The sequence below is a fragment of the Macaca fascicularis genome, chromosome 17 (genome assembly GCF_037993035.2).
Source record: "Macaca fascicularis isolate 582-1 chromosome 17, T2T-MFA8v1.1".
Taxonomy (NCBI): Eukaryota; Metazoa; Chordata; class Mammalia; order Primates; family Cercopithecidae; genus Macaca; species Macaca fascicularis.
The window spans coordinates 18,017,936-18,162,114 of NC_088391.1; the positions used below are offsets into that span (position 1 = coordinate 18,017,936).

Sequence of the window (144,179 nt, forward strand, 5' to 3'; positions counted from 1 at the left end):
ATCTTGCAGAGCACACAGACCAAAACTAAGAAATTACCCATTCAACCAACATTTTTTGAGCACCCACTATCTGTAAGATACGCTAATCCTGTGTGTACAGAATTGACAAAGACATAGGTCTGTCCTAGCACTCTAAAAAATTGTTAGCGCAGAAATATTTATTTCTGATCCTAATGAGCAAAATATGGATACAGCTCAATTTTTAGATGTTCAATGCCATAATTCTTGGTATTGTGAGGAATTTAAAATTTTGTTCTCAGAAATAAGACAGAGAAGGTGCCAATTTAAGACCATGGACTCTGGGGCACTTGTACCCACATCTGCTCGTGATTTTCTTTGGTATTTTAAGTAAAATGTCTCTAGACTCATTTACTTATCAGCAAATTATAAGTGTCACTTAGGATGATAATAAACCTGACTTTTTTTAGTGCTTATGATGTGCTAAGCTTTTTTCTAAGGGCTTAGAATGTGTTTTCTCATTTCATCCTCACAGCAAATCCTATCAAATATTACTATTTTTTCCCATTTTGCTGATGAAAAGACTGAGGCATGAAGAACTTAAACAAATATCTGAAGATCACACGGCTTTTTAAAATAAATGACAGTTTGGGTTCAAACCCAGGGTGTGTGATAGGAGGACTCTTTCTCTTAGGGTACATCACAGGATATTTCTGTGATCAATTTATGTCATTCAAATGTGGGAAGGATAATGAATGCTGCATAGAAGCTCTCAGGCTTTTAGAATATTAGGGATCTACACAGAAAAGGGGACATCTGATTGTCTGTGGCTGATGACTCATTAGAATAACCCAAACTAAGTGGTTTGTAACTTGTAGCCATTTGAAGCTTATAATATGTCAGATCAAGATTGCTGGGACTACAATGGATATGTTGCAGCCAATGATAATCATGTTTCCGCCCTCAGTCATCACCATGTGTACCATATTTTATACATATTTTCTTACTCCCGGCATAGACATCATTAAAATAAATAAAATAGTCGATATCCTCATTTTTAATAAAAAAGAGAAAGGATATTTTTGTAACTACCATAATAAGTCGAACGAACTCTCAGCATCAGTATAGAATGAAGTGCTGTAATTCATCTGCATTCTTATTAATAAATTCTGTATGATTCACATGCCCATTAATTTAGGTCTTATATTCATCTAATTTGCTTACTTGTCCTGCCTATGATTGCAAAAATGTTGACGGTTTGGATTTTATTTTATGAGTCAGTTACTTACATAACAGTACCAAATGTTAAATGTGGAAATTAAATGCCCCATAGTCAAAATAATGATAATTATTAACAATACAAAATAAACTGCCAAAGAGATGCTTACTCTAATGACAAATATGCTAGCTGTAATAGAAACAAGTTGTTTCCTAAGCAGCTGTCACTCCTAATTCATTGAAACTGAAATGATTATGACCTGACACAGATTAGAAATTCATATGCACACACTTACAATATTGTAAACATAAGGTATCTCAGCAATGATTCAACTTATAAAACCTGTGTTCCACTCTTAATTAGGCAATTAAGAAAGATACAAATGAGTGCAAAAATTAGAAAAAAATTATGGCAGAACATGTATGTCTTTATCTTGGAAGACTGTAACTAAATAGCAATAATTTCTGTTTTGAAGTGTCTTTTGGGTGAAATCATTAATAAATATGTTAAACCACTAGTTCCATAAGATAGGGAAAGTAATATTTCTGGATTAAAATATAAACATGATTATCATTATTCAACCTTGCCTTCAATTCTGACAAAGGAAAAAAAATGATATATGAGCTATGGTGAAACGTCTTTAGAGCACACTCTCACGTTTTACAGCAAATCTATAGGCTCAATCTAAATGGGTCAAATCAGAATCCCTTATAATTCAGAGTGCAGGTGAGGAGTTGTTTACACTAATCAATAACTATTATTTGAAGAATGTTGCAACTGGGATCTTAAGGAATCTTAAGACTCATTCATTCTTGGGAAAACGTTTGGTGGGTCTGCAGTGCCCAAACATTCTGTGGGAATAGCAAACTTGAATTAGTCAATGTTGTATTTTTTCTCTTTCAACATTAAAATTAAAGCACTGATATGATTCAATTTATGTCATGCTAAAAACAACGAATTCTAAGCAAATTTTTCGGATGTTACTTGCAGATAAAAACACATTGCAGCATATGTGACTGATGAACAAAAAGCTGGGGAAGCAGTTGCATTTGGGATATAGACCAAGGAGAGGGATGTGTTAGTGAGGAGTACATAGAGGCTCTAAATATACTGAAAGTGGGTGCTCTATACTTGTTAATTTTAGCAGTGGTCATAGAGGTGCTCATTTCATCCTAATTTTAAAAAATTGTACAAGTGCAATTATGTGTATTATATTCTATGTATAGCATAGTACAATTTTAAAAAATTAAAGACTAAAATGATTTTTGAAACTGCTGGATGAGTTCATTTTGTCATCCTACATATCCTTTTGTTAGCTTATCTATTTATGTCCGATAATTACGGTGTTAAATTATTTCGTAAGTTTTTTGATGCAATGAAATACTTTAGGTTTACTAAATTTTAGTTCTTAATTTGTTCTAGTTAGAATAAAATACTGCTTCAAGTAAAAGAAGAAAAAAATAGTTGATGAAAAATATGAAGGTTTATTTATCTCACATTTAAAAATGTCTTGTAGGTAGGCAATCCAGGAGTGACATGATAGCATTGCTCAAAAAATTCCTTGGGGACACAGGCTTTTTCCAGCTTTCTATACCAGTAACTCTAGTGGACTATGGCCTTTCCCCTCATAATATGATATGGAGTTTCAGCAGCTGATCCAAGTTCCAAGAAACTAGAAAAAATGAATAGACAAAGAAGGAAAGGGGAGGTGCAATATATTTCTATTCACATTCCATAGGCCAGATCTCAGTCACATGGCCATATCTTCCTGCAAGGCAGGCCAAGAATGAAGTCTTCATTTTGAGTGGCCACGTGCCCAGCCAAACATCTTGTTACTGTGGAGGAAAAGCAACCATATTGAAAAGTACTGGGCAGGCTGAGAAATGAGGCAATATTAATCAGAAGAAATAGCGTCTTTCTAATGATTCTGTTTACATTTAAAAAAAAAAACTCTTTTAACTTCAAGTTTATCAAATTAGAAACTTCTTCTAATGACCTTTGTCTTTTATCTCTTTAGATATGCAAATTCACAGACAGAATATGTTTGTAATGACCATTCAGTAAACCCTGTTGTTTCCAAAAATACTAAATTATATTTTAACGTAATACATTAAAAGAAAAATATAAATTAAATCAATGTGTTGTCAACTTTTGTTAAATTATAATTTCTGTAAGTTAAAGACTACTACTTGGATGAATAAAATTGCCAGTTTCCTATCACTGATTTGTTAACCATATTGAATATTTTATTGTAGTTCATATTGGTCATCTGAAGGTAAATTTTAGTATAAAAATACTAAATGTAAGTTAGGAGTGAAATTTTATTTTCTACTATTATCATCATTTGACTTTAATAACACATTAAAATACACTTTTCAAATTTTATATTTATTTTAGTAATTCATCTGAAACAGCATATCAGAATGTTAATTTTAGAACATTTCAAAGTAAAAATGCTTTTCCTCAACCATTTACATATCTGAGCCAAAATTCCAAAATTTTTTTTTTTTTTTTTTTTTTTGAGACTGAGTCTGGCTCTGTCGCCCGGGCTAGAGTGCAGTGGCCGGATCTCAGCTCACTGCAAGCTCCGCCCCCCGGGTTTACGCCATTCTCCTGCCTCAGCCTCCCGAGTAGCTAGGACTACAGGCGCCCGCTGCCTCGCCCGGCTAGTTTTTTGTATTTTTTAGTAGAGACGGGGTTTCACCATATTCGCCAGGATGGTCTCGATCTCCTGACCTAGTGATCCGCCCGTCTCGGCCTCCCAAAGTGCTGGGATTACAGGCTTGAGCCACCGCGCGCGGCCTCAAAATATTTTTAAAATGCCCATTTAATAGTGTATGCTTCTTTCTGAGTTTACTTATAACCATTGCATGCATTATCTTAAAAAATAAACAACCAAAGAAAAATGCTGACTCATCTCTTTCTGAACTTCAAATTCTAGTGATAAATCAAATCCCCTATTTTATAAGCAATGTTTTAACTTTTCTCACCCACATCAACAAATTAAAGTACTGTATATAGTGAATAATATTTGATAGTCAAATCAGAAAAAAATGAGCAAAAAGGAACTATAAGAAACAAAAATATAATAGAAATACATTTGCTTTTAGAAATGGCTGTATCTGGCTATTCCATAAATGGACACCTCTTGATTAGCAAAGGGAAAAATATCATAGGTGTAAATAATGACATAGAGATGTGATATAGAAATATTCTCAAACATGAAGTGATCCCATACAAGTTGAATCAGCAAACATTTTATTGACAAACCCTCAGTGAAAACCTGCTCAGAGAGTCCTGAGGCTGAATTCTGCAGCACCCCTAGCTAGCACCTGACTTGGAGATTCCTTATCTGGTGTCAAAGTCTCCCATTCTGAGAGAGGGATTTTTTAATGTGTACTCAGCTTTCTATCAGATTCAGCACAAAGAAATGGTTGGGAGTTGCTTATCCAAATGGAAGAGTACATAGAGCTAAAAGCAACTTCTTTTGTGTGTGTGTCTTTACTTTTTGTCCCTCTCCCTTTGTGTTATTTCAGATGACCTCCCTAGGCTTGAATACCCCACAGGTGGTTACAACTTGGAACGTCTGTCCACGGCCTGGAGTGGTGACAACACCTGCTCTGCACTTGGCAGGGTGGCTGTATGTAATAGTGGTTTACCACTTCGGCTATTCAGTCAGGGTGGTTGGATTCATATCCTAGCTCAGGTTAATTAACCTCTCAGGGCTCCATTAATCATCATTGGTATGATTATAGAGGGGATGTATGGAAACAGGTAATATTTGTAAAGTATCCTGTATCAAGGGCTCAAAAACATGTATCATCATCATATATTTTACATTTTATAGATGTATTATAAATAGATGCATAAAGATGACATTTTAAGAAGGGAATTGGGTAAGGGCATTGGAAATTAAAATTGCTCAATGCCAAAATACTAAGAAGAAGGAAAAGAGTCATTTAAATGTCTATCAATCTCTTGAAAAATGTTATGATACTATGGTGCCATTTACTCTTTGTTCACCCTTGATGATTCTGATCACCTGCCAGGTCTGAGTTGTAATCCTAGGTCTATATATAATTTTTAGTTTTCCAAGCAATAATATATAGCCAAATTGGAGAATGCCTTGATCAGAATATCCTCATCAGTTATCAGTATTTCTGATTCTACCCCACCCTGCTTGCTTGCTTCCTTCCTTCCTTCCTTCCTTCCTTCATCTCTCCCTCCCTCCCTCCCTCCCTCCCTCCCTCCCTCCCTTCCTTCCTTCCTTCCTTCCTTCCTTCCTTCCTTCCTTCCTTCCTTCCTTCCCTCCCTCCCTCCTTCCTTCCTTCCTTCCTTCCATCCCTCCCTCCTTCCTTCTTTTTTTTGACAGGGTCTCATTCTGTTTCTTAGGCTGAGTATTAGTGATGCAATAATAGCTCACTGTAATCTTGAACTCCTGGATTCAAGCACCCTCCTGCCTCGGCCTTTCGAGTAGCTAGGACTACAGGCGTGTGCCGCCGTGCCTGGATAATTATTTTTTATTATTTTTTCTAGAGACAGGGTCTCACTATGTTGCCCAGGTTGGTCTCAAACTCCTGGGTTCAAGTGATTCTTGAGCTTCACCCTCCCAAAATGCTGGGATTATAGGCTTGAGCCATTGTGCCCAGTCTCAACCCACCTCTTCAACCTTTTCTTTCACTACTACCCTGTCTTCTCATCCTACTGCTGTTGTTCCCTAAACTTACACCATGCTTTGTTTCTTTTATATATGTGAGTTTTCATGAGCTGCTACTGCTACTTAAATAGGCTTACCCAGAGTGCCTCTTCCACTGGCAAAGTCTTGCTCCTGTTTTAATACCCAGATCAACCATTCTGTCCTTCCCGTGCTGAGCAAGATCAGTGGATCTCCTCTATGAATTCCCCGAGACTGCTGCAGCCCCAATCCCACCTCATGTGAAGGTCTTAGGTCCCCAGAAGGTCACTAGACCGTGAGTTCCTTAATGGCAGAAGTTTACACATTTTGTTTTCTCCAGTGGCTTTAGCACACTGCATAATACAGAGGAGATACCTAAAGAATGATGGCAATGACTGAGAAAACTCAAGTTGCGTACAGAAGGCCGAGACATATGCAAGTATCTTTGTTCAAGGGCTTGACTCTGAGAATAAGATGCTGTTAATGTAAAATATTACAGAAACTCAGAAGAAAGAGCAATGAATGTTGCTCTATTAGCACACAAGGACATACCAAGATATTTCTTGTGTAGAAACACTGTTATATTTTGCAAAGGAACCAGAAAAACTTGAAATCTGATTTTTGCTTCATTAAATTTGCAATCAAAGTGGGGCAACAAGACAAGTACTGTGCAATTAAGAGATGAAATTCAGAGGTTTATGGAAGTCTAGTGATGGGGAAATCATATAAAGCTACATGAACATAAGCAAAGATAACTTTCTTGAGAAGGTGAGACTAGCTCTTGATATCAAAAAAGACAGTGTTTGTACAGAGTAGGGGAAAAACAGATGGTTTTTTAGAAGTGTGAAGTAACGGGAGGAATAGGGAGGCTGGTGTGTTAGTTAGGAAACTGTTGAAACAGAGCCCAGATTGCATGTTAGGAAGTAGTGGGAAATAATGGGAGATCAGTAGGTTGGGCCAGATTATAATGAAGCTTTTAAAGTATAACTAGGAACGAAAAGTTTGAGATTTTTCTGCTAACTGAAGCAAATGATTGATTGATGAAAGGAAAAAAACACTGTGTTGATTAAATGTTGACCATTATAATTTTCAGTGCAACAGCTGCTACTGAAATTGCAGTAATTCAAAATGAAAAATAGACACTGTTGTTCTAAAATAGCTTGGACTATTTGGAACCCTGTAGCATGAGTTTATGCTATGTAGTTTTGCTAAGAACATGATGGGGTGCAGGGTTTTCTTTTTTCATTTTATCATAATTACTTGTTCTAAGGATGGAGAATTCAAACTGAGCAAAAATTTCACAGCCAGAGTTGGAGTGTGGGTTGTATAAAGTTGTCGAAGCACTTTCCAAAGGTATAAAAACTCCTCTCAACTACCTAATTACAATTTCTAACTGAAATGGTATTTAAAACATGTAACTTGCTTAAATTATTTATCTATTAAAAATGCATGTATGATAAACTCATTAGTTACATTGTATTATTTGCTCAGTTTTTCTCCTGGAAACGAAGTCCTTAAGTTTGTTGTGTGTACTTCCCCTCAAGATAAATATTTTAAAAACTAACCATACTACACAAAGTACTGAGGTAGGAATAATCCATGAATATAATTTACAGTTCAACACTCATAGTTACTTATTTTTTATTGCCCAAGATAAACAATTTATTTCAAGACCATCATTTTATCTTCTTTTGGATTAGTAATATCTATAATGTCAAATAAATCAAGTTGCAGTTCAACATTACTATTCTAGGCATCCTTGTTTATTACTAATACATCACCTCTCTGTACTTCTAATTTATTTTAGGTTACTTTGTCATATCAAGACATTTGGACATCATCCCATAGTAGGTATTTGAAAACAGGGAGATGCTGAAAAACCCCAAGCTCTATTTTGGAAAGATAATGCTGGTAGAAGTAGGAGGATAAATTAGAGGGCAAGGGAAGAGATTTGAAGAAAAAGGGAGCAGTTACAGGATAAATGGGAGGAGCTGGCTATGTGAGGAATAGAATAAACAGATTCAGGAAGCATTTTAGAGGTTGAATGGAACTTGCTACTCTACAAGAATTAACAGGTACATAATAAAATGACCTATCAGTGTTACAGTCACAGACACGCTTAGTTAGGTTGAAAATGGAGCTCTAGGTACTCTAAGGAGGCAATGGCAGAAGCTTTGCAGAAACAGGTTGCTATAGCAACAGTAGCCTGTCAAGTACACATAGAGCCCATTCTCCCTGCCAGTGACCAATAGCAATTTTCAGAAGGCCAAGATGTCATTAGCACGCTAGACTAACAACTGGAACTTTGATATGGAAAAGTGACCATCCAGTGGATACCGTAAACATGGCTATGACTTTCACCAAAGCAGGACCCTACATTTTGAAATGTTTAGTACTGAAACCAGACAATATTTATGTAAATGTAGACTCCTTATCCCTTCTACTCTAGGTAAGGATAGCTCCTTAACATCTTTGTGGTTCATATTCCTCATCTATAAGACAGAATAATAACTATGACTATAAATTTGTATTGTATGATACTTAGAAGGTGCATGGCACACATGCAAAGAGTAGCTATTCTGATGCTTCCATAATAGCTACTCTTTTTTAGTAGCTTTTAAAATCTAAACTTGCTTTTACACTTTTCCATGGCTTTCAAATTTAAAGAAAGCAAAAAGTGGCCAGGCGTGGTGGCTCACACCTGTAATCCCAGCACTTTGGGAGGCCGAGGAGGACAGATTACGAGATCAGGAGTTCAAACCCAGCCTGGCCAACGTGGTGAAACTCCATCTCTACTAAAAATACAAAAGTTAGCCAGGCATGGTGGCATGTGCCTGTAATCCCAGCTACTCAGGAGGCTGAGGCAGGAGAATTGCTTGAACCTGAGAGGCAGTGGTTGCAGTGAGCCAACATCCCACCAGTGCACTCCAGCCTGGGCGACAGAGCAAGACTCTGTCTCAAATTTAAAAAAAAAAAGAAAACAAAAAAGCAAAAAGTAAAGTGAAAAATACTGAACTAAAATTTATTGCATCTCTACTTCATTGCAGGCCTTCTCGGAGGCATTATATTATCTCATTTAATCCTCACAAAACCCACATGAGCTACAGATGAGAAAAAAGACTAAGAAAATGGAAATAAGCCAAACTCCCACAGGTGGTAAGTGTTAAAGCTAGAATTTAATCCATATATTATTAATTCTAGCGTTAATATTCTTTAAATTATTATTATTATTATTTTGAGACAAAGTTTCGCTCTGTTGCCCAGGTTCGAGTACAGTTGTGCAATCTCAGCTCATTGCAACTTCCGCCTCCTGGGTTCAAGTGATTCTCCTGCCTCAGCCTCCCAAGTACCTGGGATTACAGGCACCCACCACTATGACCAGCTAGTTTTTTGTATTTTTAGTAGAAACAGGGTTTCGCCACGTTGGCCAGGCTGATGTCAAACTCCTGACCTCGTGATCTCTCTGCCTTGGCCTCCCAAAGTGCTGAGATTATAGGCGTGAGCCACCGTGCCCGGCCAATATTCTTTAAATTATTATTGCACAGTATTTCTTACGTAAGTTTAAAGTAAATAATAGTTATTCCAAATAATTATTGATTATGATAATGTGACAAATTTTATTATTTTATTTTTATGAAACCTTATGTATTTAACAGTTAATGTTTTTCTACACATAGTAATATATATTAAATTATCAACCTGCTACATACATAAGTTAGATATAGCATTCTGCTTAAAAGACAAACTAATGGTTAATTTATGGTTGATTGACTCATTAATGATGGGTTCAATGGAGAATATATTCTATCCCATGAATTTAAGAGCCCACCAAAATATTTAAATATAGGTAATTTTTATTAAGACAATATTATTTCATTTTTCAGACTACAGTACACTTATCTTTATCTTTTAAAAATCATTTCTAATATTTTAGATGTATTGTGTTTTGAGATTATGGTAAGATTCCTTTATAACCTTCAGCGAAATGCCTATTAGAGATGTTTTTAAAAAACTGTTGTCTACCCCAAACTTATGAATTTATCATCTATGAAGCAAAAACGTAGACTCCACCATGAACTTAAGATGAGTTAGGCCGAGGGGGGTGGATCACAAGGTCAGGAGTTCAATACCAGCCTGGCCAAAATAGTGAAACCACCATCTCTACTAAAAATACAAAAATCAGCCGGGCGTGGTGATGGGCACCTGTAATCTCAGCTGCTCGGGAGGCTGAGGCAGAGAACTCCTTGAACCCAGGAGACAGAGGTTGCAGTGAGCCGAGATCGCATCACTGCACTCCTGCTTGGGTGACAGAGCGAGACTCCATCTCAAAGAAAAAAAAAAAAGAAATACACAAAATCCATCATTTCAGTTTTCATTCTTACCTAATTTACATTTAATGCAAATGACTTCATGTGTTATTTTCTAGTTAATTTTCAGTTCAGCATTTTGTTAAATTATATTTATTGCTAGCACATCCACAAGTGCACAGAAGCAGTGATTTCCGCATCAGAGTGTAAAGGAAAACAAAAACACATTCTCAGATAGGAAAAAATGAAAACAATTACTGCTGCTAGTCACTCCTCAAGGACCAAGGAGAAAATGGCAATGAATTTAGGTGTGTATGAAAAGGGGAAATGAGCTTCTTTTTTGTCACTGCTGTGTATTAGTTACAAAGCAGTCTAAAAGATTTAAATGGATTCAGACAGAATAGACGGAAATAAATCTAATACATCGTACTGGGATTTATTGAGTGGAATGCCATAGTGTGTTTTCTCTTTACATGTTCAAGTAATTCATCACGTCCATTTCCTCGTTTTAGAGCACCTATCTAAGATGTTTTCACCTACAAATTCATTAGTGGGTAGCTAATTTTTTCTGTTCATACCATCTGCATATACCCTTAAAATTAATGTATTCACAAAATTGTTTTCAACAAGTGAAAACAACAGCAAATCCTCAAAGGCAATTAACCTTTTAAACTCATCTAAACAAATGCATGATTTAATATACACATGTTTATAAGTCAACTATCATTCTCTCTCTTTTTTTTTTTTTTTTTGAGATGGAGTCTTGTTGTGTCTCCCAGGCTGGAGTGCAGTGGCGTGATCTCAGCTCACTGCAAGCTCCACCTCCTGGGTTCACACCATTATACGGTCTCAGCCTCCCGAGTAGCTGGGACTACAGGCGCCAGCCACCACACCTAGCTAATTTTTTTTTTTTTTTTTTTTTTTTTTTTTTTTTTTGTATTTTTAGTAGAGACAGGGTTTCACTGTGTTAGCCAGGACGGTCTCGATCAACTGACCTCGTGATCCACCCGCCTCAGCTTCCCAAAGTGCTGGGAAGACAGGCGTGAGCCACCGCACCTGGCCTAAGTCAACTATCATTCTGCAAAACCAGAGCATCTCTCAGTCCCCACAAAAATAACCCACACCCCAGTTTAATATATGTGTAAGCTAGTGAATGCAATCTTTTGAAAAAATAACAGAAAAAATGAATCCCTAGGAAATTCATAGGTATATTTTATGCTATGAAATGTCATCAAGTGTGTGATAGTGACAACTTTTCTTAAAACTGCCTGCTTCAAGAAATTGCTTTAGAAAACTTGGAGCAAGTCCAGCATTACCTATGCCTCATGTAGGAAAACAATAAATGCAGCTGAAATATTCAGCATGAAGAATGGAAGTTATGTGTCTTCAGTCGTGACTGAGTATATTTTTCTTGAAGGGGAGTATGCCTCAGGGACGATTTAAATTTGTTGTAAGATAAAACATTTTTGGCGAAATGAATGTTGAGCGTGCAAGAGATTTTCTATTTTCCCTCCATATTCACACTCTATTTTTCTCCAACTTGCTCTGCGACCTGGGAAGGAAAACTTGAACTGCACAGGCTCCCTCTGACCTCCATTGGATTTGGCCTATGGAAAGGCATAGCAGCAGATCTACATGTGGAAGGAGAATGTGATCAGAGTATTTATTCCCTGGCTAACCCTTGCCAGGCTACAGGTTGGCAACGGTGTGTCATTCTATCAAACGTTGAATCACCGTTTTGGCATCCTCCTGCTATGACCACCGCTACTTCTAAAGCAATGGCAGCATTTCTTTCCGGGTTCTAATATCCATTCCTCTTCAGATCTAAGATGGAAAGAGCTTCCTGCTATTGCTAGTCCTGTGGTGTGCCATCCTTTGCTGGTTTCCTTAGCCAAGCTCACGCCTTTGGAAATGGTTTCTTTATTAACTATCCTTAATTATCCCCCTTTAAGTGTGCTATCTTCTTTGCTGACACATACCTTGAGCAAATCAATTAATTCCAAGTATTACCTTCTAAGTCTCTTCCTCGAGCTACTAGAGAAATTAAAATGTCTTTAAAGCAATGTAAATGTTTTTGCAGCACATAGATAATAGACTACTTCATTGGGTTAGGTATGGCTGGTAAATCGATGATAATTTAGCATTTAATTTAAAGTTTAAGGTTGACTTTTTCTCTAATGGGAGTAGAAATGTCTTTCCACAACTTCATAACTATTTCAAGAGACACAAACTTAGGCGATTTTATGGAACATCAATCAGGAAATTATGAGGTTTTCTTGTGATGTGTTTTTTGATCAAGTATTGTTCCACACTTTTAAATAGTTCAAATAATCTGCCCTGACATTTTTTCTCAATTTGAAACAGGTTATTTACATACCACATCATCATTTAGACAAATGTAATATTTTATGCTATTACTATTGTATTTGGGTCTTTCATCAGCCTTTTGATATTCATATAGGTATTAAAGAATGTTTTGGTTTTAAGACTCACGACAGAAAAGCCTCAGACATAATCAATATAGGCTAGCACTAGGGAAGACAGAAATTTTCATACTCAGTTCATTGTTAAATTAGTTATTTCACATCTATCCCAGCTGCCCAATATCCTTTTTACCACATCAAAGCATAATTGCTGAGTCAATCAAGTTCAAAACAGACGAACTGAGAGCGCTGGCTGGTGGTTGTGAATTCCTCAGTTCTCTCACTGTAGTTTAGTTACATCATGAAAGTGTTGATTTTTAAAAAATCGACATGCATGACTCAGAGTCTGAAACTTTAAGAGCAAGAGAGGCTTAAAGAATGAGAACAGAAGGCTGCAATACATATTGTTCAACGTCTCCTTTCACAACTCTTCTTATCAAATATGTACACCTGCATAAACACACTTTACTTGCTGAATTCTACCAAGATATGTTTATTATTTGCCCAAAAGACAAATATAACAAAGACAACCTTTTCATATTAAATTCTCTATTAAATTTAATATGAAAATGAAAAAGCTAACTCCTCAAGCCTAATCCCCCCTTGATCACTCAGTATGTTTCTAAAATGTTTGAATAGTTCATGTTTGAAAAGATTTTACGCTGTAAACATATATAATTCACAAGACAATACAAATATACAAATTTTAAAGATGATGAAATAGAAACTCAGAAAATATGATTTTCTTAAGGTTATAAATTACCAGTAAGCTATAGAATATGACCTTGAATAGGCCTTCCAACTCTGGTTAAATGCTTTATCCACTATACCTTGAGAACCTCTTTGGATGAGATATAATAGAAAGTCATTAAAACACTAGATGTCCAAGTTAGGATACAGAGAGAGAAAGGACCTACTGAGATCACTGAGAGGATTTTTCCTAGGACCAACTTTATCTGAGTCTAGAAAGGCCTGAGAGAGGTGCACTCAATGAAGTGTCCTGGTCACTTCTATTTACCTCAAAGGTGGGGTCCCAGAAGACATGCAAAAAACGACGGAATGCAAAAATGTATTTTCTTGACATTCTCTTCTAGTATCTCCACGTTACTCTCCTCGAGGTGGAGAATTAAGAAATGAGTCAGAGAGAGGAATGCATTTTGGACAGTGTTGTCACATAGGACCTTTGGACAGTGTGCAGGCTCCAGGGACCCAGTATTGAAGCAGAGGTTCTTCATGTTCACAGTGTACTCCTATTCTATTACTGCAAATAGGGCATGAGAAAGTTACTTACCAAATTCTCCATAAAGACTTCTGTCCCTGGATAAATTAACATAAAGCATCACATAGTTTGACATTAAATAACGGTGGGTGCTGATTCCTGCTTATTTTGTTAGTGTAGCATTCACTTTTTTTGTGTGTACCTGGCCACCTCAAAAGCTAATGGGTGTCTTAAAATGTGACTTGCATATTTGTTTTAATTTTTGATTCTCAGAAGAAATTACCTCCTAGAAAAAAAAATACTAAAAATAATGATTCTCTTCCTAAATCAACCTGCATAATTTTACTGAGCTCCATAATTTAGCAAGGAAGAAAGAATATTTTCATAATACTAAGAGTTCAACCAAGTAGAATATTAACTAGACTGAATTACCTTGAATGTGATGTTTGAACTTATGTGGGTTCTATTGATTCATTCAGCTGACATTTGTTGAGCGCCTCTCCTGTGACAAGCACATAGCAGGGATTTCCGAGACAAAAGCCAAACTTTGCAGGTATCAATTGCTGTTGAGCTAATAAACCAGTGGGAAAGACTGAGGTACAAGTGTCACCACCCTTTCAGTTTGAACATCCTTTGATTAAATTCCAGTCACATTTCCATAAATACTACAAAGCCTGGTACTCTGAGTTCCGCCGCATGATAGCAGGACCTGGTATTTTCTCTCAGGGAGTTCTTGATTGATAATATCTCTTGTCCATCTACCCCATTGCTCATGCCACAGGGTTCTACTTCCCTTTGTTTCCACTCACTCCTTCTTAAAAGTCCCCATGGACCACACTACCACCACCATTCTCTCTCGAGGGGCCTGGGCAAAGAAGAGTCCCCTTAACACAGTCACTGTATAATAAGTACAGGGCTAACTTCATGGACGTGTCCGGTACGATTGCACAAGACCCCACTTTAGAAGGCCTTACACTTGAACAGTGGGAGTTGAATACTCTCTGGTCGCTGTCTTGAAATGTTTAATAGTGTTATCTTTGAGTTTATGTTTTGTAAGTGAAGTCCAACGGCTCAGTGGAGCATGTGCCAGGGACTAGGGACCTCGGCCCACACATGCTGCTGCCTCCAGCCACCTCCATGACTCCATGGGAGGAGCTCTGGGCAGCCCAACCCCCATCCTCTGTGGCCTTGGGACATGCCCTGACTCCCTTTCTTGATCCCACTCTTTGACCCCTGACCCCTATACCTAGGGCAGTAACCAGGTCACATCTGTTGAAAACGGCCTACATCCTCTTGACCTCCACCTCGCTGGAGGCCAAGACAGGGGTCTTGGGGAAAGTCAAGGTCTCTGTGTGTTCCCTGCAGAATCTAGAGAAGGAGCATGGTGCTCATCATCCCGTGCGTGGGTTGACAGTGCCACAGCATGTTTCCTGGGGGCAAACGTATCTTTCACAACTGATCCAGGTACTAAGTGGATGCCAGTGCAGAGGTTTGCCATTTCTTGCAGGGTCACCCTGTCAGCTGTGGGTTGGGATGACAGCTGATAGGAAGGAGAGATTGACTTCCCTGTCCCTGCTGAGGTCCTGCATTTCCATTATGAACTGGGCCTGGCAAAATTAGACAGCTGACCCTGCATAGGTAACGTACATTATACCCCTGGATATTATTCTGAACAAAAGAATAAACTATTTTACTGTTCCCTTTAATATGACAGTGTATACTAGGAAAGAGGGACTTTAATCATGTTAGAATAACCTATAACCAGAGGAACTGAAGCTTGGGTTGAGGGGGAGGAGAAGACCCATGTGGTTAAATGGTTATATGAAAGATATAAAAATTAAGTGAATATATTGATAATTACAGGATCTTGAATTCTTACTACTTGGGGAACTATAAATATAGAAAGGAGGAAGGTGAAAATAAATCCTGAAGTATTGAGTTGGAAACTGTAAACTCTTGGTTTTTAAACATGTATAGATGAATGGGTACAGAGATGCAGATTATATGGGCCTACACATTCACACACGCGTGTGTGTGTGTGTGTGTGTGTGTTCCTAGTTCTTCCTGCTGAGAAGGTCTGGAAGCCTAGGAGCAAGAAACATGCTTGGCACCCAGATCTTGGATTCTAAATACTGTTCTCCACTAAATAAAACCAAGACTCCATGGGAAAATGGGTGATTCCAGAGCAGGGAATGTGTAAGATGGGACTGGAACATTTTGCAGTATCACAATGAGAAGAAGGAATCAAAGAATATATGGATATGTCAAAAGAGCAGAGGAGTCATCCTGAAGGGGCTCTTACTGTCCAAACTTGGGACAATTAGAGCAGCAAATAAATAATGATAAGAATAAAATATAACCCATGGAGTAAAATAAGAATCCATCAGTCAATGCTGATATAAATACAGAAATGAATGAATGAATGAGAAATAAATTGGAGAGAAGGGACTGCTCTACATTATAATAAAACATAAGCAATAAATGTAGAAAGAATTATGAGTTTAGAATATCACCATTTGGCAACCGCTGCAGTAAAAAGTGATTTGGGATATGATTATCAATAGATGTTTTTAAAAATAAGTGAAATTCTGATAAGAAACAATATTTACCTAAACAATACTTACATATTTTCAAAGTAGCTCCCCACTTACTAAAAATACTTTATTGATTTAAAGATTAAAATAAGTGCATTATATACTTACATAAATAACAATTTTAATTAAAATATTCTTTCAAAAATTAGCGAGAAGATTAACATTGCTTCATTTTTTGGAAATCTTATTAACATGAGGATTAAATGTACCACGTTTTCTTTATCCATTCATCTCTTGATGAACACTTAGATTGATTCCAAATCTTAGGTATTATAAACAGTGCTGCCACAAACATTAGAAGTGCAGACATCTCTTCAACATACTGATGTCCTTTCTTTTGGGTATATACCCAGCAGTGGGATTGCTGGATCATATGGTAGCTCAATTCTTAGTTTTTCAAGAAACCTCCAAATTGTTCTCCATAATGGTCGTACCAATTCACATTCCCACCAACAGTGTACAGGTGTAAACAGTGCTGCCACAAACATTAGAAGTGCAGACATCGCTTCAATATACTGATGTCCTTTCTTTTCATATGCCTGTTTGCCATTTGTATGTCTTTTGTTGAGAAATATGTATTCAGATATTTGATCAGATTATTAGACTATTTTTTTTTTTTTGCATCAATACTCATCAGAGATATTGGCCTGCAGTGTTTTGGGGGGGGTGGGTTTTTTTTGTTTTGTTTTGTTTTGTTTTGTTTTTGATGTGTCTTTGTCTGATTTAGGTTTCAGGGTAATACTGGCCTCATAGAATGAGTTTGGAAGTATTCCCCTCCCCTCTATTTGTTGGAATAATTTGAATAGGATTGGTATTAGTTCTTCTTTAAACGTTTGGTAGAATTCAACAGTGAAGCCATCAGGTCCTGGGCTTTTCTTTACTGGGAGACTTTTTATTACAGCTTTGATCTTATTACTTATTAGTCTGTTCAGATTTTTTATTTCTTCCTGGTTCAATGTTGGTAGGTTGTATATGTCTAGGAATTTGTCCATTTCTTCTAGATATTCCAATCTATTATCATATAGTTATTCATAGCAGCCACTAATGACCCTTTGAATTTCTGCAGTATCAGTTGTAATGTCTCCTTTTTAACTTCTGATTTTATTTATTTGGATTTATTATCTTAGTCTGGCTAAAGGTTTGCTAATTTTGTTTAACTTAAAAAACTTTTTTGTTTCATTGATCTTTTGTATTGTTTTTATTTCAATTTTTAAAATTTCTTCTCTGATCTTTATGATTTCTTTTCTTCTACTAATTTTGGGTTTGGTTTGCTCATGCTTTTCCAGTTCTTCAAGATGAATTGTTAGATTATTTATTTGAAGTTTTTCCCCTTTTTTGACCTAGGTGCTTATAGCCATACAATTCCCTCTTAGTACTGGGCCAGGTGCAGTGGCTCACACCTATAATCCTAGCGCTTTGGGAGGCTGAGTTGGGCAGATCACCTGAGGTCAGGAGAATCACTTGAACCCAGGAGGTGGAGGTTGCATTGAGCCGAGATCACACCACTGCACTCAGGCCTGGGTGACAGGTGACAGGCAACAGAGCAGGACCCAGTCTCAAAAGAAAAAAAAGAAAAGAAAGGAAAGACAGAAAAAGGAAGAAAAACACCTCTTAGTACTGATTTTGCTGTATCCCATAGGTTTTGGTATATTGTATTTCTGTTGTCATTTGTTTCAAGACATTTTTCAGTTTCTTTCTGAATTTCTTCATTAACCCACTGTTCATTCAGGAGCATATTGTTTAATTTTCATGTATTTGTATAGCTTCCAAAATTCCTTTTGTTATTGATTTCTAGTTTTATTCCATTGCTCTCAGAGAAGATGCTTGATACTATTTCAATTTTTTTGAATGAATTTTTTTTTTTTTTTTTTTTTTTTTTGAGGTGAGTATTGCTCCGTCACCCAGACTAGAGTACAGTGTCATGATCTCGGCTCACTGCAACCTCCGCCTCCCAGCAAGCAATTCTTCTGCCTCGGCCTCCCAAGTAGCTGGAATTACAGGAGTGAATGTTTTAAGACTTCTTTTGTGACCTAAGATATGGTCTATCCTTCAGAAAGATCCATGTGCTGAGGAAAAGAATGTGAAATCTGCAGCTCTTGGATGAAGTGCTCTGTAGATAACTATTACATCCATTTGGTCTATAGTGCAGATGAAGTTCAATGTCTCTTTGCTGACTTTCTGTCTGAAAGATCTGTCCATCGCTGAAAGGGTAGTGTTAAAGTCTTCAGCTATCATTGTATTGGGACCCATCTCTCTTTTTAACTCTAATTAATGTTTTCTATATGTATGTATGTATATCTGAGTGGTTGGAGTGCACATATAAAATTGTTTTATCATCTTGCTGAATTGACCCATTTATCATTATATAGTGACCTTCTTTGTCTCTTCTTACATGTTTGTCATGAAATCTATTTTGTCTGATGTAAGTTTAGCAACTCCTGCTATTTTTTGGTTTTCATTGGCCTGAAATATATTTTTCCATCCCTTTATTTTCAGTCTATGTGTTTTTATAGGTGAAGTGTGTTTCTTGTAGGCAACAGATCAGTTGGTCGTGGTTTTTTTCATCCATTCAGCCACTTTTTGTCTTTTGATTGGACAGTTTAGTCCATTTATATTCAATGTTATTATTGATAAGTAGGTACTTACTCCTGTTATTTTGTTATTTGTGTTCTAGTTGTGTTGTGGTCTGCTCTTCCTTCTTTCTTTCCTTCCTGTCTTCCTCTAGTGAAGGTGACTTTCTCTGGTGATATGATTTAGTTTCTTGCTTTTCATTTTCTGTGACTATTGTTATGTTTTTTAATTTGAGGTCATTATGAGGCTTGCAAATAAAATCTTATAACCCATTATTTTTACCTGATAACACCATAATCCTATTTGCAGAAATAAGTGAAGAAACAAGCAAAATGCAACCTAATTAAAACTCTACACCTTAACTTCTTTCCCCTTCTTAACAATTTGTTGTTTCTATTTATATTTTATTGTACTGACTATGCCTTGAAAATTCGTAGTTCTTATTTTTGGTTGTCTCATCATTTAGTCTTTCTACTTAGGATAAGAGTAGTTTACACACCACAGTTACAGTGTTATAATATTCTGTGTTTTTCTATGTGCTTACTATTACCAGTGAGTTTTACACCTTCAGGTGATTATTGCTCATTAATGTCCTCTCCTTTATGATTGAAGTACTACCTTTAGAATTTCTTGTAGGACAGGTCTGGTATTGAAATTGCTCAGTTTTTGTTTGTTTGTTTGGGAAAAGTGTATATTTCTCCTTCATGTTTGAATGATTTTTCATTTTAAATATGTGATGCCACTTTCTCCTGGCCTGTAAGGTTCCCACTGAAAAGTCTGCTACAAGACATATTGGAGCTCCATTGTACGTTATTTGTTTCTTTTCTCTTGTTGCTTTCAGGATATTATCTTTATCTTTTACCTTTGGGAGTTTGGTTATTAAATGCCTTGAGGTAGCCTTCTTTGGGTTAAATCTGCTTGGTTTTCTACAACCTTCTTGTACTTGGATATTGATATATTTTTATAGTTTGGGCAAGTTCTCTGTTAACCTTTTGAATAAATTTTCTACACCTATGTCTTTCTCTACTTTCCTTTAAGGTCAATAACTCTTAGATTTGCCATTTTGAGGCGATTTCCTAGATCCTCTAGGCATGTTTCAATGTTTTTTAATCTCTTTTCTTTTGTCTCCTCCTCTTTCATATATTTTCAAATATCCTGTCTTCAAATTCACTAATTCTTTCTTCTGCTTGATTAATTCTGATTTTTAAAAACTCTAATGTCTTCTTCAATACCCCAATTGCATTTTTCAGCTCCAGAATTTCTGCTTGATTTTTATTTTTTAACCTCTTTGTTAAATTTATCTGACAGAATTCTGAATTCCTTCTCTGTGTTATATTGAATTTCTCTGAGTTTCCTCAACACAGCTATTTTAAATTCTCTGTCTGAAAGGTCACATATCTCTATCTCTCCAGGATTTGTCCCTGGTGCCTAATTTAATTAAGCAGGTAAATTCGTGGTTTACTGGATGGTGTTGATGCTAGTAGATGTTTTGGGGTGTCTGGGCATTGAAGAGCTAGATATTTAGGTATTTATTGTAGCCTTCACTATCTTGGTTTATTTGTAGCCATCCCTTTTGGAAAGGCTTTCCAGATATTTGAAAGGACTCAGGTGCTATGATCTAAGCTGTATCTGTTTCAGGGAGCACCCCAAGCCCAGTACTACTGTGGTTCTTGCAGACTCATAGAGGCACCACCCTGATGGTCTGGGGCAAGATCCAGGAGAATTATCTTGATTACTAGGCAGAGACTCTTGTTCTCTTCTCTTACTTTCTCCCAAATATAGTCTCTTTCTCTGTTCTGGGCCACTTATAGATGGGAATGGAGTAACACAAGCAACCCTATGGCCATCACCACTATGACTGCACTGGATAAGACCTGAAGTCAGCCCAGCACTGGGTCTCACCCATGGCCTGCTGTAATGACTCCCTGGCTACTACCTATGTTCTAATAGCAAAACTTAATATGTGTTTGTTTCTTAAAGGTTATGGGCAATATGAAATCAAAAATCAAAATGGTGTCAATGAAATTGTCATTGTTAAATTTCAATTGTTTATGTAGCTTTTTTAAATCAATAACTTTACTTTTAAGAATTTTAGATTTACAAAAATGTTGAGCAGATAATGCAGAGTTCTTAAATATACCCCTTCCATGCACACAGTCTCTCCTATTATTAAAATCTCGTCACAATGTGGTACATTTGTTACAATTCATATATCACCACTTATACATAATTATTAGCTAAAGTGTATAGTTTACATTAAGTTTTGCTGTTTGTATTTCTCAGTTCCATGGGTTTTGACAAATGTATGTGCTGTATATCTCATTACAGTATCATATGGAATAGTCTCACTGCCCTAGAAATCTCCTGTGTTTCATGTATTCACTCCTCCCACCACCCTCAGTACCCAGGACCCCTGACAACTATTGACCTTTTTACTGTCTTCACAGTTTTTTTTCCCTGCAGAATTTTCCAGAGGACTTAGTCTTTTCAGACTGGCTTCTTTCACTTAGCAACATGCTTGTGAGGTCCCTCCATTTCTTTTCATGGCTTTGGAAACTACTTCTTTTTGTGCTTGAATAATATTCTGTACCATGAATATTACAGAATAATATTCTGTGTTACAGATGTACCATGTATTTTTACGCATTCACCTACTGAAAGACGTTTTGGGCTGGGCTTGGTGGCTCACGCCTGTAATCCCAGCACTTTGGGAGACTAAGGCGGGCAGATCACCTGAGGTCAGGAGTTCGAGAGCAGCCTGACCAACATGGCAAAAACCCATCTCCACTAAAAATACAAAATTAGCTGGGCATGGTGGCGCATGCCTGTAATCCCAGCTAGTCGGGAGGCTGAGGCCGTAGAATTGCTTGAACCCGGGAGATGGAGGTTGCTGTGAGCCGAGATCGCACCATTTCACTCTAGCCTGGAGAACGAGAGCAAAACTCAAAAGAAAGAAAGAAAGAGAGAGAGAGACAGAGACAGAGAGAAGAGAGGGAGGGAGGGAGGGAGGGAGGGAGGGAGGGAGGGACGGAGGGGAGAAAGAAAGAGAGAGAAAGAGAGAGATAAAGAAAAGAAAGAAAGAGAAAGGAGAGAGGGAGGAAGGAAGGAAGGAAGAAAGGAAGGAAGGAAGGAAGGAAGGAAGGAAGGAAGGAAGGAAGGAAGGAAGGAAGGAAGGAAGGAAGGAGGGAGGGAGGGAGGGAGGGAGGGAGGGAGGGAGGGACGGAGGGAGGGAAGAAAAGAAAGAAAGGGAAAGAAAGAAAGAGACATTTTGGTTACTTCCAGGTTTGGTGATTAAGATTATAGCTGTAAACAGGTGCAGGTTTTTGAGTAAGCATGTTTTCAATTCAGTTGGGTAAACTGTAAGAGCAGGATCACTGGGTAATATGTAAGATCTTGTTTGCCTTCGTAAGAAACTTCCAAACTATCTCTTAAAGTACCATTTTATATTCCTACTAGCAATTAGAGTTGCTAGAGCTCCACATTCTCTATAGCATTCGATGCTATCCATTTTTTAAATTTTAATTAGCTTAAAAGGTGTGTAGCGGTACCTCACTGTTTTAATTTGTAATTCCCTAATTACATATGATTGTGAGCATTTTTAAATATGTTTACTTGCCATCTACTTTTCTTCTTAGATAAAGAGAAGACATTTTTCTCATTTTTAAATTCAGTTTTGTGTTTTCTTGCTGTTGAGCTTTAAGAACTCTTTGTACATTTTGGATAACAGTATTTTATCAAAAATATTTTTTACAAGTATTTTGTCCCAGGATCTGTTTTCTCTTTTCATTATCTTAAGAGTATCTTTTACAGAGCAGAAATCTTTACTTTTAACAAACTTCAACTTATTTTTTTCTTTCAATGATTGTCTTTTTGTTTTTGTATTTAAAAACTCATCATAAAACCAAAGTTATCTAGATTTTATCCTATATTTTATTTTACTAGTTTTATAGTTTTTCAATTTATATTTAAGTCTATGATTAATTTCAAGTTAATTTTGTGAAAAATAAAAATGTGTGTGTATGTGTGTATGGGTGTGGGTATGGGTGTGCGCATGGGTGCATGTGTTTGCATATAAATGTCCAATGTGTCTGGCATTACTGTTTGAAAAAACTACCCTTTCTCCATGGAATTGCCTTTGCCCCTCTGTCAAAGATCAGTTGAACATATTTGTGTGAGTTCACTTTTAGTATCTCTATTCCGTTACAATAGACAAGTACCGTCTACTTGTCTATTCTTTAGCTAATATCACACTTTCCTGATAACCATTGCCTTATAATAAGTCTCAAAGTCAGGAAATGTCAGTCCTTCAACTTTGGTCTTCTTTTTCAATATTGAGTTTGTTATTCTAGGTCTTTGACTCTCCATATAAACTTTAGATCTAGTTTGTTGATAGCCACAAAATAACTTGTTGGAGTTTTGATCACATTGTATCTATAGATTATGTTGGGAGAAGTTGACATCTTGATAACACTGAATGCTTCTACACCATGGATATTTCATGAACATGGAATATTTCTCCATTTAGGTAGATCTTGTTTGATTACTATCATCATGGTTTTATAGATTTTCTCCTTAGAACTTGTACATGTGTTGTTAGATTTAGAGCTAAGTATTTCACTATTTGGAGGATAATGCATAGTGTTGTTAATTTTAAATCCCACCTGTTGTTAGTGCATAGGAAAGCTGCTGAGCTTTTGCATAATAACCTTGTATCCCGCAACCTAGCTGTAATCATGTATTAGCTCTAGTTCTATTGATTATTTGGGATTTTCTGCATAGACAAGCATATCATCTGCAAACAAAGACAATGTTACTACTTATTTCTCAATATATATGTATATATCTCTTATATCCTTCTCTTTTTTATTGAACTAGCTAGGACCTTTGGAATAACATTGAATACAAGCTGCATTCCTTTCTGGTGAACTAATCTTCACTTTGATTCTCTATATTAACCTATCTTTCCAAATTTCAGGGTGGTGATTTTCCCTGTAACTTCCAATTTCTGGTGGATGTAATAACAGTTGAGTTTCAGTTTGTTCAGCATTTTCCTTGTGAGGATCAAAGCGACGTCTTCCATGTTCTTTAGATGTCAGAACTATCCCCTTACTTTTTAATAAATACAAACACTGATAAATTAGCTTATAATGAACCATCCTGTGAACACCATCACAACTAAATTATACAATCCAACATCTCCAATTATGAGATTGTTGTCATGTACCCACAAATAATACCATGCACTGAAAAAACACAGCATCCCTTGTAATATTTTGTCAAAAATGTGTAACCTGAATGTAATGACAAGGAAACAAAAGAAAAATCCAAATTGAGATTATTTTGCAACAAACTAAAACACATTCTTTAAAACTGCTGTGGTCACAGAAGAAAAGCATAACCAAGAAGATGTTTCAAATTGATGGCTAATAAAGAGACATGGCAATTAGGGGCCATTTTTGACTCTACATTGAATCGTACACCACAAATAAGCGGGTAGTACAAAAGACATTGATAGGGAAATTGGAGACAATTGCATGAGACTTATCCATTGTTTTAAAGTATTGAATCAACATTTATTTCCTTATTTTCCTGAAAATGTACAGGCTGGTATTGTTATTTTTAGGAAATATTCTCTGGTGTATATAGAGATACTATGACACTATGTCAGAAAATGACTTTCTATGAAATGTATAGTATATATAATAATAATATTTATATAGAGAGAATAAGACAAATATCATAAACTATTAACAGCTTGGAAATCTGGGTAAGGGGTATACAAGAATCCTTTATCACTTATTATGTGTGTGACCTTGTGAACATTATTTTACATCTAGGCACTTTAGTTTTCACATATGTAAAACAGTGATAATAGTGGTACTTTTAGACATAGTGTGACTATTAAGTGGAATAATGTATGTAAAACAAATGCAGATGATCTGGTGTATAATGAACACAGGCAAATCTGTTTTTTAGAATAAATGCAATAAGTATTTGTTATATCATTAAAATAATACATAATTTCAAAGCTTCTGTAAGTTCTTTATCCTACTGAAGGTATATATATGGGATAGAGAGTACTTTTATTTAACAAAAATTAAACAAACCATCCTGTGAACATACCTTAATGGGTTTTTTTTTTTTTAGCTAGTCTAGGTTCAGTGTATAACATAAAATGTCACTTCCATTATGGATGGGGAAGTATTTAGAGATTTTTTTTTTCTTCAAGTATATATTTATCTTGTATGCATTTTCTAAAATGTTTTGAAGGATCTGTGTGTATAAGTCCTGTGCACACTCGTGCATGCTTACTCAGGAGTTATCTTCAGTAGACTGGCAGGCAACAAGACGAGTGGCAAGGTATTTTGTCATTTTACCTGGTGGAAAAACCTCAAATTGGAGTGAACTTGGATAACTGTATTCCCACAGAACAATTCTTTTGGATTTGAATTGACAAACACACCATGGAATGTTTGCCAGAATTTGGAAAAGCCCACCTGGGCATTCTGTTACACTATCTCTCCAATTCAATGAGTTATTCTTGCCTAATTAACCTAAGTTTTGGCAGCTGCACTATAAAAGTGGATTATTGTAGGTTATTGGGTGTTCATCAATCATCCTGGTGGAAAGAAGTCAACCAGATTGAAAGAATAAACCATGCCCTCCTTGGTAGGAGATGGAATATTTCTAAAAGGATCAAGAATAAAAATTTGTACTGTAAAAAAGATATAGAGAGGAAAAAAGAAAAGCTGACCTTCAAGGTAAAAAGGATAAGAATGAGGAAATTCTCATTGTTTTTTTCTCTTGGGCTCTTCATATATTGTCATTTATTTTCATTATGCACAGATTTTCAGGAAAGACTGTATCAAAAAAGGAGGCTATGTTTTGGGTGTTTCCGGAAATTAAAGACATAGCTATGAAGTCAAAACTCGTTTTATAGGCTTGAATAATTATATGAATGTATTATTACTAAATTATAATTACTAATACTTACTAATTAGTGAATAAATAACAAATATGTATTCATATAATTCTTGGAAGATCTGAAGTGTTAATTGAATCAAACTCATTCACAAAAGTAGCAGTCGGATTTCTATGTGAGTGAATATATCCTATGCAAATCTTGAGGTTAACTAAGAAAGTAGAAACTGGTAATCATATCTCATCTCTTATTGCACATGAAATAATTGAAATACATCAAAAATTGGCACACGATGCTCATAAGTGGAATAAAATTTCTGCTTAAATATATGTACAGTATTGCATTAAATAATATTGTCTGTGTTGCACCATAAACAGTTGACACCCACGTTTTCAAATATTCTCTGTCTATAGCTTGATTCAGAATTTTATTGTTTCTTTATGTTACATAATCACATTTATCGTTTACTGCTTCTAGCTCCTTTCCCCATAATATAATGTTTCATAATGTTTTCTTATTGTCATGCATTCATTAGACTAATCTATTTCTTTAAGGTTTTTTTTTTTTTTTGGAAATTTTTGAGTTATTCACTCTACCCAGTTTTATTGAGTTTGGATGTTCTTACAGGCTATTCCTTCTCATCTGGAGAATATAATGTATAATATAATTGCAATATATTACATTCAATTATACGTGTCAAGCATCTGGTTGCTTTTTGCTTTGCTTCGCTTCATAGAATCTCTCAAAGAGAGCTCACACATCAAGATTGAAAACATTTTGTTCCAGACACTCATGAAGCTCTACTGAAAAGAAATAGAATCAGATAAAATACATCTTTCACCTGACATGCAAAATATTTTCTGGCTCAGATATGTTTACTTAAGGGAAATGTGTGAATTCTATTCATTTTTGGTGGGCTTTAGGGGGAAAAAAGGAGGAAGAGCAGAGTGCTATGTGGTGTTGTCAAGAGATGTCATCTCAAATTTCAATAAGGCCATATCAAATAAAAACATTTTCTAATAAGCTGTAAGAAACTCCCCTAAAAATCCATATAGAGATGACCTTCTACAACAAAAGTATAAAACAAGAATTCAAAGACTTACAAATATACTGAAAGTTATGGTATGGTTGTTTTCCAATAAAAACCAGTTGTGTTGCTATAACTTTTTATAATGTTTAACCCCCAAGTTTAATTTCTAATAGCTTGTGTCAGTATATTGGGATCAATTCAATAACATGACATTTCAAATATGTATAAAAGATTAACATCCTGAAGTGTTCACTCTTATTTGATCTTAGAAGTTAAGCAAAGTAGGTCAGGTGAGCACCCAGAAATATGGGGTACCGAGAAATTTGGGTATCTAAGAAAGAATGTGAGAGCAAGGGAAAGATTTTCCCCCTCAAAATGGAAACTACAGGAGCATGTTTCTCTATTGATGTAGCAATGGAGAGGAGGCCTGGATCTACTTGGGGTAGGGATTCCTGTGCTCTGGGTACCATGATGGCCTCAGAGTTAGGCTCCTTTAGGCAACATAGGATGAGAAACTCATTGATGTGTGTGTGTGTGTGTGTGTGTGTGTGTGTGTGTGTGTGTGTGTTTGGTTTTTTTGTTGTTGTTATTACTTAAGGAGCAGCTAAGTGTAGAGGAAAAAATATGAGATTTGGGATCCGAGTACGTTAGGTCAGGAAACACAGCCAGCCCAGAAGACACTACTTAAGAAGTAATAAGGTGAAAGGGGTCTCAACATTGTGGAAGAGCTCAGTGGCAGTGGTCTCCTCTAGGACAGGGCTGATGATCAGAGATGTTATTATAGAACTGGACTTCCCAGTAAAATTGAGGTGCTAGGAGCCCACATTGATGGAGGCCTCATGCAGTGTATCTACTCTGGCCCTTCCAGTTCTCTGAGCCTTTTGGTCCCTTCATCCATCATCTACAACGGCAGTTCTAGCATTCCTGCTTTACTTAGCATGGGCCTTCACTTTCCAAGTTTCCAAGAGACAACCTAGTATTGGATTAGTACCGTTCCTGAGGTCCTTTTTAGAGCATTTAGAGTAATTTTATTTCTATAAACTTTCCCTTACCCAACTTCATATTCTATCCCCCTTGCTTCAGCACCCTCTGGATTAAATCCACATATACTCCTCCGTTCACGTTTGAGATAGAGTTCCTTTTCCCTCTCGCCAAGCCCAGCACTTGGTTGAATGGGTTCTACTGTTACTTGGCCCTAGCCATTGGTCTGGTTGTCAAGAGGGGAGGTAGAAGTCAATCCTCTAGGGGCAGCACACCTGGTCTGGAAAGGCAGAGTATTCTGTATTATCTTCAAGCAGGGTTGGGGATGGGGAAAGTTATGCAGACCAGAAGCGGTAGAGGTTAACCTGGGTTGTAAGGTTTTCAAGTGAGTCGACTGAAATGTCACATCCCAAGTTTGAGGTTTCACTCCTCCCAATCTCAGCTCTAATCTTGACAGAATCGTCTTGTTTAGGTTGAGGATTCAAACTTCACTGCAGTTCAACTACTCTTATAATTAAGCATTGGGCCTCATGCCCAGGATTTTCTGTAGGGATGTGCCACCAAGGGGCCCTTGACTTTCACACTCTGCTTTAAATTGGTGATTAGTTACCCTCTATCTTTCACAGTAAGAACCATCTCATTCAATTGTTTTCATACTTACTAATCTCCCCTAGCCTCTCCAACACCTGAAAGACTGCATCAGCTAGTGTATTCCCTTCACCATAACTTGTTTGTGTTTTGTTTGTATCCTCAACCTTACTGCCATTTTGACAGGTTATTTTTTTTCTTGTCAGGGGCAGGGGTCCGTTCTGTTTAGCACCATCCCTGGATACGACCTGCTAGATGCCAGTAACATCATCATCCCCTCTCCCTCAACACACATACATCATCTCTATCAGAATCGTCTCAGGCTTTGACAAGTGTTCCCAGAGAGGGGAGCAGTATCACACCACTGAGAACAACACTAGCTCATCCCAGTTCAGCATTGGTGAGAATTTTATCAACTGCATTGCCACAGCACACACCAGGCCCTGTCCTCACTCCACCTATTATCAACGATCATTCTCAATAGGTCATGGGTTACTCTGTTCAAATTCCCTTTTTAGATTATTCTTTTGTGGAGTGCCCCTGGCACCAACTGCTGTGTATCAGGTCTCCAGGGGAGCAGACCTTGGGATGGATGTTTGTATACAGAAAGCTTTCTGGGGACTGCTAGGGGAAGAGCATCTGTTGGGGAGTGGGCAGAGGAAGAAGTTGAACTGTTATGCAATTGAAACAACTTTTCATCTTTCCCACAAAGAACACTGGAGCTAGGATAACCCTTCAGAGATGTCCAAAATGTATTACTAAATCAACCACCATTGGAGACAGGCTGCCTCCAGCTTCTATTGACGGAGGGTAATTCCTAGGAAGTTTTCAGCTATGAGCCCTCAGCAGTCAGAATTACTGGCTCCTGGGGAAATGAATACTTCACAAAGGCTGTGCACCAAGACATCTACTACAAAGACTGAAATAGAAAATCTTGCAAATCATTTATATTCAAATTAGTCAATAAAAGACTTAAATTTTGCTGTTAAAGAGAACTTGGTAATGCCACGGCATCTTGTGACCATGCAGTCATTAAGTTAACAAATATTTACTGAGTGCCAAGCACTATTCTGGAACTGAGCAGTGCACTTATGTACATGAAGAATGATGTTATTCTGTCATAACAAAATCAACCCTATGAGGAAGAATAAAAATGAGATGTGATACCATGAAATGTATTCTATACATTGATTGCTTATCTTAAACATATTGCTGATGAAAAGAGGCAAGTTAGTATATTCAGTGCTTCTCAGGGGTTTCAGGTGGATTTGTCATTTACAGTTCCTTTGGTGAACATAACAATATCTCCAATGTATTGGTTGATTGATTTGTTCATTTAAAAAACAAAAAACAAAAAACAGTCCCTTTGGTGAACACAACAATATCTCCAATGCATTTGATTGATTGATTTGTTCATTTTGGAAAAAGAAATCAAGCTTTAGTAATAATTCTAGAAAAGCAATGAGTCTTCTCAATAGGTCTGGATTTGTTTTTAATTATGTTGTTTATTTTTGTGGTGGTTAGTGAAGGGTGATAGAATTAAGTGTCTCCAGGGTAATAATATTGGTCGCTGTTCTTAAAATATCCCCCACTGATGAGGTTTGATGACATCTTTAAATGTCCTTCATCTCAAGGAAATCGAGTCGTGCTTTAGAAAAGGAGCTGAGAAATATTTTAGGAAATGTATGTATGGAGCAAATAATATAATGTTATATAACTATTAAAATTCTAAAATATGAAGCAGTGTTTGGAAATATTTTTATTGTACTGACTTCAGGGGTGTGTTGGGAAGGGGGACCTGCTACTGGCATCTAGTTTGTAGAAGCCAGGGATGCCTGTAAACATTCTACAAGGCACAGGAAGGTCCCCAACAACAAAGAGATCTCCTGTCCAAAATGTTAATAGTGTCAAAGTTGATAAACTTTTATATAAAAAGAAATAATATTCTCTATACTTAGCCAGTTAATTATTTTTGAATATTTTGTGAAAACTATGCAATGTTCTACACTTCAGTTTCATACAAAATAAGAGTCAGATTGGCAACTTTTAAAGAAAAATTATGGCAGAACATATATGTCATTATCTTGGAAGATTAAAACTAACCAAATGGCAATAATTTGTTTTGAAGTGTCTTTGGGGTGAAATCATTAATAAATATGTTAAACCAGTAGTTTCATAATGATAGAGAAAGTAATATTTCTGAATTTAAATATAAACATGATAATTATTCAGCCTTGCCTTCACTTCTGACAAAGAAAAAAATGATATATAAGCTATGATGAAACATCTTTAGAGCACAGTCTCATGTTTTACAGCAAATCTATAGGCTCAATCTGAATGGTTCAAATCAGAATCCCTTATAATTCAGAGTGCAGATGAGGAGTTGTTTACACTAATCAATAACTATTGTTTGAAGAATGTTGCAACTGGGATCTTAAGGAATCTTAGGACTCATTCATTCTTGGGAAAACTTTTGGTGGGTCTATTGTGCCCAAACATTCTGTGGGAATAGCAAACTTGTATTAGTCGATTTGGTATTTTTTCTCACTCAATATTAAAATTAAAGCAATGATATGATTCAATTTATGTGAAATACTTGTCAGACTCTTCACACCTGCGTCTTTTCCAGAATTGAAGTCAATCTCCCAACTATAGTCTGACTATTAACATAATGGGTCATGACAGATTAACTAGGAGATAAATACTCAGGAGATTGCTGACTTTTGGCCACTGAATTTAGACATTCTCTTCCACTTTCTATAGAAGCTCTGCCCCCTGTAGCATTTTGAGTGCTGTATTGTAATTGTTTCTTTATAGGTCTCCTTTCCCAATCAGACTGTGAGCTTCCCCAGGAGACTGATTTTTCATCTATGACCTACAGAATAGAGTATGGGACATAATGGACTTTGAAAAATATTCAGTAAATAACAAAATGCCTGACTGAAAATTCCATTACTACCCTTAGTCTTTGGCCAGTGGCTACCCTTCTAGGTCTTAGAACCTAGTGTCAACTGTGACACTAGTACATTTTCTCTGCCGCTGCCCTGTTTAGGTGCTGTACTCTGGGGCTGTGGTCTGTCTCTCCTACCTCTTTTGTGCTGATATGAGTAAGTCATATTGTCTTGAGCTTGTGTAATGCATAGATAAGTCACTACCTAGTAATTCAAACAAATTTTTTACAGGATTGCTTTAATGAACAGCTAAAGAACTAGTAATTACTTTAATCACAGGCATTTCTGTGGCTGCAGCAGTAGAGACCATTAATACCAAAAGGCCTCAGGCACCTAAACTGGTTTAGAGAGAACAGAGCTTCTCTGTAAGTAAATGACTTTTAATCAGAGGCTCCAAAGCTGTCACTGGAACTGTGGCAATTTACCCAGACACAATTAAATCTTGTACTTTAAACAAAGAAATAAGAAAAAAAGAATATTTTCCAGGAGAAAAATGAGAAATGGTTTAGCCTTTACGTAGACATGACATGCCAGTGAGTGAATACCAATGCTAGAAATAATGATTATGATGAAGACATGCAGAATTATATGCATTAAAACTATAGTCTGAACAAAAATAATCAGGAAAGAATAGGTCTATTATCCAAAAATTATATACCAAATAAATGGAAAAAGATTTGTAGCAGAGCGTTGAAATGGAATAATACTATAGGGATTTTTTAATACTATAAATGTATGTATTATAAAGATTGAAATGCTGCATAACTACTATTTTAGAAAGGATTTGATCCAGTTATTTGGACCAGCATATGAAAATAAATATATATTATTTAACATTCCTATGCCTTTGGTTTTTGTCTTTTGGCAACAGAAGCCTCCAAAACTTATGAGAATACAATTGCATCAATCGTTTTAAAAAGTTTGAGTAAAAGAGTCTGAGATTACTACATATGTTAATCAATTTTTACAATGAAAAATACAAAATAAAATTAAAGTTATTTGTTATTAGTGTTTCCAGTAAACAATATCATCATTCTGCAAGGGCCTAGAGATTTAGATATCATACATGCTACACAATTAAAGAATGGCAGCATAGATTGTTACCCAATGGAGCCGGTGTTCAAGAATATTTAGTGATGGTTTATTGTGCTTGAATGATGAACCTCAAGTTAAATGTTAATGCTAAAGAAAAAAATCTTAAATGCAGCTATAGAAAAAGGTCAGATCACATAGAAAAGGAACCCCAACAGGCTAAGAAAAACTACCCTTCAGAAACCCTACCTGCTAGAAGAGATTAGGGGTCTATTTTCAGCATCTCAAAGAAAAGAAACTCTGACTGAGAATTTCACACCCCGTCATACTAAGCTTCATACGTGAAGGAGAAATACAATCTTTTTCAGCCAAAGAATTGCTAAGGGAATTCATCACCACTAAAACAGTCTCACAAGAGATCCTTAGAAGAGTTATGAATATGGAGATGAAAAACAATACCTGTTACCACAAAACCACACCTAAGTACACAGCCCACAGACCCTTTAAAGCAACTGCACAATACAGACTGCAAAACAACCAACAAAAAACTTCATGATAGCATCAAACTTTTTGAATGTAAACAGTCTAAATGCCTTACTTAAAAGGCGTAGGATGGTAAGGTAAATTAAAAAAAAAAAAAAAAAGACCCATTCATGTCCAATTTTTAAGAGATCCATGTCACATGTAATGACAACCATAGACTCAAGGTAAAGGTTGGAGGAAGATCTGTCATACAAACAGAAAATAAAGGAGTGAGGGTAGTTATTCTCATGTCAGATAGAATTGACTTTAAACTAACAAGAGTAAAAAAAGAACAAAGAATGGCACTACATAATGATGAAGGGTTAAGTCCTACAAGATGACCTAACTATCCTAAATATAAAAACACTCAACATTGAAGCAACCAGATACACAAAACAAATACTTCTACAACTACAAAAAATTGTAGACATCCACACAATAATAGTGGGGGATTTCAATGCCCCACCGACAGTGTTAGATTACTCAGGCAGAAAACTAACAAAGGGATTCTGGACTTAAGTTGGATACTTGACCAATTGGACCTAACAGATATCTACAGAACACTCTACCCATCAACCACAGAATATATGTTCTTCTCATCGGCACACAAAACATACTCTAAGATTGACCACATGCTTGGCCATGAAGCAAGTCTCAATAAATTTAAAGAAATCAAAATCATACCAAGCATACTTTTGGACCACAGTGGAATAAAAATACAAATCAAGGTCAGGCACGGTGGCTCATGTCTGTAATCCCAACACTTTGGTAGGCCAAGGTGAGCAGATCACTTAAGGTCAGGAGTTTGAGACCAGCCTGGCCAACATAGCAAAACCCTGTCCTACCAAACACACACACACACACACACACACACACACACACACACACACACACAAAACTGCTAATCAATACCAAGAAGATCTCTGAAAAACCACACAATTACATGGCAATTAAACATTTGCTTCTGAATGACTTCGATATAAACAATAAAATTAAGACAGCAATTTTAAAAGTCTTTGAAATAAATGAAAACAGACACAACATACCAAAATCTCTGGTATACGGCTAAAGCAGTTTTAAGAAGAAAGTTTATAGTGCTAAATGCCTATGTCAAGCCATTAGAAAGATCTCAAATTAACAATCTAACATCACACCTAGAAGAACGAGAAAAACAAAAAAGTAACCCCAAAGCTAGAAGAAGGAAAGAAATAACCAAATCAGAGCATAACTGAACAAAACTATGAGCAAAAAATTCATAAAAAGAATTGGCAAAGCCAATAGCTGGTAGTTTGAAAGCATAAACAAGATTGATAGACTGCTAGCTAGATTAACAAAGAAGAAGAAAATCCAAATAAGTGCACTCAGGAATGACAAACAATATTACAGCTGACCCCACAGAAATACAAAAAACCCTAAGAGACAATTATGAAGACCCCTGTGCACACAAATTGGAAAATTTAGAGGAAATGGATAAATTTCCAGAAACACACAACCTCCCAAATCTGAGTCAGAAAGAAATCAAAGCCCTGAACACATCAATATTAAATTTCATAATTGAATCCATAATAAAAAATGTACCAATCAAAAAAAGCCCTGGATTAGATGGATTCACAGCTGAATTCTGTAAGACATACGAAGAAGAGCTGGTCACAATGCTACTAAAACAGTCCCAAAATATATAGGAGGAGAGACTCCTCCTTAACACATTCTACAAAGACGTCATCGTTGTGATACAAAAATCTGGCAAAGACACAATGAATAAAATGAAACTACAGGCCAATATCCCTAATGACCAAAGATGCAAAAATCCTCAACAAAATATTAACAAACCAAATCCAGCAGCATATCAAAAAGTTTATTCACAACAATCAAGTAGGCTTTATTCCAGGGATGATGGGCTGGTCCAACATACATAAATCAATAAATGTGATTCATGATATCAACAGAATTAAAAACAAAACCAGCTGATAATCTCAAAAGCTGCTGAAAAAGTTTTTGATAAAATCCAACATTCTTTCATAATAAAAACCCTCAACACAATAGGCAAGGAAGAAACATACCCCAAAATAATGAGTTATCTATGACCAACACCTAGCCAACATCATACTGAACAGGAAAAAGCTGGAACCATTTCTCTTAAGAACTAGAACAAGACAATGATGCCCACTCTCACCATTCCTATTTAATGTAGTACTGGAAGTCCTAGCCAAAGCAATCAGGCAAGAGAAAGAAATAAGAAATAAAAGGCACCCAAATAGGAAAAGAAGAAGTCAAATTATCACTCTTCACTGATGATATGATTCTATACCATATCTACAAAATCCTAAAGACTCCTACAAAATGTTCCTAGAATGTATACACATTTTCAGTAAAGTTTCAGGATACAAAATTGATGTACAAAAATCAGTAGTATCTTGACACGCCAATAACATTCAATCTGAGAGCCAAATCAGGAATTCAATCCCATTTAAAATAATCAGAAAAAAAAAAAAAAAAACTAGGAATACATCTAACCAAGGAGGTGAAAGATCTCTACATGGTGAACTATAAAACTGCTGAAGAAATCACAGATGATAAAAACAAATGGAAAGTAATCTTATGCTCATACATCGGAAGAATCAATATTGTTAAAATTGCCATATTGCCCAACGCAATCTACAGATTCAATGCTATTCCTATCAAACTGCCAATTACATTTTTCACATGATTTTAAAATACTATTCCAAAATGTATATGAAACCGAAAAAAGGCCTGAATATCAAAAACATGCCTATGTAAAAGAACAAAGCTAGAGGTGTCACACTACCAAACTTCAAACTACACTACAAGAATACAGTAACCAATATAGCACGGTACTGGTACAAAAACAGACAACATAGACCAATGGAACAAATTAGAGAACTGAGAAATAAAGGTGAACACCTAAAACCATCTGATCTTTGACAAAGTCAACAATAAGAAGCAATGGGGAAAGGACTCCCTATTCAATAAATTGTGTTGGAAAAACTGACTAGATCTATGCAGAAATTAAATCAAGATGGATTAAAGACTTACATGTAATACCCAAAATCATAAAAGTCATAGAAAAAAACTAGTAAATATCATTCTGGACATGAGACTTGGCAAAGAATTTATGACAAAGTCCCCAAAAGCAATTGCAACAACAAAAATTGACAACTGGGACCTAATTAAACTAAAGAGCTTCTGCACAGCAAAAAAAAAAAAAAAAAAATTATCAACAGATTAAACAGACATCCTACAGAATGGGAGAAGATATTTTCAAACTGTGCATTCAACAAAGGTCTAACATATAGAATCTAAAAGGAACTTAATTCATCAAGAATAAACAAGTAACCCCTTTAAAAAATAGGCAAAGAGCATGAACAGAAATTTCTCAAAAGGAAATATACATGTGTCCAAAAAATATATGAAAAAATGCTCAACATCACTAATCATCAGAGAAATGCAAATCAAAAGCTCAAAGAGATACCATATCGCACGAGTCAGAAAGGCTAGTATTTAAATGTCAGAAAATAACAGATGTTGGCAAGGTTGTGGAGAAAAGGGAATGCTTTGGTGGTGGAGATATAAATTACTTCTGGTAATTTATATACTGGTAATTTATAAATTACTTATATTCTGGTAATTTATAAATTACTTCTGGTAATATATATAATTTATATCTACTACTTTTGGTGGTGGAGATATAAAAAGGTGGTGCTTTGGTTGGTGGAGATATAAATTACTTCAACCACTGTGAAAAGTAGTATGGAGATTTCTCAAGAAAAATGTTGAAGCAGAGCTAACATTTGACCCAGCAATGCCAATACTGGGTATAGAGCCAAAAGGAAAATAAATTGTTCTACCAAAAAGACACATGCATGTGTACGTTCATCACAGCACTATTTACAATAGCAAACACATGGAATCAACCGAGATGCCCATCAGTGGTGGACTGGATAAAGAAAATGTGGTCATATACACCATGGAATACTATGCAGCCATAAAAGGAATGAAATCATGTTCTTTACAGTAATATGGATGCAGCTGGAGGTCATTATCCTAAGCAAATTAACACAGGAATGGAAAACCAAATATCACATATTCTGACTTATAAGTGGGAGCTAAAAATTCAGTGCACAAGGATATAAAGATGGGAACAACAAACACTAGGGACCACCGGATGGGGGAGGGTGAGGTGGTGGTAAGGGTTGAAAAGTTTCCTGTTGGGTCCCATGCTTACTACCTGTGTGACAGGATCATTTGTACACCAAATCCCACCAATATATAATTACCCATGTAACAAACCTTCACATCTACCCCCTGAAACTAAAATAAAGGGGGAAAAAAAATGATAGATATCTGAATAGGCCAGATCTTTACTTCATAAATATATTTTTTTAATTCTCAAAAAAATCCATCTAATAGAAGTTCCATGAGAATGCTAATGATCGTATTATAGAATATTTTTCTTTTAATATCAACACAAATGAAGACATGGTAGTGCAGTACAGAACAATCTCCAACATAATAAAAATTTTATCAAAACCAAGATAAAGCTTGATGGTGAAAAACTGCAACTGCTTTTAAAGTCAGAAACATTAGGAGTAGATTTCTTTTACCAGTCTTATTAAATGTGTATTATCAAGACATTATAATCCATGCAATAATAATAAATAATCCAGGCAAATAAATAGCAGAAAAAGTGGTAAAATTATCATAATTTTCACATTATGTTATTGTCTACTAAGGAAACCTAAGAAAACCAACAAAAACATGATTAAAACTCAAAAATGAACTCAGAAAAACATCCGATTTCCAAACTTCACAGTGTCCTATGTACCGATAATAACGTTTGAAAAAGAATCCAGACAAAGTAAACTACAAAAAGTTTTTTGGAGCATTAAAAAAAGACTAGCAAATGAAGACACATACTGTAACACTGGAGCAGAACTTAATGGTGTAAACATACTCGTCCTCTGTAATGAATACGGCCTAAATGTAATATAATTATAATAAAAATGGCTGGAAAATGTCTTGTGAATACAAAAACGTTATTGAAGCTTGTTTAATTGAAAAAAATAGGGCTTAAACCTTCAAAATAAATTTAAAGGAACGTACACTTCCAATTATTAAGATGCATTAACGTGCTTCAATAATTAAAGTAAGATAGTCCAAACTGATTGGAAGAAGTTCAAAGGCTGGAAATAAAAGAAAAATTCCAAAGAACAAAGGTATGAATAGATGGAGGCGGATAGTTTAGGGCTGGCAAGACAGCTTCAAGTTCATCAATAACTGAGGCTTTTCACCTGGATATTTTTGGTGCATAGTTCCATCCTAAGTGTGGTTTCTATCCTCTGGGTTATGTTTTAGTCTGATATATTTGCTGGAATCCATGTATCACTTCCACACTGCAGGGCAGAAGGAAAACGAAAGCCAAAGGAGTAAAAAAGGAATTCCTCTTCAATGAATGAGTTCCCTTTAATCAGCCTTCCCCTGTGACCCACTTGGTAATCCTGATAGCATTTCATTGGCCAGAACCTAGACATGTGACCACATCTTGCTGTAAGGAAGGCGGGGAAATCATAGTTTCATTTTACATATTTGCCTAGCTAAAAACAGTTATATTTCTAAGAAGGAAACAGGGAATCAATGCTGGACTAGATAATGCCTAGCATCTGACAAATGATAGGAAATTAGTCTGTAATAAAAGTGGCATTTTATATTAATAGAGAAATGATGGATTTTTTCAAAAATAATTCTGAGAGATTGGATAACTATCTAGAAAAATGCTGTTTACTCTTTCCCTATAGTATACAAAACTTTAAATTATGTATTATTTAAATTTATATAATTTTAACTTTTTCTGATTTAAAATAAAATATGTCATTGAATGCAATTTAGGAAACATAAAACAGTGTACCAAGCATATCTATAATGTTATTACCAGAGGTTACAATGATTAATGTTTCGAACTTTTCTTTGTATATAAACATCTGTATAGATTTATATAAATGAATGTACTGTGTATATAATACATGTGTATATTTAGTCAATGTGTATAACATACATATGTGTGTGCAAACATATGTATATGTATAAACACACACATACTCAGATCATGTTGTATGATTCAGGGTAGTATGACTGAAAACACTGGAAACCGACTCTAACACATAAAAAAGTCATGCATCACTTAATGATGAGGATACCTTCCAATAAATGTGTGGTTAGGGGATTTTGTTGTTGTGTGAACATTATAGAGTATGTTCACACAAATCTAGAAGGTATAGTCCACTACACCCTTAGGTTATATGATACAGCCGATGCTCCCTGGCTATAAACCTGTATAGCATGTTACTGTATACAGGTTACTGTATACATAAAGCATGTTACTGAACACTATAGATAATTGTAACAGCATGCTAAGCATTTGTGTATCTAAACATATCTAAAATTAAAATACTACAGTGAAAATACAGTATTATAATGGGACTACCATCACTTATCAAATATCATCATGCAGTTCATGACTGCATTAAAAAGTAGCTCAGCAAAAATTGAAAAACCTACAGAAACAAAAGGAAAACATCAAGGACATATTATAGTCAAAAGTGAGGTTACTACAAACCATCAAGTCCTACTTAGGTTTTGCAGAAGCATCAGAAATATGCCTCTATGCCTTCCAGAGATATAATCAGTGATGTAATCTACAGAATCCATACGATATAAACAAACTCTTTCCTGTAACAAGAATGGAAAGAAATCTAAACCTGAGGTCCTAATGCATAACAAGCCATGCAATATAAAGCATAGGAATTTCAACAACAAAAACAAGACTGTTTCTTATCTCTCAGTGTAAACCAATATAATCTTGGCAATGTGTAGTTCAATAAAAGCTGTTCAACAGGAAGCCAGAACAATTTTGTCCAGCTTCGTAGCAGTCTGTTGTTCTGAACAACCCAACGAGAAAATTGAGAGTCACTACAGCAATGGTTTTCAAAATGTGTTCTAGTGGAGGATCTTGGCTTCCAGGCAGAAAGCAACCAACTTTTAATCCTCAGAGGCCTGCTTGAAGTTTGCTTGAAAACAATTTTTAATTAAATACAATATTAAGTCTTTAAAATTTTATTTTAGTGTAATTGGAGGTCTGCTTTTTCTTTAGTCTCCCATAAATACTAATTCTCTTAGTTGAGCCTTTGGTATTAATTAAGGACATATTAAGCATTGATCGCTAGAAAAACTGGCCCAAATACAACTATTTAAATTGCTGGCTAAGCATATAATGCATGCTTAAAGAGCCAGAAAAGCTGCGTATAGCATTGACATTCTTTTGCAAGGGTTGAAACAGTCTAACAAAGGCACGCATCTGATTCGAAAGCCACCCATGCAAATTTTGGGATAGGAGAGCATTCAGAGGCAAAGCCAGGATTGTCCTCAAATATTGTTGGGGTCCACACTAATATTCAGACAGAAAGATTATCAGGGCTCTAAAGTGTTGAATCATAGTGTAATATTACCCCCAAAAGGCCTCATTCCAGGTAAGAAGCTTTGTACATATTTGAGTGTATTCTCAGGTGCCTACCAGATATCAAGAAACGTATCAATTGGCCTTATCATTGTAAACAATTAAATGAGGGTAGAATAAAGATGTGTTATTATGACAGTGGCAAGATCATAGGGAAGTCAAGAGTTTCAGAACCACCTAGACAACCATTCACTCAAGAACGATGCAGGTCCAGATGACAAAACAACTAAATTTTTATTATGTGCTGAACAGCAGCCCCACATACCAAGCTGAGGTTTGAAGAGCTAAGCTGCTAGGATGCACCCTGGGAAAAGCCTTGTGCAATGCAATCCTAGAAAAACTAAAACCAAAGCTGGACAAATGATCTTCTTTGTCTATTCACAGCTCAAAGTCTATAAAAGACTATACTCAAGAGCACCAGAAAAACAAGTAAGTGGATGTGTTTAATTAGCATAGATATATTAATAATTCTCCTCCTAAAATTTTATTCTTAGAAAATATATCCAATCAGCATGTTCTGACATCTAGATCTCTTCCTAGTGAAATTAGGCAGGTAGGAAGACAAAAGAGGTTGAGGTTAAGTGAGGAGAAAGGTGTATAGAGTTCCTTTCCTAGAAACCAATATTCTCTGGGATGTTGTTTGTACATGGTTAACTAGGAACACAGCTATTCCACTCAAGTTAGATCAATGGAATATAGTACTAGAGAAGTCTCACTGAAAACTTTGTCACTTTCTCTTTCTGTCTATATATCTTCTTGGGACTAGTAAGATACAGACATACAGACATCTTCACCAACTGTTATGAATGACTCTTAATTATTTCACCTGAAAGATAATCCAAAGGGTCAAGGAACAATATTCTTTTATTCCCTTTCTTTTTCTGTTGACTTCAATCTTCATAAGAACTAAGGGGCATGGAGAGGTCAAAGCTTTAGAAATAAAGTGGCATGACAGCCGTTCCTGAAGCGGGCTCACCAGAGCTGTCCAATACTAGCAGAGTTGAAACTAGACTTTGCCATGGCTATCGGGTTCTCAGACCCAATAGCACTTACAGAACTTTGGTTTTCTCCTTTGTAAAATAGGAAGGGCGTTGACTTTATGTCTATGATTTGTTACATCTCCTCAGCCAAACTGATTCAACTGAGTCACATTCTCTATCAGACCCTCTTCCCATGACCCATGTACTTATGCAGTGCTCAGAGAAAGCCTGAGTCCCACAACAAACAAAACCACACTACGTTCTTTCTTTTCCATTGCTGGTCAAGAACATTTCCAATAAAGTGGAGATGGTGCATGAATAATAGGGGGTGATGTTCTGCAGTTCTGGAGGCTGGAAGTCCTAGATCAGAGTGTCAGCACAGTCAGCTTCTGGTGAGGGTCGTCTTCTGGGTTGCAGAATTCTAACTTCTCTTTGATTCCTCATGTAACAGAGAATGCTGAGTTGTTCCTATTCTAATTGTCATGTTGTAGTACCTACGTTCTTTTATAACGTTCAGCTAAGTTCACAGAACGTAATTTTATAATGGCCATTACATCAGAGTTGAACCCACATGCTACAGTGCCAGCAACATGATACAGAGAAAAACGTTCGCCATTCTTTAATAAGTTATCAGCACAAATACTCTCCAGTTATTAAGTGTATTTCTGTCCTACAGAGAATTTAAAATCTCCCCAAAATTTTTCACCCTGAAAAATTAAAAATGTTCTTAAAAATAGATTTATTTTCTGACACTGGAACACTTGAAGCTCCTTTAGAGTATTTCAACCCCAAGTTTTTAGTGTAACTATCCCATTTTCCAAAGCTGACAAAAGTCAATTATCATTTTTATAAATTGCTGCTCCAGCAACACCAAGTTCAGTTCTAAATGGAAGAATTTTAAATTTTATTATATTATGGTAATCTTTTTCACTGCATGAATATAATGTAGTAATAAGCTGTTTTCTTACTATGTCTGTGAGACCAGGTTTGAGAATCCATCAGATTTCTATTGGTTCAAGGAAAACTAATCTCCTATCAAAGGATCAGTCAATTAAATGTCCTTGCGAGGGGGTCTTCTGACCATGCATTAGGGTTGCATTAGGCTGCACTGTATCATCGTGAGACAGTCTTCATGCCTTTTTAAATTTTTCTCCTTGAGGATTTCCACTCAACTTCTTGTGCCTAACATGTATGATTCTAAATTGAACCAAAGGTTACAAGTTGTTTATTTCAAGTAGAGTTTATAGACTTGGCAAAAACACTGAGCTTAGTAGGTTTCTAATTAATCAAAGCTAATTGCTCTTACCCCTTAACTGTTCAGGTGATTGTAAATTAATTTTCTTTTATTGTTGCTAATACACTATTTGGATAATTGTCTATACATATGTTCAATGTGTTTCCTATTTTATAGCATAGGAGCTAAATTTCCTACATTTGCACTACTACTCTTCACTTGATCTTAGCCAAACTACTCTTTACTTGATCTTAGCCAAAAGGCTGAGCGCGTTTCTCCAAAACACTCTTGTCAGAATCTGCCTGGGTGAGCCTTTTTGATATATATTTCCTCAGCTCCTTCTCTCCTCTAGACACCAACAGAGTTTATTCTTAAGACCTGGACCCAAAGGTCTCATCTGTTCTGTGTTTTGTTATTTAATATCCACAAGGCTTCATTGCTAAATCCTCTACTTGTTCCCTACCATTGTGTTGTTGTTGCTGTTGTTGTTGAAGACGGAGTCTCACTCTGTCGCCCAGGCTGGCATGCAGTGGCATGATCTCGGCTCACTGCAACCTCCGCCTCCAGGGTTCGAGCAATCCTCCCACCTCAGTCTCCTGAGTAGCTGGGATTGCAGGCATGCACCACCATAGCCGGCTAAATGTTTTGTTTGTTTGTTTGGTATTCTTACTAGAGACAGGGTTTCACCATGTTGGACACGCTGGTCTCAAACTTCTGACCTCAAATTATCTGCCCGCCTCAGCTTCCCAAAGTGCTAGGGTAACAGACAGAGGTGAGTCACACTGCACCTGGCCCCCTGCCATCTTCTTTACTTTCTTTTTACTCTCTCAATGTACAGCTTTCTCCTTTCTAATTATTCCTAATAGGAATGCTTCATAATCTACAAATAATAGTGATTCTGTTATGGTTTGGATATTTGACGTCTTCATACCTCATGTTGAAATTTGATCCCCAGGGTTGGAGGTGAGGCCTACATGGAGGTGTTTAGGTCATGGAGGTGGATCCCTCATAAACGGGAGTGGGTTCTCGATCTATCAGTTCCCTCGAGAGCTGGTAGTTAAAAAAGAGCTTGGCACCTCCCCTCTCTCTTGCTTCCTGTCATGCCATGGAAGCAGCCTGGAGCTTTCATCAAATGCCCAATCTTCTAGCCAGCAGAATCATAAGCCAAATAGACCTCTGACCTTTATAAATTACCCAGTTGCAGGTATTTAGGTTATAGCAACACTAAATGGACTAAGACAAAATGCTCAGCATTAAAAAAGTGATACGTAAGTATATCCACACATAATATAATATCATGGGTAAAGCCTTATTGTAAAATGCAATGATAATATAGAATAATCAAGGGCCAGCATGCATGGCTTACACAATAAGTGCTATCAAAGAGAACAAGCTGTGCATGGTGGCGCATGCCTGAAGTCCCAGCTACTCCAGAGGCAGAGGTGGGAGGATGACTTGAGCCCAAGAAGTTCTAGGCTTCAGGGAGTTATCACTTCAGCCTAGATGACAGAGACCCTGTCTCTCAAAAACAAACAAACATTTTTCCAAAGAAAAAGAAAGAGAAGAGATACATGTTGGGAGGTTAAATGTCATTAACATTATTTTCTGCATGGCCTTTGCAGCAACATGGATGGAACTGGAGACCATAATCCTAAGCGAACTAACACATGAAAAGAAAACAAAATACCACATGTTCTCACTTGTAAGTGGGAGATAAACATTGAGTATACATGGTGTGTCAGGGTTCTCTAGAGGGACAGAACTAATAGGAGATAGATAGATAGATAGATAGATAGATAGATAGATAGATAGATAGATAAAGGGGGTTTATTAAGTATTAACTTATACAAAAATGAGGTCCCACAATAGACTGTCTGCAAGCTGAGGAGCAAGGAGACTCAGTCCGAGTCTCAAAACCAGAGAACTTGGAGTCCTATGTTGGAGGCCAGGAAGCATCCAGCACAGGAGAAAAATGTAGGCTGGGAGGCTAGGCCAGTCTCGCCTTTCACGTTTTTCTGCTTGCTTTATATTCTCAGAGAGCTGATTAGACTGTACCCACTAGATTAGGGGTGGGTCTGCCTTCCCCAGCCCACTGACTCAAATGTTACTCTCCTTTGGTAACACCCTCACAGACACACCCAGGACCAATACTCTGTATCCTTTAATCCTATCAAGTTGACACTCAGTATTAACCATCACACATGGACACAAAGAAGGGAACAATAGACACTGGAGTCTATTTGAGGCAAAGACTGAGAGGATGGTGAGGATTGAAAATGACCTATTGGGTATTATGTCGATTTCCTGGGTGACACAATTATTTGTATACCAAATCCCTGAGACATGCAATTTACCCCTGTAACAACACTGCACAGGTACCCCTTGATCCTAAAGTAAAAGTTGGAATGAAAAAAATAATAATAATAAATGTTTTTACATGTGAAAAAAAATCCATTATTCTTTGTAAAAAAATGCCAATTTTCATTTTTTAAAACTTTATAAACTAAACTTAAAGCAGCCATACATGCACATTTACGCATTATTTCGTAACAGTATTGCTGATTTAGTTCTCTTTCTCATCTTTAAGTTAATATGTGAATTGATTTTAAATATACAAGGATGAAATATTATTAACTATCAAGAATCTGATTTGCAGAGGATTCACAACAGATTAACCTAAAACTCTTATTAATCTAAATAAAAGAGAACTATAATGTATTTTTCCCCAGGAAAGCAATCATATTTAATAGAAATATGTCCAAAGTATTTCATACATTCATGAGCCAAATATGCACGGAGGGAAGCTGATAGAGAGATATATAAGGAACCAAAGTCTTGCCTTTTAAAACACTGTAGATCTGAGAATAACAATCAGATAAAACACAACTTAAAGGTTCCAAGAAGCGCTGATTTTATACCTCAATGAGAAGATTGTAAGCCAGATATTTTTTAAACTTCTCAAAGATTTTCAAATTGCTGACTGCAGAATATGTTATTATATTAAAACCTAGTAACCATTCCAACTACTTTAAAAACATTTTTAAGTAAATAAAAGATTCAGAAACTTACCCATGTTATTTACAATTATATGTGAATAAAGGAAAATAATCATGTTGATTTCTATATACCTTCTGTATATCTGTACAAACTTGAACGGGAACAGCAAAATCCCACACCTAATGCGCCTCTCTCCTTATTTAGGAGAAATAATTAGAAATTTCTCTTCCATCAATATAGAACTTCCATGAAATGTTCTAACAGTTGGGCTGCTCCACAATGTAAGTTCCACAAATCGTTCGCATCAAATCCTACTTTAGCAGCTTCCTTAGACAAATTCAGCTGGTATATTTTATCATGTAAAATGTATAACGTGTGCATATGTGTACACCACGTCTATCCACATTTATCACCTCTATATCACTTTCATTTTGCAGTGTGAGAATGTGATAACATTTCCACGTTAATCTTCACTTAAATAGAGTTTCTTTGGGCTTTTGCTGTATAAACCAATGTTCGTACTGCTTTTGTGTTCGGCAGTTATAAATATTTCATAAGACATAATATAGCTCAGCTGCTTTTTATTTTAGAGGAGTGGCAGTTGGGACCGTTAGTTCAGCATATGTCATTAACATTTTCGTATCTTGGAACTGGAACCCATTTATTAAGTACAGAGGTCCACATTGCTTGGAGAAGAATAGAGAAAACTGAGTTCACCGTATCTGTAGCTTTAAATATTGAAGGCATAGTGCCATCTGGCGGGAGAAAGAATTAGAGGAGCGATACGAAGCACAGTGTCCCCACAGATCACAGAAGGGCGCTGGGGAGAAGACAAGCTCAGACACACAAAGCAGAGATAAGGTGTCCCTCCTTTACTATAATCTTTTTTCAGTTTTTATTTTAGAATCGGGGGTGCATGTGCAGGTTTGTTACAAAGGTATATTGCCTGTTGCTGAGGTTTGGAGTACAAATGAATGCGTCACCCAGGCAGTGAACATAGTACCCAATGTCAGTTTATCAACTCTTGCCCACCCCCCTTCCTCCTCCTTCTTATATTTCCAAGTATCTGTTGTTTCCATCTTTATGTCTATATGTACCCAATGTTTAGCCCTCAAATTTCAGTTGTGAATAAGGACACAGTGCTAAGGAGACAGTTAAGGGCTTGCTGCAGGACTGTAGCAAGCCAGGTGCTCACGAAAGTATCTCAGATAGGAGAAATGGTCGGATCCTCTCAATCTACATCTCTTGTTTCATTCATTCACTTTTCATTCATTCTTTCATCTCTCTGTTCATTTAACATCTATCTGCTGGGCACCATTCTAAGTGCTGAGGATACAGCTATGAATAAAGCAGACAACATTCTTGGCATCAGGAAGCGTACATTCTGGTGGAAGCAGATAGACTATAAACCAGCGTATCAAGTGATAGGTTAAATGCTCTGGAGAAATAATTAAGCAGAGTATGACACTTGAGGGTTGTCTCTGGCAAGGGTAGAGAAGAGGTGCTATCTCCTGTAAAGTGGCCAGGGAAGACCTCTCTAATTTTGTGACACTCAAGTAGCTAACTGGGTCAAACGTAAGAGCAAACCATGAAGATACCTGAGAGAAAAGCATCTCAAGCAGGAAGAAGAAAAAAACGCCAAGGCTCTGAGAAAGGTGCCTGGATTTTCAAGGAACAGGTGACTCTGGTAGGGCAGAGTGGGCGAGGCGAAGGCTCGTATTAGGAGAGGTTGGAGGAGGGGACAGGATAGATTATATCCAGCTGTTGGCACATTGCTTACCCATCCCAGAGACAATGCCTCCAAGAATGCATGTGTAGAACCCACAGAAGAGAGTGCTTATTACTTTCAACTGAAGGAAGGCCAGAGAAATTCACCTCATTTATACATTAAGTAAATATTCATGAGTGCCTATTATTTGCTATTCTTTGTGCAGAATGCTGAAAACATGTAGATAAATATGATGTTTTCAACTATGTCAGCTTAATGAAGGAGATAAGTAAAATAACAACTAGAATAAACTACGACAAATACCAGATAATATTATGGGCTATATATTTATGGGGCCATAATATAATAACTTTAGGTATAATTCATGACAGTCTTCTGAAAAAATATGAGATTAAGATGTATCTTAAAGACTGAGGTGTGCCGGGCACAGTGACTCATGCCCGTAATCCCAGCACTATGGGAGGCAGAGGCGGGAAGATTGCTGGAGGTCAGGAGTTTGAGACCAGCCTGGCCACAATGGTGAAACCCTGTCTCTACCAATATAAAAATTAGCAGGGCATGGTGGTGTGCACCTGTAATCCTCTCTACTCGGAAGGCTGAGGCAAAAGAGTCGCTTGAACTTGGGTGGTGGTGGTTGCAGTGAACTGAGATCGCACCACTGCACTCCAGCCTGGGTGACAGAGGAAGACTTTGTCTAAAAAAAAAAGAGAGAGAGAGAGAGACTGAAAGAGACTGAAGTGTATCTTAAAGACAGAAAGAAAAAAGGAAAATACCACTCCAACAAGAGGGAACATTATATTCAATGATGTTAACATTTCTGATACATTTGATAGTGTGCCAGGTTCTGCTCAGTGTGCTTCATAGATTAACTTATTTCATCTTCACAACAACCTTATAACCATTACTAGTTTCATTTTATATAGGAAGAAACTGAGGCTCAGACATATTAAGGAATTAACCCAAGTGTATGGAATTATTGTCATGGAACTGGGATTTGCACACTGGCAGCTTGGATTCAGAGTTTCTGTTATAACCCATATGTAATTTTACCTTAGTAACAGATTCTGAAATACAACAGATGACATGTTTCTAAGAAAGGCAAGAAGTGTACTTGAATAAAGAAAAAACATGAAATAGTAGAGGGAATGGAGATTGACACAAGCAAAGATAGACAAATGACAAACTTGTAAAACTATTTTCTACAAATATCCAGTGATCTTGGGAGTTCTTCTGTCCTGCTTTAATACGACCCTCAAATTCCCATGGTGATTTGTATGGGGCCATGCCCATACTACAATTAGAAGTTACCTAGTTGCATCCTTTCAAGAGGCCAGTAGAGAGAGGGCTGGAGGTGGTGCTCTTAGTTTGCCTGCCTATAGGACAGGGAAGAGATCCAGAGCCGCCTGCATGCTACGGCAGGAGCCATGAAAGAGATAACAGTGGCCTTCGATTGAGAGAAGGTGGATTGCAGGCAAGAAAGGTACGGAAGTCAGGACCAACATGAGGGGCTAAGAATGGGACCAGAGCTACCAGAGAGTGATGCAGTTCCCAAGGACATGTGAGTCCTAGGAGAGCGGCAGCACATGCTGTCAGAACACAGACCAACAGAAAAGCCCACGTGAGAGATACATCTCAGTAGTAAGAGAAATGATGACACAGACACTTCACAGCAGCTACCACAGTGCTTCCCAACATTTTTTCCTTCCACAGAAAGGAGAAAGGAAAGCCCTTGAGGAGAGAGTCCCGAGTTATTGACAAAGTACGTGAAAAATGGTTTTAAGTAGAAAAAGATGTATTTAAGTGACCAGATGGCCTTTTTCTGCCATCTGTGCAAATTTAACTCATGAGAATGTTAAATTTCTGAGTTAAACACTTGAGTTGCTGTGTAAATTTTACATTAACTTCTTATCTATGGTATCTTTTTATAAGAAGTAATAGAAAGAAAACTGTTCTATAATATCACCGAGAATGGGTAGTACTCAAATAAATATTTTATAATAAAATCATACATTGAGAGTAGTGTATGTGTGTGTGTGTGTGTGTGTGTTTAGTAATACTTCAGCAAGGTAATATGTTATTGTGCTTTCATATAAATTCTATTTAGAAACAAGACATTATTTAATTTGTTTTTTAGTTTGGTTTGAACAAGTTGTCAAACTTGAATCTGATTTTTTAAACCACACTGCCATTTACTGGAAAAACACAAAATGATTAAGAACCTGTAGTCTAGAGCCAAATTCTGTGTGTCCTCCATTTTGGAATCCTCCAAAAATCCTAGCACCTCCATTTTTCTATAGATGTGATTTTGGTGAAGCTAATTTCTCTTTGTTTCAGTTTCTCCATTTGTAAAACAGAAATAATAATACCTACCTCATGCAGTTCTTAAATGGATTCGATATATTATTATTAAAGGGCTTGCAGTAGTGCCTGACATATATTAAACTCTACATTAAGTTGTAGCTATTGTTAATATATCTTTACGGATGTCTCTTATTCAAAAGATCTTTTTAAAACATAAACAGACTAGGGTCTTGAATAACAAGTATAATCACCAGTGATCAGTATTACCCACTTAAATTAGCTCTATGGAACAACAGTGATATATCAATGATATTAAATTTATAAGCCTCCAAACATGATTGACTATTCTTCTTTATTTTTATCTTGCTGCTTTTCCAATGCCTGGAATAGTTGAGGTGTCATATTGCTTCCTTATTCTGATATTTACAGAAACAATCCCCATTAAAGAATGTACAAATACATTATCCAATCATTAAATATATTTTATATCTCTGATATCTACACTAACGATTTGCTTTTCAAGTTTTCATCTTACAAGCTTTCTCAATGAGAATGCAACACAAGATTAAAAGAGAAATCATTGAGAATACAATTTCTTTTTTTTTTTTAAATAAAGAAAAGAGGTTTAATTGACTCACAGTTCCACACGACTGAGAGGCCTCAGGAAACTTACAATCATGACGGAAGGCACTTCTTCACAGGGCAGCAGGAGAAAGAATGAGAGTCGAGCAAAAAGAAAAGCCCTTTATAAAACCATCAGATCTCGTAAGAACTCACTCACTATCACAAGAACAGTAGGGGGAAAAACACCCTCATGATTTAATTATCTCCACCTGGTCTGGCCCTTGACATGTGGGGATTATTACAATTGAAGGTGAGATTTGGATGGGAACACAGAGCCAAACCAAATAAAATATTTTTAATCATACAGAAGTTTTGAATGAGAATGAAAATAGCGTATTTGTGTTTCCTTGACTTTAACCAAGTGCTGATTGTACTTCAGGAAGAGTCTCTAAAATTTTAAAAAGCCAACTTCAAAAAGAAGCTCAAATGGTTTCTACTCTGCCAAAATTGCTGGGTTTTAGATTATCCAAAATAAAACTTGCATTTTTGGCCGTGGAAGATTTGACTGAGGATTCATGCCTTAATTGCCTAAGGCAACATATTTGCTCCCTTGTAGGATCAGATAGCTGCACAAGATTTTGAAAAATATATTTTACTGAGGTTTTCTAGTTTTTCCCAGTGGAAAGAAATGGTCTGTAACAAGCTAGTCTTAACACTACCAGCAATGGACATTCTATCATAGGTGTTTGTTTTTTAAACCGAAAAAAAAAAAAAAAAAAAGAAACGAAAGTAAAATGATACCAAATTGAAATCCAGTTTTGTCATCTGTTAAGTTTGAAAAATTTTGTGGATTTCATAGTAAGTCTTCCAGTTTATTTGTTTAATCAGAATAAAATTACACTATTTTACATATCATATTTTATTATGTCTTGATTATTATAACATATATTCACATTTTATACTTATTTAGTGTATTCATCTTTTTCTTTATGGTCCTTTGAAATTTCATTTTTTTTTTTTATTTTTTTGAGTTGAGGGCTTGCTATGTTGCCCAAGGCTGATTTCAAACTACTGGGGTCAAACAATCCTCTTGCCACAGCCTCTTGAGTAGCTGAGACTAGAGGAGTGCACTACCATGCCTGGCTCCATATAAATATTATAGCTGTCGATTTTTTTGAAAATATTTTTTGCAACTTTACTTGGAATCACTTGAATGTACATATTGATTAAAATACAGGTGATTTTCTGAGAATACAATTTCTAAATAGAAAATGGGGGGATTATGAATAATTTTAGTATATTATCACATTCATAAAGAGTATCACTGACTAATATAATTATCTTAGAGTTTATTTATGACTAGGTCCATCCATTGAGAGAACTCAGGATAAAAGAAACATATTTTGTATAGCTTTTGCTTGTTGAATTATGGGTTTGTTTATTCCTTGTGCTGTCCATGCATTTATATGGCACATCATGTAAAGAACGTGGCGTCTGGAGTCAGGCAGCCTGGAAGTGAGTTTCAGTTCTGACCACTGGTTATGATGTTGTAAGGGGGAAAAAAAATCACCTCTTGTGGCTATCTTTTCATCTAAAAGTTACAGTAAAATTTCACACTACATAATAGTTAAGACTATGCTTTTAGAGTTAGAAAAACTTGAGTTTTAATCCCAGCTGTGTTTCATCACAGCTGTGTGACATTGGCCATATACTCAACCTGTCAATGCTTTAATTTCTCCATTTGTAAAGTGAGAAGAATACATAATACTTATATAACAACAATTTTAAATGAGAGGATAATTGTGAGACTTGAATGCAACACTGCATATAAAATTCTTAGCATATTACTGGGCAGACTAAAATATTTTTAAAAGTTAACTCTTTTTTTGGATTAAATTGTGGCCTAAGGGATAGCACTGCATGCTATGGGACTCAAAAACAGTGCAGCCCAATGCTAATTTGGCATTGATGTGATTACAACAGCATTCCAACAATATCACATATGTACACACAACATACATTTTATATTCCCAATTGATCTCAAGATCAAGCTGTAAAGCTAAAAAGTATATTTATAAGAAATACAGTGGCTCATTAATTCTTAACCTAGGGAATGTCCTAGTTCATTACTTAAAAGCAAAAATAAAAGCACACAAGCAAGTTTACAAGGATTTTAAGTAGGGCAACCTTCACATCAATTTCTCTTAAAAAAAAGGTGGGTGGGGGCAGCCGCCTACATATCTACAGTATAGAAAGCATATGTCCTTTAACCACAGAGGCCTTCCCCTAACACTGTCTACTCAGAGAAGCCCCTCTACTGGTCGTCATAAAAGACCAGCCATTTAGAAATTAAGACCTTAAAAAATGATTTGTCAATCTTATCTTAATATTTATATAGTACTTATCTTCCATTCCTCTGTCTCAATTAACCTTCATTATTCACAGCCTTGCTTAACTACTTGATATTCTCAAGGCCACATGTTCTTTGGACTTTTCCCCCCTCTACCTAGAATATTGTCCCCTCTTCACTGCCCATATGACGCATGACCTCCTATATATGAAACCGAACTTTTCCTTTACATTTCACCTCTTCCTGCTTGCTTTCCTTGGTTCCCACAGGGGAAATTAAGAACTTAATCATCTGTCTTTAATGCTACCTATATAGCTCGGCTACGTTTCTTCTTGAATTTTGTTTTGTGTTCCTGCACGTCTTTGTTCCCTCACCAGACTATAAACTGGGAGATCGGGGCTCTTGCCTATTTATTTTTGTATTTGTTTGTTTGCTTGTCTATTTTTTCTTTGAAGTATGTGGACTACTTACTTCATCAACATTATTGAAGTTGAATTTTCTCCTGCATGCATTTTAATACACAGCCATGTGTGGCATAATGACGTTTTGGTCAAACAAGAACCACGGGCCGGGCGCGGTGGCTCACACCTGTAATCCCAGCATTTTAGGAGGCCGAGACAGGCAGATCACAAGGTCAGGAGATCGACACCATCCTGGCCAAAATGGTGAAACCTCGTCTCTACCAAAAATACAAAAATTAGCTGGGCGTGGTGGTATGCGCCTGTTGTCCCAGCTACTCAGGAGGCTGAGGCAGCAGAATCACTTGAACCCAGGAGGCAGAGGTTGCAGTGAGTCGAGATTGCACCACTGCACTCCAGTCTGGTGACAGAGTGAGACTCAGACTCAAATAATAATAATAAATAAATAATAAATAAATAAATAAATAAATAAATAAATAAAAGCTACCGCATGTATGACAGTGGCCCTACAAGACTGAAAAACTCCTATCGCTTAGTGACGTAGTAGCTGTTCTAATGTAGTGGCATAATACATTACTCATGTGTTTGTGGTGTTACTGGTGTAAACAAACCTATTGTGCTGTCAATGGTATAAAAGCATAGCTCATACAATTATGCACAATACATGATACTTGATAATGCTGATAAATGACTATGTTCATGGTTTATGTATTTCCTGTATTATGCTTTTTAGTCATTATTTTAGCATGTACTCCTTCTAATTATAAAAAAAAAGCATCAAATGGCTTCAGGCAGTTCTTTCAGGAGGTATCCAGAAGAAGGCATTGTTACCATAGGCGATGACAGCTCCATGGGTGTCACTGCCCCTGCAGAACTTCCAGTGGGACAAGGTGTAGAGGCGGAAGACAGTGAGATTGATGGCCCTGACCCTGCGTAGGCCTAGGCTTATGCGTGCATTTGTGTTTCAGTGTTTAGTAAGAAAAGTCTAAGAAGTAAACAATCATAAAGGCTTAACAATAGAAGAAAATGTATAGGACAAGAATATAAAGAAAGAATTTTTATACAACTGTATGTGTGTTTTAAGCTAAGCATTATGACAGAAAAGTTTAAACATTCTTTAAAAATTCAAAAGCTCATAAGGTTAAAACGTTATAGTAAGCTCAAGCTAATTTACTTTTGGAGAAAGAAAAATATTTTTGTGTTGAATAAATTTCAGGTAGCCTAAGTGAGCAGTGTTTATAGAGCCTACGGTAGTGTACGGTAATGGCCTAGGTCTTCACACTCATTCACTCCTTACTCACTGACTCACCCAGAGCAACCCCCACTCTCCTGGAAGCTCCATTCATGGTAAGTGCTCTACGCAGGTGTGCCATTTTTTACCTTTTATATTTTAACTGTACCTTTTCTATGTTTAGATATAAAAATTTTTACACTGCGTTACAATTGCCTACGGTGTTCAGTAAAGTAACATGCACTACAGATTTGCTGCTTAGAAGCAATAGGCTATTCCACATAGCCTAGGTGTGTAGTAGGCTATACCACCTAGGTTTGTGTAAGTACACTCCATGATGTTCTCACAAAGACCAAATCCCCTAGTGATGCATTTCTGAGAATGTAATAAACTGGAAAAATACAAATGATATCATATACCTAATTATAGTTTCTCTCTATGACACTTTAAAAATACATAATTGGATTTTTTGTTAAGTATAAAATAAGTATAGCAGAGTATAAAAGTATATGTTTCACTGACATCTTAAGAAATGGAATTTGAAGTAGGGTTTTTCTGGAACACTCTGTGCAGAGACCAGCTATCAACAACCAGCACTTATTCCCAACTTCAAAGTAAGCCCCCTTCCCCTTCGGCTGGAAGGTAGCAACATGAAGCAACCTCAGCTTTCCAGCTAGTATTCATAGTCTTCAAACATGGTCATTTTAGGCAAACTCTATATGGAGTACAAGTTCTTCAAAGGAACCAGAAGCATATCTAGGCTTAAAATATCACTCACCAAAAAGATAAAGATGCTTTGGCAAGGTTGTGTCATTTGATCGTTAGTTCTTTCATAGGTGCCATTAAGTACCTCTTTGGCCAAGCGTCAGGTTTAACAAACAATGTGTAATTCAAATCTCCAACGAGATTGGGCAGGAATGTGTGCTGACTAATCAGGGTATCAGCAAAATGCGAAAGCAAAGCACTTCGGCCTTGCACTGGGCTCCACCTGCCTATCACTAGCACAGTGATAGTGTGGGGCTGGTTCAAGCCAGGGCTGTTGTATATACAGCATTTGAAAATAAGAAGGAATGAGACTCAGTTTGCTACACCTGATGTGATCATTATGGTCTTTCTTCACAGAAAATTGACCAAATTTAACATAAATTAGAATAACAATTAAAAATGAACAGATAGCTAGATGCCAGTGAAAAACTAACAGCCTTCTGATGACCTTAAATAAAACATTCCTAGAGGGAAAGAAACCACTACTGAGCTTCTCCAATATATCAGACTCAACACTAGGCCCTTTATGTAAAGGCATCTGCTTTAATTTTCGCAATAATTCTAGTCATTTGTATTGTTATACCTACTTCACAGATTAGGAAAGTGAGGCTCAGAGAAGTTATACAATTTTTTTTCAATATCTCACGGTGAGAAAGTATCAAAGCCAACATTTGCACTCAGCAAAATCTAATTTCCATTCCATAACAACAAACATGCCTCAACTTTACTCAAGGCCTCAATATTTCTTTGTCTTATACCCGCTCCCCCCCCAACTGCTTTTTATATTTTTCTTTCTGTCTTCTGTATATACTTCTTTCTATGGCCTTTGCCCTTACACTTTCTAAAACCTTAAGAAAAATAATCATTCTTCATTACATATTTCCCAAGATTTTGTCCATAACTTTTAAAAACTTCAACCAGGTTCAGATAAATTCTAGATTCCTATTTTCTGATAAACGAACACTTTCTTATACAAGAAACTCAGTTTCCAAACTAAGCAAATCAACCATGTTTCAAATGGACGCAGAAAAAAATAAAAAGCACTGAACTTTGTGATGGCTGCTTCATTGGAAAGAGCAGTTAAAAGAAGCTCTCACAATTACCAATGGATGCAAATGTGTCTTTGTTATATTTTGCTTACATTCATGCATAAAAAGTTAAAACTCCACCTTGTACCCAGACAAAACCAGTTAGCCCTGGTTTTGTGCAGAAAGCAAATACTTCACTCAACTTTCAGAGGACGTTTTTTTCTGATTTTATTTTTCAGACAAATGAGCGATAGCAACTAGAGAACAAATTGGTGGCAAGGTTTTAAATTTCGGGAAACGTTTTCTAATTATATGTCAGTTATATGAGATCATTTATTTTCAGATATGTGCCAAGACTTGAAATTTCAGGCTTTTGGATTTTAGATTAAAGATAAGCCACAAATGTTTGTAATTGGACTAAGTATTTCTATTAGCCAATCAGTCTCACTACCACCTCCTCACACCCCTCCACACGCAGCACTTCATTCAAGACTCCTATACCTGCTGTATTGTCTTTCTACCCAACCCCTGTTATCATCTGGCCAATGACATCATCAATGGCAACCCATATGGTCCCAGAAAGCCAGTCTTTTGACCTCCAAGAGTCATCACCTCCGTCCCCCATTCCATTACAGGTATCACTGATCACAGCCCTAAGCCAGCTGACTTATCTTCCAGAATGGCTCTTCATAATTCTCAAATCCAGACTAATGACAACCTGCTACAATCATGACTATCTCGACTCAAGTATTCACACTATACCAATTCTTCCACCACTTCAATGCCTCTGATTTTTCTATCTCCAAACCTAAGAGTAGGTACCCATCTTTACTTTCTTTTATTTTTTTTAAATTTTACTTTAAGCTCTGGGATACATGTGCAGAATGTTCAGGTTTGTTACATAGGTATACATGTGCCATGATGGTTTACTGCACCTATCAACTGGTCATCGAGTTTTAAGCCCTGCATGCATTAGGTATTTGTCCTAATGCTCTCTCTCCCCTTGTCCCCCAGCCCCCAACAGGCCCTGGTGTGTGATGTTCCCCTCCCTGTGTCCATGTGTTCTCATTGTTCAACTCCCACTTATGAGTGAGAACATGCGGTGTTTGGTTTTCTGTTCCTGTGTTAATTTGCTGAGAATGATGGCTTACAGCTTCATCCAGGTCCCTGCAAAGGATATTAACTCATTCTTTTTTATGGCTGCATAGTATTCCATGGTTCCATGGTATATATGTGCCACATTTTCTTTATCCACTCTATCAGTGATGGGCATTTGGGTTGGTTCCAAGTCTTTGCTATTATAAATAGTGCTGCAATAAACATACATGTACATGTGTCTTTATAGTAGAATGATTTATAATCCTTTGGGTATATACCCAGTAATGGGATTGCCGGGTCAAATAGTATTTCTGGTTCTACATCCTTGAGGAATCACCACACTGTCTTCCACAATGGTTGAACTAATTTATCAACAGTGTAAAGTTGTTCCTATTTCTCCGCAGCCTCGCCAGCATCTGTTGTTTCCTGACTTTTTAAGAATCGCCATTCTAACTGGCATGAGATGTATCTCATTGTGGTTTTTATTTGCATTTCTCTAATGACCAGTGATGATGAGCTTTTATATCATATGTTGTTGGCCACATAAATGTCTTCTTTTGAGAAGTGTCTTTTCAGATCCTTCGCCTACTCTTTTATGGGGTTGTTTGTTTTGTTTTTTGGGTTTTTTTTTTTTCTTGTAAATTTCTTTAAGTTCCCTTTAGGATGGGAGAAAATTTTTGCAAGCTACCTCTCTGAAAAGTTCTAATATCCTATCTTTACTTTCTTCAATTCAACCTGGATTCTAGAGCAATTACTTTTTTCACTGGCTTGCCACTTTCTCCAACTCTCTTGCCCTACTCCCATTCATAGATGCTTGTGAGACCCCCACTGCCAATCTCAAGCCTCCCAGGAACAGCCTGGAAAATAATCACACAATGTCCTCTCAGGAGAGTTTTTCTCCTTATCCGTGGGGGTAGGGTACTTATCTGACCCAGGCCTTTAGTTACCATCCTTTCCTCTCCCAGGAAGTTCTTCTTTTCTCTAGAAATGTTCCCCCAATGTTGTTTAACTTTCTAGAACTTACTAGCTAACCATCTTCTCCTCTCCCACATTTTATTTATTTATTTGATAAATATTTATTGAACACCTACTATTTGCCAGATCCCAATCTAAGCACATGGCCTCAAATCCTAATCTCAAAGAAAAGGAAACCCATTACAGAGATAATTCTTTACATTTTTTGCCATGTAAGATATACAAAACTACCCATCTTTTCTTTCTTTCTTCTAGAGGAAAGGATTCGCACCCCCACCCTACTGAAGATGCTTCTATGTTTCCACTAGTGCTTGGCTTTGCAATTTCTTCCAGACTGCTCTCTCCTTTACTCTCAACCTCTTGCTTCCCACTGGTTCCATTTAACAAGCATGAAAACATTCTCAATTTCTCTCAGTACAAACAAAAAAACCTCTCTGGCTGTACTTTCCATTCCAGTGAGTATCTTTTCTTTTTAATCCACTTTCTCACCTCCCATTTACTTCTTGTGTGCTTCCCTTCCCACCACTCTATTATGTCATTATACACCAAGATTTCCAGGGCTCTCTTGTTGCTTTAGCCAATAGACTAAATAAATAAATAAATAAATAAATGCTCTTTAGTTTACTTTGCCTTTCTGAAATGTGTGACACTCTTGACCATTCTCTCTCCCTTGATGTCAGAGCCACCTGGTACTTTGGTTTTCTTTTTATCCTCTTAGATATCTTCTTGGTGGGTTCCTTATTCTTTCTTCCCTTTGTCTTCAGGTTTAAGTCCACATCCACTAACCCGCCAAACCAGCCCTTCAAGTTTTACCTTTTCCTTTTCCCAGGGGCTCCTGATCTCTTTATTATAACACATAAAGTTTCACTTTTCCTTCTTCCCAGTACCTTCCCTTTCTACTATTGTCTGGCAATGCCTATTCAGTCACAGACATTGCCTTCTCTAAGCCTCCTCCCCATCCAGTCACTAATCACACTGCACTGAAATTGCCTGTGTCCCCACTGGATGATGAACTTCTTAAAAGCAAGGGTTATGAGGCATGTACCATTTCATCTTCAACATAGGATCTGAAACAGATGTTCAACTTCTTTAAATTTATTTAATTCATGAATTCTGGACATTTGTGTCTTTTTCCTGTACCTAACTCTGACTTTCCTTGATACTCTATTCTCCCATAACATTTCTCAAAGATGTAGGTTACATATTTGGTGCTCAGACATTAAACAATTGCTCTCTCAGGTTTAGTGTTAGACGTACACATTATTAACTTCAAAATATTTCAGTTGACCATGATATTATGAATCAATAACATGAAGTCAACCTACACTAGAGTTCACTGTTGTTATAATAAATTCTAGTTGAACTAAAATATTGTCTCAGGTTTAAAGAATTAAGTCACATATAACAACATGCCACAAAGTCTACCATTAAAATAGTAAGGTACTACACATGAATAAACAGATAGACCAATGGAGAAAAACCAAAAATTCTCAAAATATACGTAGACACTGTTGGTTTCCGATTGCTGCTCTAACAAATTACCACAAACCTAGTGGCTTACACCAACACAAATGTATTATCATACAGCTCTGTAGATCAGGAAGTCCAACACACATCTCACTGGACCAAATGAAGGTCTAGCCACGGCTGCATCTCTTCCTGGAGGCTCTACGGAAGGACACATTTCCTTGTCCTTTCCAGCCTCTGGAGGCTGCTATATTCCTTGGCTCATGGACCTCTTTCTCCATCTTTAAGCCAGCAACACAGCATCTCCTTGACCCTTATTCCACCATCACATCTTTCTCTGACTATAGCCAGAAAGGGTTCTCCGCTTTTAAGAATTCCTGTGATATGATTGGGCACATCCAGATAATTTAGGATAGTCTTTTACTATATATGTAATCACAAATCACTGGGAAAAAAATGATTTATTAATAACTGATGTTGGATCAACTAAAGAGCCATTTGGAGAAAGCTAAATTATATTTCTATCTCACACTATTCACAAGAATAAACTCCTTACCTTAGAGCTGTAAGTGTAAAAAAGTGAAATCATATATATACATACCTAAAAAATGAGAAAACATAAAAAATAAACGCATTTGACTTCATGATAAAATGTGAAAATGTAATTGACAAATTAAGTCTATATTTTCAGGGTTTGTTTTTTTTTTTTTTTGCAGTTTTCATTAGGAAGAAAAAGGGGCTAATATACCTGAGATTAAATGAGAGAAATAACTGTAGTCATGTGTCCCTTAATGCTTAATGACAGGGGTATATTCTAAGAAATGCATCATAAGGTGATTTCATCATTGTGTGAACATCATAGGGTATACTTGTGCAAACCTATGGTATGGCCTACTTCACAGCTAGGCTGTATGGTATAGCCTATTGCTCCTGGGCTACAAACCTGTAGGGCATGTTATTATGCTGAATACTGTAGGCAATTGTAACAGGATGGTAAGTATTTGTGTGTCTAAACAGATCTTCACATAGAAAAGGTAATGTGTTTTATTATAACTTTACATCGCTAAGTGCTAGGAATTTTTCAGCTCCATTATAATCTTATGAAATCACTTTCATTTATATAGTCCATCACTGACCAAAACATTGCTATGTGGCACACAACTAAATAAAAAATAGAAAAGAATATTACAATTTTTAGTAAATGGGCAAAAGAAATGGACAGATGGTTCATGGAAAAATAAAAGCAAAAATCCCTGTACATATGGGGAAAAAGTACCTATCTAGTAATCAGGAAATTGCTAATACCACTATACTATGATACTCTCACCTATTAGATTACAAATATTAAGAAACTTGATAATAGACTCAGTGATGAGGTATTAGAATTACTAACACTCAAATATATGCAACGGGAGATACAAAATGATACAAACCCTACGGAGGGGATTTTTGTAATAGTTTAAGAAAATTATATATACATATACCCATTAGCCAAGTAATACCATTTTTGGGAGTCTACCTTGAACTTTACAAACCTGAAACACTTATGTATAAGTTCATTTATTAAGGATCATTATGAGAGCAGTGTGGTTTGAATAAATTATCATACATACAGGAGCAAAGTTGTATGCAGCCATATGAAAGAAAAGGGAGAGTCTCTAAGAGAGATAATGGAGCATTTTTAGGAAGACATTATTAATTATATTTAGTAGGCTTCATTTCATGTGAGACTGAAAGGGAAATAAAAATTTTATATTTATTAAATGCAAGCATATGCCTATATGTACCTATAAAGTTTGCTTCATTTTGTTAAAGGAAGCACAGGTAGCATATATAGAAATTAATGAAAATGGTTAACTATAGGATGTAGATAGGAACCTGATAGAGAAAATAAGGAATGAAATAAAATCTTTTTAAAGTATACCTTTTGATATACTTTTTAATGTAGTATAATTTGGACTTTTTAACTATTTATATGATTTATATATTAAAACATTTATATTAAATCAAAAAGAAAAACTCTAAAACAATACAAATGAAAAGAAATGAGCCTATCTGTATATAGCATTGTTAACATTAATGCAGAGAAAAGAATTATAGGAAACTTTTGAACATAGTACCCTGCAGGTCTCTAGGGGAAAATATTCTGAGCACAATAATAATTGCAAAGAAGTCCTAAACTTGACTCTGTCTATTTAGCGATAGTGGTGCTATTGGTATTGTGATTTTTTAAAAAATTATAGTTGCAGCATAGTATAGAATAAAGGAAATAAGTAAATATCTTAATATTATTAGAAATCTTGATTTCCAGTGTTAAGAGAAAGAAGATTCAAAGAAGTTTAGAAGTAAAACTGTATTGTTAAATTTTAATTGAAAATAGCAATATAAGCTCATATTTTTTGAAAAGTAGATATCTTGGCTCCATCCACAGAAAGATCCTGGAAGCAGTGACACATCAGTGGCAATGAGTATCCCTAGCACCCAGATTTTTGTTTGTAATTGTTATCTGCATTAGTTCAAGTCCACTGTGAAGCAGACACCGAAACTGGATTCCATGTGCAAGAGGTTTGTTAGGAGAAGGAGCAGAAGAAGGTAGAGAGAGTCCTCAGATGAAGGTGCAAACCTGACATCTGTGGAAGGAGGAAGGAAGAGAAGAAAAGAGGGTAGGGAGAAAGTGTGTCAGGCTGCTGAACATTTCTGAGAAAAGTTCAGCTGGGCCAACTGAGAGCCCGGATGTAGAAGTCCTGCATCTTTCCAGAATGAGCCTCTCTTTATAGCCTCGCTATGCTCAGTTATGGCTGCATGCAACCATAGGAACTGTAGGCTCTGCATGAGTTTGATGGTGGATACAGAAAAGCAGCTTCTGGTGCTGTCAGTCAATTATGCTTTCCACAGAAGAAGATCTGAATGATCCATTTCCATGGCTATTACACCACTCCTTGAAATAAACCAAGGTTCCTTGGAGAAATAACTCATTGCAGGTCTGCACAGGGAAGGTATGAAGGAAGCCTTTTACTTAACTCTGGACTTCTTTCTTTCACCATATATAAAATTAACTCAAGATGGTTTAAACACTTAGCTGTAAGATCTGAAACACTAAAACACCCTAGAAGAAAACCTAGGAAATACCATTCTGGACATCAGTCTTGGCAAATAATTTATGACTAAGTCCCCAAAAACAATTGCAACAAAACAAAAATTGTCAAGTGAGACTTAATTAAATTAAAGAGCTTTTGTACAGCAAAGAAACTATCAACAAGGTGAACAGACAACCTACAGAATGGGAGAAAATATTCACAAACTATGCATCCAATAAAGATCTAGTATCCAAAATCTAGAAGTAACTTAATTCAACAAACAAAAATCAAATAACCCCATTTAAAAATAAGGAAAGGACAGGAACAGACACTTCTCAAAAGAAGGCATACACGCACCAACAAACATATTTTAAAATGCTCATTATTACTAATCATTCAAGAAATGCAAATCAAAACCACATGAGATACCATCTCACACCAGCAAGAATGGCTATTATTAAAAGGTCAAGAAACAACAAATACTGGCGAAGTTGCAGAGAAAAGGGAACATTTATGCACTGTGGGTGGGAATGTAAATTAGCTCAGTCACTGCAGCAATCAGTGTGGAGATTTCTCAAAAAACTTAAAACAACTACCATTAGACCCAGCAATCCCATGCCTGAGTATATACCCAAAGGAAAATAAGTCATTCTACCAAAAAGGCATGCACACATATGTTCATCGCAGCACTATTCACAATAGCAAAGACATGGAATCAACCAAGATGCCCATCAATGGTGGACTGAATAAAGAAAATGTGGTCATATACACCATGGAATACTATGCACCCATAAAAAAGAATGAAATCATGTCCTTTGCAGCCACATGAATGCAGCTAGAGGCCATTATCCTAAGCTAACTAAGGTAGGAACAGAAAACCTAATACCACATGTTCTCATTCATAAGTGGGAGTTAAACATAGAAAACACATGGACACAAAGCTGGGAACAATAGCCACTGGGGACTGTTTGAGAGAGGAGGGTGGAGTGGAGGCATGGGTTGGAAGGATTCTTATGCAGTACTAGGCTCACTATGTGGGTAATGAGATCATTAATATGCATCAGCAGCATGTAATTTGCTCATGTGACAAACTTGCACATGTACCCCTCAACCTAAAAGTAGAAAGAAAAAAAATAGGTATACTTTTTTAGAAAACCAAATAAAGTATGTCAATTTATATAATATTTTCAATATTTAAATAAAAATCAGGCTGTGTGCCATGCCTCATGCCTATAATCCCAGTAATTTGGGAGACTGAGGAAGGCAGATCACCTGAGGTCGGGAGTTCGAGACTAGCCTGATCAATATAGAGAGACTCTGTCTCTACTAGAAATACAAAATTAGCCTGGTGTGGTGGCACATGCCTGTAATCCCAACTACTCGGGTGGCTGAGGCAGGAGAATCGCTTGAACACTGGAGGCAGAGGTTGCAGTGAGCCAAGATCATGCCATTGCACTCCAGCCTGGGCAACAAGAGTGAAACTCCATCTCAAAAAAAAAAAAAAATTAATTAATTAATTAAATAAAAATCTTCACTGTCTCAAATATTATGATTCTATGAGATAAATACATAATCTCCAACGAGAGAAACTTGTTGTTCTAAACCTCAGCCCCGTTGCTAAATTTCAGCTTGGGCAACTTGTCTAAACTGCTTCACCCAGACTCCTCCCACTTAAATAAGGGCAAGATGAGGGCCTGTGTGGAAGGATGATCACTAGGATCACCTTAAAACATCATTCCCTGGCATAAGTTTGCTTTTATGGTGTTGACGTAATTGATATCACAAACCTACAGACTACTGCAGCAATCTGAATCGTAGAAGTTTCTAGTTTACAAACCACTTTAAAAATGTAAATTTATACAGTGAAAAACAAGTGATTTTGAATTGACATCACCTCTTACTATGAGAATTTTAAGTTTAAATCACTAAATGAATGAGTAATTTTGTTTTTAGGATTTGAGAAGAAGTCGTTTTCAGTATGGACTTCGCGTTCATGACAAAATGTCTATTAGATTTACGAGCTAAGCTTTTTGTCATCGTATTTCTGGATGATTTCTTTGCTCAGGTCAATTTTGAGGCGTAAAGGGAGGAATGGCCTTTATCAAAGTCACCTTGTTTAACAGAATCTGGCAGTACCAGCTTCTCTGAAGGTGTCAAGATGAGGTCAGCTCCAAAGATAATAACATAACATGAAATTCAGGCAGAATTCATTTTGGTTTGTGTTTGTCTCCTTTCTGAAGTCTCCTAATTATGAGCTGAGTTTTAAACAAGAAATGTTCTTAAAAACATTTTTTTAATAACGCCCACTAATAACCTGCTCAGAGATTTTAGGAGGGCATATAGGGCATTAACTCCTATGAATTAGCAGTAATTAGCAGAGTAGTTCTTATACATATTCCTGTACAGATTAACAATAAATTGTAAGACTGCTTGCTAAATTGGTTAGTAAGGTCGGTGTGAACCACACCAAATAAATCATCAACTATTATTAAAGCACTGCTAAGTTTAAGGAACACATGGAGAAATCAAAGGTGTAAAACATCTCTCTCTAAGCTTCATACTCAATCTGTCATCTATTTTCTAGACACTTATTTATAAAACACTATACTGCATATAGCCGTAAATCAGAATAGACCCTGACCCCCAGGTATTTATAGTCTTGTCAAAGGGATAAGGCCAATTACTAGTAGCTATAAAGCTGAGATAGCTAAGGTAAATGCTTGAGAAAGATATTAAAAATATACATTATGGGAGTTTGAGGAAGTTAAGAGGAGAGAGAATTTCGCATGGATGGAAGCCCAAACTCAACATGTACCAAACTATGCTGATCTCCTTCCTCCCTCATGCATTTATTTACGGCTATCTTCAAGGAAATTATAGTACTACATATACGCCAGGCACTGGACTATGTTGATGATAGAATGATGAATAAAATACAACCCCTGCACTTCAGAAACTTTCTCTCTCATCCTCAACCCTTCTCCTCACCCCACAGGGTGTCCTATGTCAACTCATGACACTTCCATACTCCACTCCCATCAAGCAGAGAACTACCAAATCATCTTTAATTCCTTCTCTTCTGTCTTCATTTGAACCAAAAACCCAGTCAATCAGTTCTACCTGTCTTATTCTTTGTTTGTTTGTTTGTTTGTGATGGAGTCTCACTCTTGTAGCCCAGGCTGGAGTGCAGTGGCGTGATCTCGACTCACTGCAACCTCCACCACCCGAGTTCAGGCCATTCTCCTGCCCCAGCTTCCCAAGCAGCTGGGATTACAGGCATCTGTCACCACGCCCAGCTAATTCTTTGTGTTTTTAGTGGAGACAGGGTTTCACCATGTTGGTCAGGCTGGTGTTGTACTCCTGACCTTAGTGATCCACCCTCTTCAGCCTCCCAAAGTGCTGGGATTACAGGCGTGAGCCACCGCAGGGATTACGGGCGTGAGCCACCACACTGGCCCTGTCTTATTCTTTAATCCACATTGTTACACGCTACGCTTTAGCTATTTGTTACTACTTTATTAAGATTTGCCTGTCTCTCAGGACGGGCTCTCTACCCTGTCCCAGCCACCATCCACACTACCAGTAAAGCACAGACCTGATGCTGTCATGGTCTTGGCTCAGAAATAGTCCTTTGTTTGTTACAAAGTGATGTATGACTCATTAGTGTGGATATCCAGACTCTTGTAATCAGATATCAACCTCAACTCCCAGACTTATTTCTGTATCTCCTGTCTTCTACACAACAAAGACTAGTCACACCTGCCTTTTCTGGAATACACCCTCCACTTTCATTTCCTGATCCCAGAGTTCATTCTGCATGAATTATCTTATCTTCCTCCAAAATTGTATTTAATCTTCCAAGTTCAGCGTCTCTTAAGCCTTTCCAAATGTCTCCATCATAATTATTATATATGCCTTATTTTGAATATTTATGTCTTTTGATTATTACATTTCTACCAGGCATTCTATTTTGTTTATATAATGATATTATACGTTTTGCAAAGCACTTTCACCAACTCCTAATACACACACTTTTAACCAACTCCACACACAACTTTGATGTGAGTGTAGGAAGCCAGATGAGGAAACAAATGCAGACAGCTTAGGGGTCATACCCCAGTTTCACAGTCCTTTAGCTCTCCGCCAGTGCTGTGCTCATGCTCAAATATGGAACTTATATTTCAGATCAGTCTTATTGTCCTGCTTTCCTTATTTCACTCTGGGTTCCTCAATGGCAGGAGCCCAAACCTCACTTACTTCCTGGGACGCAGTACATCTCAATGCAGATTTATTGAATTAATGAAGCTCCTGCTTAAATTCCTTCTCCACATCTGCCTCTCTTTTTAGCTGAGGTCACTTCATCCCTTTGAATGAATTTAAATAAACAGAGGCACTCAGCCTTGAATCAAACCTGCCTATCTCATACATTGTGTCTCCGCTTAAGGAAGGGTGTGCTTTCAGCCTGCTTCTGACACAGAGTCTCAAAGTGATAACTCAGTTTTAACAAACAATCTTCACTTTTATTCCCTGGATCTAAAAGTCTTTAAAATCTCACAGTGCAGGACAAACACGTGATTCTACTAAGAACGTTTACCCCACAATAAAAGACCATTAACTCAAATACCATGATCTATAATAATCTATTTAACTTGGAAACTATGGTGATGAAGGATTCAAAGTGTTAACTGCTAATTCCAAATGCCAAATATGATCTCTGTTAAACTATACTTTCAATTAGAAAAAAAATTAGGATTTCAGTACTAATCACAATTTTGACACTATGAGTCCTGAATATTTACCTACAAATTATTGAAAAGTAGAAGGAAAGAGGAATGTGCAACTCAAGTTCGACATGAATTAGTAAAGATTCCATAGCCTTCAGTAATAGCTGAGGTTTTTTTTTTTTTAATCTATTTTGTCCACAGTGTCTCTGGCTCAATCGTTATCAGTGTTATTTCACTATCTTCTTATAGAGAAATGTGGTATCTCAGGATGCATGAGACAAAAGGCACTGACACTAAAATTCTCACATTATCAGAACCCGCTTCCCCACTCATTCTGCTGTGTGGTGCTACAATCCAGCTTTGGAGCACGAACTCTCACACTCCCACGTTATTCCTTCCATTGAAATTAAAGAAATGCAACTCATCAAACATTTGGCAGCTTCATATCTAACGCTCACATTTCAGTGTCTCCTTTGATGTTGTAAGAGAAGCAGATGCCTCTACATGGGAAAGCCAGATAGGGAGCCGCGCATTTTTACTTTTACTTTAACTATCTCTCAATGTGATCACCTTACCTGGATTATAGGATCTTTCTAAATGAGAAAGACTCTATTGTCACAAAGTAATGTCTGAAATGAATGATTAAAGGAAGGTACCCACATTATGTGAAGTGAATTAAATCTAAATCTTAAATATCTATGATAAAATTATTCTGTAATGAATTAGGAGTTTCAAGTAAAACATGCAAAGGAAATTTTTGTTCTATTTCAATTTATCAGGACTATTATCTTCAGTTCCAGGCATTATATTTAAGAAGAAACTGATCAAATCGAAATATAACCAGAAGCAAATCACCAGGTTGGTGAAGAAATATGAAACTATATGAAATAGAGAAGTGTTGAAGTAACTGGGGAGGTTTATGTTGGAAAAAATGAATATTCAGGAGAGAGAAGATGATTATGTTAAAGTGTCACTCAAAAAGGAAGATTATATTTGTCTAATACTTAAACTTTACCCATTGGATTTAAAATAAACTCAATGGATAAAAGTTCTAAGTAAAAGAACACTAAGTATAAAAAAAAATTATTTAAACCTGACAAATTAAATGTTGGATTTCTCTGAAAAAGGAAGTGTTGCTGTAGAAGGTAATTCCCCATTACTACAGAGGTTCAAAGAAGGTTTACAATAACCCAGTGGCCAGTTCTGTAAAATGGATTCCAACATTGGATGACTGAGAAGGCCAGATGGCTACTGGGCTTATTTGCAACTAGTGACTCTATTGTTGCCCTTGTTCTGATAATAAAGACAGAGTTATTAGAAAAGTGAGAAGCAGATTCCAAACAATGCATTTCAAGCATAGAAATAAATAAATTACTGTTGCTACAATTATAAAATGACATTCATTTTCCCATTCTCTTTAAACAGATGATTTCAACTGATTTTACTGTCATCTAAAAGGGTCAAAGGAAAATGTTAAGTAGACAAATGGTTAGGAATACAATACTACACAATTATGTTTGAATTTAATTCCAGTTTTGTCAATGCTTTATGAAACTGAACTAAAAGAGGTCCTGGAAATGAGGATGTCATCCAGTGAGTTTTTACAGAGCAAGTTGAAAAAGCACATGGGAGGACATTGAAGAGTTTTAGGTCGATATAAGAAAAGAGAAAAGAAAACAAGTCTGAATGTACACCCAACTACGAAGCAAAAAGTGGTATTGGAGAAGCAATTTTAACTTTTTTCTTATTTGTTCATAATATTTGAAATTTGTCCCAATGACTTTGCATTATTCTTTGAAGGTACATTAAAATAATTTTTAAGTAAAGCTAACAGATGACCTATACATCTTCAGTACTCAATAAATATGAATGAGGCTTATTATAAAAGTACAATATATTCAAAATATATTCATACCCTTTTGAATAGAATTATACCTTACATATGACTTAATTTTGGATTATATGTGAATAAAATGTCGATTAAGTATAAATACACACCAAAGAAATGAAAAAGGGAAAGTAATGTACTATTCCTGTCTTCATGAAGCTTACAGTGAAAAAGAACTGAAAAGAAATACATCTATGAAATAACTAAAGGGCATATTTGCCAAGCAACATAGTAACAGAGTGAGGTTCTGTAGATAATATTATAAACTATGCACATAAATGTTTTTTTAAAATCCTGAATAAAGACAGGGTTAAAATTAGGTGAGGTTACACAAAAAAAAATTTTCTAAATGAGGTAGGGATGTTATTGCAAGTTTTAAAAAAATAAACTAATAACAAAGTAAGATTAATTATAAATTGTATGACTCCTCCTCTACCATTCTCTTCATTATTAAATCATATCATTGATTTTAAAAAAAATTCATTTCCTCCATCTCCATTTCCAAGTCATTTGGTTTTGATTTGCTAATGACTGCTGTAGTTTAGCTATGAGGAGAGTTTTGTGTTATTTGGTCTTAGGCACCCAGATGATGGATTAGTGGTTCTTAGGCACACTGTTAAAACGTCTTGTCAAAAATACACTTTTCTCAAACTTGCATTTGAAACAAAGGAGGCCACAACAGGACAGCTGCCACTGCAGCTATGCAGTAGACTATTCTAATTTCTATATCTATGATGTAAAGATGTTTTTGATGACAGAATAGGCAACTGCATGCATTAATAATGACCCTTACACTTTTATTACTTTTTTTACTTTTATTGCTTTTTAATAAAAGATAATCCTTTGTCTAATTTTTTATAGCCACTCATACCTATTTCAAGGCTCAATTGCCCATTTCTGTGAAATCAAAGATCTAAGCATTCACTAAATTATAGCCACTGTAGATTTCATTTTCACTTTCACCACAGGAAGAGGGAAAAGGAAAGAGAAAGAGAAAAGAAGGGTTAAATGCATGCACGATGCTTCTTTTCACGTCTGTGGTAAAGAACGTATTGGATGGCTTAATTTTTGTGTGTTTTAAACCACATTTGCCTTTTCTCACTGTGATGTGGTTGGAGCAAACCATAGGTGTAGACCTGGATTCTAATTATGATGTGCCTATTATGCATCTAGCACAGTGCTAAACACTTTCACACACACACACACACACACACACACACACTCCACACTTAAGCCTCCAAACAATCCTATAAGGAAGACAGTTTAGCCCCATATTTGAAGTTAAAAGAGGTATGTTTAGAGAATTTAAATAATGAGCTTATTGCCAGAAATTATAGCCTCACCAACATTTTGAACACATTTCTTCTAAGTCCCACATGCATGCAACTGAGGGTCTGGCAGCCCTGCACCTTTTGTGAACACTAGGTGGGGACGTCATGCTCATGAGTGTGGAGATGGCCATTCTCCTCAGCAGTAGCTTCCCACCCCTGGGGCCTCTTCCAACACACTGGGCCTCTAATAGCCTCTGCACTTCAGAAAGCAGATGTTCAGCTGCTCTGCCCCACACACTCAGCCACATACGCACCCTTCCTCTGAATTGTGCTTCAGTGCCTTGGGGTCCCCATCCCTGTTCCAATGAATGCTATGTCATTGTCTGAAAGGCTTGCACACTTTCAGAGCAGCATTCTGGCAGGAGTGGCACAAGCTTGTGACTCTTAACCCACCCACCAGAATCTATCCCAGTGTCCCAACCCTACTTCCCGGAATTTCAAATCTGAGACAGAAGATTCAAGTCTTTGGCTCTACTGTCCCTCCCAATTCCTCCCCTAGTCTTAAGAAGGGCTCCCCTCTGCCTTTCAGAAAGCAATTGACTTAGTGACTCATCCAACTTACTCCGTGGTTCTTAGTAAAAACATCTGCCCTCTGGTGTTCTAAGCTTGGCTTTCAAGATTTTAAAGAAAATGATCATTTCCTCACTCAACAAAGTCAGAATTTTACAAATCAAAAGCGCTTGTTTTTAGACTATGATTTTCTAAAGAGCTAAAAACATTGTACTTATTTTAAAACTGAAAGGAATTTCTCTTTTTGTCTAGGGTTTTCTGAAAGAATGAATACTGCACTTTCAGTGGGGGGAGAGGCACAGGATAATCAAGGGACAAAAAGCATAGCTACAGGAAATAAGGACATTGGGTGGATATTATCAAAAATTGTATCCTGATATTCTGGAATTTCCTTGTCCATTTTTAAAAGCATAATTTAAAATGTTTAATAAAAATTCAAATTTATTAAATATAGTTTTTATTTTTTATTTGGTATGACTTAAAAATCATAAAAGTGTTCAAGAAAATGTAAAGTAATAACTCCATGACATTATCTCACAGCCCTTGAAACAGCATCTAAGGGAGCCACATAGAAATGATTGCCTTAAGGACTGTGAAGATACAATAGACCGCAAAATACCTCAAACTGGGTCATCTGAAGCTTTAGATGTTTCTTTTTTTTCATGTAATTTTCATTTCTCAGAAAATTTATGAATAAGATAAGTCACAAACTTTAGGCTTTTGGCAATTATTATACCGACACAAAGTTTATGGTAATTTTTCTATCAATATGTTCAGTAGCAGAACTATTGAAGATATGTTTTTCAGTTTTTTTAAAAAAACCTATTTAAAAACATTTATATTGTTCTAAAATTGACTGTGGTGATGTTCAAACTATCATTCTTCCCTGCATTTTCTGTTTGTGGATATGATCTGTGTAACAGGCACTATTTAATTCAACCATATTTATTGATACTTGCTTTGTGTAAAATATTTTTCCAGAAGCTGGAATTGTAGTTGTAAATGAAACAGAAAACACAATTCTTGACCACAGGTAGTGAGGGATGACAGTGAACAAATAAATAAGTAAACATGCCACATGTTAGAGGGCCATTACAGTTACTAGACCTGGCCAACTGGGTTCCTGCTCTGGACTCTCCATTTTAGAAACACCTGTTCTGTCACTGGCCGTGCACCTCCTGTCTGGGCAAGTAGTCTGCAGAATCAAAGGTACGTGCCCATGTGGAGGCCCAAAGCCTGGGCTTTCTGCAGGCATCTATCTCTGTAATACGATCCGAGGAAACTTAAGTAAGAAGCACTCGAGGCTTAGGTTTTCCTTTGTATGCTAGCCCCAAGCCCTGAAAATATCAGAATGTGAACTTCTGGGTTTTTTTAATTGAATGGACATTTTATATCTCTGTAGGGCTAGAAATTAACTTTTTTTTTTTTTTTTTTTTTTTTTTTTTTTTTTTTTTGAGACGGAGTCTCGCTCTGCCGCCCAGGCTGGAGTGCAGTGGCCGGATCTCAGCTCACTGCAAGCTCCGCCTCCCGGGTTCACGCCATTCTCCTGCCTCAGCCTCCCGAGTAGCTGGGACTACAGGCGCCGCCACCTCGCCCGGCTAGTTTTTTGTATTTTTTAAAGTAGAGACGGGGTTTCACCGTGTCAGCCAGGATGGTCTCGATCTCCTGACCTCGTGATCCGCCCGTCTCGGCCTCCCAAAGTGCTGGGATTACAGGCTTGAGCCACCGCGCCCGGCCTCTTTTTTTTTTTTTTTGAGATGAAGTTTCACTCTTATTGCCCAGGCTGAAGTGCAATGGGGTGATCTTGGCTCACTGTAATCTCTGCCTCCTGTGTTCAAGTGATTCTCCTGTCTCAGCCTCCCAAGTAGCTGGGATTATACGCATGTGTCACCACGCCCACCTAATTTTTGTAGTTTTAGTAGAGACGGGGTTTCACCATGTTGACTAGGCTGGTCTCGAACTCCTGACCTCAGGTGATCTACCTGCCTTGGCCTCCCGAAGTGCTGGGATTACAGGCGTGAGCCACCGTGCCTGGCCCCTAGAAATTAACTTATAGAAAAATCATAGTAGTGAAAATAATTAGTGTTATTTAAAGTGCAAATGAATTTTATCTGGTAGAGTTCCAATTGATTCCTCTCTTGTAGAAAAGACCACCCCAAACATTTTATTGCCCTAGAGAATATGTACTAGTTTTGCATCCATTACTTATTTCATTTTGGCCCTACTAACTGTATGTATATACGTATGTCTATACATACAAACACACATTTACACATATATTCAGATTTTTGAGATTCCCTTTTGAACTGCTCAGAACATCTTATTGATTAATAAGATCTTGTTAATTAACTAGCATACCCCATTAATTAGTGCACTTAATGAATCTTTGATACAGGTTTATTTTTATTTGCATCCAAGCCATAATGAAATTTGTTTTTGTTTTTTTTTTAATTTTTGAACTTTATAAATTAGGAAGGGTTTAAAATTTAAAATAGAATGGAAGGTGACAGTTTCACTGGTAAGGTGATATTCGGACAAAGGCTGAAGAAGATAAGAGAGGAACCTAGGATGAGACTGTTCCAAGCGGAGAGAGAAAATCAAGTCCTAAGAGAGAAGATAGGAATCATGGAGAAAAAAAACTAATTCCCTTCTACCTCTCACAACCCAAGAAAGATCTGTATACAGTTTGGGGTTTGAAAGCAGATCGGACACAGCAAATAAACATTGTATGGGTGTGGCTGTAGACATTTGGAGTGATCTAATTCAAAAGTAGAATACGTAAATGTCTGTGGAGACACTGCCAGAGAAATCACTGACCTTGGAGGAAGGGGTAAAAGGATTCCCTAATGAGATAACGATGGCCATGTGGCAAAATTTGCAAACAATGGGCAATTTAATGATGCTGCAATGTGGATATCTCCTGCCTGGTTATTTTGAATCGCAGTTAAAAAAACAATAATTTATTTTAACAATTTTGTCTAAGTCATGAAAACAAGAAAATCAAAAATTAGTAGTCTTAACAGGTCACCTATTTGAATAATCATGTCTACTAGCCAGCAGAGATGCTATAATTTTCTTTCTAGTAGAGCTTTATCTTTAATTTTACACTAAAATAATCTTGCAATGTAGTTAAAGAGAATATTCGAAATTAAGAAACATGAACCTGGTCCCTAAATCATCAAAACCAAGATAGTCAGAGTGTTAGTCCATTTTCTGTTGCTATAACATAATACCACAGACTGGCAAATAACGAAGAATTAAGGTTTATTTGGTTCATAGCTCTGAAGGCTGGGAAGTGCAAGCACGGCACCGGCATCTGACAGAAGGCAGAAGTGAGAGCACGGGACAGAGGGGAAATAGAGCCAAACTCATCCTTTTTATCAGGCACTTACTCCCTTGTTAATGGCAGTAATTCAGTTACGAAGGCAGAGGCCTCATGGCCTAACCACCTCTTATACGTCCCAACGCTGAACACTGCTGTACTGGAGACTGACACAGTTTGGAGATTTGTCCCCACCCAAATCTCATATTAACACGTTATCCCCACTTTGGGAAGTGGGGCTTGGTAGGGAGCATTTGGGTCATGAGGGAAGATCCCCATAGCTTGATGCTGTCCTCCCAGTAGTAAGAGGGCTCTCAAGAGACCCAGTTGTTTAAAGTGTATGGCACCTGCCCCCGATCCCACTCCTGCTTTATGCCATGTGATGTGCCTGCTCCCCCTTTGCCTTCCACCATAGTCAGAAGCTTCCCAAGGCCGCCCCAGAAGTTGAGCAGATGCCAGTGCCATGCTCGCTATAAAGTCTGCAGAACCTTGAGCCAATTAAATTTCTTGTCTTTATAAATTACCCAATCTAGAACTCCTGATCTCATACGATCCACCCACCTTGGCCTTTCAAAGTGCTGGGATTATAGGCAGGAGCTACTGTGCTCGACCCAGCCTGGCCAACATGGTAAAACCCCATTTTAACTAAATACACAAGAATTAGCCAGGCGTGGTGGTGGGCACCTATTATCCCAGCTACTCAGGAGGCCAAGGCAGGAGAATTGCTTGAACCTGGGAGGCAGAGGTTGTAGTGAGCCGAGATCATGCAACTGCACTCCAGCCTGGGTGACAGATTCCATCTCAAAATAAATAAATAAATAAATAAATAAAAACTAAAAAATTACCCAATCTCAGGTATTTTTTTATAACAATCCAAGAATGGCCTAATACATGGACTAAGTTTCCAACACCTGAACTTTGGAGGACACATTCAAACCATAGTGGTTAGTTAGGTTAGTTAATTCACTATATTACATTTTAGAAGGCATAGAGATAGTTGTAAATTTAAAACAGTAATCCTACTTAAACAAGGTTTGGTATCTATAATAGTTAACTAAAATGGAGCAGTTACCATCTTGCTTTTTACTTTGCTACCGACATGAACAAGACTCAGATGTAAGAAAGTTGATACATACTCAGCAGTTAATTTTTATTTCTTGTCACTACAGCAATGTTCTAAAAGCCTCTTTATGAATGTCAAACCACACATGAAAATAAAATAAAAATTTCATCAGCAAATAAGTCATTTCATATACTTTGGAAAGTAGACAGGGGGAGGGTGTCTGACCAGTTTTCACTCTTGTATTTGAGCTTTCTTGTGTGAGAGACGCCAGTCTGACATTTGAAAACACAGGCCAGAGGATGAAGACACAGACTGTTTGAAATCTTTGTGTGTCTCTGCCATTCCTTTAAATGTGTATTCGTTTGGAGCAGTGTAATAGGTGACTGCATAGATGAATGAAGCAGCATTTATTTCCAGGGTCACAAGCAGAGTCAGAGTCTCCTCTACCATTCTCCTAATCAGCATTACTAGTCAGCTTTCAACGAAAGTAAATCTTTGCCCTCTTCCAGAACACAGTACAGTTAAGAATGCTCAAGAAAGTAAGGTGTACACGGAATGCTTTGGCATATTGCATAGAATACTATCGTAATGATTACATGAGAAACTGCACCTGACCTCCACTTAGCTGTACAGACATGGGTGCTCATCTTCAGAACGATTCAGAGTCTAGTAAACGGAATGATTAGACAAATGATCAGAATAACATTGACTCCTTTCATAGCTGCCCTTAATAGCCAGGGTCATGAAAGCATCATAGCAGTTGGAAGACGACCTGTAGGAAAAGGCTACCAATGATGCTCTCGGGAAGTAAAAAAAAAAAAAATAGCCAAGAGAAGCAAAGAAAAAGAAGCCCTGCTGCCTTTACATATCTCAGAACTTGAGAAGAATTTATATACAATTTGGAAGTTTGGGGATGCAATCAGGATACTAACAAGCAAATGGGCCGTAGATGTCTGGTGAGTGGAATGGAGATTTGATTTCAGGAAACCTCAGAGAAGTTTTAAGACACAGCTGGAGTGAAAGAACCCCTTTGACCTACAGGGATTCACAAAAATGTGTCGTTGGGCAAAATGTCAGAAATAAAAGGGAAAAAACTACTAACATTACTCTTCCTGGTTTAAAATAACTAAACTTACTTAGTCTTAGTAAAGTCCAGATTATATGCTGGGGGGCAACTATTACCTACTGTAGTGTCATGGATATTTCTGCATAAAACCAAATATCCACAACATTCTTAATCCAGGTCTTTTGGGGCATCAGTGAAAGCGAGAGAGACAGAGAGAAAAAGAGAGAGAGAGAGAGTGTGTGTGTGTCTCTGTGTGTGTGTGTGTGTCTGTGTGTGTGTTTATCAATAGGAGGAAATTATTTTTGTTAATGTCATTGTATTTTGAACTTTCTGATTCTGATTTCCCAAAGGAATAGGGAGATTTGAAGGAAGCAATAACCATCTTCAAAATTCACACTTTTAAATGAGTGTCCTTTTCTATATATCATTCATAACTGTAGTTTATCCACTTTATTTTTATCAAATACCTACTCTGCCCCAGGCTCTGAACACAGAGGATAGAGCAATAAAATAAAACAGGGAAAATATTAAAAAGAATTCTGATGGAGTTTGCATTCTATAAGGGTATAAAAAGAATAAACAAGTATATAAAATGAAAGGTAGGGATTGAGAAAGAAAACGGTAGGATAATGAGAATGGGGTGGGAGTTGCCCCTAAGCTCCCTGTGGGAGAGTGATGTGATATCAGCAGACTATGGTCAGGGGAGATTCCTCTAAGGTAAGATGTGACCCATAATTTGAAGGAAGTAAGAGAAAAGGCCACAGGGATATCTGACTGCGATGGCTTTTTTGAGGTGTCAGTTTGGCAAAGCTCCAGTTCCCAGTTACTCAAACGCCAATCTAGGTGTTGCTGTGAAGTTACTTTGCACATTAATTAAACTCCCTAGTTAGTTGATTTTAATAAGGCATATTATCCTGGAAAATAATGGTGGGCTCAATTTAATTAGTTGAAAGGCCTTCAAAGTAGGACTGAGACTTCCCAGAGAGAGAAAAAAAATTCTGCCCATAAACAACAGCTCTTCAGCCCATGCCAGTGGAATTCCACCACGCTTATCATGCTCCTTCCCTGGCCACCTGCCTGCCCTACAATGTTCAGATTGGCTTAGCCAAGCCCCTCAAGTGCCAATCCCTGGTAATAAATAGTTTTATGTCCTATAGGTTCTCTCTCATTCAACTCTAGCTGATAGACTTGAGAAGAGCATTCCAGGCCCTGAGTTAAGAAGTTGCTTGGCAGGTCCAGGAGACAGCATGGAGGCCACTATGGCTTCAGCAAAGGGAGCAGAAAGGAATGGTGGGAGAAATAGTTTTGCTCTAGACACATTAGACACGTAAGTAGAGATGCCAAATGAGCATTTGGATATATCCATATGGAATTTGGTGCAGAGTTTGGACGCAGATATAAATTTCAATCTTTATGTGCTGCTCTCTTGTTCAAACCATTCTATAGTAGCAACCCAATTTCCTGTAGATAATATCAAACATCCCGATAACCTCAGGAAGTCAAGCAACTTTTTTTTTTTGTAAAACGTGATGCCATTCAAACTAAGGTATTCAACAAGTAACATCCTCAATGCCAAAACCTCTAATCCTTCTGTGAAAGAGGCAGGACATAAAAATACATAAAACTAAACATCAAGATGCCGTGACATTTTGCTATAAGACTAGAATATGGGACAAGTATAAAACATAGATTATAAGCTTTCCTTATGATAAAAACGTGCTTCACATATTTAGTTATGCTTAAAGGATACATTATCAGCGGGAAATAGAGGAGGAGTAAAACATTTTTGGCAGTTTCATAATTGCCTAAAAGTTTTTTTATGCAGATGTATGAGCTTTGAAGAACTTGGCTTGAAATGAAAAAAGAAAAAACATGTTTATACTTAACTCCTTTGTGAAAATGTTTTCAGGTAGCTAATTCTTCAGGAAATATGGCATGGTTCACTGCCAGTCAGAATAAATTAATGCATCATTTTCCCCAGGAAATATCTCACACCTGTTTCTAATATTTATTTGTTCCTTTGGACTATTTCCATGCACTTGGTTCACTGATTTCTCCTTTCTAGGTCTCCCTAGTCAAAAAGAATAGGGCATGACTACTAAACCCAGGTGGTCTAGAAATCTCCATCACTGTTGAATTGTGGTTGACCCCAGTGGGTGGGGGTGGATACGTTGTTTAACAAAACACACCACCCACCTTCTTTAAAGACAGAGACCACACAGTCCTACTTTTCCCATTCACAGAGTTGGCTAAAAGATGCAAACATTAGGGTTGCTTCTTCAAAGAAAATGATATAGCAACTTTCAACATAAACATGAATTTTCATGCTCCAAGGAAAGCAGGCCGTGATAAATCTCTTTTTGTGGTTCTGAAATCCAACTAAAGACACCTGAAAAAAAACTGCTGGACATTTGAATGAATTTATCCTGACAATGTAGTGAAGTTATATTTCCATTTCTGTAGTGAATTTCTGTCATTTGATTGAAAGCCATGAATGCAGAAATAAATTGGATCTTGGATTCATTCATGCATACGGGCAAAAAAACATGTATTCAATGTTTATTCTGAAAGACAGAATCCTTGCTTTTATAAAGGCCATATCTCATGAGAAAAGCAGCTGAAATCACTGCAGAAATATGGCCAGTGTTAGAGAAGAGTTTGCAGGGAGAGTTTGCTACTGAATCACAAAGAAAGGAGAATCTTGGGATATAGGAAAATCAGGGATAATAGGCCAGGAGGTTTAAGCTAAGCTGAGCCTTGGGACCAGTAGAAGCTAGTTAAGTGGTGAGAGTTTTCCATGACGAAGGTGAAATCTGGAAGGTCAGAAATAGTGACTGCGTTCAGAGAATTTTAGGCAATCTACGGGGCTGGCACACGGCCTTTTGCGGAAATTGGGTGGCCGATGGTAAGAGATGATAGCTGGATAGGCAAATATTTCACAATAAGTTCATCGTACCTATGCTTGGTTATTTGGATTTTGTTTAAAGGCTCGGTTAGCCTCTGAAAGATTTCGTACTGTAAGGTCGCATGCTTGCATACACATTTTAGACAGGTGCTTCTGGCAGCCTTGCATTGATTGGGAGGGTACCAGGTTGGAGATAGGACAGATATGGCATAAGCATCATAAACAAGATAGTGATAGTGGGAATAAAAGGAAAGAGGTGAATTTACAAAATAGGTAAGGGAAATTTCAGAGAGTTTTCCAACATGTTTCCAAGTATAACAAAATGTATTAGCAAACGCGGGCTGCCATAACAAAATATACAGACTGACTGACTTAACCAACAGAAGTTTGTCTCTCAAAGTTCTGGAGCCTGGACGTCCAAGACCAAGGCATCAGCTAGTTTTTGTTTTTCCTGAAGTCTTTCTCCCTGGCTTTTGGATGGTTGCATTCTCGCTGCGTCCTCCCATGGTGTTTCTTCTGTGCACACCCCTGGCATCTCTTTCTCTTCTTACAAGGGCACCGATCCTATTGGATTAGAGTCACATCCTTCTCATGTGATTTAACCTTAAATACCTCCTTAAGGGCTCTATTTCCCAATAGAGTCACATTGGGGTTAGGCCTTCAACATATGAACTTTGGGGGGCATAATTCTATCCAATACTAAATGAGGACTGTTCTCAAATTTTAGAAAGTATGAATCACGTGATTAGATTTCTAGGGATATGATGATGACAATCACATGGCTCTAAAACCTTGGTGAGAGCCTCTACATCTTTTCCCCATCCTCCAGATAACCAGTAAGGATTTGAGGGTCTGGAGAGTGCAGAGTCACAGGAAGGGGCAGTCTGTGTTCCTGGATGAAGACAAGGAAGAGCAGGGCCCTTACCTTCCTGTACTGAGCTGTCACAGGAGCAAGGGAAGAGATGAAGTTTTTAAAATATGTTTAAAAATAGTTATATTGAATAAATTGATATTGAATTTGAGAGCACAATAACTACATAAACTATAAATCTCAGGGACAAGGATCATTCACAATCAGTTAAGTCATTTTGCCACTGGAAGTGATATTTTAAAACATGATTACCCTTTGTTTCAAGCACATATACATCCACTGCAAGAGTTAACTTAGACTGCTGATGCTAACAATCTAGAACTACAATCTTTGTTACCTTAAAAGACAATGTCCTTTAGTACTAGGAATTCAAGAGGAATATTTTAGGACCATTGGTCAGAAACTTTCAATGCTTGTGATACTACTTTGGTATACATAAAAGTTCCACTAAGACTAAGAAGGAAGAATGTTTCCGTTTTCTATTGAAGACAGGATCTTAGAAGTACTCAAGTGAGTTATTCGTCTGTTTAAGTTTTATTTTATTTTTAATTGACAAAAATAATTGTACATATTTATGGAGCACAATGTGGTGTTTCCATGTGTGTATACCTTGTGCAATGATCAAATCGGTGTAATTAGAAAATTTGTTACCTTAAACATTTATCATTTGTTGTAGTGAGAACTTTCAAAATCCTCTCTTCTATATAGGAACTAGCTAGACAACAACATTTTACCAGTACATGACTCTCATATATTAGCAACAAACCAAATTTGAAAAGCCTTAGCCAATACTACAAAAACAAAACATTTAGAGTAATACTTTTAAATTTTTGAAAATGTCTTTAGTTATATAATTATAATTGACAAATTATATTTGCATATACTTAAGGGGTAGAAGATATAATCATATAATCTAAGAATGCAATATAGAATAATTAAATCAAGTGAATTAGCATAACAATCATCTCACATACATCATTTTTGTGGTGAAAACATTTGAAATTTAATTTCTTTGCAATTTTGAAATGTACTATATTATTGTTTACTAGATTTACTAGGCTGTGCAATATACATTTATAATAATATTTGTGAATACCAATGTATTAGATTTATCACCTTCTATAAATATTCATCTTTGAAATGATAAAAGTGGGTTCTACCTGTAGTTCTCTTCTGACACGAGAAGTTGCAGGTGCATATGAGATGATCTACTGACTTTTCTTCTCAAAGTATTTTTTGGAAGCAGTGGGATTTGGCTTGGTTGTAGGAGAACTCAATATCTATTTTCCAGGCAGACTTCTCTGTGGATCTCCACCAACTGGCATGCCTTCACGAAGAAGACAGTCTCTTCCATGCTTCAGCCATTGGGAGATCATTGACACTCATATACTTGATGATTTCCACTGGGGTTCTATTATGAAAAGACCCGTTAGTGGAAGGTCAGGACCTCCTACCAGCACATCATAGTCTCAGGAAATCTATTTATTTAAGTCTGACAAGAGTACAATGCTCGTATGGCCCAAACTGGCTTTCTTTGGTGTATGTATCTAGACGTGATGGTTATAATGAAAATCCACTGAAACTGCAACAACTTCACAGTTCACAGTATGAAATGCATTGGCTGTCTCACTCAAAGCAATAATTTCTGTAGGACACACAAAGGTGAATGGCAAAGGATAAGAGAAGAGCATGAAATACTTTTTTAAGTCAAGCCTAAAGTCAAGGCTTAGTTCTTTGAACTCTTCCCTGGCAATGGCAATATACTTACAATAGTAGGTTTCTGAGGAACTTATTCATTCATTCACTCGTGCAATTGAAGAATACAGCAAATGTGAATTGAGAACCTTCACTGTGCCAGCTTTGTGTAGAAAAAAAAGATTTTAAGTAATGTAAAGTGTTTGTTCCTGTTGTCTTTTGTTCTGAACAGAGTTATACTAAGTAGATAGTGGAGAGCAAAGCAAACTTGCAACCACTTTCCTTTCTTAAAGAAGAAACATTGAAGGAGACAGCTACTACATGCATTGCTCGTCTTCACAATGTGTACTATGTCCTGACAAAATGTGTGGAATATTAAATGCCATACTCTGTGTCACGAAGATATTTCCTGATAATTCAGAATAATGAAGAAACAATTCATTTTGAGACATACTAAGACAAATGTATGCTCAGTAAATTTTTAAAATTTAAATTTTCTTTTAAAAAATTATAAATTTATTACCTTAAACATGTATCATTTGTTGTAGTGAGGACGTTCAAAATCTTCTCTTCTGTATAGGAACTAGCTAGACAACAACATTTTAGATTTCTGGGGATATGATGATGACATATATATATATACACATACACACACACACACACAGAGAGAGGTTGGTATACACACATATATTTTCATTTTTCATCAGCCCTAAAATTAATGATACTCCAGTAGCAAAGAGCATACCTATGTCTGGCTCCAAGTTTCTTACATTATTCTCCAAAAAAAGGAACCAGGGTTTCTTAGAGTGATGCTGATTTGAGGATTGGGGCAAAAGTACACAAGATCAGGCTGGAGTAGTGTTAGAAGGAAGTGTTAACAAAAAATTATGGAGGTATGACAAAGGGGCACAGAAGTCAGCTGAAAGATCTATCAATGACCAAAGCTGGAACAATTGGAGCAGAAAAATTAAGTAGCATTGAACTATAACCCAAAGTATGAAATAAATAAATACCCATGAGTTCACAGTAATATAAATGATTAAGAATAAATAAGTGGGGGAAGAATAGACAAATGTACTATGCAAAAGAATCTTACAGACAGTCTGCTCTTAAAGTGGTGGAACATAATTCCCCACTCCTTATGGGTAGGCTAAGCATAGTGATTTCCTTTCAAAGAATAGAGTGTGAAAAGAGGAAAAAGAATAACTTTCCAGGGGAGAAACGTGACCAAAAACTATCTCAGCCAGGTAATCAAGGTTAACATCAACAGTGGTAAGTCACCTTAATTGTATGTACACTTGATATGATATGATGCGAATGGCACTTTACCTCAGTGGTCTTTCTCCCAAGAACACATAAGTCAGGTCTAATCACAAGAAAAACATCACACAAAGTCCAGTTGAGGGACATTATACAAAGCTTCTGAGCTGTACTCCTGAAAACAAGCAAGATTGTCAAAAATAAGATAATTCTGAGAAACTGTCAGAGCCAATAGGAGCCAAAGAAGACATGACAACTAATGTAATGTGCTATCCTGGATGGGAGCCTGAATAAAGTACAGTGTTGAATTTAGTTTATAATAGTGTGTCAATATTGGTTCATTAATTGTAACAAATACACCAAACTCATGTTAAATGTTAATAATAGGGGAAGTTGAGTGGGAATACATGGAAACTCTATCTTCATAATTTTTCTCTAAATCTGAAATTATGCTAAACTAAAAGTATACATACAAATACATATACATACATATACATGTATACATATATGTATATGTACATACATATGCATATACACATTTCATATATACATATATGTACACATATATGTACATGTATGTGTATACATACACTGAACTATGATATGCAATATAGTCTGAAATTTTATTGTATGAAAAATTTCATGTAATACAAGAACTGTCTATCTTGTTTATCAGTGTGTCTCTAGTACGTTATACAGCACTTGTCACAGATTTTTTTTTTTTTCTTTAGAGGCAGAATCTTGTTCTGTCACCCAGGCTGGAATGCAGTGGCATGATCACGGCTCATCAGAGCCTCAAATTCCTGGAGTCTAGTAATCCTCCTATCTCAGCCTCCTGAGTAGCTGGGGCTGCAGGCACATATCATCACAAAATTAGCCTGGCTAATGTTTTCGTTTTTTTGTAGAGACGGGGTCTTGCTTTGTTGCCCAGACTAGTCTCAAACTCCTGGCCTCAAGGGATCCTCCTGCCTCAGCCTCCCAATGTGCTGGGATTACAGGTAGGAGCCACTGTGCCTAACAAGAACAAAAAAAAATTCTTTAAAAAATACTCATTTAATGGATATAGATACAAAACTATGCGTATTTGTGTATTCATGCATGTCTATATATCTTACAATTTATATTTATGTAATTATATTTATGTATCATTTTCCATGTTAAATGTTTCACATATATAATATTCACTGACTCTGTGATAATTTAGAAATGTGTTCAATTAAAGTCCCCAAAAGACTCCCCAATCTACTTGTATCAAAGTTTCAATTTAATTTTTTTCAAATAATTTGAGTGATTGCAAACAGTCATTTGCGTACCAGTGTATAAAACTTAAAAATGATCATGTGTCACTCAACAAGGGCTCATTCATTGTATGTAATGCACTTCCTTGTGAATTTCCTTGAGGTACTTGATCTATCATCTTACTCTAAATTCCTCTAAATGCCCACAGGCCTAATTTTAGTTGAAGAATGTCATGTTAATTTAGAGAACCGTTTTGAACTAGTTTATGTTTACGTATGCTTGGTGTAACCGTGAGTCCTATGCTCTTTGTGATTAATATTCATGTTTGTAAGTGTGCTGGCCAATATATATATATGATAGTCATTTTCCTGAGCCAGTGGTTTTGATTCATGGTCACAGAGACGTTCCTGATAGGCACTGAGGGTCTGGATATAGGGAAGGTGTGTATAATCTCCTGCGCATCGGGGCCAGTAGTACATAGATTCTGGCTGTATACATGTCTCAGCAGTTTAAAAACTTTCGTGACTTTTCATCTGAACTTTCTCTTTACTGAGGCATGCTTGGACCTTTGGCTCTCTGAGTCTCTCTCTCAGTTTCTCTCTCTCTCTCTCTCTCTCTCTCTCTCTCTCTCTCTCTCTCCCTGTCTGTCTCTTTCTCTCTCTTTTCATCTGTACTTTGAAAAACGACTAGGCCTCGGCCGGGCGCGGTGGCTCACGCCTGTAATCCCAGCACTTTGGGAGGCCGAGGCGGGCGGATCACAAGGTCAGGAGATCGAGACCACGGTGAAACCCCGTCTCTACTAAAAATACAAAAAATTAGCCGGGCGCGGTTGTGGGCGCCTGTAGTCCCAGCTACTCGGGAGGCTGAGGCAGGAGAATGGCGTGAACCCGGGAGGCGGAGCTTGCAGTGAGCCGAGATCGCGCCACTGCACTCCAGCCTGGGCGACAGAGCGAGACTCCGTCTCAAAAAAAAAAAAAAAAAGAAAAACGACTAGGCCTCTCATAGTGTTTTTGATTCTTTAGTCGGGGGTGAAAGTAATACATTTAGGAATAGTAATTAATAAATAGGAGTAGGCTGTTTCCAGTTTTGAATGCACAGTATATTTATTATTTTATAAGATACATAAAGAAACATTTTTCTCTCCATTTATATGGTATTCACTGACTAAAGCAATTGAAAGCATTAACTACAATACAGTGCTATCACCATATACAGTTATAGCTTCTATTTTATGTGAATAACTTCATGGTTATTTATTTTCATGGCTTTTCTTGTTGCACAGGACTTGAGAAGAAACCCTATTTTCTAAACTGCCGTGGATGGTGTCTCTAATCCACTCACACCTGATCCATGACGTGTACACAGTTGCTCCTGAATGGGATCAGATACTTGATACTTATGTGTATTTCATGGCATCTATAAGCGACCTGACCAGCTGTGGCTTATGTGCCAAGTGACAGATAGTTATAATTAGTTCGCTTATCCAACAAGTCTTTGTTGTACAACCACTGTATGATAGGCATTCTTCTAGGAATTGAGGCTGTAACGATTATTAACATAAAAAGAGACTTCATTCTACTCTCATGGAGTTAGTTACTATTTTACTATGGGAGAGACAATTAAAATGTTTTAATAATCATTATGTTAAACAGTGATGCAAGCTATAAGAAACAAAAATAAATTTGAATGTGTTGAGAATGGCAAGAATATGTTGTCATTCTGTGTTACATTATACTTTACCCATAAATCTGTTACCATTTACAAATAGCATTATGCGGGACTGTGTTTCCATTAGCCCCCACGAGGGATCTCATACTTCCTTCTCCAGCACACAACAGTGAGTGGCACGCAGTGAATGCTGGATGACAGTGGAATGGTGGAAGGATGAGTGGATGACATTTGTTAGTAGTTTGATATCTCTATGTAGAAAGTGATACACAAAGATAACTATAAGAGCATTTAAAAATATTAGGAAAATGTGCATCAATTTCACAATTGTGAAATTCAGGAGAGAAATAAATGAGAAAGTTAAAAATGATTGATATTTAAAGGCTCATTTTAACAGAGAGCATCAAGACACAAAAAGAAAAAAAAATCAGTGAAAATTTAAAATGTTATGAATAGGACAAATTTCTGTTGCTGGGACTGAATCAGATAATTTCTTTTAATCATTTGGTTTATTGCTTTGCAACTCATCTATGCAGCTGGAATCTGGAAGTACCAGTTTTACATAGTATAAAAACTGCCCTAATTTTTAAGTTGGACTGAGTACATGGATTTTTCTCCATTGGTTCCCTGCCAAAGGAAAAAAAAAAAGGGAAAGTACTTTCTCAAGCTAATTATATCTATGTTTAATAAATAATTAAAGTGATGTGTCCAGGAGTAATAATATGTTGAATTTAAAATTTAATTAAAAATTTTTAAAACAGGAAACTCCCATACCACAATTTCATATTCAGTATATTTCAAGGTATTCAGTAGATTTGAATGATGAAAATTAAATAAACCATTACAAATTTTTGAAGAGTTTACTTTTTCAAAACAATCAAATCAGGTCATGATTGTTTCTTGATGTCATAGTTTCTTTGGACTTTCCTAAGACATCCAGAGAGAGGAAAGGCAGGGACAGTTCTTTCAAATGTGGCTTCAAGAAATATTACTTTATCTTACTTCTGTGAACTTGCTAGGAGAAAAAAGTATTACTTTATAACGGAAGCATCGTGTGTGACTGTGTGTGTGCACAAGTTGTATGTGTCAGAAAGTGTGTGTTTGCTTACGTGTGTGTGTGTACCTATATGTGTTTTCATGCTGAGAGCACTAAGATAACATAAAAGCTCTGGAATGTTTTGAAAAAACCTTACTCTCATGTGATAGGAGTAGAGATTATTAGATACTTGCTGTTGACATATCAATCCTAATTATAGAGGCTCAGTGTCTCAGGGTGATTCTCTCTTTAGACACTCGAAAACACTCCCATTGAAAAGAAAGACAGTTGCTCAAGTGTTCTATTTTGTTTTTAATTTGCCTTGAAGTTATGTATTAATGCATGAGGACCGCAAGAAATAGGGTGGGGAGGCTTTAGCTGTAACATTTGTTTTCTTACTATAATGCTACAGGAGAATCCCTGTTTTTTTGGCCTTCCGGGAATTGTGCAAAAGAATACCTTTTGTCTCAATTTCTGATAATTGTAGAAAAGGCAAATTGAGTGCCTAGAATAACATTTTCTCCTATTCAATTGCCTAGTTTTTTATATTATTTCTGTGTTTACATTGTATAACTACGTTTTACCAGATGTCTCTCAATTTCAGAGATTTATAAGCCTTCAAGAAAAGTGTATACAACTATACAAAATAAACAGAGTGATCACTACAACTTTGTGATCATCTGCCCCTCATCAAAAGCAGGAGATAATTAACAACCTTCCGTTTCAGTTAAATTCATGGAAATATTTAAATGACACTTCTGAAATGACTTGGGGTTTTATACATACTGAGATTGTCATAATCTGAAATTCCATTTATCAAAAATCAGTACCAATCTCAGTGGCCTAACCAGAATGAGTCACTCCTGGAACTACTCAAGGATTAGTTATTACTATGGCTTAAAGGAATAAAACTGAATCAATGAACAGAAAGTAAATCTGGACATTGCTCCAGATATGGCTCAAACGAACCGGTTATTACATAAGCTAAAGATCTGTGTTGCTAATAATAGAAACACCTAGGAGATTAGAAGGATTAGTTTCACAAGGCACCACCCCAAGCAACTGAAAAATGTTCTAGTACAATGCAAATTCTCTTAGTGTGATAATAATTTTTTCCTTGGGCATTGAATATTTGCAGACTATTGACAATACCCTGGGCTCTGTTTGAAGCTCAGAGAGGAATGGCTTCTGGGTGGTACATAGTTTCCCTCTTCCACCCATGACAACTGTTAATCCTGCTTACATTTGTGTTCTCAATAACTCTTTTCCTTTTTCTTCCCGGAACCCATATATGCCTACCTCATGATGACACACACACACACAAAACACACATAAATGCACACAAGCAACTCACTCAATGCTTGATTTTGTTATATGCTTAAACCACATGATGCTTGATTTTGTTCTTTCTGGAGCTGGAACCTACAGTCTCTAGACATCAAATAACTAATAGAAGAGTTGCTAATGAATGAATAGTTGAGTGAACATAGTAATATTTATATTTGTAATGAATTCTTATTTATTTTACCTATTTATTCAACAGAGATGTACTGATTTTGTAAATATGCCAGGAGCTGTAGATTTAAAATAGAATTGCAAGTTCAAGATGCCTTAAGTAGATTCATATGGCTGGAGAAATGGGTTGGCTTGGGGAAGTGGGGAGATTGGCATTGCCAGTTCTTGAAGAGTCATGCACGCTAAGCTCAGGAATTTTGAACTTTGTACGGAAAGCTAAAAAGCATCACTGACACATGTTAAACAGTTACTACAGACATAACCATGCTGATTTAGAAAGATTATCATTGCTGTAGCGTGGAGGAGGCCCAGATTAGAGACATAGAAAACAGACTGAAGAAGGAGGCAGCAATCCAGAGGGAAAGAATATATCACAGCTTGAATTCAAGCAGTAGGAATAAAAATAGATAAATAATTTAGTGATGTTAGGGAAATATAAAATAAAAGAAGAAATCATATAGATGTGTCTAAATCGAAGTGGAGGATGTATGAGAGAAAATGCATTAAGATACACTTCAAGTTTCTAGCCTGTGTGACTGAATTTGTGTTGGCAACTAGAGGAAACACAGATTTAAAGATAATCATTAGTAAATATATTATTGATTGTGATTAAAAAACAGTTTCATTGAGATATAACATGTATACCATATGTTTTACTCATTTGAAGTATATACATCAATGGTTTTTAGCATGTTCACAGGGGTATGCAACCATCACCACAATCAAATTTAGACTATTTTTTTTTATCTTTTTTTTTTTTTTAAGACAGAGTCTTACTGTATTAGTCAGGGTTTTCTAGAGGGACAGAACTAATGGAATAGATATATATATATATATATTCCATATATCTATATAGATATATATATATATCTATTCCATTAGTCCTAGATATATATAGGGAAGTTTCTTAAGTATTAACTCATATGCTCATGAGGTCCCACAATAGGTCATCTGTAGGCTGAGGAGCAAGGAGAGCTAGACCAAGTTCCAAAACTGAAGAATTTGGAGTCCAATATTCCAGGGAAGGAAGCATCCAGCACAGGAGAAAGATGTAGGCTGGGAGGCTAAGCCAGTCTCTCCTTTCACATTTTTCTGCCTGCTTATATTCTAGTTGCGCTGGCAGCTGATTAGATTGTGTCCACCCAGATTGAGGGTGGGTCTGCCTTTCCCAGCTCACTAAACCAAATGTTAATCTCCTTTGGCAACACCCTCACAGACACACCCAGGATCAATACTTTGTATCCTTCAATCCAATCAAGTTGACACTCAGTATTAACCATCACACTAACTCTGTTGTCCAGGCTGGAATTCAGTGGCTTGATCTTGACTCACTGCAACCTTCACCTCCCAGGTTCAAGCAATTCTCCTGGCTCAGCCTCCCAAGTAGCTGGGATTACAGGCACCTGCCACCACACCTGATTAATTTTTGTACTTTTAGTAGAGATGGGGTTTTACCATGTTGGCCAGGCTGGTCTCAAACTCCTGACCTCAAGTAATCCACCCACCTCAGTCTCTCAAAGTGCTGGGATTACAGGCATTAGCCACCGCACCTGGCCAAATTTAGACTGTTTTCATTACCCCAAAAGAAAACACCACACCCTGAAGTTGTCACTCTCAATACACCTTCCCATCTCCTCCAGGACTAGGCAACCACTATTCTTTTTCCCATCTTTATATGTTGGCCTATTTGGGACATTTTATGTAAGTGGAATTATACAATTATATCATCCTTGGTGACTGGCTTCTTTCACTTAGAATGATGTTTTCAAGGTCTGTCCATGCTGTAGGATGTGTCAGTTTTTCACTTGCTTTTATTGCTGAAAAATATTCCTTTGTATAAATATGCCACCTTTTACTTATCCATTAACCAGTTGATGGACATTTGGATTGTTTCCACTTTTAGGCTATTATGATTATTGCTACTATGAACACTCACGTACAAATTTTTGTGTGGAGGTTGTTTTCCTTTCTCTTGGATATATATCTACAACGAGTGTTGCTGCATCATACGGTACCTTTATATTTAACATCTGTGAAATTGCCGAAATTTTTTCCAAAGTGGCTGCATCAGGCCGGGCACAGTGGCTTACACCTGTAAGGCTGGTGGCTGCCAGCACTTTGGGAGGCTGAGGCAGATGGATCATTTGAGGTCAGGAGTCCAAGACCAGCCTGGTCAACATGGTGAAATCCTATCTCTATGAAAATACAAAAAAAAATGAGCCAGATGCGGTGACGTGCACCTGTAATTCCAGCTCAGAATTACTCAGGAGGCTGACACATGAGAATCGCTTGAACCTGGGAGGCGGAGGTTGCAGTGAGCCGAGGTCGTGCCACTGTACTCCAGCTTGGGTGACAGAGTGAGACCCTGTCTCAAAAAAAAAAAAAAAAAATGGTTGCAGCATCATTTTATACTCCCACCAGCAGTGCGTGAAGGCTCCAATAGCTCCACATCCTCACTGACACTTTTTTATTATGGGCATACTAGGAGGATTTATATTTTATATTTTATTTTTAGAGTTTATAGTATATATTTTATATATAGATATTTTATACAGATATATACATTTTATATAGATATATAGATTTTAATATTCATAGTGTTCAGTATATCTTTTTTTGGCTTATACTTTCAGCGTCATATGTAACAAACAATTGTTTAATCCAGGGTCACAAATATCTATGCCTCTATTTTCTTCTAAGAGTTTTATCATCTTATCTTGTACACTTGAGCCTTTAATTCATTTTGAGTTAATTTTTATAGATGATATGAGGTAAGGGTCCAACTCTATTCTTTTGCATGTAGTAGCCCAGTTTTCCTAGAACCATTTACTAAAAGACTGTTGCTTTCAGCCAGGCGTGGTGGTTTATACTCGTAATCCCAGCTCTTTGGGAGGCCAAGGTGGGCAGATCGCTTGAGGCAGACAGACCTCTTGAGTTCCAGACCAACCTGGCCAACAAAGCAAAACCCTGTCTACACTAAAAATACAAAAAGTAGCCGGCTATAGGGGCATGCACTTGTAATCCAAGCTATTCAGGAGGCTGAGGCAGGAGAATCACTTGAACCCAGGAGGTGGAAGTTGCAGTGAGCTGAGACGACACTACTGCACTCCAGCCTGGACCACAGAGCAACACCGTCTTAAAAATAAATTAATTAATTAAAATAAATAAAGATTATTGTTTCCCAGTTAAAATTTTGGCACCCTCTCAAGGTTCTATTATAACTATTAAATCAGGGTTAGATATCTAACATAAAACGGTTAATCTACAGGCTTGCCAATGATAACGAAGTGACCTGAGTTCAAAACACCCTACGCAAGTAAGAAAGAGCTAGGTCAGTGAGATTGTTTCCTCTTGGAAATTCAGATAGAGACATACTAAAAGAATTGGGCCATTAGTAACTAGAAGAGAAACTAAAGAATTATGAGGAAAGAAAGGTTATGTTATGTAATAATTATGAATGAGCTGAATTATTAAGAAGAGATGCTATAGGTAGAGAAAATATGGATGGAGCAGAGAATGATCTCTTTGCTCTGACAGCTGAGAGGAAATGACAACATGACCCCAGAGATGCAGAATCTAACAAAGCTGAGTCATGTTTAAGGCAGAAGGAGAGATGACATAGAAACTGTTGAGAAGGGTCTCATAAAACAGTTATTATTCTTGCATTCCTAAGAACCCTTTCTCCTGTTAGCCACAGAGATTTGTTAGTCCTTGCAACCAAAATGACCATCCATATTTGTGCCAAGTGCTAAATCTATGGACTTTTTGAAACACTCTTAAATAAAATGAAAAGGAACAGTTTATGTTAGTGGTATCTGGCTCAAAAGTTCCACAAATGCTACTTTCTCTGACGTAGTCCCAGACTTCCCTTGTAGGTTTCATAGGTACTACCCTCACTTTATAATTATCACAGAAGCCCCAAGTCATCCTGTTAACACAAGGATGCATGGCAATCTAAGTCATCACTAAAATTTCCTTGATGTCAGGAGTAAATACTGTAATAAATGATGTATCAAACTTAACTGATGAATAAATGGAGCCCATCTAACTGATTTCTCGCTTCATATTTTCTATTCATCTACCACAGTTTTTAAAAATTAATCTTAGAGTCTTTCTTTTTACTCAAAGAAAATATTTTGGATCAAATATGATACTTATCTTTTTTTCACTTAAGATAAATCGTACTGAAAATTAATGCACACAGATGCCATGAATGCATGAGTATACATAGTCGTTCTCTTAAACTCATTACTGTCACCCTTTTGTCTTTGATTTCAAGTAATGCTGAGTCTTTAAAAAAAAATCTCACTTGCCAATGGATTACATATGAGAAGACAAATCTCCAGCAATGCGCCTTTGCAACAAGGCAGTAATATTCAGACAAGAGTGATAGGGGTAGAACTGAGATTTTAGGCCAAGTTCCCAGGTAGGCTACAATAACAACATTCTTGAAGATTTAGAACTTCATTCAGATTTTTTCTGAATGTTGACTTTGCTGTTTAAGATTAATACTATCTAAATCCTATATTTTCTGTGGAAATAATTTTTAAAATCGAGGCAGTTTCTATCACTGAACTAACTCTCCAGTGCGATATATGTTTGTTAAGCACATGCTGTGTATAGACGCTGTGCTGCTAAGTGACACAGTGCCAGGAAGAAAAACAATCCATTTCTATACTGAGGAACCTCATGATCTATAGCAGGGGGAAATTTATAGCCAATTCCTTGACCTAAAAAAGAAATGCTGTTTTCTGAACCACCTGGAACCAGTAAAACTGCTGGAGTTCAAACTTCATCTCTATAAACCTAATCAAGTTACTTAAATTATCTAATCACCCATAAAGTGGGGAGAGGTAACAGTTCCTACTTCATAACACCTTGGAGATGATTCTGTGAAGAGAAACTGAGATGATACATGTGCTTGTCACAGATCAGGCAATAGTAAGACCCAATAAATATTAACTATTATCTTCAAAATGTTATTAATTATTTTAAACCTTCAGATACAATATGATTATTATTTAACAATATTGCAAAGATACTGGCTCAGTTTTTATTTTTAATAGACACAGCTGCTTGTTAATTTGGCACAGTTTAATTCCAAACCCATCTCTCTAATGCCGATCATCATGAATGTATAATTAAAGAGCTATGTAACTCAATTTCAGCTAAAGCAAAATTATTCTTTGTACTTTCAAACAATTTTTAATGTTATATAAATATTTTGAATATAATCCCCACCTTCTAGGTCTTCTGGATCGAAGTAACACAATGTTATGTATGCTATAGAAAGCTATTCCCATAAGAAGATTTTGTAACATTGATTTTAATGAACACTTTTAAATAACCTAAGTCCTTAATTCTCATTAAGGGGAAATAATATATCTTGTCAATGATGAGTCACCTTAAATGAACTGTAATTGTTCTCCATTTACCATCCCAATTTTCTGCTACCCTTGGAGCCACACTTCTTAAAATACTTATACCTCAGATTTACACTTCTTTACTTCCCATTGGTCTTCAAACAGACCGGTCTGCCTTTCCTTGTCACCTCCCCATTTAAACTCTCTTGACAAAGAACCAATAATTTCCCTGTTAACACATTTATAGATATGGTTCTTTCCCTCATCACATTCAACCTTCCGGCAGCATTTGATTCAATTGATAATTTCTTCTCTCTGAAAAGTTCTGATCACATCATAGGCTTCTCTTGGGTGAAACATAATACTCAATAGTGTGTTGGCAAATATTTAAAAGCCAATTCTCTGGGGGGAAAAGTCTGAACTGTAGTGTTGGCCAATTTTCGTAGTTTAAATACTTCCGCCATGACTGATTTCAAGCTGCCAGTGTAACATGGCTAAGCAGGGTAAGAAATATACACAAACAGTCCAACACACCACTTACTCTACGAATTGTCATCTGGACACCACTGAACACTGGAATTGCAAAGAAAATTCTAATAAGATGTAATTACATATTCAAAAATATTTTAACTTTAGCTATACTTAATAATTTTTACTTAAGTACTTGATATTTATTAACTGTAGTTTGTATTTACCTTTGAAATTTATCTTTGAATTTTATGAAATAATGTTGACTTTATAGATATACATATATATACACACACATATATATATACATACACACACACACACATATATATATATTTTAGACAGAGTTTCACTCCGTCACCCCGGCTGGGGTGCAATGGCCAGATCTCAGCTCACTGCAACCTCTGCCTCTGGGGTTCAGGTAATTCTCATACCTCAGCCTCCCAAGTAGCTGGAATTAGAGGCATGCACCACCACGTCCGGCTAATTTTTGTATTTTGTATTTTTTTTTTTTTTTAGTAGAGATGGAGTTTCACCATGTTGACCAGGCTGGTCTCAAACTCCTGGCTTCAAGTGATCCGCCCACCTCAGCCTCCCAAATTGCTGGGGTGACAGGCATGAGCCACTGTGTTCAGCCAATAGTGCTGACTTTTAAAAGAAAAATAACCTCTCTCAAAACCTAAATAAAACTTACATTTTAGTAAGAAAAAAAAAAACTACATAAATATTTATTGTTTGGCTAGAAATATGGTTTTTTTAACTCCTTAAATCATTACTGATAATAGAACACAATGTACAGTGAATGAAAAAGTTGATTACAACATAGTGATTTTGCTAAAGTGGCACCAAAACTAGATTCTAGGCTGGGTGTGGTGGCTCAAGCCTGCAATCCCAGCACTTTGGGAGGCCGAGGCAGGGAGATCACAAGGTCAGGAGTTCGAAACCAGCCTGGCCAACATGATGAAACCCCGTCTCTACTAAAAATATAAAAATTAGCTGGGCATGGTGGTTAGTGTCTGTAATCCCAGCTACTGGGGAGGCTGAGGCAGGAGAATCGCTTGAACCCAGGAGGCAGAGATAGCAGTGAGCCGAGATCATGCCATTGCACTCCAGCCTGCGTGACAGAGCAAGACTCCATCTCAAATATATATATTTATTATTTATTCTATATATATTATTTATTCTATATATATATTCTCTCTCTATATATATATAGAATAAACAATCACTATAAATTATGTGTGTGTTTGTCTTATTTGTCTTATTATTCACCTAAACCTCACTGGTCCATCAGTAAAACTTCCAGATATATAATGATAAACTCAGCTGTCTAACATTTTGGCAATTTTTAGTCATGTACAAAACATAGGTTTATGTATTTTTGTTAATATTGTCATTATGAAGATGTATTTGTGAAGGCAGAGGGTAGAGCACATTTTAATTTAATAGTGGTTAGTGTTATATCTAACTTTTAAATATCTAGACAATAAGATGTGGGTCTCCGTTTGTGCCCTGACCCCAAAGCCCTATAAATGCTGGGAGTGTCATATGATTTGGTCACCACGATAAACTCATAAGGTAAAGATCCTTATCCTCTTTTATTTGAGCCAAGGTCCATCTGATTCCAAATTTAATGTTGCTAAGAACTACAATTTACTGCCTTTCACCTGTTTTCAGGGGTAAATAAATAAGTAAATAAGCAAAATGTTGTTTTTAAAACATAGTATCTAATTTAGCAGTTCAAGTCAGGAACTTATATTTTCCAAGTGCTACTAAACTCAAAAAGTAAGATTTAACATTCTCCAAATTAAATCCAAATTAATATATTCTATTTAAGACATTTATAATTACATGCTATGCTATAAATATTATTCCATGCATTATTTTCGAGGAATGATACATTTTTTGACAGATATTTCAGAAAATCAAAATCAAGGTAAAGGAATCTGCTTTTAAAGCCATGAAGATGCTGGAAGAAAAATGGAGAATAAATGAGACCAAATGGAAGATAGAAATTTAAGGCAGATGTAAACTAGAAGGTGGGAATGCCATGGTTGATGGCTTTTGAATGGAAAGCAAGAAAGAGCAGACCTCGGAATGAGAATTTATTTGTGAAGCACATTGCACCTATTCTTCGTGCCATCCTAGACTCATCCTAAGTGCTTCCTAACTTGCATCCCAAAATGCTGGTAGTCAGCTCAAACCACCCCCGGTTATGGTCCCATTATCCCTGGGACATCAGATATCTGGTCGCTGCCTCATTGTTACTAATTTTTTAGGTTGTCGTGAACTATTTTGTAATGGGGACATAATCAGAATGTTCAAGTAGGCCACCTGTTGTATTTTATCCTCAACATAAAATATACAGGCTGTGCCACAGTGGAGGACAATACAGGGATATTTCTGGCAGAAATAAGACTAAGGCACGTGCACTGTAAAGGCCATGCACACCACCAGAAACACTGAGCTTAAATCAGGCATCATCAGTGTAACAGAGAGATGCTTTCCTTATTTATAATACTATCTGAACTGATATGTTCAGATGACGTGAGCAGTGAGGCTCATGATAGTGGCAGATGACATTATTTTAATCAGAAAATTCAAGTGATTACTAATCCTCCTATTGTCACTTTAATTGAAGTCGAATTTTTTCACGTAATTTTAAAGAAGGTCTGCATTAAAAACATTATTTTAATACTTGGCTTCCTATGAAGATAAAATGTTCCATGAGTACAATGTACTCATTAATGTACTCATAATGCACACTTCTTGTCATGTTATTTTTTTTTTTTTTTGAACTCTGAACTTTTTATTGTCCTCCTGCTCCCCAAAGGGTACCCTGCTTCTGCTGGCTTAATGCCTCAGAACTTTGGTGCCGTTGGTCTCAGACACCACTTTGCCATCCACTATCCGGTGGGTGGTGGTCTTTTGGATGGTTTGCATGGAGTTGCTGCTGTCCAAGGCATCACCAAGATTGAATTCCTCGCCATCTTCCAGCAGGCGGCGGTAGGTGGCGATCTCAGCTTCCAGCTTGACCTTGATATTCAACAGGGCCTCATACTCCTGGGCCTGTCGCTGTCCCTCTGCCCGGGTCTGTGCCAGCTCTGACTCCAGGTGCAGCAGGATCCCATTGAGCTGCTCCATCTGTAGGGCGTAGCGGGCCTCCACCTCCCTCAGGCTGTTCTCCAAGCTGGCCTTCAGATTTCTCATGGAGTCCAGGTCGATCTCCAAGGACTGGACTGTACGTCTCAGCTCTGTGAGCGTCGTCTCAGCAGCTCCAACCTCGGCGGACTGTGTGGTGACCACTGTGGTGCTCTCCTCAATCTGCTGAGACCAGTACTTGTCTAGCTCCTCTCGGTTCTTCCGAGCCAGCTCGTCATATTGGGCCCGGATGTCTGCCATGATCTTGGCGAGGTCCTGAGATTTGGGGGCATCTACCTCCACGGTCAACCCAGAGCTGGCAATCTGGGCTTGTAGGCCTTTTACTTCCTCTTCGTGGTTCTTCTTCATGAAGAGCAGCTCCTCCTTGAGAGCCTCGATCTCTGTCTCCAGCTGCAGTTGAGTGACACTGGTGTCATCACTGACCTTGCGGAGCCCATGGATGTCGTTCTCCACAGACTGGCGCATGGCCAGCTCTGTCTCATACTTGACTCTAAAGTCATCAGCAGCAAGACGGGCACTGTCAATCTGCAGAACGATGCGGGCATTGTCCACAGTATTTGCGAAGATCTGAGCCCTCAGGTCCTCGATGATCTTGAAGTAATGGCTCCAGTCTCTGACCTGGGGTCCCTTCTTCTCCAAGTGCTCCCGGATTTTGCTCTCCAGCCTCCGGTTCTCGGTCTCCAGGCTCCTCACTCTGTCCAGGTAAGAGGCCAGGCGGTCGTTCAGGCTTTGCATGGTCTCCTTCTCGTTCTGGATGCCTCCCATTCCTGCCAGACCCCCGGCCATCCCTGAGGCCAGGCCCCCGGACCCCATGCCGCCCTGGAAGCTGGTGGAGCGGGACACGGAGATCCGGGAACCAGAACCCCCAGCGCCTGCATAGACACTGGCCGCGCTGCTGACCGGCCGGGCGCCGTAGCTGGGCGCCTGGACAGAGCCCAGGGACCGGTAGTTGGTAGAGAAAGTGGAGCGAGTGGTGAAGCTCATGCTGTATGGGAGGAAGGCGAGACGACAGGACTCAGGCTTTGCCGACCCTTGTCATGTTATTAATACCTCATCAAGGCAGATGGTCTTTTGCTATCTTTCAGATCCTAACTGAAGCATCGTTTCTGCAGAAGGAGCGTGCCTGATTCTCCAACCTGAAGTTGTTCACATAGTGTTGCATTCTTGTAGTACTCTGTGCATTTCCTTTATTGGGCTCGTCACTATGGCCATGCGTGTATGCTTTTCAGTGTTTACTGTCTATTCCACTAGATGAAGTTCCACAACCACAGGGGCCATGTTTCCTTGATTCACTGCCTGTTCCCACCACCTTGCACTTTTCATGGCAAACATGACTTGCCCCAAAGTGATTCTGGAATAAATTTGATTTATTTCACTTATAGAGACCATTTAGTGTCACTTAAAGCCTTCAAACTGTAGAAAGGCTAAAAAGTGCAAAGGGAGGGAGATATTAACATGATGGAGACTTAAGGATGGCCAATGTTTAAGGTTCCCAGATGGTGACACAGAAAGCAAAAGACTTAAAGAAGTTGAAAATTATTTTATTTTAGATGAAAGAATGGTAGGAGGGACGACAAAATGGGCATTGGTTTGGGTCCCAACTCAGGAAGATATGTTGGGAAACAAGATGGGAATTTTATGGTGTCTGGAGTTCCCCTTGCTCAAGCAAAATATGTCAAGCAGATTCAGAAGGGGGAGTGTCTTGTTCATGCTGTTTTCAAAAATGGATATCATTTGAACCAGCCCCTATAATTCTGAGGACACTTGTTTCAGTTTAGTTCTATTTGTTACCCATACAGTGGTTCCTCTGAAGGGAAATAAGATTTTCAGACTCTAGTTTGAAAGATTTTATCCATGTTGAGCATTTATAGATAAAATCATTTCCTAAATGTTGAAATATTTCAGTTTTTTCTTTCTTTTTCTTTCTGTTGGAGTCTGCATTTAGTGGGAATATATGATGGACTTGGTTTTGCCCCATATGAGAACATGAAAAATTAGATAATGTCTATAATCTACTCCCTTATGAAATTGAATGCCAGCTTCATGTCTTAATCACCTTAAAGCCCCTATGGCCTAGGGCAGTGTCTGGCACATAGCAGGTGCCCAAGAAATATTTGTTGAATGTAAAACTCATGTAAAAGTGCCTCATCTAGTAGGTCATCTTTTCTCCCACATTCCCACCCCCTACCCTCAATCCCATTAGACTGAAGAATCCAAATATGTAGACTGGGCATGGGATCAAGGACATAACACCTTAAAAGAAGAATTTCACAGAAAGTTGCCAAAAACTTGGAGAAGCCCCTCCACATACATTCCCCAGATGAAAAATCAATCTCAGACAAGACCCAACCAGGACACAGTAGTAGATTTATCAATTTTTCTCTGCAGACATAAGAGATCTGTGGGGCCATCTGAGTGATGAAAGTGGACTGAGCTAGAATCATTCCAGGACACTCATGTGAAATGATTGCAGCAAATCAATCAGCATTCTTAGAGACAGCAGACAGCTGTGTTTAAACATCAAGCAAGAGGTCAGGAATCTACTGCATTCTCTAGAGGGCAGTGGTTCCTAACCTGTTGGATCACATACCCCTTAGAGGATCTAAGGAAGGTGTAGGACCCTCTCAAGATTATTGCACATTTCTGGTTATGGATGAGAAAGACAACACACATACGTCAGGATATTTTCAATCCCAATACTATATGTGTGGCAAAGCTTTAGAAACACTAAGTGGATGGCTCTTTACTGGTCCCCTAGAAAGAGCCCAAACAAGCATGCAGTGGATGCTCATTATAAATAATTAAGGTGGAGCTAGAGTTGGGAGAGTGTGGCACCCATAATGCCTGGTGTTAGGGAAAGTATCCTAAGGACTTCTGGGTTTTCTACATGCCATTGCTCAGTCACATACAAGTGCAGTGACTTATCAGATTGATACATTTAGTAAGAATAAATCAGGCATGCCATGCCTCTTCCTCTTGGGAGCAAACCTGGAAGCAAGATGTGATCTAGAAATAAGGGCAACCTTATTCTTTCTCTTATGTCTAAGTCTTGCTTTGTGTAGACTTGACAAGGAAAGAGCTACTTCTTCATTCCCCTTAGAGATCTCCACCACTTAATACAAAGTGGTGCTCAGTATCTGTTGTCTTTTGCAGTGATTCGTTGATGTGCACGTGTCCTGACATTAAGTAAATCTCTTGTGCATCTCAGCATTCTCGGGGAATCATTATGGAAGTTTTGCCATAAGCTTCTATAGAATCTTTTAAAATTGTGTATGTTATATGAATTCTTTTAAAAATTTAGACATAATCTTGTGCAAAAATTAGTAATTGTTAAAGCAAGCTACATATGGCCCAAGAAGAATTCCATACTTCTATATTTGAGTCCTTGTGGATAAAGTGTAACCTAGCTTAATAGTCAGATGAGATTGAAAACTTAACTTAGGAGTATGCCTGTAACAACAACTGAGTCTTGGCCAATCCCAGCAGCCATACTTCAACCCCTTATAGACTGCTAAGTGTTCAAACTGTGTTCAAATAAGGCAAGTGCCAGTCTGTAACCAATCCAACTGTTTCTGAACCTCACTGCCAATTTCTTCCCATCATTTCCCTTTCCTTGTCTATACATTTCCTTCCACCATGTGGCTGCCCTGGAGTCTCTGTGAATCTGCTGTGATTCTGGGGGACTGCCTGATTCACGAATCCTTCATTGCTCAATTAAATTCTTTTAAATGTTAATTCGGCCGAAGAGATCAATAGCTCCTTGTTTAAACAACCTTGACAAAAGCCACTTTATAATGTGCAGAACAAGCAACAATATATGATGAACTGATAGCCAAGATCTTTGAGCTCATTTATGTTTGTTCTATAGTGACATGCCCCACTGCTCTTGTTTTTATTGTTTTTTCAGCATTTATTAGTCAGAATTTCCCCTCTCCCTAATTTACAAGGCTGTCTAAATGGTGCTATGTCAGAAACATAAAGAGAATCAGACAAAACTAATTTTTTTCGTAAGTGTAATTGTTAAAATAAAGCTCTGGAAATCATTTAAAATCCAAAAGCCCAGGATGTATAAGGATTTATAATTGTACTATTTTCTGACCTTAAACTTTATAATACATTTAAACTTCACAGATATCAACATAAACTTTGTTAAAAGGACTTAAACATTGTTCAGATGGGTCCCCTTGAAAGCACAGGTGGCTAGTGAATAGGAGAACCTGCCAGTGTGCATCCAGCACTTTGGGAAACCGGTGATGTCTGGCTGAACTGAGTCTGTTCTGAAACGTATGTCATTTAAAACAAGTTGAGCAGGTCAGACCACTCTCCATCAATGCATGTTATCAACAAAGACTGATTAAACTTTAACTTCCCACTAGGAGACCATTGTAGACTTTTGTGGTTGAGAATGCTGAAGGCATTTATAATACAGGAAATCCATTTTCAGAATAGTTACTACCAGGTATTTGGTAAATAATATTTGTGTGTACTCTGACAAGACTGAGTGAACATACGTTTCATAGATTCACCGGTTATTTTTATTTTGGAAAAGTTTAAGTGTAATTTCACATGAAGCAAAACCTATACGTATAAAAATATCACTTATTTTAATACATATTGCTACTGTGAACATACTGCCTGTAAAAAATAATTTTAGTGTATTAAATTTGGAGTTGAGGAAGCCTTTAATCTGTACATTGTTATTAAATTATTCTCACAACTACAGTTAGATATTACACATCTGATATGGATTTATTAGTCTCTAAATAAATATAAAATACTTTAAAAGGTAAAAATTTAACCAAATTTTAGTTTCTTTAAGGTTCTTGGATGTTAATAAATTTGTTTAATTTCTATTCAAGGCATAAAAATAGTCAATGGAAATTATTCTGCAACTGTGATTTCCAAAATGCAAAATGAACATTTAAACCAATTTAAGTTTTGGTTAGCCATTTGTGTCACCTAAACATAATTTAGGTGACAGAATTACAAAAGTTCATGTGTCTGAGCACAAATACTATACAGAACAGATGATGAGAGGAGAAGTATACTCTGACATCACAGCCTTTCCCTCTAGGATATTGCAATTAATCACCTTGGTTTTTGTTTGTTTGTTTTATGACAAGAAGCCAAAGTACACAGAAGAAGCATGGATTATACAGTTTGAGCTCACTAGGTAGAATTTTACTTTTTAAGTTAATTAGCAGCCCCTAGAGACATCCTAAAAGAAACAGCATATTTCCAACAACACTTGAGGAAGGATCATGTAAACAATGAAACAAATAAACAAAATTGTAAGCAGGGAGCTGAGAAATGATGACAAAAATACAGACTCAATGCAGTTAAAGCCCAGACAGGGGTCAGATGAGATAATCTATGGGGGTAACTGAATGACTATGGCCAGTATGGGAGAGAAAGGTAGGAGATTGCACCTGTGCTTCCCTCTATTCCCTCCTGAAACTGCACTAAAATGGCAGTCAAGGGATTTTTTTAAGCATAAATATACCCAAGGAAATATAGACGAAGATGTGGCTACAGCCAGATTTTGGAAGCTGGAAAGCAGATAAATGGAGGTAACTAACCTGACAAACTAGAGGAAGCCAGGACTTGAGCCAGCTGCACAGAAAAGCCAGCAGCAAGACCATCTGAGTTGTTGAAACCCCACAAAGGACAGAAATGGAAAGTACCATGTACCTTTGAAAATGAGGTAGCATTTGGGCTAAATGTTCATGTTAGCAGCAATTCACCTCCCAAATCCTGTATCTTACCCCACCCCGCCAGGTAACTGCCTCACATCACCCCAGGCAGAAGATTCCATGGCCTTCCAGAAAGACTGAGTTAGGAGCAACATGCTGCCGAATCCCAGGCTCAGCTGGCCATGGAGTTAGCTTGCTGACAGTTGGAGAGTCAGTGAAAACCTACATAATGACAAGGAAAATCTCCTACTATGTTACCAAGTCAACGGAGAAAACACTATCTGCCTCATACTCCGTATCTTTCCAGGAAGAATAAAGAGTTCCTTTCTGGGGAAACCAACCAAGCCAAGAGAAAAGATATACACATACTGACTCTTGAGGGCTTCTGCAACAAAATAACCTAGCCAGATTATCCTACAGTGAGAACTACCACCTGAGAAACCCCCTCAACCCCCACCAACATGCGCATGTGCGCGCACGCTCACACACACACACACACACACACACAGAGCTTCTAATCAGTTTCTAACATGAAATACAAAGGCCAAAATAATCAAGGAAAGAACAGAGAAAAGGCAAGTCATAGAAGCAAACTTCTCAAAACTCTAATTAGTCCTTCAAAGATGTAAAAAAAAAAATGCATTCTGAACCTAAAATAGAATGGTATTTTTAAAAGAAGCATTTTGATAACATAAAAGAACTCAAAGAATTTGAACATATTATAGCAGGAACAGAAAATGCCACACACACACACACACACAAAAAAAAAAAAAAAAAAAAAAGGAGCTGGAACATAAAATTGAAGAACTTTTTCCGAAAGTAGAAGAAAATACAAAAAGAAAAATATATAAAGTACTGAAGAAGATCGGAGATCAATATTTACCTAAGAGACTGCCAGAAAAACAAAGAACACAAGTAGAGAGATGATACGATTTCCCAGGCCTAAGCATGAGTTTCCAGACCAGAAAAAACCGATTTTCCAAAACAATAAAAGACCTTCATGAAATCACAGCATCAGAAAAATTCCAGAACTCTGTTCACAAAGAGATAATTACAAAAATTACTGACAGAAAAATAATGATCGAAATCAAAGAGTGGAGGATCAAAGCGCCACCAGGTTTCGGAACAATTGGAAGCTGGAAGACAATGGAGCAAGGCTTTAAAATATCAGACAGAAAATTATTTCCAACCATCACAATTGTCACTCCACTAGGAAAGCACAATTAAGGACTTTTCAGATATGCAATGTCTCAAAAAATGTACAATTTACACTTGAAACTGAAAACTTAGAAATAACAATAGAAACATTATATTCATAAACATGGAGGTAAATTTTTTAAAAAGCCACCTGCCTCTGGGCATTAAGAATCAGAAGCAGGGGAGTTAATTACTATTTTAGTTTTACCTCTTGTAGAACTAATTGACTTTTAAAGCCATTTACCTTTACAGTATTGGTTACAATAAAAATTACTTTAAAATACAAAATAAACAATTAAAATTAAGGTGCAAAATATTATATACAGGTTGCTCTCACTGGAATACAAAAGAACAGAGTTACACATGCCTGTACATGGACAGACTATTTCTAAAGAAGAGGAGGAAGCTGATAACAATAATTGTCCTTAAAAAGAAACTTCAAGTTACAACGGGGGATTTACTTTTAATTGTGTACTTGTTATCTTATTTTAATTTCTAACCAAGTTATTTCTATTTTTAATGTTTTGAAATAAAGTGAGTGGTTTTGTTGAAAAAATGCTGGAGATTTATCCTCTGCAATTTGTATATTATCTTATGTTCTGGGATTCTTTGTAAACTGAAGATATCCATATGTCAACAGTGTATGCTGGAGTCTCAGGATGGAGCAATGACAATGAATCACAGGGAGGTGAGAATTCATCTGCACTCCAGGCAGGATTAATTTGAAAACATATGAACAGATTTAAGAACAAAAGAGAAAAGGAGAAGGGGTATTACCGTACATGGGTTATCAACATTCTTAATCATAATATGTAAAGAAAGTACATTTTCAATTTAGAAATAATCCTAGAATCTAAGAAAACTTATAAATTGCAGAGGATTAAAGGGCAGGGCTTGATGAACAATTGGATAGAGACAGCGAAGAGAAGAGTCAAAAATATTCCCAACAATTCCTGGATAATAGAGAATGGTCTGCATAGTCCTTAAATGTAAGGAGGAAAAGAGCAACACTAACAGTAGTAAATACCTGTCGAGTCCTTGCCTACTATGTGCCAGACACTATTGTAAGCACATACATGTATTAACTCACTGAATTGCTTGAAGATCACTGTGAGATAGGTACTACTACCACCCTCATTTTATGAGCTACAAAAACAGAAAGTTTTCTGTTTTTGTTTTTTTTTTTTTGAGACAGAGTCTCACTCTGTCACTCAGGCTGGAGTGCAGTGGTGCCATCTCGGCTCACTGCAACCTCTGCTCTGCCTCCTGGGTTCAAGCAATCCTCCTGCCTCAGTCCCCTGAGTAGCTGGGATTACAGGCACATGCCACTATGCCTGGCTAATTTTTGTATTTTTAGTAGAGACAGGGTTTTGCCATGTTGTCCAGGCTGGTCTTGAACTCCTGACCTCCGGTGATCCACCCACCTAGGCCTCCCAAAGTGCTGGGATTACAGGCGTGAGCCACTGCACATGGCCAACAATGCTATTTTCATTAAAAAAGAAAAATCTGTCGCAGATTCTATGGGTCACTTTTTGCAAAAGGGTAGCACTTTTCACTGCATCCTCTCCACACTCACTTCTGTTCTGATCCTGATCTTTAATACCTTTACAGGAGAGTGTTTGGGCTCTGATTTGCTTTTCTTATGAGCAAACTGGCTAAACTAGACACCTAACTTAAAGTCTTGACCACCTACTCCGCATGATTTGCTAAGAGTTTTAACAAGAAATTATATAACCATCATACAGGTTGCTGCCGCTTTCACATTGTGTATCTTTCACAGAATGACAAACAGATGAAATATTCAAAGGCATGGAAAGTAGGTATGAGCTCTTTCACTTTCATGTGTCACCTTGAATGATCACAGTTCACAAGTGATAAACAGGTAAATATGTTGCAAGTTTGGTATCAATAAGGTAGATTCTTTCAAGTTAACCACTACTTCACCATACTCCCATGAATGGTAATCCACAGTTTTTATTCGCAAGGGTCCTCAATCACTTTAAAGCAAATTGAAATCCTAGGCACATTTTGATATTTCTTAATATTTTGCTCCAAGTAAGTAATAAGAAATCCCATTTAATTTCTTTACTTTATGGCAATTTTTGCTATTTCAAACTCCTACATTCCTGACTGTAGAAAGAATGAAGGTACTATTTCTGTAAATTATTTGTTTGTGCAAATATAGAAGCCTGTTTTTTGCTATTACTACCCTCTAGTGGATGCATAGCATACACTAATTTTCACGGATGCACTGGGCCTTTTCCTTAATAATGGCCTTTCAACAGTTATGCTGTCCAATATGGTAACCACCAATCACATATGGCTATTTAAATTTAAATTAATAAAAAATAAATGGAAAATTCAGTTCCTCAGTCACACTGGCAACATATCAAATGCTCAATAATCTCGTGTAGCTATTGACAGCTCTGACATAGAACATTTCCATCATCATGGAAATCTGTATTGGACAAATGTTTATCCAGACTAACGTGTACATTATGGAACATGGAGACATGAACTTATTTAACCTAAAGGAATTAACCTATTGACAACAGATTAGCCAACGCCATCCCAAAACTCTTGATTCTACTCTCAGCATCCAAGATTTACAGAATCAAAAGCTAACTGTTCTTGAGCTTTTCATACAAAAGTTGTTCTTTTCATACAAAAGTTAACCTCACCTTTTTTTAGATAAATTTTTTTTCTTTAAATCCAACAGATTTCATCACTCCAAGCGTTCAAAGGCCTTGTGGTGGCTGCCAGGCGTGGTGGCTGATGCCTGTAGTCTCAGCACTTTGGGAGGTCAAGATGGGAGGATCACTTGAGGTCAAGAATTCAAGACCAGCCTGGCCAACATGATAAAGCCTCGTCTCTACTAAAAATACAAAAAGTAGCCAGGCTTGATGATGTATGCCTGTAATCCCAGCTACTCGGGAGGCTGAGGGAGGCAAATCACTTGAACCTGGGAGGTGGAGGCTGCAGTGAGCTGCACTCTCACCTGGGTGACAGAGCAAGACTCTGTCTCAAAAAAAAGACCATGTCGTGGCAGATATATTAAATTATTTTCAACACAGTTCTGTGTTGTGAACTTACAAGATAAAACCATGGTATGCTTTCCTTTCTTCCTGAGATTCAGAGAGAGAGAGAGAGAGAATAGAACTCACTTATTTTCCTGTTTGTTTGTTTTGTTTTGTTTTGTTTTTGAGATGGAGTCTTGCTAGGCTGGAGTGCAATGGCACAATCTCTGCTTAAGGCAACCTCTGCTTCCCAGGCTGAAGCCTCAGCCCCCCAAGTAGCTGGGATTACAGGCACCTGGTACAACACCCAGCTAATTTTTGTATTTTTTTAGTAGAGACGAGGTTTTGCCACATTGGCCAGGCATGATGGTGCATCTCGAATTCCTGGCCTCAGGTGATCCACCCTCCTCGACTCCCAAAGTGCTTGATTACAGGCATGAGCCACTGCACCTGACCAGAACCCAATTTTTTTCTAACAAAGGCTAATTTTTAAAAAGTTGGCAAGAGAAGTTTTTTAAAAGAACATATATACCTATAAGAGTTGTAGACAATACTCATACATGACGTCTACATTAGAGGAAAGTCCAAAACATTCATGATAAAGGTAACGTTTCTGATTTGGGGGGTTATTATTTGAAAACAAAAGTGGGGTGGGGGAAGAGTTCTTTGAAATGCTGAATGTAAACTTGCCACTGAGTAAATGTCTTTCTTTAACTCAATCATAAGAGTGTAGGCTGGGCGCGGTGGCTCAAGCCTGTAATCCCAGCACTTTGGGAGGCCAATGTAGGCAGATCAGAAAGTCAGGAGATTGAGACCATCCTGGCTAACATGGTGAAACCCCATCTCTACTAAAAATACAAAAAATTAGCCTGGTATGGTGGCACACACCTGTAGATCCAGCTACCCAGGAAGCTGAGGCAGGAGAATCGCTTGAACCTGGGAGGCGGAGGTTGCAGTGAGCCGAGATCATGCTACTGCACTCCAGCCTGGGCGACAGAGCGGGACTCTGTTTCAAAAAAATAAAAATAAAAATAAACTAAAAAGAAATACATTCAAAACTATTGGATAATAGAGTAAGAGGAAGATAACTATTAAAGGGAAGACTAGGAAGGATTTATAAAACAGAAGACATTTGACTTAGTATTAAAGAGTAGATGGGAGTTTCCTAAGTGCAAAAAAGCAAGCCAAAAATTGGAAATAAACAGGAGCCTGCTGAATGGAGTCTGGTGATTTAGAGCACAAAATTCAGGGAGGAGAATGGCAGGAAAACAGGATGAAAAATTGTTCAAGGATATATTTATACCATGAGAAATGAATATGTTTGGGCTGAATCATCTATCAATAGCTCATTTATAATCTGAATCAAGAGCCAAACATCTACTTCCTGCTTTTATACCATGCTTTATCACAAACATGTATTATTTTAAGGAATTCTATTTTGGCCAATACGCTAATGGAGAGTATAAAAATTATTCTTAATACGTTTTTCACTGAATAATTCACTTATTCAACAAATATTTTAAAGTGTCTATCCTCTGCCTAGCATAATACACGGATTTGTAGTAATCCAAAAGGTAAGCAAAATAGAGTCTACATTTGAGAATTTGTTGTTTAACTGGGGAAGCAAAGGTGGCCAAGGTAATTGCACTACAATATGACATGTGTACTGTTGGAAAGATGGGTGAATTATTTAGGAGCAAAGAAGATGTGACTACCTCAGAGAAAATGTAGAATATTTATAGAAAAAGTAATATTTTATGTGTTTTTAAGAATGATTAAGAGTTCACCAAAAAGACAAGTGAGAAGGGTATTCTAGGCAGAAGAATAAAGAATAATGATATCTTCTAGCTATAGGAATTCCTGGCAAACATTTCTCTGACCTAGTTTCAAAAATTAATAAAAACATTTTCAAATTTAAGAAAAGCATATTGTATAAAGATACTTTCTGACTATAAATGTATGTTTCATTAAATTTATATGGGGTTAAGTAGATATCATACTTTGGAAAAATATTGTTTATGAAATAAACATATTCCTAAAATCAAAACTGGACCCAGTTTTTAGTCCTCCATTATATTCTGGCTATATTTCTTCTACTGAAATAACTCTTCTTAATACTGCTATTGACAAGAGTGAGACAAAATTTAGGGCAGAACAAAAATCCTGCTAGCATGGTAGGCTGAAGACAGAGAAGTCATACCACTATGATCTCAAAATCCCTCTCTAGTGTTTCTCTAAATTTAGTCCACAGCAAGACTGGGAACAGCTCAACAATACACATTTGTGTAAGATTTTCCTCCTTTCCTATTGAGCTCTTCCAGCATCCCACTCTTCTTTACTTGCAAATTTTTATAAGATATAATTTACACGTTGTGAAATAGAAAATTCCAAATGTAGTGTTTGATGAGTTTTGATTAATAATACATACATGTGACCCACACTGAAAACAATCAAATATTTTGATCACTCCGAAAACTTTTCTTTTCCCTCCATGTATAGAAACTGGTATTCATCATTACTGCTGTCTTCATTTCTATACTTTAATTTTATAACCTGCATTCCCAAGTAGACAGGAAGTCCAGTCCCCACCCAAAGAGAATGGTGTTTAGATACATATACATGCAATACATAAGCTAACAATTTAAATTCTGTAACAGTTTTCCTGCATATAGAGTAGTAATTTTAGCAATAAATAGATGCCAAAACATTATCATCACTGAAAACATCATTAAGCATTTTTATTGGAGGAAGAATTTATATAACTGTATTTATGTGAATGAAGCAAAAATCCAAAGTAGAATCAATACCAAATATGAAAATCATAAAACAGTGTCGGCTGAGTGCTGTGGCTCACGCCTGTAATTCCAGCACTTGGGAGGCCAAGGTAGGCGCATCGCTTGAGCCTAGGAGTTGAAGACAAGCCTAGACAACATGGCAAAACGTTGTCTCTATAAAAGATAATAATAATAATCAATAGGCAGGCTTGACAGAACATGCCTGTGGTCCCAGCTACTCAGGAGGCTGAGGTGAGGGGATTGCTTGAGCCCAGGAGGTGAAGATTGCAGTGAGCCAAGATCTATCCACTGCCTTAGAGCCTGGGTTACAGAGCAAGACCCTCTCCAAAAAAAAAAAAAAAAAAAGTACAAAATACAGCAAAGGTATACACAGACTTCATTATATATACTTCATGAAAAAAAAATGAGTTTTCAACAGAGTCCTGAGGAAGAAAGAAGATATAGAAAACATTGGGAAGACATGAAAGATATGGTCAAAGGAGCGTGTGTGTTTGTGTGTGTGTGTGTGTGTGTGTATTGAGGCTGTTGAGAGCAAATTAAATACTAAACAGAGTGTAATTTGTGAAGCATTGGGCATTAGTAATTGCGCTAATAAAAGGTGTTTACTTGAATTGAAATAGACTATGGATCCATTGTGTAACTGCTGAATAAGACTGTCTCATATTCTGATTTCGAATAAAATGTGGTGCAAATGCTACTGGTGTAGAAGGTTTTTGTGCTGATTTTGTATATGATTAGCTGACATTGATCGTGGATGAGTGTTTTGGGCTTCTGCTCTTGCATAGTTCTTGCCACTAATGGATGTAATAATGTTTATGATAAACCCTTCCAGGGTTGCAATGAGGATGACATGCTTTATAGAAGAAAACAAACAAAAAACCTCTGAGTCTATTTGCATTACTTAGTGTCATGCCATTCAACTCTTACCACAGTGCTGCAAATACTACCTCATACTGACACAGGAAACCTGTTCTTGTATTTGTTTGCATGCATATGCCTTTGAATTCATTCTTATTTCTCTTTCAAATGAATATGATCTGTCTCTCCCAGTTAGTCTGTAAATTCCCAAATGTCTTGAGGCAAGTTCTATACATTATAAATCTTCACTAAAGGTAGCTTGAGGACTGATTGATTTTAAATGGTCACTTATAATGTAAAATCAAGATGCTTCCTAGGAATGTATAATAAATACAAGTCTTTATGCTTCAAAAAACTACATAGGCCTTTTATAAAAACATGAGATATATTTTATTTCTTTATTAACTTTAGGTATTTATTTATACTTTTTTCTTAGATTATAAGGCCCAAGAAGGACATGACTCTCTATTCAGCTCAACTTGAAAATGCCTAATAGGATATAAGGCTTCAGTAGGGATTTAATGATGTTCTAAACTAATGATCATGTTATCTAACTGTATTACGAGTGGAATAATCAGGCTTTCAACAATTGTCTTTAACTGGAAAAAATAAGCTTTTCTGGAAAAGAGGCCTGTGTTTTATTTAAATCAACTCAACATAGAAAAACAGAACAAAACAAAACACTAAAAGGCACTAAACAATTGGGGGAGAGAAATTACTAAATGTAATCTGAAGTGTGTCTGGGTGTAATGGTCCTTTGATATGTCTACTTGACTAGGCTACCATTCCTAGCTATCAATCAAACAATAATCTAGTCATTGCTATGAAGATATTTTGTAGATGCGATTAAAGTCCATAATTAGTTGACTTTAAGTAAGGGATATAATCCTAAATAACTTGGGTGGCCCTGAGTCAATCAGTTGAAAGTCGATAAAAGCAAAGCTGAGGCTTCCCTAAAGAAGAAATTCCACTTGAAGCTATGGATGGCAGCTTCAACTCCCAAGTTCCAGTCTGCACTTCCTGGCAGCCTGCCCAATGGATGTTGGACTTGCCTAACCAACCACCTACAGTCACATAGCCAGTTCCTTATGACAAACATCTTAATATATATCTCCTACTGATTCTCTGATTCTGTTTCTCTGATTGAACTGTTTCTGATGCCATACATATATTACAAATGTTAATGTCAACTTGCTGTTCTATAAAACTTCTATCTCAGCCCATCATTTTCAGTGGCAAATAGTTTGCTATAATCTCATCCTAGAGCAGAAATGGCCTGAGAAAATGGAAATTTTTAAAAATAAACTTACTTAAAACAGCTACAAAGAGCTGTCATAAGCAAAGAGATAAAAATACATATTCAAACATTTTAAATATTTTAAATGAAATGAAACATTTTAAACGAATGTTTTGTCATCAGAAAATTATAACCGGGAAAATGCTCTTTAACTCATCTGATGTAACATACAAACAACAGCCAAGAAAATAGCAATAGAGCCTTTTCAGGCTATTACCTTCATAGGTTTCTAGGCGTGTACCTAAAGTAATAGTTTGGCATTCCTAGCTTATTTATTTATACAATGAGAGCCATTAATCATTCCATTTGAGCTTCAGTATCTGCATTTGAACTTCAACTAGAGCCTCAATATAGCAGCGTACTTGAGAACTGCCAATGTGGAATTTCTTTTCTTACTTCAACAAACAATTCAGTTCAAACATTTATTGAATACTCATTAGTTGCTAGGAATATAAATACCCTATGACTAAGTTTTGACTATTTGCTTATTAAATTCTCAAATACAAAATGAATATCAGCATTCAAATGCTTATGCTATTGAGAAATGTTAGAAAAATTTTAAAAATTACCTTTATTCATATCCTGAAAGAAATTTTCTTCCATTGACTCTCAAATGAAACTTCCTATAATATTCTCCCAAACTTAAAACATGTCTCTCTCATTTGTAATATAGAGGAAGACATCCTAAATTGTCTTTGTAATGTATTTCTGTACCTAAACTAACTACCACTTGTACTTTTATAATGGGTAGATTAGAGGAAAAGAAAGAAAAAAATTGGCTAGCAATTTGGTACAAAAATAGAGGGTAAAATTGGAGAAGTTTAAATAATGAATATAAAGAGAGAAGAGGGAAATTAACAAAGAAAATTATACAAGAAAAAGGAATAAGAAACAAAGGAGAGATGAGAATTAAAATAGGAAAATGAAGGTAAGGAGTAAAACTCAAGCAAAAGGAATTTAAAACTCCATGCTTCTGTAGAATAATCAATTAACAATAAAATATTTTAGAATCCTTAGAGAAAAAGTTAGATAATAAATCTCATACAATTTTGTCTCATTCTTTTATCAACTGGACAGTGGGAAAATTAACTAAACTGTTGTTAAACCTAAGGCAAGATTGTTGATTCTCCAGAATTCAGATATGATTAAATAATGGGCATTGGAATATACTAATGTTTTCCTACTTAGAAATCTAGGAGTGGTCTAACATCTAAGAAAATGTTCCCTTGACAGAATTATGTGTTGGGGACACAGAACTCTTTGAAATAGGCCTATGACTTTTGATGTATTACTAGCATAAAATAATAAATGTTTATCTGCATCTGCATTTAGCCAACAAGATCTGTGTGGCTACCATACTTTATTAAAGACTCTTTTTGTCTTTATGGGATTGAATGGGTGTTAATGCGACCTGCCTATGGAATGAACTGACCCAGATTCTACTATCAATCTCCGAAGTCAGTTATGTTCTTCTCACAATGTTTAGAATCTCATTCTTTCTTCCTTTCTGTAAAGTAGCGGAAGATGTTGGGCATGAAAGGTTAGTTTCAGACAAATTCTGTGAATCTAGACAAATTGACAGACTGATGTCAAAAGGTCAATTTTATAAAGATTCTTTCCTCTGATTATTTTCTCTCCTAATACCTTCCCTGGTGTAAAAGAAAGCAATGTGTTTATTTCTTCCAATCAAGACCCTTAATCCCTTCAAGGCCTGCTAAAATAACACTGAGTAAAGACACAAAAATGGTAAACACACACCAAGTTACTTTAATGTAAACCCTACCATGAAAAACCTTCATTACAAAATCCCTATTTGTTATGTTAATCTCTTCATCCTTGCCACTGCTGAAGAATTTTCCTCTTCTAGTATTATAAATCCTGGAACATTTCCAAAAATTCTCTAACCCAAGAAAAATGTCTCAAGGCCCTAACCTATTTGTAAAGATTTAGGAACATTACAAAAAATTAAAGATTTAAGTATTAAGTATGTTCTCCCTGCTTATTAGTTTGATGTGTATGTTATTTTCTTAGGCATATTTCACATGGTGTTGCTTTATTGAAATCAGCATGTTGGACACTCCCATTAGTTACTGACATACAAAACACGTCCTATGCTGCACTTACCTGCCCGCTTAGGATGCATTAGAAAAGAAATGTTTCAGCATTTTAGGAGAATGGATCAATGTTGTCAGTTAAGTGATCAACTAAAATATTAGGTACTGAAAATAGGCAGGGGAATACTGGAAGTGGGAAAAGACATGAGATGGGAAGAAGCAGAATAATGGATTTCATAAATGTCAAAAATATTTTATATTTATTTCATATTTTATAAATAATGACTATGATACAGTCATACTTCTACTTACTCATCTCATTCAATCCATATAACAATTTAGTCAGATAAGAAGTAATTTAAGTAATATTCTTATTCCTGTTTTACAAATAAAGAAACTGAGACATGGAAAAATAATGTAATTTGTCCAGTGACAGCACAGCTGTTGTATGGTGAAGCAGGCATGCAAATTCAGGCTCTCCTACTCCAAATTCCACAATATCACGCTATATGCTACAGTGGCTCACTTAAATTATGCCCCTGAAAAATACACTAATATCTCTACAATCTAAATTTTACCTTAAGATGTCAGTAATTCCCTTCACAAAAGCCAAAACGATGTATTAGTAAATGCTCCAGTCACTTACACAAACTTGACATGTCACCAGACAATGATTCCTCCCAATTTTTTCCATTGCATTATTTGTTTTGTGTTGTTCCATTTTTAATTTTACTCCTGGTTGTTCCCACATAATACTGTTAAAAAAAAAAAAAAAAACAGCAGTTCTCTGATGTTTTTGCCCCATGGCCTCTTCATGCTCTTAAAGAGGACCTCAAAGATCTTTTGTATATGTAGTTTTTTTTTTAATACCATATTAGAAGTTAAATATGACAAATTTTAAAGATATATCTATTCCCTTAAAAATAACAAAAATAACCCATTAATGTTAACATAAGTAACATGTTCCGTGAAAAATAACTGTATTTTCCAAAACAAAAAACAGTGAGAAAATTGGCATGATTTTACATTTCTGTCAAATATTTCAATGTCTAGTATAATAGAAGACAGCTGAATTTTACATTTGCTTCTACATTCAATCTATTGTGGTCTGTTGTTGGGTTAAAGCATATGAAGAAAATCAGGCCTCAAATAGATTTGTAGTTGGAAAAGGTAAGAGTATTTTAGTAGCTTAATTGCAAATGATCTTCAATATAACACCAAAATGCAGTAAGGTGTAGCCTCTTAAAGATTAGTTGCAATGAGCAACTAATTTCATTATTCAACATCAAACAATTACAAAACGCATTTCATTATTCAACATCAAACAATTACATTTGTTATTTACAAGCTTTTCAAAATGCCATTTTTTTTTGAAATCTCAAATTCTATCGTTGACAACAAATACTGCCAGTTGTTTTGTATAAAGTGGTAGTCTCATTTTCTTTATTTTCAAGAAAATATCTATAAAATATTCAAGTCTGAATAACCATAGTTTGCCTGCCAGTCATTCTTTCAATTAAAAAAATGATGTTTCATGAAATAAGCTTGCAACTCAAAGAACTGCACAAATACTTTTTCTCAAGAAACCCTTCACAGTTTAGTATGGAGCAAAATGCTTTCCGCATACTTCACATTTGCCCTACATGATAAATAATCTGAAACATTGAGACTTAGCAAAATTAATATTTTATACTGCTTCATTAATAATATTCTTAACTGCAAATGTGATTGTGGTGAAAATATATATCTATATAACGACTACTAGTATAATTTGCTGCACTGTGTTGATATATGCTAAGGCACCAGGGGTTTCGCCCTCCATTACTTTTGCCCCCTCAGTACAAATGCCAACACATTGCAGGAGGCAAATAACATCCTAGTGTTGTTATGAAAATAGCTTTGACCTTGCATACCCTTTGGAACAGTGTCAAGGAACCTCAGTGGTACATGAACCACAGCTTGAGAACCTCCATTCTAGAGAGTACAAAGACTACTTTTTGAGTTGTCTTAGGTTATGAATGGCTCTCCTTTAACCTTGCAGACTCGACTATCCCTCACCTAGACCAGATATTGTACATTAGAAGCAATCCCAGTCAAAAGCACCTTGTACAAAATAAAAAACCAAAGGTAACACTGACCAAATAAACATTTGTCTGTGGATTTGTACTAGTATATCAATTTCAAATGTAATGAAAAATATTTATTTTACAATACTTTTCATCCTGTTGTTTTAATTCCATGAGGAAAGCTGGGGAAAAAAAAATGAAAACCTTGATCTCATGCCAAGAGCTCAAAGCAGCACCTCCCCTTTTTGGGTGGCAGCTGTTTCTTGTAACTAAGACACATGTTTTGTTTTCTAAAATAATTGTGAGGACTAAGTAATGACTACGAATGCCTTTGTAAAATTAGCATAGTTGTATTTTTATTTGGTTTGTGAAACTTTACCAAAATAATACATCAAACGTGGTTTAAAGGAATTGTTTGAAGTATGCTGAAGGAAAGGTCGGAGAAACAGTTTTATGATGCTAGGCCTCCTCTTTGATACACACTGCAAAAACTCTGGGAGACGTTTATGCCCAGCTAAAGAGATTGGTGAATGACTACATGAACAAAACAGCATGACCTAGTAATAAAGAGTAGACTACATGGTTTACCAACCTCTTTTCTGGCAATAAGTAGCACCTTGGTTATGTACAAAACAATGAAGTGAAACTAATCATTGTCACAGCAATACTGTTAAAAGACACTATTTACTTGACATTTGCACCATGAGCAGAAAAATATTTCTACAATCAAGGGCTGTAAAACTAAGTTCTCTATTCGTTATTCTAAAGGGCTTCTTTAAACACAGAACAAATAAATAAAAGAATGGATTGATTCAGAATGGCTGGACCAACACTATCCAATGGGAAGTACAAATTAAAGTCCTGCATAGATGCTTTAACAAGGTTTTTACTATGCAAGGGTACTTGCCACCCACTGTTCTTGGCTTTGTCAACCCCCAGACTGAGGCAACAAAAAGAGTTAAGTTTAATTTCTTGTGCCATGTATATTTTCTGAGCATCCATGCTTTTAGCTAAAGCATTTTCACTAGCTTTACCTAAGTCAGTACTCTTCCTATAATAAATCTCACCCTCCAATAACTTATTATCTGACAAAGGGATTTTCTACTTAGTACATTGTATCGTTGTTTGTATTTGAGGATTTAAGGGTCTGTCTTCTTCTGAGGCTTTCATGTTAAGGCTAAAAACCATGCCACTCCATACCACAGTCTTTGCACAGAGCTTGGCACAGAGCAGGAGCGATAGAGGTACATATGTTACATCCCATAAGAACAGAGACTTCCCACTTCCACATCCTCAGTGCCCAGAACAGCATCTGGCACTCAGTGGATTCTACTGGCTGAATGGCACAGTTATGATTAGAGACCATATATTCTGCTATTGAAAGGTATAGAAACTATGTTCGTTTTCTGTTCATTTTAAACTGCATTTTTCTGGATATATATTACTGTGACTTTGGGGTATACTGACGTGTCCTGGGTAGGCCATCAGATTAATTCTTCTAGGACCAGAGGCAATTTTTTCATAACTGAACTCTGCTTCCCTATTTCTCTTCACAACAGTAGACTCTAACGCTTTTATTCATGGTAAAATGTCATGTCCTTAATTCTTTCATTTTTATGTGAAGAAAATGTTCAATCTATGTTCTTCATGCAGTACTTTCTGCATTCATCAATGAAGCTAACAAATGAATAAACCTATTGGGAATAAGAAATGCTGGCAATATTGAGGGATTAGCAGTAACTTCCTGGAAAATCAGAAATAACTACAAAGAACTTTGAAAACAAACTGTCTTTAAAAATGCAATTAATCATGCCTGTAATCCCAGCACTTTGGGAGGCCAAGGCAAGTAGATCACAAGGTCAGGGGATCGAGACCATCCTGGCCAACATGGTGAAACCCCGTCTCTACTAAAAATACAAAAATTAGCTGGGCGTGGCAGTGCGTGCCTGTAATCCTAGCTACTCGGGAGGCTGAGGCAGGAGAATCACTTGAACTGGGGAGTTGGAGGTTGCAGTGAGCCAGGATCGTGCCACTGCACTCCAGCCTGGCGAGAGAGACTCCGTCTAAAAAAATAAAAAGGAATTAATATAAGCACTTAGTAGAATGTTCTTCTGTCTTTCTTCCACTCCTCCCAGCTCTGGTGCGTGCTTTTCCTAAGACACTTCCCTGACAGTGTACATCACAGCAGGCAGGGTGTATAGACATCTAGTGTATAGGTTTAACAATGGGCATTACACATAAAATAGCAAAAGTATATAGAATCCTATTTCTGTATGCTGTCTGCTAGAGAAAACTTCTCTACTAATGCAATATTAAAGTTTAATTTGAGTCTAAATTAAAAGTCTAGTTCAATACTACAGCTACAAATGTAACCATATCAAAGTTAAGAAGAAAATAATTTAAGAAAATGTTCTTTAGCATTATAATCTCTGAAATATTTCAATTACTCAAATCAAGATTCAATGTGCAGTTGAATATGACAATGTGAATGTGATCTGATTAACTTTTTTCTCATAAAAAATGTCTTCTTATTACATTCTTCAGATTACAGTAAGTTTTATTTGTAATTTTCACATGGTGCTGATGCAGTTTCTCCTGTGATGAATCTTCTCAAAGTAGTTTTCAACAACTCAACCCAATAAAAAAAAATATATAAGATAAAAATGGAAATAACAACCGTGGAAACAAAAATATGAGAATGACTTCAAAAGAAATTGTATAAATTGGAATTAATAAGACCATTTATTGAGTCATGGTAGTGTAAACTTAAAATAAAATCCTGAGCCCCCAATCAATTAAACAGATACCCCTTGGCCAAATAGACGCCCCCAAACCTTAAAACGTAGTTCCCAACCATAATGAGATAAGAGATCAGACAAGCCTTGTTGTACCCCTTTCCCTTTATAGTTTAGACACAACCAACATTAGTGTTAAAATGAAAATCATAAACTAACAAAACAGACTCTTTGTGACAATAAAATACTAAATTATAGACAAAACTTAAGGCCAGGCTAGGCAAGGATTAAGTCATATATTCCCTACACTTAAAAAATAAACTATGTTCTAACTGCCAAAAATTTTCTTTTTCTCTAATAACTAAACATTAGCCTCAAAATAAGCAATTTTAAGCAATTTATAGCTCCTCAAGATACTAACTAAACCCCTGTTCTATTAGCTGTAACTACAGTTTTAATTACACAAGAGACTCATTTCAATAACTTTCTCCTAATAACAAATGCAGCAACTGTAGACTAGTTCTGGCTGGTTTACAGAGATTACACACTTGTGTGCCTTCGTGTCCTAAAAAGACCTTTTAATATCTAGAACCCAATTATAACACATTTATATAATAGGTCTCCATCCCAAAGAAAACATAGGTCATGTGTTACATATTTATTCAATAAACGTGTGTCAAGGCCACATTCATAAATATTCATAACTCATTTGATGACCGTTTAAATATGTTTAGTCAACCCCTTCAACATAAAACTCCTACCCCCAACTCCCCCTCCTTCAAAATGCCTATCTCTAGTTTCCTCTGGAGACACACTTACCAGCCCGCAGAATGGCCACCTTACAGATTGTAATCCTTTATAAAAAATAAAGTTTCCTTTTCTCCTCTCCAGATTTATGAAAGTTTTTTTTAAGCTAACAATTACCATTTTTTTTAAGCTATCAGTTACTGCAATGGATGGCATTTGACTAAAGTTCTGCTGCTCTGGTTAAAGAAAAACCTGGAACAAGAAGGAGCTCCCTGCAGGCCACAGCTGCATGTGCCAGCCCCTAGCTGACTTATCTCCACCGTTGATCAAGGTCGCTGGCAGTCTCACCCCATGCAAACCGCCCCACAGGCCCTGTGTGTGGGTGTGAACGCATCAAGCCTGGCAGCTCAGGTTAGGGTGGGAATTCACAGGAACACAGTGAACACCAAAATGATAAACATGGCTCTTATTCTTAATTGTAGTTGAAACCTCTTTAAGACAGTTTTATATATTTACATTCTAAGGGAATGTAAGGGAATATAAGGGAAAAGACTTTGGGTGTCATGGAGAAGTCTAAACATGCACAAAACTAAAGAGATAATCCCTCATCCTTCTTTGGGAATGGAAGTCATGAAGTGCACTGCACTTTACTTCTATTAACTGGACAAACTTAGAGCACAGTATTGTCCTCTTCTTCTATGAAGAAAGCCACGAAAATCTTTATCCATGGCCTCCTTTTTCCTAAACAGTCTGGCTTCACCCTCTCTGTACCACTGAACTGGCTTCTCCAGATTATGAATCATCTCCCGATCATTCAGTCCAATGGCTGGTGTTCACTCCACACTATGTGTAGCCACTGAATTACTCCATTTCCTCTTCCATTTCCTGAGACTACACCGTCTGCCCCCTCACTTTTAAATGAGTTCCATTGATCTTTTTTTTCTTTTTTAATACTTCAAGTTCTAGGGTACATGTGCACAACAAGTGCAGATTTGTTACATATGTATACATGTGCCATGTTGGTGTGCTGCACCCATTAACTCGTCATTTACATTAGGTATATCTCCTAATGCTATCCCTCCCCACTCCCCGCTCCCCACAATAAGCCCCAGTATGTGATGTTCCCCTTCCTGTGTCCAAGTGATCTCATTGTTCAATTCCCACCTATGAGTGAGAACATGCGGTGTTTGGTTTTCTGTTCTTGCGATAGTTTGCTGAGAATGATGGTTTCCAGTTGCATCCATATCCCTACAAAGGACACAAACTCATCCTTTTTTATGGCTACATAGTATTCCATGGTGTATATGTGCCATATTTTCTTAATCCAGTCTGTCACTGATGGACATTTGGGTTGATTCCAAGTCTTTGCTATTGTGAATAGTGCCACAATAAACATACATGTGCATGTGTCTTTATAGCAGCATGATTTATAATCCTTTGGGTATATACCCAGTAATGAGATGGCTGAGTCAAATTGTATTTCTAGTTCTAGATCCTTGAGGAATCACCACACTGTTTTCCACAATGGTTGAACTAGTTTACAATCCCACCAACAGTGTAAAAGTGTTCCTATTTCTCCATATCCTCTCCAGCACCTGTTGTTTCTTGATTTTTTAGTGATTGTCATTGTAACTGGTGTGAGATGGTATCTCATTGTGGTTTTGATTTGCATTTCTCTGATGGCCAGTGATGATGAGCATTTTTTCATGTGTCTGCATAAATGTCAGCCAAATGTCATGCTGGCTACATAAATGTCTTCTTTTGAGAAGTGTCTGTTCATATCCTTTGCCCACTTTTTGATGGGGTTGTTTGTTTTTTTCTTGTAAATTTGTTTGAGTTCTTTGTAGGTTCTGGATGTTAGCCCTTTGTCAGATGAATAGATTGCAAAAATTTTCTCCCATTCTGTAGGTTGCCTGTTGACTGTGATGGTAGTTTCTTTTGCTGTGCAGAAGCTCTTTAGTTTAATTAGATCCCATTTTTCAATTTTGGCTTATTATTTTCTCACCCCATTCTCCCTTACTCAGAGATCCTGTTCCTTCTCCTGACTTCACAGGCTCCTTCCTGTAGGGTGAATTTGCAAGTCCACATTTTCATTCTTGACTTTGCCTGAACTCCAGTCCTGCATCTTTAGCCACTAACAGACATTTCTACTTGTCTCTTAAAATACAATATATTTAAAATTGAACTCTTCAACTTGGTCTCATCTACCACTCGGCTTTCCTTCCCTAACTTTTGTTTCCTTTCCTTTTTTGGGGGGAGAGGGGAAGAGGGGCAGGGGAGACAGGATCTCACTCTGTTGCTCAGGCTTGAGGGCAGTGGTGCAATCTTGGCTCACTGTAACCTCTGCCTCCCAGGCTCAAGCAATCCTCCCACCTCAGGCTCCTGAGTAGCTGGGACTACAGGCACACACAACTACGCCTGGCTAATATTTTCTTCCTTCCTTCCTTCCTTCCTTCCTTCCTTCCTCCCTCCCTCCCTCCCTCCCTCCCTCCCTCCCTCCCTCCCTCCCTCCCTTCCTTCCTTCCTTCCTTCCTTCCTTCCTTCCTTCCTTCCTATCTTTCTTTCTTTTTTTTTTTTTTGACAGGGGTCTTCGTATGTTACCCAGGCTCATCTCAAACTTCTACACTTCAGAGATCCTCTCCCCACCTTGACCTCCCAAAGTGCTGGAATTACAGGCGTGAGCCATCGTGCCTGGCCCTAATTTTTCTTATCTCTGTTTGTGGTAACATCTTTTTCCAAGTTACCTACATATATTTTCTTTAGATATTAAATTTTAGTGATCCTTCACCTTATTAGATAGAACCATATGAAATGTCTATGTACATGGGTCAAAAATGGTCAAATATCAGCAATTTCCTATGATTTCCTTCTTAAAATTTCAGATTCTTTTGGTACTTCAGTAACCTCCTGTTTTCTGCACTTCTATTTCTCTGCTTGCAGTTGGTTCTGAAGTTCACAACCTATTAATCTTTCTGAAATACTCACCTTTGAGAACTCCAGTCTAAAGTTAACAAGACTTTTCCTTCACTTTTTGTTCACATCTTATACAATTGGCCCCTAAATCTACCTTTGCAGTCTTGGCCCTACTCATCTTCAGAGTTCTCTGTTCCAATCAAACTGGCATAAACATTATCTGTCTGTCCCCTCTTTATTTAGAGAACTCTCCTTCCTTACTTCAGAAATCCCTCTGCTTGTAGACTTACACAAACTTTAATCTCACACAGTCTAGTGACATGCCCGCTGTCCTTCACTTCACTTTTAAATATTCTTACTAATGAGACATCCTTCCACATACTGTTTAAATATCTTGAAAGTAAAAAATGATGTATTTTATTTCTTTATTAAGCAGAGCATACAGCCTTATCCATAGTAGGTGATCAAAATATGGTTGCTGCTGCTTATTATAATTTTTTTAAATGATCTGTCTGAGCTCTGGCCCAGAAACCTTCCTTTAAATCACCCTTCTGAACGTAACCCTCCTGCCCAGAGATGAGATGTCTTTTAAAGAAGTTTTCAGATCTGCTCTACTTCCTATCAACACTACTGCTATTTGTGAGATCATGCACTTGTACACCAATCTATCTTCAAGGCAGACTCTTAGATTTCATCAGAATGGAAACTGATGAAAGATTCAGAGATTTTTTTCACAGATTTTAAAATTCTTGGACTAGACTTGAATTTCTGTATATCTCTAGCAATAAAATATTGGAGAGATGTATAGCAATATATCTCAGAATCTACTAAATCCAAACAGCTCAGTGACTACAGTTAAACTGAGAAGCTTTGATTCATGAATCCTGTTTTCATGGGACCTCATAATCTGTTATCTGAATATCCAAGCAAGAAAATGACTCTTTGTCATCAAGTCATAATAGCCTTTTTTTTTTTTTTCCCCACTGTCTGCTTGATTTACTTTAACATACCCTTGGTCTTTGTCTTCTTATAGATAAATAAAAATGATTCTTATAAGCCCCACTGGTCCCCTAAGGTTCTCTATCCATGTTTCATCTGTGGTGCCATGTAATTGCCAAGATTCAATCCAAGCTGATTTAAAAACAAGCTAGGTTATGTTTTTAAATAACTCTCTTAAAAAAGAAACCCAAAATCATAAAGTTGTACTTCTTGAGAAATTCCTATTTTGTTGTGTATTTTCTTTTACTGAACCAAGCAAAAAGCAAAAAATATGCTGTTTTCACTTTAAAATACTTCTGCTATTCGTTTAAAAAGGTAAATGTAAGAAATAACTTCTGCAAAAGAGCATACTCTTTTCCGGTTCTTTAGGACATTTTTAAAGGCTATTTATTGAAAACGAGTCAACAGAATTAAACAAAGGTTTGTACCATTAAGCTCCAGTGAGAAAAGATTTAGTTCAGATGACTAAAAAAAATGTGAATATGGAATAAAGTATGTTAAATCTGCATGTTTAATTTTCAGACAAGACATACTTAGTTAAATTTTCTAAGTATGTGATATGATAGCATCCAAGGTCATTTGGTTTAAATTCACTTAGTTAAATTTTCTAAGTATGTGATATGATAGCATCCAAGGTCATTTGGTTTAAATTCATGATTAAGAAATAGATAACACAGTTATTTAAATGTACTGCATTCATTAATTATTGAGCCACATGACTGAGTTGCTATTTTAACTTTGGTTAAAGATTAGTTCTAGTTGTTCTTAAACTTTCTTTAACTTTTTTTTTTTTTTTACTTTGCAATTAAGTGCAAAGATTATACTTAAAGTTAATTTCTCTGCCAAATTAGAAAGGAAAGAAAATTGATGGCATTAAGCAGAACAATTTTCCTTAACTTAGTAATATTGATCTAAAAATAGGGCAAATGAAAGTAAAGATTCTGGTTTATTTGTGTTATTTTATTTTTGTTTTGCGTTCTTATCAATTATAGTCTTTGTTTCCCTGTCATTATCTTGGAATGGATTACAAAGTTTTCTTGCTAAGTACTTTTTTCCCTGATTTGTATTCAATGAAATATTAGTTTTAAAAATTTGCCCAATCAGTAGAAATTCACATTTCCTTTAATTCTTTCCTAAGTACTGGCATTTTTGAACTAAGTGGATTTAATGATAATTTTCAACTAAATATTATAATTCATTTCTCAAAATGAAAATAATTATATTTTAATTTTGTATTAATATTGCAAGTTACACCCCAAATTATTTATTGAATAGCTACTATGTGGAAATGATTTAATAATTCCAATAGTACTATGTAAGAAATCCATGTTTAATCTCTGGATATTTTGATTTTGTTTATATAAGCATAGTAGGCAGCCACTAAGATGGCTCCAATGACCCCTGACTTTTTGTGTTTGCACTCTTGTATAGTTGCCTCCCCCAGTTGTATCAGAGTTGGTCTGTATAAAAACAGAATATGGCAGAAGTATGGTATTGTATAATAAAGAACTTCTCTGGCCTTTATCTCTGGTTCCTTGGAAGGAAGTTCTAAACCCTTGGAAATTCCCAAGTGATTGGAGTGCCTGCCATTCATTCAGACCACACCGGAGCCTACACTCACAAGGTATCTCATGGTAGGCTCCTAGATAGGTTCATGATGAGGGATGACTATGCCAGAAAAACCAACCATGTGATTAGAGAGTTGGGACTATAAGTCATACAATATCAATCTGAACTCCTGGGAGGAAAAGGAAGGTTGAGATGTAATTTAGTCACTAATGATTCAATCAACCAAACCTTTATAATGAAACCCTAGTAATTAAAACCCTGGAGACCAAGAAAACTCAGGTGAGCTTGCTGGTTAGGGATACACAATGATGTGCTGTAGAGTGACATGTCCTGAGGACTTGGGAGCTTTGCATTTTGGACTCTTCCACATGTTGCCCTATCTGTCTCTTCATTTGATTGATTCCAAGTTGTATTTTTTATAATAAAACTGTGATCACAAGTAAAGTGCTGTCCTGAGCTCTGCGAGTCCTTCTAGCAAATAACTGAACTTGAGGAAATAGTGAGAACCCACAAATTGGTAGGCGGTTGATCAGAGGTACAGATGGCCTGGGATTCCCTGAAGCTTACAGCTGGTATCTGAAGTTGAGGACAGCCTTGTAAAAGACTCTGCCCTTAACCTGTGAAATTCAACCAAACTCAAGGAAGTTAGAGTCAGAATTGTATGGTGTATGATATGTCACTTCTAAGAGTAGTTTATAAAAGACATGGTGGCTTCCCACTGTGGATGAAATTCGCTGCAATGATGTAATGGTCCTAGGTTCCATTGGTGATAAACTAGGACCTCCATCCAGCAGCCATGTAAGTGAACCTTCTGTGAAATCGGATCCTCTAGCCTCAGTGAAGCCCCCTAGGTGACTGCAGCCCTGACTGGCATTTAAATTGTAATTCCATTTGAGACCCTGAGCTGAAACTATCTAGCTAACCCATTACCAGATACTGACTCACAGAAACTAGTAATAGCTGGTGCCTCATGCCTATAATCCCAGCACTTTGGGAGGCCAAGGTGAGCAGATCACAAGGTAAGGAGTTAGAGACCAGCTTGGCCAACACAGTGAAACCCCGTCTCTACTAAAAATACAAAAAATTAGCCGGGTGTGGTGGCGGGCTCCTGTAATCCCAGCTGCTCGAGAGGCTGAGGCAGGAGAATCACTTGAACCCGGGAGGTGGAGGTTGCAGTGAGCCAAGATCACGCCATTGCACTACAGCCCGGGTGACAGTGCGAGACTCCTCCTCAAAAAAAAAAAGAGGAAACTAGTAATACCAAATGTTTGTTATTTATAGCCACTATGTTTGGGGTAATATGTTGTGCAAAAATAAATAAATAATGAACTAGGGAAATGGAAGCTATTAGCATTTGGTTTTAAGATTCAGATCTCTTGTTTTCCAGTTAATCTCAAAGAATAATGTATAACTGCCCCTTCTCTGTCATGGTTTTTCTTATGTGTGGATCTCTGAAAAATTTGCATATCTCCCCATTAAAAGGTGAGGTTACCCCTCTTGACTCTAGGATAGGCTAAACCAACCAAATCCGAGTAGTTTATCACACAAAAGTCTATTTCTTAACCACATAGTAGTTATATTGGCTCAGTGACCCAAGTCTCTTTCATTTTTTGACATTCACACATGGGAGAAAGTGAGGAGGGTCTCATATGGGGTCTTATTCCCGGGTTGGAAATTATGTACACCACTTCTGCCCACATCCTTTAGCCAAACTCGGTCACACTGCACCAACATAACTTCAAGGGATGCGATGAAATGTGTTTTCTCTACCAGACCAAGAAGAGAAAATGGAATTTGTGACAATCAGAAGTCTCTGTCAAAAAGTAGAGCTCTGTTTTCTTTGGAGCATACTGGATTTGTCAGGAGTATCAAAAAGTATAAACAACAATATCCAATATACATAAAGGAGTCTTCATAATTAGCAGAACATGAGCCGAAGTAACAGTAGCATCTCTATGAGATGGCATTCGTGGTGTATAATGACTTAGCTTCTATACTGATGAAAATCCTGTGCCCTTTACACTGTCACAAAACTAATACAACCAAATGTGGGTTTCTCTGTTTCACGCACTAGCATGTTTTATGTTCTATCACACTAGGAACAGTTACAATATTTATATATGACTTGATTGTGTGGGGTGGGTTGAAGGCTATTAAAACTGATGATGAGTGGAGAAAGGTCATTTTCATATGCATTGAAGACACACATTCTTAGGTCATAGGCTTTGACGTGGGTTGCTTCCAAGATGGGCCAGTTGTGCCTAACTTCTTCAGCTCCTCTCATCTGCAGCTATTACCTTTATTAAACCTTCAGGCTTTGCTCAGCTCAGATACTGAGCCAGTCCTCGCCATGGCAGTCTGCATTCCAATAGGCTCAGGTACATTACTGTATAGTAGCAGGTTATAATTAAATTTTGCTGCCTAAACACGTGTGTGTCTCTCACCTACAACCTTCCTCTCCAATCTGCTCCCCTGCTACGACACACACGTACACACACACATACACACACACACAACCCTTCCATATGCACCCTGCTTATATGTCTGAGCTTCTGCTTAATCGTCTGTCCATTTCCCACTCTGGGTTGAAGCCCTGGGCTGAAATCTAACTTACTACACTTAGAACCTACTATCCATCTTTGCTCTTGTTAAAGCAAGTCTCCCTATCCCTGTAAGAGCTTTAATTTGAAGTCTCCCTATCCCTGTAAGAGCTTTAATTTGAACTAAAGTAGTAGAGAAGCCTACAATATTCATATTCCCACTGTCTCTAGACCTGCATATGATTGAATTCTTGCCCTGGCTGGCAGCTGCTGAAGTTACAGCGTGCTTCAGAGCCAGGCTGCCATGGATATGACATAGCACTGTAATTGGTTTTATTCAAAAGTCTTTGAAAGGCAAGGCTAGCTAGAGACAAAAGAGAAACTTAAAAGGACTGAATATTTATCTTTGAAAATGGAATATTTTAAGTAATCTTTGTTATTTGTGAGATTTCAGAAGTCACCATAATACTGTACTTTTGCATCCATAGATGATATTGCTATAATAAAATGAAGAATATAGAAATCAATGTGAACATAAAAAATAAATTATGTTTGAAGAGAGAAAGACAACATATAATAATATAAAACAACTTAAATCATTCTCTTTGTGTACTCATTATTTTGTCTCCAGGAAGCCAGAAGAATATATATATATATATATATATATATACATATATATATATATGTAATGTGTATATATATACACACACACACATATATATAATCCAAGGTATTTGAGACTCACACAGAACCTAGACATTTAAACTCAAACTTGGGATAAAAGTCCATTTTGTGTGTCCTTAGAATACACCCTAAAGAAAAGCAGGATTATCCAAGAATACAGATTCTCCTTTTCCTAAAAACTTATCTGCAGAGCTATCTAGATTTTTAACAATAATAAAAAAATTGAGGTTTTATCATGTTTTATGACCTTCACGAAACATGAAAACTAGGTGAGGATGGAGGTGGCAACTGGAAAAAATATGCACTAACAAGCACACTAATTGCCCTCTTTTAAATCTTCATTCATCCAGACTTTCCAAGTCTGGAAACTCTCAGCATCTTTTCCTGAGCTATGCTTTTCATCAGTGAATAGATTACAGAAGAGACTTTTAAAATAAAATAAAATAGCCTCACATGTTCTGACCTCTTCTGTAAGGGGCTCTGAAAATATGCTTTAAAAAATAGGCATGCAATATTTTTCTTTCTTTTCTCTTTGGAAGAAGAAAACAGGGGGCAGAAGTTTCCACTGTCCTTTTATTCTAAGCGCTGTGTTCTATCTGCCAACCATGCTTAGTAAAGAAAAAAGCCTGATTACAAAATCAGTTCCAAACCCTCTTCTTACTATGAGAGTTCATATGAATCATTGAACTGAAGACTTGGGCAGGACCCCAGCTGCTTATAGGCAGTAACTCTTCCAGTAGAGATAAAAAGAAAGCTGACACAGAAAAACTCAGACAGAAGCAATTTTAACCCTTTCCTCTCTGGAAGTAACCATTGAGCCAATTCTGTCTTCATGTTAAAACTAGGTGGGAAGCTTTTCTCCCAAAAGGGACATATAGAAAATACATTTTTTATTGTAAGCATCAAGTCTGGATTAAAATTCTAACATTTATATGTGACTTGCCATTTTAGAGGCCTTTTTTTAGGCACATGATATTGTTTTTCAGCATTTGCTGGCCATTTTACATGAGAAATGTTCAACATTATGTACCTAACCCCCATCCCCACCATCACTCAAGGACTTGAGTGGAAACTATGGAGTAAAATTCTTCATTCACAAACTTTTGAGCACACATCACGTGTCTAACACTATTCTAGGTTCTAGGAACAAAAAGCTGAACAAGAGGGATGAGGGAAACTTAGTTTTTGCCTTAATGATGTATAGGATTTTTGTGTCTTTTCTATCGATTTAATATTTAGTTCCCGTGATGCAAGCCCTGAGAGGTAGTTTCCCTACTCTAAAGAGTATTCCCTTCTTTTCCTAAAGAAATCCAGAGTGCACGTTTTTTAATAAGACATTGAGACAACGTCACCTTCCCCTGAGGTGTCCCAGCTCTGAATGAGCGTGCAAGGTAAGAATAGGAGTCAGGAGGAGGTAGATGGGATTTTAGCTTCTAAAAGGATGCAAAACATTTCCACTGCCCAAAATAGAATAAGGTTCTGAGAAACAATTGCCCTGTTTCCCAGATGTGCATATGGCCAGTAGATAGAATGGCAGGACTGACTGTAAATGATCCCTTCATCTCACGCTGCCCTATACCCTTTGAAGCGGTAGCCTTTATAGCACATTACACACTCCCTTACTTGCCTTCTACCTATATACTTCCACTATATACACCTTATATTCCCTTCCTTTCTGAAAAAAGGATGCTGAATTTCCCTGCAGTCCATGTACCACCTGGAAGGCACAATTAGGAATAAGCTGTATTTCAGCACTGTTCTGTTAGGAAAGCTGTTTAGTTTTCCAGAATATCAGGATTTAGCTGCTCTAGGTGGGAATGGGATTATATTGGTACTTCTCACTAATTATACCAATAAGGTTTTATTTTGGTTTTTTGTATTTTGTGTTAACTCAGGACATCATGAAGTCAATTTAAAAAATTTGGTAATAAAACTGAACATGGTTCTTTAATTCAACAAATATTTATTGAGCATCTACTAAATGCCAATCACTTTTCTGGAAAAAAAAAAAGACAAAGCAAAACAAACAGACGAAAATCCTCTCTCGGGAAGAGTTTAAATGTGTGAAACATGCACACATACACACAGAAACACACACACATACTTCTACACACATTGCCAGCACAGGCAGCATGGCTGTTATGTTAACTATATAATGCGCTGGTGAACTAAAGAACATCTTTTGAAATGATCAGACTAACCTTTTACATAATAAAGTTTGGACTAGCATACGGACTATCATATGAACATTAAACAAGCAGTGCTCAATACATTGGAATTTCTTCCCTTACCTGCCACCCTCTGTTTTCATGTTTCAGTTTTCCCATAAGTAATGCCAACCAAAACCAACACTGAGAAATTTAAAGGTAATCAGTAACTTTTCTCAGTTACTTAAAGTGCACAATAATTCAGCTGCCCAATTTCTCTCAAATCTTTTCACATAAATGCCTTTTCCCATAATCCTCTTCTTATTATGACCCTTCCCTTATTTAGTCAACTTGCAATTTCTCCTCGGAAATTTTGACCTCTCCTCACTGCATTCCTTGAGCTCCAGCCACTCCTCCCTCTAGTCACTAATATCAAAGTTGTCACTTCCTGTGATGCTATATAGAGTCTACAATTTTTCTAAAGTGCTGGTTCCCCAAACAGCAGCAAAAACGATCCTGTCTTTGTTAATTCCATGAAATGACCACTGTGCAAAATAAACGTTTTTTTTTTTTCTATTTGGATTATAGAGTCTGTTATTAAATCTCAATGTGTCATTGCACTTTAACACTACAAATAGGAGAAATTTTAGTAAAGTCATGAACATTAGGTTACTGTGAGCATCTTGTTTCTTTCATGATGCTGATAAAATTTGCAATGTGCTTGTTTATTATTTGTCTTGCACTAAATTGGAAGGTCTACTGTGGCAGAGCCTATTTGCTTTGCTTTGTTTGGTTTTGTTTTATTTTAATTCAACAATATGAGCTCAGAGCCTAACACACCTGAACGAACGAATGAATGAATGAATGAATGAATGAATGAATGAATGACACAAACTAAAGATTGATCCCGGGAACCAAGAACTGGTTTTGCAACTAGCTAACCAGCCACAAACCCAAAATTAATCAAGCATCTACTGTACCTCACACAGCGTGTGGGACAACTGCATTTTGTCTGTCTCTAGAAACATATATCTGCTTTTCAAACTGTCAGTACTGCTTTTCTTCAGATTAAAGGAGACATGCAGGAGTAGAGAGACAGTAACTACACTCTACATGTTCAAACTTGATGTTGTGTTATTTTAGTGTTTGCATAATAAAATCGGCCTAAGAGTGAATTATGTCAAATATGTGTGATTGGTATTTTGCCTGCAGTAGTCCCAGAAATCTTAGAATCTTCAAACCCTTGAGAGCCAAAGACAGACACACAGTGCCAATCACTGGGTTATAGAGAGGGAAGGTTTTCCCATTTCATAGGAAAAGCAGCAGGCCTGAAGTGAACTGATTTGCCCACAGTCACGGAGTAGATCAGTGAAAACACCAAGTTAACACAAGTTGAGCAAAAAAAAAAAAGTACTTTTTGTCAAAGAAGCCTATGTTATTTCCACACACTATTTTCACACTTTTAATTTCTATTTGAATGTTTACATCAGATCAACTAAAGCTGAATGACAGGGCAAACAGATTTGGCATTGAGTACCACCCACAGAATCAAATGCTGTTTAGTAAAAAATGGTCTGAGCTTGATCAACCTTGGTTTAATAGTATTAAAATTCAAAATTTTCTGTACAGAAACAGAAGAGAATCAGTTGAAATAAAAATAATGTTAATTTTTTTAATTTTTGCAGAACAGGTGTTCTCAATCTTAGATCCACGAACTCCTGGAATGATTGGATGAACCTGCAAAGTTTGTATCCCTCAAGTCCCTAGAACTGAAAACAAAATTTGGATGAACATGCAGACATGCAGTTTACTATAAAGGAGCTAATAGCCTTGATAAAATTGTCACAGAGGTTAACACTACATAAAAATAGCCATTAATTTCTGCCATAAAAATTAATAACCAGGTTATCACAATAAGGTCTATTCAGAAATTTTTAAATGTTTATTTTGTTTAGAAATACGAGGAAAGTATTAGGTGTATAAATATTGGCAAGGCAAGTATAGAGTCAAAGGATCATATAATTATAAATTGTGTTACTGCCATGCTGACCTAGGGGATCACGTAGAATTACAGAACAGTAACCTTTCCTCTCCCCCAAAAAAGTCACCACCCCAAATTTGCAGACACCCTCCACTGTCACTGTTGCTTGATATGTCAAAGAGTGAGTCCTTCTCCCCACTCCCCGTGATGGTTGTACTGGCGTCCACTAACTGCTGATGCTTCCTTTATGACATCTCACTTGGGGTTGATGGCTCAGCCCCAGGTGGCCCTCCCATGTCCCCATATTGGATGAATAGATTTGGATTTTAGCAGAACTTAGACTGTAGATACCAAGGGGACAGGAGGAGTAGTGTTGCCATCTTCAGCATATCCTTAGAGCAGCAGTAAAAATGGTAAGCACATGATATGATTTGGCTATGTCCCCACTGAAATCTCATCTTAAATTCCCACATGTTGTGGGAGGGGTCCAGTAGGAGGTAATTGAATCATGAGGGGAGGTCTTTCCCATGCTGTTCTCATAATAGTGAATAAGTCTCATGAGATCTGATGACTTTATAGGGTGGAGTTTCCCTGCACAAGTTCTCTCTTTGCCTGCTGCCATTGTCCATATAATTATCAGCATTTTGTTCAAAATAAGTCATCAAATTTCTAGGGAGTTCCAAACTTTCCCACATTTCCTATCTTCTTCTAAGCCCTCCAAACTCTTCCAATCTCTGCCTGTTACCCAGTTCCAAAGTTGCTTCAACATTTTCAGGTATCTTTTCACCAGTGCTCCACTCTACTGATACCAATTCACTGTATTGGTCCGTTTTCATGCTGCTGATAAAGACATACCTGAGACTAGGTAATTCATACAGGAAAAAGGGTTTGTTGGATGTACAGTTCCACGTGGCTGGGGAAGCCTCACAATCACAGTGAAAGACAAGAAAGTGCAAGTTACATCTTACTTGGATGGCAGCAGGCAAAGAGAGAACTTGTTATGTTTTAGCAAAGAGACTGGCAGCATTTTTGGCCCTGCCCTGGAGATTTGTGTAACTCTGAACTTGAGAGACGATTTAGGGTATCTGGTGGAAGAAATTTCTAGGCAGCACAGCATTCAAGAGGTGACTTGGGTGTGTTAAAGTCATTCATTTTAAAAGGGAAACAGAGCATAAGAGTTTGAAAAATTTGCAGCCTGACAATGTGATAGAAAAGAAAATCCCATTTTCTGAGGAGAAATCCAAGCCAGCTGCAGAAATTTGCATATGTAATGAGCCAAATTTTAATCCCCAAGACAATGGGGAAAATGTCTCCAGGACATGTTAGAGATCTTCATGGCAGCCCCTCCCATCACAAGGTGGAGGCCTAGGAGCGAAAAAAGGTTTCATGGGCTAGACCCAGGGTCCCCATGCTGAGGATTTGGTGCCCCGTGTCCCAGCCACTCCAGCCATGGCTGAAAGGGGCCAGTGTAGAGCTCAGGCTGTGGTTTCAGAGGGTGCAAGACTCAAGCCTCAAGCCTTAAGCCTTGGCAGCTTCCATGTGATGTTGAGCCTGTGACTACACAAAAGTCAAGATCTGGGATTTGGGAATCTCCTCCCAGATTTCAGAGGACGTATGGAAATGCCTGGATGCCCAGGCAGAAGTTTGCTGCAGGGGTGGGGCCCTCATGGAGAACCTCTGCTAGGGCAGTGCAGGAGGGAAATGTGGGGTTGGAGCTCCTACACAGAGCCCCTATTGGGGCAACACCTAGTGGAGCTGTGAGAAGAGGGGTCTTCCAAACCCCAGAATGATAGATCCACCAACAGCTTTCACCATGCACCTGGAAAAGGCACAGACACTCATCACCAGCCCATGAAAGTAGCCAGGAAGGAGGCTGTACCCTGCAAAGCCTCAGGGGTGGAGCTGCCCAAAACTGTGGGAGCCCTCCTCTTGCATCAGCATTACCTGGATGTGAGACATAGAGTCAAAGGAGGTCATTTTGGACTTTTAAGATTTGACTGCCCTGCTGGATTTTGGACTTTCAGGTGGCCTGTACCCCTCTGTTTTGGCCAATTCCTCCTATTTGAAATGCCTGTATTTACCCAATGCCTGTACCCCCATTGTATCTAGGAAGTAATTAACTTGCTTTTGATTGTACAGGCTCAAGGCAGAAGGGACTTGCCTTTTCTCAGGTGAGACTTTGAACTGTGGACTGTGGAGATTTGGGAGGGTCCAGGAGTGGAATGATATGGTCTGGCTGTGTCCTCCCCTCAAACCTCATCTTGCATTCCCACATGCTGTGGGAGGTAATTGAATCATGGGAGTAGGTCTTTTCTGTGCTGTTCTTGAGATAGTGAGTAAGTCTCAGGAGATCTGATGTCTTTATAAGGTGGAGATTTCCTGCACAAACTCTCTCTTTGCCAGCTGCCATCCACATAAGAAGTGATTTGCTCCTCCTTGCCTTCCTCCAAGATTGTGAGGCTTCCCCAGCCACATGGATCTGTAAGTCCAATAAGCCCCTTTTCCTGTATAAATTACCCAGTTTCAGTATGTCTTTATCAGCAGCATAAAAACTCACTAATACAGAACATAATCAGGGTTTGGGTTTGCTGATAATGTAGCTACACATCACTGTAGCTACAACTGGGGAACACACATTACCTCAGGTCTTCCAAGAAATGACAAGACAGCATTAGACAAACAAAAGACACAGTAGGGGAAACCTATTAAGGATTTTGGGAGAGCCAAAAAATGGCAGAGGGCTTTCAGACCTCAATGCAGTTCCATCAGATATGAAAGCCAGTACAGAAAGATTGGGTAGGAAGAAGTTCAGATCACAGCAAAGTTCTAAAAAAAATTTTAACCAGGCCAATGAAGAGTCCCTTAGCAAAACGTTGTCTGTAAGAGGAATCCCAAATCTGGCAGGAATTAACTGAGTTATCGGCTGGGAGCAGCCCCAGGCAGCATGGCCTGGCATGGGGTAGGTCCAGAGGGATGGCAGCAGGAAGCTGTGAACCACCTCTTCTCCCTGCAGTAGGTTCTCTTGAATAGAAAGCTGATCATATACACTTCAATCATGTTATCCAAATAAGTAAACTTATTAGAACTATGAAAAGAAAAAAAAATCATAACACTGAATAGCTAAGCACTACTCTCTGGCCTTGTTCTGCTTTTGGAAAAGAGTGGCGTGGAAATGTTAAGAGTCTGACAGACAAGAAGACAAAGAGACAGAGATAGGCATTAAAAATGGAGAGAAAAAGAGAGGGAGGATGACTAGCAAGCAGGCAGCAGCAAAATGCACGGCAAAATGATAATTTCCACCTCTTGTCTTATGATAGCATTGTCTTTCCATGAACTAAAACATAAATAAAAATAGCAATTGCCTTTTCAAGTCTATGGTACTTTAAAAACACTCAGAGCTTTTAAATAAGGATACTTATCATATACAAATCATTGTGCATGCAAATAGAATAAAAATGGCAATGAGTTAGCTCTGGGCAACACCATATTATCACTAAATATTTGCCAATTTTTCAGGAAGAGGAACAAATTTATTTTCATTGATAGGCACCTTACCCTTTCCTTTCCTGTATCTTCAGCTCTTGTTTTGTAGAAGTCAAAGCTTTGCTCACAATATTTTATAAAATATTTTCTTCTAAAAAACTCCTGGATTTCTCTCCTTCTCTGGTAGTGTATCTAACAGTACATGACTGTGACTCTCTATTTTCAGTGACATTACCTATATAGTCAAGTTTCTATTATGTATATTTGCATCCTGAATAACGATGCATTATGTAAGTTTGCAAACTGAATCATAATAGTTTATATTCAATGATGAGCTTAATATCTTAAGACTAGAAAAAATTAAAAAGATCAATGAAACTAACAGTTGGCTTTTTGAAAAGACAAATGAAATCAACAAACTTTTAGCTAAATAATACAAAAGGAGAGAAGACAAATAAATAAAATTAAATATGAAAAAGGAGATACTACGACTGTCACCATAGAATACAAAGGACCATAAAAGACTACTATGAACAATTCTGCACCAACAAATTGGATAATATAGAAGAAATGAGTACATTCTTAAAGACATACAACCTACTGAGACTGAATCATGAATAAATAGAAAATCCAGACAGACCAATAACAAGTAAGAATATTAAATAAGCAATCAAAAACCTCCAAACAAGGCCTAGCATGGTGGCTCATGCTTGTAATCCCAGCACTTTGAAAGGCTAAAGCAGGCAGATCACCTCAGGTCAGGAATTCAAGAACAACCTGGCCAACATGGTGAAACCCTGCCTCTACTAAAAGTACAAAATTTAGCCAAGCATGCTGTCACATGCTTGTAATCCCAGCTACTTGAGAGGCACTCCAGACTGGGCGACAGAGTGAGACTTCATCTCAATAAAAAATAAAAACCTCCAAACAAAGAAAAGTCTAGGACCCCATGGCTTCATTGGTGAATTCTACTAAATATTTAAAGAAGAATTAGTGTCAATCCTTCTTAAACTCTTTCCAAAAAATTAAAGAGGAGGGAACACTTTCAAACTCATTTTACAAACCCAGCATTACCCTGATATCAAAGCCAGAGAAGATATTGACGCTACAAAAAAAGAAAATTACAGACCAATATTACTGATGAACATAGATGCAAAAATTTTCAACAAAATACTAGCAAACTAAATTCAACAGCACATTAAAAAAATCACACACCATGATCAAGTGATATTTATAACTGTGATACAAGGATGGTTCAACATAATGCAAATCTATAAATGTGATATACCACATTAATCAAATGAAGAATAAAAACGCATGATCCTCTCAAGAGATGCAGAAAAAGCATTTAACACAATTTAACATTCTTTCATGATAAACACTCCCAACAATCTACTTATACATGGAATCTACCTCCACATAATAAAGTCCATATGTGACAAGTCCACAGCAAACTTCAAATTCAGTGGCAAAAAGTTGGAAACCATTTCTCTAACATCAAGAAGAAGACGAGGATGTCCACTCTTGCCACTTCTATTCACTATAGTCCTGGAAGTTCTAGCCAGAACATTTAGGCAAGAAAAAAAAAAAAAAAACAAAGAAAAAGGTATCCAAATAGAAAAAAGTAAAATTATACCTATTTGCTGATGACATGGTGTTGTATATAAAAACCTACAAACTGTGTCAGAAAAACTGTAAAGCTAATACACAAATTTAGTAAAGTTGCAGGATACAAAATCAAAATACAAAAATCAGTAGCATTTCTACACACTAGCAAAGAATGGTCCAAAAAAGAAATGAAGAAATTGTCCCATCTACAATAGCATCAAGAAAAAAAATACTTGGGAATAAATTTAACCAATGAAGTAAAAGATCCATATACTTAAAACTATAAAACATTGATGAAAAAAATAGAAGAAGTTACAAATAATGGAAAGATATCTCATGTTAATGGATTAGAATAATTATATTGTTAAAATGTTCATTCTACCCAAAGTGATTTGTAGATTTAATGCAATCCCTATAAAAATGCCAATGGTATTTTTCACAGAAATAGAGAAATCAATCCTAAAGTTTATATGAAATCACAAAAGAGGCCAAATAGCCAAAGCAATCTTAAGCAAAAATAGCAAAGCTGGAGGTATCACACTGCCTTATTTGAAAATATAGTACAACGCTGTAGTAGCCAAAACTTCATGGTATTGGCATAATAACAAGCCTGTAGACCAATGGAACAGAATAAAAAGTTCAAAGATAAACTCACACATTCAAGGTCAATTAATCTTTGATAAAGCTGCCAAAAACACACAATGGGGAAAAGAGCAGTCTCTTCAATAAATGGTGTTGAAAAAACTGAATATTTACATGCAGAAGAATTAAATTGAAACCTTATCTCACACCATATACAGAACTCAACTCAAAATGGATTAAAGACTTACATGTAAAGCCTAAAATTGTAAAACTACCAGTGGAAAATATAAGGAGAAAGTTCTAGGCAATAATATTTTCAGATATGACCCCAAAAGTACAGGCAACAGAAGCGAAAATAGAGAAGTGGGATTACATCAAACTTAAATCTCCTGCACAGAAAAATAACTAACTAACAACAACAAAAAAAAACTCAACAGAGTGAAGAGTCAACTTACACAATGGGAGAAAATATTTGGAAGCCATACATCCAGATGATAAGGAGTTAATAACCAAAACATATAAGGAACTCAAACAACTAAATAGCCCCCCCAAAAAAACCCCATTTAAAAATGGACAAAGCACCTGAACAGACATTTCTCATAAGAAGACATACAAATGGCCAACATATATATGAAAAAATGCTCAACAATGCTATTCATCAGGGAAATGCAAATTAAAACCACAATGAAATACCATCTCGCACCTGTTGAGAATGGTTATTACTTAAAAAAAAAAAGTGTTGGTAATGATGTGCATAAAAGAGAATTCTTGTACACTGCTGATGGGAATGGAAATTGGTCTAGCCATTAGGGAATACGGTATAAAGATTTCTCAAAGAATTGAAAATACAACTACTATATGATTCAGCAATCCCGTTTCTGGGCATACATCCAAATAATATAAAACCAGTATGTCAAAGAGGTATCTTCATTCCCATTTTTATTGCAGCATTATTCACAATAGCCAAGATGCGGAATCAGCCTAAGTGTCTATCAGTGAATGAATGGATTAAGAAAATGTGGCAGATAGATAGATAGGTAGATAGATAGATGACATATAGATAGATGGAGACAGAGAGAGAGAGAGAGTACTATTCAGCCACACAAAACAATACAATCATGTCATTTGCAACAACATGAATATACCTGGGGGATACTATGCTAAGTGAAAAAAATCAGGCATAGAAAGACAAATCCTGCAGGATCTCATTTATATGTATAACCTAAAAAAGTCAAATTTGTAGAAACAGAGAGCAGAATGGTGGTTACCAGAGTACCAGAGACTGATATGGGGGTTAGGAGACACTGGGAGAGTTGCAGAGATGTTGGTCAAAGGGCCAAAGTTTCAGCTAAACAAAAGGAAGAAGTTCTGGAGATCGCTTGTACAGCATGGTGACTATAGTTAATAATGTGAAGGTTGCTAGGAGAGTAGTTTTTTTTTTTTTGGTGGGGGGAGGGTGGTGGGGTGTGGAGTCTTGCACTGTTGCCCAGGCTGGAGTGCAGTGGTGCCATCTCAGCTCACTGCGACCTCCACCTCCCGGGTTCAAGCAATTCTCCTGCCTCAGCCTCTTGAGTACTTGGGATTACAGGCACGCACCACCAAGCCTGGCCAAGAGTAGATTTTAAATGTTCTCACTACATCTGCAGCACTAGATATGAAAGGAAAAAAATGAAATAAAATGAATGTTCTCACTACCAAAAAGTATGAGGTGATGGATATGTTAATTTACTTGATTTAATCATTTTACAATGTATACATGTATCAAAACATCATGTGGTAAACCTTAAATGTGTATAATTTGTATTAGTGAATGATATCTTAATAAAGCTGCCTGGGGGAAAAATGCCCAATTTTAGAAAAGGTATTCATATACAATCCATCTAAAATCCAGCACATTTAGATTACAATAATCTTCTACTAAAAACTGATTAATCTAGTCTAAAAACTAATTTCTTAAGCTGATTGTACAGAGAGATTTTAGAGGAAATCAAAAGTAGATTCTTCTCAAATGTTTGTGTTAATTCTGTATTAGTAACCAAGACACAGGAAGCACAAAAGCCAGGGCGGAAAAAATAGCCCATCATGGGTAAATCTTATTTGACAACTATTTAAACAATCTATATTCCTAGGAAGAGATTGGTTGTTCTGTAGCCATGGAAAGAGTAGCCACCAGAACTCCTTTAAATTCAGTTTAATCAATGACAACTCGCCCCAGGGAACACACTTTATTTTGCAAGTCAGCAGTCAGTAAGAGCTCCTTACCTACCAGGAATCAGCCAGGCAGGAACAGACTCAGACTCAGTCTCTTAAACTTGCCTCTACGTGTCAACCCATCCAAGGTAGCCTCATCTGGATAACTATGTCTCGACAGATGATGTCAACCCACTTCTGAAAATCTGTCAAACTCTTAACTCCCTCCCTTCTTCCCTGAAATGGTACAAACATCTGTTCCTCAGAGAGAGACTGAACCTGACCAAGGTAGTTCTCCTTTATCACAGTAAACAATAAACTTTTCTTTCTGGGTTTTGTTTCATTTACTAAGTGGTCACCTCAAAATCCTTTGACAGTCTATGTTACAGTGACGTCTTTTTTTAAATCAGTGTCTACCACAGAGCAATAGGCTTCAGGAAGGCAGAGGCCGACTTTGTCTTTGCTACTGTTGCATTCCTGCTGCCTTACACAGAAAATACACTCATCACATTTGCTGAATAAATACGTGAGTGCATGCAGGGATGGATGGATGGATATATGGATACACAGATGGGTGAGTGGGAGGCTGAATGGGTGAATGGGTGGATAGGTGAGTGGCTCGGTAAAAGACAGAATCATATTGGCGTCTAAAGGTTCTAGGCGATGGTACTCTGATAGCAAATGTCACGAAAAGATCCATTACACAGAGATTGGGATTATACATGAGACACTGGCAAAGATTCTCAAAATAGTGATAAATTTTAATGGGATCCTTTTCTGGCTTTCTAGAGGATGTGGACAGGTTTATGAGAGAGGAACTGATTCAGAGACAATAGTGTCTCAATGCAAAATAATCTAATTTTTACCCTTCATCAGGTGGGACCTGAAGAAAATCAGGTTACTGTCAAGGTCTGGAATCCATCACCCCGCAATGTGGAGTGGAGAGTGAGGAAGCCATGTTTTAGCATTTAATTTATTCAAGTCAAGTTGTCTCGGATTGGGTTTCATGGAAGCAGAGCCCAAGATAGGGATCCTTGCTCAGGCAATTTATTGAGGAAGAGCTCAGAAAATTGGAAGCGACAGAAGCAGCAAAGTTCAGGGGGAGTATTAAGCAAGAATATAGTCTCAAATAGAGACTAGCTTCAATGTGATCCCACAGGAAAGCTCTGAAGTATGAATTACCCCACAGAGTTGATCTCATTGGCTTTGGTCTGATGGTGGCTTTGGTCTGTTGAGAGTCTTAACCGCTCTATCGAGGGGGATCCTGACTGGATAGGGGTAATTCTCTGAGAAAGGAGAAGGTGTGAATGTTTATCAGCCAATGCTCACAACAGCTGGGAGATGGGTGTGCCTTGGAGATCTGTACAAAGCAAAAGCAGCATTCTCTATACAAAGTTAGGACAGAGTTTCTCAACTGTGCCAGTACTGCCATTTAGGATTAGAAAATTCCTGGTTATTCAGGAGATACCCTGTGCATTGGAGGAGGTTTGTCACATCCCTGGGTTCTACCCACTAGAGAGCAGTAGCATTCCCCCACCAATTGTGAGAACCAGAAATATCTCCAAACCTTGCCAAATATCTGTTGGAGGCCAAAATTGCCCTGGTTGAGAACAACTGAGTTAGTGCAAGAAGCAAAGGAGGGAGTCAATTAAGTAACTTTATACTTTTGCAGCAAGAACAGTGTCTGACACAGAAGAGTCACTCATTAGAGCTTTTGAACAATATTCCAAACTGTGGGGGATGAAAAAGGTATTTTCAAAGAAAGAATTCACAGTTGACTCTGTAGTAAAGACTGTTTCAACAATTGCACTCTGTTAGAGTACAGAAGTCTGTACCTATTAATTTTATTGAATGCATAAATACTTCTACCTCAATGTAACACATTTCTCCCTAAATATTATAGTGTTTTTTCAAGTCACAATGTACCTGTCACCATGGGTTTTCCTGACAGTGACAATTATCACAAACTCTTATTCTTGAGACTGGAAAAGTGAAAAGAAATCCATTGTCAAAAATAGCTCATAGGCGGGGGATCAGGCTAGACAGAACATGAGCAACACTAAGCAAAAAAGCTTGGGTAGAGTGAACAAAGCTTAAAGCAGAATGTCAATAAAGGAGAAAGGAGAGAGAAGGCACCAGCTGCATTGATTTAAGGGGACACTGAGAACATACTCTAAGGTATTTCTGTGAGCAGAGGCTCAGCGGGGCAGGTATCCAGCTAAGCTCCAGCACCAAGTATGTGAATTGGTCAGGGAGACCTCAGGTTCAGCAATGAGATGCCCTTCCTATCTATCTCCTTGATGACTGTGTATGATTCCCTTCCTTAAGGCTCAGTTGAGTTTTTCTCTTCCCTGTGAAACCTTCTCTGGCTCTCCCTACGGGTAGAGAGGATGTTTCCCTCTACTGTTCATCCACTGCACCCAGGACATAGCCTTTTAATAATATTTACCACATTGTTTTTTCGCTATTGGTTTCTCATTCCTTTAAGAAGGATCAGTCACCTTTTTACCTAAGGATCTCAATGCCTCTTATTCTCCCAGAAGAAGCCACCGCACTGTGATGCATTCAGTGTCTCATAAAGTCAGTGTGCCCTGGGCACTGCCTATAACTCAAGTCAGCCTCTGAAGGAATAAGCCTGGAGCACAGAATCCCTGCTCTAGCTGATTAGCGTTATACGTGTAATGTATGATTCTGCCAATGAGTCACCGATGCAGAATGCGATCAGCAAAGTGGAATATCGCATTTTATATGCCTCTGCTGGATTGCCTGATTTTTGTTTCTAGTTTGTAAAAAGTTAGTAAATCAGAGCCACCACTTCTCCAGATTTTTGTATTACTGAAACCTAATATGGCCTTTCAGTGACATTGGAAAAATAATAATTGTGTTATATTGGAGGACTCAAATGAATTCTGATATCTCAATCGTTTTTTTAATTCACATCACCAGTCTTAGGACTTGTAACATACTTCAAGAAAGAAGCCATATTTAGAATAAATTTTTATTTAGAGACATTAATTAGCTCTTTTAATAGTCTGGTTTCCCCCTAATATTATCCAGAACACTTCCCAAAATATGTTGATATTTATAGTTATAACACACAAGCACTTTCAGTCACATAAATTCCCAGGTGACATCAGAGTAATACCATCTCAAAGTAAGAAAGGTTTTATTAACGTTTTACTATTTCTATTGTATAATATGTT

General features: G+C 37.1%; 1 long non-coding RNA gene and 1 pseudogene across 3 annotated transcripts; both read right to left on the minus strand.

Moving 5' to 3' along the window:
• Positions 1–75,462: 75,462 nt before the first annotated feature.
• Positions 75,463–120,502, minus strand: LOC135967999 (uncharacterized). Of its 2 annotated transcripts, XR_012426859.1 has the most exons (4): positions 120,353–120,502; positions 83,440–83,545; positions 82,634–82,697; positions 75,463–81,826 (listed from the first exon to the last, which is right to left on the minus strand). It is a non-coding gene; the product is annotated as an uncharacterized lncRNA (long non-coding RNA). The 2 variants fall into 2 exon arrangements; XR_010582412.2 differs by lacking the exon at positions 82,634–82,697.
• On the minus strand, positions 97,440–98,852 carry LOC102115317 (keratin, type I cytoskeletal 18 pseudogene; annotated as a pseudogene). Its single transcript, XR_012426667.1, has one exon. The product of XR_012426667.1 is annotated as a keratin, type I cytoskeletal 18 pseudogene (transcript).
• Positions 120,503–144,179: the final 23,677 nt, after the last annotated feature.